The 144179-nt window shown below is 39.1% G+C and overlaps 4 protein-coding genes and 1 long non-coding RNA gene across 9 annotated transcripts in view; all 5 read left to right on the top strand.

Annotated features, from left to right (window-relative positions):
* LOC137175951 (uncharacterized) overlaps positions 1-1720 on the top strand; it is a 4070-nt gene extending 2350 nt beyond the window's left edge. Inside the window, exon 3 of the long non-coding RNA XR_010925759.1 lies at positions 1163-1720. This is a non-coding gene — a long non-coding RNA (uncharacterized lncRNA). The remainder of the gene's footprint in view (positions 1-1162) is intronic.
* Positions 1721-7997: 6277 nt separating this feature from the next.
* Positions 7998-64911, top strand: rbm20 (RNA binding motif protein 20). 2 transcript variants are annotated; one of them, XM_067581872.1, is made up of 14 exons: positions 7998-8636; positions 42708-43752; positions 44322-44386; positions 44834-44940; positions 46336-46436; positions 56399-56545; positions 57363-57494; positions 57573-57652; positions 57806-58517; positions 58604-58690; positions 58826-59405; positions 59677-59742; positions 61708-61829; positions 63769-64911. In XM_067581872.1, the coding sequence occupies exons 1-14, from the start codon at positions 8515-8517 to the stop codon at positions 63835-63837; spliced, it is 3435 nt and encodes a 1144-aa protein (XP_067437973.1). In that variant the 5' UTR covers positions 7998-8514; the 3' UTR covers positions 63838-64911. The 2 variants fall into 2 exon arrangements, with proteins under 2 accessions (XP_067437973.1, XP_067437983.1); XM_067581882.1 differs by lacking the exon at positions 7998-8636 and adding an exon at positions 33720-33906.
* Positions 64912-66491: 1580 nt separating this feature from the next.
* Positions 66492-75579, top strand: pdcd4b (programmed cell death 4b). Of its 3 annotated transcripts, none has more exons than XM_067582149.1 (12): positions 66492-66613; positions 67092-67191; positions 67614-67931; positions 70729-70823; positions 71171-71284; positions 71454-71675; positions 73221-73318; positions 73607-73721; positions 73989-74096; positions 74356-74466; positions 74585-74724; positions 74831-75579. In XM_067582149.1, the coding sequence occupies exons 2-12, from the start codon at positions 67149-67151 to the stop codon at positions 74889-74891; spliced, it is 1425 nt and encodes a 474-aa protein (XP_067438250.1). In that variant the 5' UTR covers positions 66492-66613; positions 67092-67148; the 3' UTR covers positions 74892-75579. The 3 variants fall into 3 exon arrangements, with proteins under 3 accessions (XP_067438250.1, XP_067438255.1, XP_067438261.1); XM_067582154.1 differs by having other exon boundaries at positions 66508-66628; XM_067582160.1 differs by lacking the exons at positions 66492-66613; positions 67092-67191 and adding an exon at positions 67049-67091.
* Positions 75580-80266: 4687 nt separating this feature from the next.
* On the top strand, positions 80267-98472 carry shoc2 (SHOC2 leucine rich repeat scaffold protein). 2 transcript variants are annotated; one of them, XM_067582117.1, is made up of 9 exons: positions 80267-80337; positions 89342-90412; positions 90809-90946; positions 91135-91265; positions 91570-91758; positions 92630-92752; positions 93516-93653; positions 93844-93961; positions 95416-98472. In XM_067582117.1, the coding sequence occupies exons 2-9, from the start codon at positions 89710-89712 to the stop codon at positions 95622-95624; spliced, it is 1749 nt and encodes a 582-aa protein (XP_067438218.1). In that variant the 5' UTR covers positions 80267-80337; positions 89342-89709; the 3' UTR covers positions 95625-98472. The 2 variants fall into 2 exon arrangements, with proteins under 2 accessions (XP_067438218.1, XP_067438226.1); XM_067582125.1 differs by lacking the exon at positions 80267-80337 and adding an exon at positions 80395-80814.
* An 8472-nt stretch (positions 98473-106944) lies between these two features.
* On the top strand, positions 106945-110662 carry adra2a (adrenoceptor alpha 2A). Its single transcript, XM_067582170.1, has 2 exons — positions 106945-107312; positions 107469-110662. Exon 2 carries the CDS (start codon positions 107675-107677, stop codon positions 108941-108943), a length of 1269 nt encoding a protein of 422 aa, XP_067438271.1. The 5' UTR covers positions 106945-107312; positions 107469-107674; the 3' UTR covers positions 108944-110662.
* Positions 110663-144179: the final 33517 nt, after the last annotated feature.

Consider the following 144179-nt stretch of genomic DNA (forward strand, 5'->3'; position numbering starts at 1 on the left):
TGAAGTGCTTTAAGATAAAGTATTCTATAATCAATACGAAAACTGAAAGACAACCAATGTAAGGATTTTAGAATAGATATAATGTTTTCTCTCCTTGGTCCTCATCAGCACTCAGGCCGCAGAGTTCTGTAGCTGCACAAATAGCTATTATAGGCTATTAAAGGCCTTATTTATAGCATTTTGACATGTCAAAGTAGAAAAAGCACAGGTGTTACTAATAATGTTAACAATGTCTCCCTTCTATTAAGCCATGGCAGAGTGACAGTGAGCCAACACGCACAATACCAGGACCTTGAAACCAAAGCAGTCAAATGGAATTCAGCCATGAGTTATTTCATTATTTATGCCTGTGCTTTTCCTACTGTGATGGGTCAGTAATTTATTTATGGAAAAATGCCTCTAATTGTTGCAACTAGCTTGCTAACATGAGCAAAAAACAACAAATTTAAGAGTTTGTGATGGTTCAAAAGTTTCTTCTGAGGAGGTAGGAGAGATACATTTTCATTATTTCCAATATTTAAATATTTGACTTTCAGTCAAACAGGTCTTTGTTATTTTTGTATAACACGTTTTTTTCTGTAAGGTACATTAGCTGACCTTGTTAGCATAGATAGATTGGGGTAGTGAGTTATCTTCTAGCCAAACTACCCTACAACTGTTTTGGTACTTAGCTAGTCACTAGCTAGCTAGCTAGCCTTACAAGATTATGCTGTTTAGGATTTCTGGATAGCCACATTGTTTCTTAAATTCTTGCTGTTCGGCTCTCAGCTCTCAGTACTTTTGTAGCTTCAAACCCAACTGAATCTCTCTGGTTTTGAATGTAGTGTCACTAATAATCTAGTTAAGTATTTAGCAAGCCTTATGACCCTTTCAAGGTTATGATGGCTAGTAAGTTAGCTAGTTAGCCACACTAGCCATGTGAGCCTACATGTTCAGTTAAATTATTGAGTTAGACTTCTGACCTTCCAAGATTATGCTGATTTCTTAGCATTTTGTCAAAAATAGCATGAAACGTAACTTCAATTATAAATGTGATATGGACAAATACTGAGTAGGCTTTTGTTAAAAAATAAGTTAACAAGAGATCCCTTTCTTTATAAGTTAGTTTTGCCCACAGTCTTCTCAGTAATGTTTATTTAGCTGACGCTAATCTGCCTGACAGGCAGACGGACTTTAACCCCTGCTGGCCTGCTGTTGAGCCACTGGAGCCCTGCAGGAGGCCCTGGCTCAGACTCTGTGGAACCAAAGGTCACCAGCCAATCTGGCCCCAGATTTCACTACATGACCCAAGCTGCTGGCTTGTGGAAAAGTGTGATATACTTGAGATGGGTCAGTTTTGTTTTAATAGCTTATTCTGTGATTTGCCCTGCTTGTGTTAAAATGTCTGTAATGTTCTCTTAATCGCTGTAAAATTAGCAGGGCTTCTTTTGACAAAAAAAAACATAACTGAATGTATAACAGGAATGTTTTAAAGTGGTAATCTCTAAGATTCAGCTGTTACTTGTTATTATTTTCTGGTGCCAATCAGTAATTGTTATGGTGTATTTGTACTTCACTTCCCAGAGATGACTTAGAAGTCAAACAACATGGGCAGCATCTGTTATCAATTTTCAAATATTTGAGATTCAAAATGTGGGGCTCTCTGTTCAGTGATGGTGTCTGTTGATGCCTGTAACTAATTAAGGTCTGTGATCATCACTGATAATGTAATTTGAAATGAAAAATAGGCTGAACCTCCTGAATGTCACAGGACTTTTCGAAAGAGAGACCTACCCAATACCAGGTAATTTGAATTAATTTATTTAAGTTTTAATTTCACTGAAAGAATTTATTCTTTGCTAATAATGCTTGTGCGGTTTATAAGTAAAAGTAAACAATTAGAAGTAGTGTTGTTGTAACTGAGAGGCATTTCACTACTACTGTAGTGCATTCTAAAATCAGAATTTCTACTCTCCCTTGCCTCTAAGTAGATTTTTGATTTAAATATTTTACAGAATAATGTAAAGGTGAAAATTACAGAGTAGCCAGTTATGCTTTTACAGTTGTGTCAGTTGTGTTCATATCTTTTCCATAACACTGCAATATTAAGAGAGTTCTTAGAAAGTAGAGAAAAGATGCTCATCACTTTGGAGAGCATCTCTGAGTTAGTAAGGGATGGTTGATTTCATTAAAATCACATGTAACTAAGTAACTGAAAGCAGCCTTTAGCAGAGCTACTTTGTTAACCAAATAGCTTTTAATACTAATTATGTTATTTCTGCTTGATTAATATTTAAGTCAAGTAATAGTACTTCTATTTCATAACATTCTGATACTCTTCATCCTTGACAGGAACTTCAACTGAGTAAGCTGTCTATACTCACTTTTGCCCATCAAAGGATTAATATGGCAATTTAAGGTAAGTGTGAGGTTGCCAATTTACAATTTAATTTGTAATTACCTGTGGAAGGTAGATTACCAATTTAATTATAAGAAACGGTACTGTTTTGAAGTTCTGAAACATTTAAACACAAGTACACCTTTGATTTTTTTACAAGACTTGGTGGTTATTTAATTGCTTGTTGTTGTTGGGGCTGTTCAAGTCTATAAAATGTGAATGTGTTAACACTCTCTTTCCTAATCTCACCTGTTTAAAGCTTCTCAAGTGTGGGAGTAAATCCATTTACACAGGATATGGAGCAGGTCCCACTCTTGGTGTTAGAGTCGTTCAGGTCTATAAAACGTCAAGTAAATAAATATATAAACTTGCCTCTCGTTATGTCTATTTAAAACATACCTTTTTCTGTTTCACCTCCATAAAAGTCAGCAACATGATGGGACGATAGTGGTTATGTATGCTGTGGCATGGCTGTATGTCACTGTTTAATTTTAGTTCAATAAAAAATACAACTGCTGTCCCGTCATGAACAATGGAATTTACAGGCTGTTGTTGTCAGTGATTGCTGGAGCCTCATTCCTTTTTTAAGCTTGTTTTTATGAGGTCATATGTTCTCTGGATCCTTGGCCAAATGCTGATGGCTGGTCATAACCTCTCTGAAGTCTGGGTTAGCCACAGGGGCATCAATGTCAAGCTAGCGTTGCTAAATTTTTATCTAGTGATTTTAGATGAACATTTTTCACTGGATGTAAATGTACCTGTATGCATGTGCTTCACTTGGACACGTGTAAGTTTACCAATATATGAGGGTTTTTATTATCAATAGAATATTGGCCCACTTATGATATGAGAGAAGTGAAGATATGTTTTAAGTCAACCAGCTTTAGGAAACCTGTGATTAAATCTGCGCGCCCTTCCTGAATTTTCAAGGCATGGATTAATTGAGAACTTTTGTTTTCTGTAATTGTGAAAATGCTGCGTCAGAGGCTTTTCCATCCTGCAAATCATACACTTGTGGGAGATTTTTTTAATCTATTGAAACTATTGTTCTTTTTGACATAAAAATGAATCATTTAAAAATATAAAATTAATTTAAACAGCTTCAACTAAAACCAGATAAACGGCACTACTGTATACTTGTGTATGTCACTGGTGCTAGCTGGTGTGTCCGTACAAGTGTGCACATAACAAAAGAGGCCTGCTGAAATAGATACCTTCTTCTCATGCAATGGCCATAACCACATTTGACCTTCAGTGCATATGTGTGTGTATGTAAATGTGTCACATGTGTTCATGAATGTATTTGTGAGCTTTGGCTTCTCACATACTGTAGCCTGCTCAGCTCTCAACATAGAGGTCCTGCTATTATGAGGCTAAGGGTAGAATATTAGAATGGTTTTAATTAACACACTAAGCCTGTTTAATAACTTCACACATGTCAGCTTAAATCCTCTGCAAAATAAACATTCCCCTCTTCATGGGAATGCTCAGCAGCGGAGCGGCATTCTCAGCTGCACCAGGAGCATTTTGTGGAAAACTGATCACCTGGAAAGAGAGTTTGCCAAATGCCGAAGTAAGCACCGTCTTACTTTGGCATTTGGCAAATGGAATGGATTGTTATGGTTGTCTTTGTTTCAGTGAATTATTGTGTCACAAGATGTAATGGTGATACTGATATGGAGAAGTTGTGGTGCCATTACATTTTTCCTCCAACAAGATAAGCACAAAGGATAATCCATCTCCCTGTTCCTTTATCCCTGTAAAACTAGAGACACTCTAAATGCCTCTTAATTTCCTTATAATGACTGCATGCATGGTAAGATATACTGTGCTACTCAAATCCAAAGATGCCAATGCGGACACAGACACTGTAAGCTTAAGCACACACACACACACACACAGTTCTGGCTTCATATCTTTACAGTCTTTTAAAAGTCTGTCATGGTTACATGCTAAAATATATCAAAACTATTTTTCCATTCAGACATTCACAATATTCCACGCGGGGAAAATGTAATCCTATTTTCAGACCACACAGGCAACTTCTTCCATTATACAAAGCCTCCAGGTCTAGCTAGTAGGGCTCTGCATTCCTAATTTTGTATCACTGGTGCAAGAGAGGTTGGACGTTTTGTAGCATGCACAAATATTCTGTAGCACTGACATAAAATCTTTTGAAATTACGTCTTAAAAATATGAATCCCTAACATTTAGTATTTTATAATTTCAACCGTCAACAACACAATGCAACAAAAGTAAAAGGTTTAAACTTTTTTATTATATCAATGTACACACTATTAAGTGAAAAATTGAAACAACTCTTCACACAGAACAGCAGTCAGTGTGGCCTAAACTGTGGATAACTTTGCATTGCTTTGGCACAAAATGCAAATTTCAAATTTCATGAATTGTTTTCTCACTCAGATTATCACCTCAGTTTATTTTACTGTCTATCTGGCCCATTTACATACTGTTTTAAAAACTTGTACATTTACGTTAAACACTGCAGGGAAGAGAGACAAAGTAAACAAACTTGCACTGTAGCTACAGTTCATTAGTGCACAGTATGTTGTTTGCAATGATTTTGAAGTGATTTTGCAGCATTTGGAGGTACATTTACGTGCTGCAGCTGAGCTGCAAAATCATCTGGCCTGAACCCTGTGAATGTTTGTTTGGTCGCTCGTTCAACAAGCTAACGTGCATGACAAGATGTATGTTCCTGCTTATAAGTTATGAGAAGCAGACTTTAGCAGGCTGCTATGAAGCTCATTGTGACTGTCTGCCTATGATAGAGCAGTGAGTGCATTTCTGAAAGAGAGTTCTGCAGTTCTGAAACAGTCAACGTATTGAGCAGAGGTGTAGACTCGAGTCAAATGACATGAATGTGGTGACTTTAGACTCGACAAAATCATAAGACTTGCAACTTGACCTGGACTTTAACACCAGTGACTCATGACTTCACTTGGATTTCAGCCTTTTGACGCAAATGACTTGATATCCTTCCTAAGTGCAAACATTAAAATGCATGTTATAAAAAAGTGACAGTGAATATAACAAATCAATTCAACAGCAGCCAATCACGCTGCACAAGCTGGAGGGAAAGGAGTTTGTTTTTTTTAATCTATTGCCAGTTTAAATGAAAACTTATGTATTATGTCAAGTTATATAAAATACTGTAAAATGCATTTACAAACTAATTGTTGAGTAGTAAATATGTTCAGTGATGAATTTGATTCTGTAAAAAGAGAGATCTCCTAGTTGTCCAAGTAGTAAAGGACAACTATTTGTTTGCACCTTTAGGGAATTACTTTTACAACTGAGAACTGTATGTGTAAGACCTGGCCTTCTCTGACTGCTGGGAAGACGTGACTTGGACCTGTACACTTTGTCACTGGTTAGTTCTTTGCATAGGCCTCTTGCTGCCACTCTCAATCATCAAAAATGACTTTTCATCACTAGGCTTTTCAACCACAGCTGTCTACACTCAATATGACAGATCACTTCTCCGTGTCTTTTCAGTTCACACAGCACAACGTGCTAATCTTAAATGGCACAGCTGCATTGGTGAATAATGGGAAATGTGGCTTGAGGGCACACTTTAAGAGTAGTGAGAACGCTTTACTGATATTCTGATCGACTACAACTACCATAAACATCAGGACAAGACAGCATTTTTTCCACAGACAGCACATACAGACAGATGCATAACTGTGAAGGTCAGGGGTGTTACTGATCATTTTGTTAAGGATGGATTAGCAGCAGTGGTGTGTGTACGAGGTCTGTGTGTGCAAGTGTTAGTTTTTAAAAACATTTTTTCCATATCCAAATTGCTGCAGCTGCATCCTTGTGGCTTGTATTTTTTAGTTTCAAAGAGGACAGTGTACAGTATGTGATAACGTATGACTGTGTGATGCACTTTTTCCATTAATATGATTTTTTAAACAAAGCCTCTTACATTGCCCAGCTCTGCCATGGCATCCTTTTTAATGTGGATGCATATCAGACCAAGGAATAAAATTACAATTTGCCATTAGTTAGGTGCACTGTTCTCTGGATAGCTCTGAGATGAAATCTGCTTGATGAAGCATCTTCTGAAAACTAGAGAAGGTAGCATACTGTATGTTTAAGAAACATCTTCTCAGAACACTGGTGGCGGTAACTGTTTTGTTGTGGATGTTGAGTATGATGGTTTCAAAAAATTGCAGGAAATTCACTGGACAAACAGTTTAATTGTAATTCGCCTCTGTTACTGCCATGCTTAACACTGAGTCATCCAGGCATGCACCATTATAGAAACCACTTCATGCTACAGTGGTATCTGCTTTCTTACAGGGCCAAAAATAAATGGGGGGATTGTTATGTAGAGTTGTCACATGAATATATGCACGCGCTTGCACACACGCAATGTGTAGTGAGGGTTGTCAGCAAGGAAAATATTTATTGAAGTTTGTCATTCATCATTGAAACAGACAATGTGAAGATGGAGAGAATTCCTTCTCCTTTGGTTGACAGGAAAACTTCCTATGATTTACAATTCAGGTCCTTGTGCACTGCTAGGAGTGAGGCAGTGTGCATTTGTCTGCAGTCAGTTGACACTTTGGCAGATAAAAAATGTCACAGTTGTGAATACACAACACACTTACACTTGAAAAAGACCATGAAGGTATGTTCAGATGGAATGCAAAGAGATTTTTTGCCTTATTTGCACAAATTAGATGACTGGACTGTTTGTGCAGTTTATTTGCCCCTAACAGCCGACGTACCGCTGTACAGACATTAGCCATAAGCTAGCTAATGACGTAAGCACCAACCACGTGTGTGGAGTGAGTGTGTGTGTGTGTGTGTGTCTGTGTGTATGCGTGTTTTGTGTGACGGGTCAGACTCTGACTGGTCTCAGAACTCACCAGGAACTCCAGTTCTTCCTATTTCTTTTCTTTCTTTCTTCCTAACCTTTAAAAAGGACTCACAATTAGTTGTACACATTAAATTGAACCATCCTTTTAAAGAGCAAATATCTAGTTTTAAATGATTATGTTTTTATGTGGAGACATTTTTTTTTAATGTGATATTCTACCAACCTGGAAGAGAAAATTTAAACTTTGACTCTCAGACTAATCCTTTGAAAACAATCTAGGTTCCCAATAACAGTATTAATCCCCCTGCTAAATGAAAATTTCCTATCCAATCAAAAAATAAATAATTAAAAATCCAACCAGTCACCAATTAAAGCTAGCTCCTGTGTCTCAATTTGAGGTGTGGTGTACTTTATAAGGATTGCTGATGTGCTCTCACTCAGTACTATTCTTCCCCTAATGATGATTTATTACCAAACATGCCTTACCTTTTGGCTCACAGATGTGAAACCCCAGACTGCCAGACCATTACAAAATGTGAATAATCTGACACTGTGTCCCAGGGGCTTGAGACTAGACCCCTCCAATGATTCAGCAGTTAAATTGATCCCGACACCTAGACCTACTGAGTGACTGATGGCATTCCCAGAACCCCAGTGCATCCCTTCATTGGCCAGACTATGTGAGGGTGTGTGTGTCTGTGGGTGTGTGAGTGTAGAGGTGATAATCAGCAGTGGCCAGAGGGTCTTTCTTGTCCCTGTTGTTGTGCCGCGTGGAGCAGTCCCGGGCAGGGACTCCCAGTTGGTCCCTTTCAACTCACCCCCCTCCTGCCGTCCCCTGAGCCCACCTCTTCTGTTATTCCCTCTAAAACTCCACTCAGTCAACCTCCTGTGTCCCTTTGAAGAGGCTCTGCTCTGATTTCCCCATCTTTTGACACTGGAGAGAAGAGAGGAAGTGAAGGAAAGTCTTAGAAGTGTGCATAGCATAGTTTATAGGGAAAGGGAGTTGCAGAGAAGAGGCTAAAGGGGGCTTTGCTGCTTTTGCTGCTGTCGATCAGGAGTAGCTGAGTGGAGGAGCCCCTGCTAAAGTGCTCAGCAGTCGGTTCTCTCTTCCTGCTTGCCGGCCCTCCTGTCATCTGTCCATTCAGTAAGAAAAACATAGCAGGCTAGCGAAAGTTGCCTCATCAGGATTTGTCTTTGGATCGTGGTAGTTATTTTTGAGGGGGGTGTTTGGAGAGGTTAGGGGTGTTAAGGCTGCAGGTGGTGCTAGGGAGTTTGTTTTGCCATGCAACAAGCTTGGGATCGGACAAGTAGCATTGAGAGTGTTAAGAAAGGCTATATAAAAATGCTTGGGAAAGGACAAAGTGGCGGATATCCCTCAGAGACAACGGGTGAAGTCTTGCAGAGGTAAGAGGAAATTATGTCCACCATAAAATCAAAAGGTATATACAGCGTAGGCACATGCCTGTTGCTCACGTGGCTGTATGAAAAATTAATTTGTTCCACAGGGATTTGGGTAATGGCATTCATGAATATACTTCCATTAGTAGCTGTGTTCGTGGGAAGTATATCTGGAAGATGAATTATATTTGGAATTATTATGGAATGTTCACCGGCATGAAATCTCCCGCAGTGTGTTTGGTCTGAATTTGATGTCAATAAAACTGTCTGTAGTCTGTAGTCTCAAAACTAAATATTTTGATATTTTTTATGAAATACTAGATTATTTAATATGGTCCCATTGGACTCCATTCTTAGTCTTAAAGCGTAAAGGCAAATTTGAATCAAGGGTATGAACAAACAGTATAAAACCATAAATATTTCATTTTTAACAGAAGATTGTTTACTTACTTTGAATACATAAAACCAATCTCTTAAAAAGGCTGAGAGAAATTAAAAGATTAACAATAAATGCATACCTTTTCACTTCACTGCATTAACTGGTCATTTCTGTCATCATATTTCGTGGTCTCGCCTTTATGAAATAATGTTTTAATGTTAAAGAAAGGAATGAAACAAAAAAAACCTAGACAATGTATACATAACATACAGGTGTGTGTGCTGCAAGTAACGACTGGTCTAAGTGCTCCTCTTTAAAGGTGAGAGTTGATTCAAGTGTTTGGAGATATACAGTATATAAGTTATAACTTATAAGTTATTGCAGAAATTTGTTATACATTAATAAACATATAGAGCCTTACAAGTAGCAAATGTTGTACTATTAGGAATTTCTTTTGGTCCTTGTTTTGCGTACCTAAAAATTGTGACTAGCTTTAAATGTTAATTGACTAGAAATTATTGTTCCTATAAATTCTTTATTTGCCACTGTATCAAATATCTGATCTGATGTAGAATTTACAAAGAGAAAAATCTGGGACAGATTGCAATGTTAAATAACAGTCTTACAGTTTTACAACTATTACATCTATTGCATATGTCAAGAAGAATAGTAATTATTAGTAATTATTATGACTATTTTATAATAGGTATTTTAATACTAAAATGTTAAAAGCATGTTTGTCTGAACAATTATATATGACTTTAAAAATGTTTGATGGTCTTATATTGAATACAATTAACTGAAGTGCTTACTTTAATGTTATTTACCTTTACTTATAGGAGAATAATATTCTCTCAACATACAGCAACGTGCATAATTTAATTTGTATAGCTTAGTTAAACGCAGACATTTTTAACTTTCTAATGAATCCAGTTATCAGTATAAATCTATTTCTGTTAATTAAATTAAAATTATTGTTCAAACTTAGATTTTGTCAGTATGTTTGGTATAAATAAATCTACCAAATTCATTTTCAACATACTGTATAAGACCTTGTCTATAAGACTTTTAGATTTTGTCTACATTTTAAAAAACTATGTGTGAAAAGAAATTGGGAAAGTGCGACATAATGTCTCTAAAACAAAATGCATCTGGTGAAGTCATTAAAGAAGGGCCTCTTGCTGTGACAAGATGTGAAGGCCCTACATTTAGTCTGTCAGCTTCGCTATATAGCAGTGTGTCAACACAGGGTGAGGTTATAAGACATTTTACGCAATTCGACAAAAAAAAGTAGTGGTATCTAACACACTCTGTGATCGTTTTACAGATCCTAGCGCTACATTGTATTTTGTCACATTCATGGTATTGCATGAATAATTTGTACAATAAACAAATAATTTGTACAATAAACAAACAAATAAACAATGTTCCTTGGAGCATTGTTTATTAAATGAGGACTGAATGGTTCTTTTATTTTATCAACGTGACTTGTCCACATTAACAAACAGTATGTTATTTGTTTGAATTTGAAGTTTGTCACCATTTAAGAGTTTATGTGTAACTTTGTAATGTGTGGTATAGTGAATGCTGGATACTATGGTAATAGGATAACTCCTGACTTTATTGGTCAGTCGGTTATTGGTATTACCTATGAGTAATACTGAAAAGGGGAAATTGTGAGTTAGTGTTTTGTGTGAATATGTTGGTGGCTATATTTCAGTTGGTTACTTGCTAAGTGTCAAAGTAAACGGGTACAGCAGTCCATACATGGATTTGCAGTCTGCTACTTATTTTAGAGCATGAATTCATGAATTAAGGAAGTGGTGCCCCAGCTGATATCCAGCTGGGTTTTTAAAGATTTTGTGGTAGCCAATCAATTTCTTTTTTCTGAGAAATCTTTTCATATTAAGGCTCGTTCATTAATTCAGACACATGATTATGCCATTAAAATTGGAGATACTGTACTTACCATCTCACTCTTGTTGCTTTACTTACAGTTACAATTTAGCTCATATTGCAATTACTTAATAACAGTTACACTCTAATTAATTGATTGTCTTGACATTGCAAGTCTAGACTTACAAATATAAATAATACTAAATAGTTACTTAAGGGGAAATTCTGGTATTTTTCAACCTGGATCCTATTTTCCACCATTTTGGGTCTAAGTGACTAAATGGGGACAAATTTCAGATTTCAGATTTCAGCCGGCAGCCGTGTAATGGGCTGCAATGTAATCCGTGGGGGCAATTGCGCTCATCAAAGTATGTCCACTAAAGGTGCTTGTTTTTGCCACTGACAAGTTCAGATTGTTATTATAAGTGTCTGACAACAAAAGTAAACACAGGAACTAGCCGTCTGTAGCAGCATTATGGCAAACTTCATAGGGAACTACATCTGGGGCTGTTTGCATGTCATTAAATTTACGTCTGAGGCTGTGGATAGCGCATGTCTGCAAATTTCCAAATTGCAAGGATAAAATGACAAGATACACACTGCAGTTTTCATGGACTAGCGCTGGATGATAGAGACTTACATACTGTAATTCCTCACACAGTTACGTGTTGTAATTGCATTTTTATTACAGTGTGGAGCTGAGCGTTTGATCCAGCCAGCCTCGCACTTTTCTTCCAGTTAATTTTGTGGAGGTGAAACAGCTGGGATTATTCTCATCCGTGGACACTTCTAAGACCCTAACTTTTCAGTTATTCTGTTATAGGATGCAGGTTGTGGGGTTAAATTCTTCTGTTCTGCTCTTGTAATATTCATCAAACTAAATGAATACACGAACCATTACACATCTACTGATACTTTACCTGGGTTAAAATGCAGAAAATATAGGGCCAAGGAAAAATTTAAGTCACCTTTAGGCACAACTTTCAATATAGTCCTAACGTAAAACTAAAATGATCTAAAAAGACTTACTGTGTATCTCTCTTATACAGGGTTTTGTGGCTTGGTCATTGCTTTAGCATGTCCTACTGTTTGCTGACTTGCTGTGACTGTGAACTACTGTGTGCGCTAGTGAGAAATAAATAGTGAAAGTTGTCTGTTTAAGGCTTATCAAAAGTAAAAATGTAAACTTGTGTCATTACAAAGTGAATATCAATCCACTGTCCTTGGACTGTAGCTCCTTATTGTGCACCCAGGCAAGCAAAAACAAAGAACTAGTCTGAGACAAATGGTATGATGAATAATGATGGGACTGAAGGGTCCAGGTGGCTTGAGTTACGCTTGGGGATAGTCTTGTAATTTCATTGGGTTTGGTGATGAACACTCTATGATGGATTGTACTTTAACAGATTTATGGTCAAAGAGATTAGTTAAGCATGGTTAACATGTTTTGTCTCATTATTTTCACCTTAACATTCATCCCTTCCCTCCTTTTTCTATTTCACTTTCCTCATCTTACTCCCCTTTCCCACCTGCTGGCCGTATATCACTCTGGTAACATGTCACGGAAGGGAAAGTTGCCTCTGACCTCTTACTAGACGCCACTGATGGCCACAATGTAGCCCAGTCTTTGCACATATTGAATGTCTTGTCTTACCTTAGTTTAGCTGGAACCTTTAAGCAAATTTTACCTTGTACCGCAATCCCTGCAGCTTTTCATCAGTAACAGCGGCGCGTGAATATGCCACAGGAAAGGTAAATCCTACCAAATTGTGCTTTTCTGGCATTTATTCTGCTTTACTAGGGGTCACGCTTAATGTGTTTACGGGTTTTATTTTTTCTCAAACTGTGGTGCCAGCAAAGCCACAGCTACATTTCATGACATGACTGCATGTTGTTATATTGCCTTTCTGACACTTAACATTGTAAATCGTGCCTTTTGCTGTGAAGAAGTGTGGAATGAATCCTTTTGATGTCTTGTTGACTTTGAAACTTTTTGGGGGTAGTTGTAAAAGTTGCGAGTTATGTCACATTGCTCTTGTGTCTCATGCCACTTTCAACAGCAATGGCACAGTTTTGTGAATTTTTGGTCATAGAAGAAATAGCTAACTCAGTATTTAACCACACCTCCCACTCCCCTCCTCCTATTTTTTTATTTTTTATTTTTATCATGAAATATACCGTATTTAACCGTGGCTGTTTGCCACAAACAATGCTGCTGTGGCATTGCTACTGATTTTATAGAAACATGCTATTAATTTTGTGCAGTTATTCAATTCTATATTCTTAAGCCAAAAATATTTATAAGTTGCATCTTTGTTTGTTATCACAAAAGAGGATTGCCTAGAGCAGGAGCTGTGATTTAATGGGGTTTTTGTCTGTTTGTTTTTTTAGCTCTATAAGTGATCTGTGATTTGTGTATTTGTCTGACTGACCATAACTGAATGGTTAGGTTCTGGTGAAGTGAGAGTTTCAATCCTATTCTACTGAAGGTCATTAACAAGAGCTAATCTGGTGGGCTTTCCCGCACCTCATATGGCTGTGCCCAAATGCTTGTCTGGACTTAGATGTGACGATTGATTAGTGAGCTGGCTTTACAGCTCTGTGACGGTGGGGGACTCCTTTGAAATCCATGGCATTTGTTTGAACAAGGCTGAGCAAAATAAATGCTGTGAGTATTTAATTTTGTTGTTTCAGAGAAGGACACATGTTTGTTTTTTTAGCCTCACAATTCCACAGTGGTCCATAGTTTACCCATAGAAGTCAATGTTGTCAACATGCCTGTCATTTCTTACAAAATGTATTTTGAAATACTATTAGTAGGATGTTTGTGATATTAGCATACAATCTTCCACCCCAGGCACTAGATGTTATCGCTTCTCTCACAACAGTCCTCATCAGTACAGCAATAACTACAAGCAGCAGTATGTTAGTTATGCCCAGGCCTTCCTCGTAGGGAGAATGTTTTTTCTATCCCTTTGCTTACAGAAATGATATATTTATTGTGTCACCCTCTGTAGTCTTACTACCATGTCCCTTCCCCACCACCACCTTAAGCATGTGTTCATTGCTGTGATGACACATGGCAGCAACTGTGGCTTATCTTAATGTTAAATGGCTGACAGTTGCATTGCGTCAGGCAGGGGTTTCTGAGGCCTCATAGTTGTCATGACCATATTTGCATCCACTTTTGTGGTGACATAAGCCAAATCTAGTGGCATCCTGTAACTATAGCATTCAATCAGCATAAGGTTGTGTTATACACATGTCTGCTTCCCTCCCGCTAACACATAGTAAACTTGCCTTATTTGTCCAAATTCTTGTGGCAGGTACATAAACCTCTCTGTGTAGTGACAAAGCATAACAGCAAAACATAAACTTGCATCATAGCGCTCTAACACATGCATATTTAGTGATGTCTAGCTCTTGTCCATTTTGAGTTTGAATGCACTTATTGTAAGTTTCACAAAAGTGCATGATATGAATGTAATGTAATGTAATGTGATGTAATCTTAGTTAAACTATGTTGCCCGTTTTGATTCATCACTGCCAAAATTTCATTTGTACAAAAAATGTAAATGTATTGCTCTATAGTTAATGTGGATGAAATAATCTTCTCTAGTGAAGCCCCACTTTATGACTTATCTACACGGTACAATGTTTTCAGCCCTGCAACATATGACTTGATTCAATATATGTCATTCCATACCTTCATCCCATGGTAAAAACTATTAAATGCATCATTACCATCTGCAGTCCATCTTCTGTCAAGCTATTTTAGCACACAGTCCGTAAAATAAGTTTATAATTTAATTATAGTACCATTATACTCAGGATTTGTGGAGACACCCCTCAAATGTTGAAAGGCAGTACAAAAAGACGTTACTTTTTAAATAAAATATTGGCTCATGCAGCTTTTAAGGTGCTGTAATTATACTCCTTAGATTGGCTTTATTGTTTGGTTGGTTTGCTGTATTATTAGACACATCATACAACAGTTTAAAATACATTTTGTATTTGTCATTTGGCTTTCTTTTTACTGTTATGCCAGAGATTGTGCAACCTTCCGATGCCTGATTTTATCAGTCAACAAGTATCCACCAGTACTGTAGATCATTGTCTCTGGTTCTCATTGTGCAGTATGCAGTATTGTGTCCTAGTGGAAAAGGGTTTACAGGTGTTGAGTTTGTAGACTTAGCAGGGCTAACTATCTGGAGCCATGAGAACGGACAGAGTTAAAGAGGCTTAAATGTCTTAATACAGTGTATCAACATCAAAATATAGCAATGAGAAAAAGGCGTTGTCAAATATTTCCATCTGTATATATTTACCAATGAGATTTGCAGATAACTTGGACAGGCTTGAGTGGGATACACCAGTTAATCCTGACATCATCACAGTTTCAGGGCTCAGGTCAGGGGCACTATAAAAGAAGCTGTAATGTGACTCAAGTGTTGCGACGCTTCATAGTCTTCTAATATGATGCAGAAAAAATATGAATATGTACAATATCATATATAAAAGAGAAACTGTGATATCGTTTGTTTGACTTGATTACACGTGCCAGTAGACATTTTATTAGCAGCAAACCCACGCATTAAATGAAAAGATGGTCAGCCATCTGTCAATACAGATGAACTCTTAAGAACCTGTAAAGCTACAAATAACTTTGCATCCTACACACTACACACTGTTCTTGAAACTGTTAATACATAAAGTACTGCCCTTTCCACCTGCATCGGCCGGATTATTAAGAGAGGTTGTTACACTTCATTTGTCAGTACAGGTGTAACTTTTTTATTTAAATGGTGGATAGAATGAATTAAAATATTAAAATAAATGTTTGTAATCATATTTTCATTCCATCTTCTCATAGACTTAAAGTAAAGTTACAGCTTTAAGGGGAACAGCATTAACTATGACATTTTAACTCACTGGAACTTTAGGCAGGAGTTGACCTTAGCTCAAACTAGATGAGACAATCAATCAAGTCATTTGGGTTCAGCTCTTCATCACTACCTTCCCAGTCTGTAATGCTTAAATATATGAGCTGGCAGAGTTTAAAGGTCTTGGTGTAAGCACAATCTAAATTTAAATGGTTGTTCATATGAAACTAATGAAGTGCACTGTCCATTGGGAAATATGAGGTGCAGTCTGACATATTAAAAAGAGACAAAATTGCCAGTGCTAATTTTCTGACAGCAGAGCAGCACAGCAGAAATATGCTGTGCTGCTCTGGGAGCAGGATTTGCATCTACAGAAACGATACTAGAAAATTGTGGAGTAAGACGGGCACACTACGTTTAGTACGTGTGTATGTACAATTTATTGAATTAATATGGTTATGCACCTGAGATCCAAACTGGGTCCAAGGTTTATACGTGAAGTTCTGCTCTTTATGTAATCTAGAGCACATATCCTTCACTAGGAAAGTCCCTTTGTTGCAGGAAAGGGCAGATCTGTTAGTGAGACTTGGATACTAAATGTAAGCAAAGTAAAGGGCTTGTTGACAGTAAAGTATAAAGAGGGAATTAGTGAAATATATCAGGAAAAAATGCTTTCTCAAAAATCCACTTACATTTTTCACCATTTTGTTGTAGGTACTTGTACTTGTAGTGCTTGAATTCAGCATAACTTATCCCCACATTCAGTACCATGAGTCTTAAGTGAGTCAGATACTATGTTAAGATCTTGGGTCAATATTGCTACTGCTCGGCTATTTTCTACTGATGAGGCTATCATGAGTAGGAGGCCTCCGCTCCGTGAATGAAGACATGCTTTATGTCAAAACATTAGTTGCTGTACCTTACTATTCTGTAACTGTATGTGCTCTTTTTAGATCTAGAAGCTACACCTGTTTTCTAAAAAAGATAATGTTATTCAAAAACAGCTCCTCCCTTTTATTAGGAACTATAGAAGTCAGCAGATGCATATACAGATATATATGTATCTGGTGAAATAATGGTAATGACCTTTCTAGATAAGATGCATTGTATATTGTAAAAACTCTTTTTTACACATGAACCAAAGTGGCTTGACACTATGGGCTTGAACAGTGAGCCCTGCATTGAGTTGCAGATCAGTGTGTTGATTATTGATTCCTTTTATGTGTTTTATGTAGGCTTGTTTTACCCCATAATGGCTGTTTAAATTAGTTTTCAGGCAGATACAAATATACTTAAAAGTAACTAGAAATGAGCATGTAAAGTGAATATCTTTAAAAGTTCCTACCCCTTATCTGTTTGCATCCCTGCTAAGGACACCAGTGAATGGTTTGGCACACAGTGTACTAGAGTAAGACACTAAAAATTGTGCCCCCTTTTTCTATTCATTTAATGGAGAATTGGTTTGGAATCAAGAATCGATTCTGAATAGACACCATGAATCAGAATCAAATTTAACTGAATCGAATAGGATCAAATCGAACTGTGAGACTCCCAAAGCTTCCTACCTCTAGGAATAAATGTCTTCGTATTGATAGCACCCCACAATACAGCTTCATCAACTATCAGTGCAAGGTCACACATTGCACACATAGTTCAATTAACAATGTCAGCTATGACTTTGGAAAATGTACTGAATGCCTGTTGCCATCCAGGTTTAACAGTAGGAGAGTAGGGTTGTATAAGTGAAACAAAAACCCACCCCCTGTTTTAAGTCCCACGCAGCCACTCTACTCCGCTCTGTTAGGCCTGCACCGACAGCTGAGGCAGGGGAGATTGAAGCACGTGTGCTCACCCCAAAGGCATCTTGCTTTCGTTCACACAATGTGAGGGGAAAAATACAGGAAATCAAATTTACTGTACCTCCGTCACACACAGGTGCAACACACACACACACACACACAGTCGTCTTCCGTCACATCAGAGGACATTGCATTGACTTGCATTAATTTCTTGGAGACTTACCTTAACCCTTACCCTAAGGATTACTGGCCTTTTTTTAGGTTTCAGTAGCCTTTTTATAGCTTTAATCGGCCATGTAAATCACAAATGCACGGCTTATCCTCCTGTTTTAGGTGATCAGCTTAAAGTAGGTATTATATATGACTAGACTCGACAAGAGTTTTGGAATTTGGGGTGTGTATGCATTGTGGTTGCGGGTATGTATTTGTGTGTTGGAGCTGTGTATACATGTATACTTACGTCTGCTGTGTGTGTTAACTTCACTGGCACAAGCTATTACTTACAATGAATGTATGTTACTGCATGGTGATAATCTCTGTTAATACAATCCCTTTTTATCTTGGAAAAGGCAGGACCCGCTCAAGAAGTTATGACAGGAATGGAAACAGGGAGCGAGAAAAACAGAGGCAGATACATACAGTTGGTCATATATTAAGGATTGACTCTTTGTACTTAGGATTTGAAATTAATTAGTTACATAAATCAAAATAGCTAGACTGTTAGTGATTATTGAATTAGGGCTTGAATTCTATCACTGCCAGGGCGAGGATGAGTGAGTGGCCCCCTTCCCATCAGCAGGGGTCTGGCTATGTATAGGTCCCTAATAGCAGAGATGCAAGACTAGTGTGTCTGCCCTGAAAGAGATAAGCTGCTCAGAAGGGAACACCAGGCAGGCAGAAGAGAGGCAAGGGGTGATAATTACCTATGTATATTCACCGGATAAATCACCAGATAAATGATCCATGAGTGAAATATGAATCATCCATCCTGATGTCATTAGGTGGAGAGGCAGTGTCTGATCCTTTTTTCTAAATGCTTTGGATCAGGAGATGGGAAATGCTTATGTGTTTGTCTTGCCATTAAGCTTTTAATTATCTTCCCATTGGGGAATAAGTCAGCTGGTCTAGGCTTTAGCTGTATTAAATTGTTATCGTGATGTCAAGGCTACTCATAACTGTGTCAAGTGTTAACATATTTGATGCATGTGGTTGATGCAGTGAAAATGTAATGTACTGTGTGCTAAGAATTTGGATGCAACTCAGTCCCACCCAGAATTACATACTGTTGACGGATGCTTTGATGCGCACCAAACAGTTCCATTAAGAAATACATTAGGGCAAGAGTGGCTTTAAGTGGGATATACAAATTCCTACTGTACAACAGGTATCAGTTTGTTTCGCACATTTGGCCATAGTCTCTGTCACTTCTGCTATTCTGACTTTTTTTTTTTGCTGCTTTAGGTAATGCATTGTAAATCATCTATTTTTGGTAGGCTGGCTTAATGTCAAGGGAATATGTGGTCAGAGGGTGAAGGTGATAAAACACTGGTATTTGACCCTAGTAGTATAATCTGGCCACAAGGTTAACAGTTTTATCCACAACAATTTGGCAACTGCTAAAATCTGCAAAAGATGTTATGGCCAATTCATAAAGGTCACCAGAGTAATGCTTTACACAAGTTGATCAACTATCAACTCAGTGTAAATAAATAAACTTGTTACACAACATATTACAGAACATTAAGACATGTTATCTAAGCCCAGTTGACCTAAGTCAGTTTTACCCATCCAAATTTGGTATTTTCAACAACACAATATGAACACACCTTGTAAATATAAGAGGCTACGTCCTTAGTTATTGCCTTCCACCAGGAGGAGCATTACTCACCTCTGGTTGACTGCTCCTGGAGGTAACTTTACAATGCCTTTTTATACGATCATATTTTCTCATAATGTACCTTTATGTGTTTTGCAGGCTGCAAAGGAAATATAAGGAATGCATTGGACACAGTGCAGGATTTATTTGCTGCAGCTGTTTCAATGTGAAAATTTTCAAGAGCTCTGAAGCTAACATATCAGTGCAAGTTATTAAATTATTACCATTATTGGCATTCTTCACTAATGATCACTAAACCAAGTGATTTTTACTTTGTTGGTCTGGAATCTGATTTATCAACATAAATTAAAACACACCATCTCATCCAACTAATATAAAATATATTTTATTAATAATATAATTTGGAAAAATTAGCTTGTTAAAAATAATAAGCTTTCATCATGTAAAACTGAACAGTGGGTAACAGTGTCACTAATAGTGTAACTAACCTTATGAGTCTCCACTGTATTTGGGGTGAGGAAATTAGCACATGTTTTTAAAGGCCAAACTCAGACAATTTCTATTATGATATCATGTTTTATATACACATAATAAAAACACAATCCAACAAATTCTGATCAGTCACCATGACTTTTATAACAAGTCAATTTTATTTATATAGCGCAAATCACAACACACGTTATCTCGGGGCACTTTTCACATAGAGCAGGTCTAGACCATACTCTTCAATCTACAGAGACCCAACATTTGGCCCCAGCACCCCAACACCCAGCACTTGGCGACAGCAGCGAGGAAAAACTTTCCTTTAATGGGAAGAAACCTCAAGCAGAACTGGGCTTTAGGTGGGTGGTCTGCCTTGATTGGTTGGGTCTAGAGAGAAAGAGAGAAGGGGAGAGAGGAGAGAGAGACAGAGGAGCACGACAACAACAATAATACTAACAATAACAACAATTATAATAATAGAAATATGACTAATAATAATAATAGCAAGCATGGGCATCAAGCAGGACCATGGCAGCACGGGGTCCACAGCCACAGTCCATGGAAGCCCATGAACCATGACCAGACGTTCCACGACCCTGATCCATAGAAACCTGTGAGACAAGAAAGCACAAAAACTCTGGGGAAGAAGCCAAGTTAGTAACATGCATTAATGGTACATGAATGCGTACAGATGGAGAGGGGGAGGAGGAGAGAGGAGCTCAGTGCATCATGGGAAGTCCCCTGGTAGTCTAGCCCTATAGCAGCATAACAAGGGGCTGGTCCAAGGCACGCCTGGGCTTGCCCTAACTACAAGCTTTATCAAAAAAGAACGTTTTAAGCCTACTCTTAAACGTAGAGAGGGTGTCTGCCCCTTTGACCAAACTTTTAGATGGTTCCACAGGAGAGGAGCCTGATAGCTGAAGGCTCTGCCTCCCATTCTAATTTTGGAGACTCTAGGAACCAGAAGTAAGCCTGCATACTGGGAGTGCAGTGTTCTAGTGGGGTAATACGGTACTATGAGGACTTTGTAGGTGAAAAGAAGGATTTTAAATAATGTTATAGATTTCACAGGGAGCCAGTGCAGAGAAGCTAAACTGAGAGAAATATGATCTATTTTTCTACTTTTTGTCAGTACACGTGCAGCTGCATTCTGGACCAGCTGGAGAGTCTTTAGAGACTTGTTATGGCAGCATGATAATAAGGAATTGCAATAATTCAGCCTAGAAGTAACAAATGCATGGACTAGTTTTTCTGCATCTTTTTGAGACAGGATATGCCTGATTTTTGCAATGTCATATAGATGAAAAAAGTAACCCGACCAGCTGGTCCCGGTGCTGGTGCCGGTGGGAGAACTGATCTAATTAGCCCCACTTGTGTTCTTTCAACTCAGTCAATCCTTCATTCAGTATGTTATATTATAAAAACTGGTCATATATTTATCATAATGTGGGCGCAAGGTGATCACAAACAGCAGATGTCAATGTACACAATATAACATGTATAAAAGACAAAATTATAATCAATAGGGATGCGTCACACACACACACACACACACACACACACACACACACACACACACACACACAAGAGGCACAGGAGCATAACCTAGAGACAGAGAGATATATACTTGGACAGATTGTCTTGTGACAGCAAATTGGAGTTTTTTGTATAAGAGTCTCCTCACCTTTTTAAATTTGTGCCAGCAGTGATTAAAACACGACCATGGATAGTGATTCCAACCCCTGTGTGATTATTCCATTTCAATTTTTTATGTGGCTATTTTGTGTATGCAAAACACTAAAGAATTACCAAACTGACTTGTTTGTTGTTTAGACAGTAAAGCCACATGTGTACATTCTAAAACTTATCGTCTTGCTTATCTCACAGATTTATGGGTCTGGGGACACCAGTGTCCCACGAGGAGACTTACTTCAATAAACTTCTTCTTCTGTCATTTCACCAAATTTTTACACTGTTATTATTACACTCTAATCAGCACTGTTCATACCTCTGTATGCTTTTGACCATATGTGGCAATTTGTGGCTGCTTGAAGAAACAGACAGTGCTGGCTTATGTTGCTTTTTGACTCATTCCTATGTGTTTTTCCCTGTCTGAAGGCTGGACTTAGGCAGTAGATGGTAGAGGCTGTGCTCTGTCTGGCACATTCAGAACATAGTATATGTGGGGGGCGCCAGGTGGGGAGTGTATAAATTATCAGGCATGCCATATCTCCAACCCACCCTCCAGCCCTCCCCACCTTCATTTGCCAGCAGGTGTCTTTGAAATACTTGTGTGTGTGTGGGAGGTGTGTGACAATTCAGCTATTGTCATTTTAGATACAGTCTACACCAATGATAATGGATAGCAATGTCTGATATCCACTGTGAAGTATTGAGGCCTCTGCCAATAGAGGAAGAGGACTGCTGACATTATGCAGAGTTGTTGACAGTTGAGAACTGGTCACCTTGCATCCTGTGTCAAGATAAATGAAGGTTGTTGCTACTGTGTGGCATGGTAGATAAATTAAAGATGTCAGAATGGTAAAATAAATATTTAATTCTCTGTATCAGAGCTGACTTGTTGTGTTTTGTGTTTACTCCCTTATTCCGTGTTTTAAAGAGGGCCTTAGTCCAGTCAGAAAGTATTAGGTCAGTGGGATCTTTGTTTTGTATTGTTTGTTTGATCTACTCCAGTACAACGCATATGAAACAAAGCTGATTTTGAGTTTAAAGAGCTGACTTTCAGCTTTTAGAAATCTTAAATATGATGACTTTATTTAAGGTTATACTGCACCAAACATTGGAGACTATTGGAGACTGCACTTTAACCTCATAGTCATTGTTTCATTTCAATTCCAAAACAGTTAATAACATCTTTTGGAATCAGAGTGAATACCTATTTCTGATTGACTCTTCCCTTTGATAGTTTTAACATACATGCCATTGATGTGCCAAAACTTGAGAATACGTGACAAATTGAGCTTATCTTATCTTATGTGGCTTCACCTTCCCCTCTGTAAATTACTAAGTGTACATTTGACTTGTTTAGTTTAGTTGTTTCTGTGGATAAATTGATGATGATGTCTTCAGTGTGTCAGTGTTGGTGAGAGGAGAGTTCTATGTAGTCCTGGGTCCTGTGAAGTGTTCAACTTTTACAATAAAGGAATTCTATTTTGTAGAAACACTGCAGCTACAGTTACACATTAACCAGGCCACTTTTTTCCTTAAGATATTTCACACTTAAGCCGCAGATTTTACACCAGCCCACAGATCTAAATGGGCTGATGATGGCAATAGGAAGAGTGACTCTCATGAGACCACACTGCCACCAGTGAGAACCACTCAATCTGTCACCAGGCCCACTTTGTATTATCTTTCCTGTAATCAAAAACCATGGCACTTGCAACCATGCCAAACTCTACTCCATAATAGTAAATGAGTTAATGATGTTTATGAATATGTTTTCCAAACTCAAAATCTTAGATAATTTCACAGTACATCAGTATATCTACTGTTACAGTAACTTAGCATCTTTGCGTGTAATTACTTTAATGTCAAAAAAAGATAGAGTTAGTTTTCTGGTTGGTTGCTTGGTTGGTTGGTTTACATATTTTGAACGCACACTGGTAAATTTACAAAACATCAAAAGTAATGTTCTATAAATTAGCTGGCGCAATATATGACTCTATCTCTTGAAGAGATTTTTTTTTAGTCCGAGCATTTAAACTGATAGCTCAGGAGAGGCTGTGTAGTGGGAGAGCAGTTTTTCTATACTTTGTTCAGACTTTAACAAATAGCCAATGGTTCTCGCTTGGCTGTTTGTATCTGTGGAAATTCACTTAGATGAACACATGACAAGGAAATCAGGTTTCTCCAGAAGAAATCAGGTTTAAATCTTTTAATCCCTTAACCTGATGAAGGACACTAAGTTTATGTTCACATGAAGATGAAGAAATCAGGGTACTGAAAAAAGGTACAGTACCAGTAAGAAGGCATACAACCATAGTTTATCCACTGGCCACTGAACAGCTACACTGCAGCAGTTGGAAGTGGCTTGCTCAACAGTACCTCAGGTGTGGTACTGCGGGAGGTGAATTCTTTACTTTCCCACCGATATTTATCCTGTTGGTGTGGGGATCTTTCAGGCACAAGTTTGTTTCTATAACCTTTTAGACACATCATCAAACAAATGCATACAATGTATTATCAAAAAATGACCATACAATGACGAACTAATGCAGTGTCAGATTAGCACAAAAGCAGTTTCAAATTATCTTTCAGAGTAGACACTGCACCATTTTAAACACCTGCCTAAATTCAAATACTTCAAGTAAGAGATGACCCAAATCTGCCCAGGTTGACCAATGACAGTTTTTGGAGGTAACACGTGGTTTCTACACAACCTATATAGCCTTGGTGTATTGATTTCTAAGGGGATGCACCCTGATGCAAACCATAAATATACCTCTAGTGTATAGTCCTTCCTCAATCACAGGAGTTTGATCTGTGATGAAGCTCAATCTCCTATTAAATTGAAGTGCCATTGAGTGTCTCAAAGTGTGGAACAATAGGGGTTCGTGATTAGTATATTTTGGGTGTAGCGGTGAGTCATGCAAAGGTTTGTGGGTCTGGAGTGAGTCACTGCACTGTCTGTCAGCACAGACCTTACATAACACTAAAACAGTTACTTTGGAAAGTAGGTCAGGTCATGCATCATTGTGTTGATGTAACAACAAGTTTGAAACTCAAATCCGATTTTTTTTCTCTTTTTCGTGGAGATTGTGATTATTATGAAAACTGCTTTGACCTCTTTACCTTTATCAGAGGTGTTAAAATTGTTTTTACAGGTCATTGGTCATGTCGGTTAATCAGAAATGAGTGAGTGAAAGCAAAATAATCCTCCTCATCTTATCATTACACTCGTTGCTGTTATGCAACTCTCTCCCTCTCTCTTTTTATATTTTTTCATTATTATCATAATTTTCTCTTCCCACATGCATGGAGATTTGTGTGCACACACCCACACTTGTTCTTTGGTCCAAGTCAGGCTGAACTTTTATTGTATGTCATTTGTGTTCATACCAGACAAGACAGGTGTCCTATCACCTGGTGCTGTGGCAGGTGGTAGAGCTACAGCTGAAAAGTAAAAAAAAACAAGAAATAGCTGACAAACTGCACACTATATTTGAGATTAGATAAACTTTTTCCAACTAACAATGCTAATAACAACAACATTTTTTATTATTTCCTGGTATTAAATTCTTAATTGTTGTCACACTAGTTTGAAGGCATTGCTCCTAAGTAACCAAATAAACTAACACCAACATGAATACAGTATGTGGCTCTACTCGGAAGAAGACTTGATAAGTTGAGATGAGATAACTGCTCAATATCATAAGATAACAGTGCATTCTTAAACTCTTCAACTTCAACTCCCATTTCCAACATTAACTCATGGCGCTGGTAAGAAATAAGGAAGGCAAAAAACAATGTTACATCAACCTCTATTTCTGGCGTCTGCTATCAGCCTCTCTACTACTGCTATCAGAGTGCGTCAGGGATGGATGAAGACATGTCTGTGTGTGTGTCTGGGGGGGGGGGGCACAGCCAAAGAGAGGAAGAAGAGTGGGATGGAAGAGAGGGTGAAACAGAAAAAGCTTTTAACTGGGAGAGACACAGTGAGAGGGGGTTGCGTACACAAACAGAAAGAGTAAATGATAGAGCAGTGGCATCATGCCTGGCAGTTTGAGGAAAAGATTAGAAATCAGAGAAGCTAATGGACCAACTAAAATATCCCGGGTGATGAGGGAGGGGGCCTGGAGGTTTTCCATTTGTCACCACAAGGTCAAAGCCCATACCGAAAAGCCTCCTGTTGATTAACCCTCTGGCTAATTAATTGCATCTTGGGGATGTGGAAGGGCATATGGTGGTGGCTTCTGACGTTCCCTTTGAGATAGCCGTTATTAAGTAATTAGCTGTAATTGCACTGCTGATATGAATGTATTAATGAGCTGTTCTCTCTATTCCATGCTTGTCTTGGTAACATGAAGTGTTTTAGCTAAAACCTGTAGGAAGTACCTGAGTAAGAATAAAAACTGCATTCATGTTTTTGTGTGTGGGTCTGGAACAGCTCAGATACAGCTGTCAATGACTCATCAACGTAAAGATAGAGGGGCTGTAATCCTCCTGCTTCCCTGCAATTTGTGGATTTGCTGAAAATAAACTTTGCTAGCTCAGACTGGTCTGCTAACGCCGTATTTCCTTGCCCCTTGGTTTTTTACTCACCAAATGTTTCACTCTTTCTACAGAGATTTTTTTATATTGTTATTTTTAAAGTTTACTTCATGGAGATAACCCCAAAGACATTTTAATCACAACTACATTACGACCGTTGCAGATCATGGCATATTATTACCCATATGCTATCAGGCCTCTGTGCATTCAAACATACCCAGATGTTACTAAGTGTAACTGTATATTGTGCAAATCTGTGACAAATCTGTGAGATACATGAACTGAAGCTTTGGAAGGCTTTTACGTTTATATGACTGTAATTTTGTGTTCAATGACTGATGTGGTCTATTTATTAAACAGTCCTCTAATTTCTGTTGTAAGTGTATAATGTCTATTACACAGCTATATGTATTTGCATAAAAGTGTTTTTCAAAATTTGAGACTGACTGAAGAATTGGATTATGATAGTGCCTGTTTTGTAAACAAGTATTGTCTGGCATCGGCAGTAAAATTCAGGTAACTTCTGAACAAATAAGTCAAATCTTACCATGTCATTTTTTTCAGATCTGACATGCTTGACCCTCAACCTGGCAGCTCTGGTTTCCCTAGTCCTTGATGAAATTGAAATTGTCAATTGAAATTGTTAACTTTAGTTCAGAATTATATGTGCTTGAAACTAAAGGTAGATTTTAATACCGTGTATTTGTAGCCATAAAATTAAAAAAACACAAAATAAAGAGTCTACTTTTATCACTTATAATTTATGACTGCATATTATTTCACTGACCGGGCTTCACAGAGAAATCCCTTGATGGTCATTATTCGGGGCATAGCCAACCCATTCTGTCCTCTGGCTTTGAAGGGGATTTCTCACTTACACTGGGGTTTTGCTGGCAACTTTCTCTTTCTCATTTCCCCCTCTTTAGTTCATTTGTCACTTTGCGGCTTCTGCAAAGCAGCTGTTGGAAAAGTTGCTGAGTTCACTCGCTTTCATTGTTTGGGCTAATTTGTACTAATGGCTATTTGAGCAGCCTGTGATGCCAGCAGCTTCCTGGGATGAGACATGTTGGGCCATATGGCTGTAGTGCCCTCCCAGTCACTGTCAGACCTTTATCGTGTCCACCCTGTGTGTGTGTGTGTGTGCGCGTGATTGGCTTTTTCCCCCTAAATTCTTAGCCCATCTGTTCTCTTTACTTTGAACAAGACTGTGTCATCTTAATTGCTTTGCCTTGTGGTGCGCCTATTGATTTATCATACTAACGCGATAGCGTACTACTGTATTTCAACATTTCAAGACACTTGAGAAAACCATATTAATCCATTTTAATTGCAACTAAAAAATGACTGAACTATAGTCAACATATTTTGGATAGAATCCGTCTCGATTAAACGGTTGTCAGTAATGGAAATTTAGCAAAAACAAACATAACACACATAAATAATTCAACAGATTCTCACATCAGCATTAGCGATTTATTATTTATTAATTATTTATTTAATTATATATTTATTTATTTCTGTGAGTATTGAACACTGAGTCCCCAAAATGTGTCAGATATTGAACTTATTTATGAAATTAGGCCATTCTGTCATTCACCTATTAACACATTTTCCTCATTTAAACAAATAGGGAAATGCATAAAAAAATTTGTAGAGATGGTCAAAGCGTCAGTGTTAATCTCTATATTTTGTCGGGGGTTTGGGTTCCATAATAATTCCATGAAAAATGAACACTATGTACTCAGATATATATATATATACATTTTTATTTATTATTGATTTTAATATTTTTCTATATTATGATATTTTATATTTCTTTTTCTTGATAACTGATTTTGCTTCTGTTCAAAAAAGTCAGTCACATTTTTTTTTTTAATACACAGATGGGACATAATTCATTAGTGAATATGTCTTCTGTATCTTTTCTGTGTTTTCAATCTTTCAATCTTTTTCAATCTACCACCTCATTCAAATCCTTTAAGTGCTTGACAAAAATGTAAGTAGTATTATTGTATTACTGCAGCTTAAGTTTTAAAATCATGAAAGAAATTAAAAAAAAAAAAAAACTTAGCTCTCTGTGTTCTTCTGCTTTTTGTGCAGTCTGATTTTGTGCAGGCGTCTTCACATAGTGAATCGTGTTCATCCTTGCCTTGGTTGCTATCATTTTCAATCACATGCTTAGCGTAAAAAGAGAATTGCAAGGGGGGAGTGAGTCTACGCCACCCTAGAAGTCATACCACAGATCTTACATTATAGGTCAGGCACATGGACATACTATAATATCATTTTCCATGTTAGGGGACAGGAGTACATTGAAGTTGAGGGTCATTTTTAGAAATTATTTTTTTTGTTGTGTTTTATGCATTAAGATGGCACTGTATATTACACTGATTGCACAGGAAAGTGTGCATTTATAGCTGTTACAGGGATTTTATTTGTGATCTCTTCTTTCCTCAACAGTCTCTTTAACCATGGGGCTTCCCTTGACAATTTTTCAACCACCTTTCTCACCAGTGCTGGAATGTTTGTTTCCTCTCAATCCATTTTTTTTTCATTTTGAAAAACGAGGCCAGGAAGCCCTGAGGGTAGTTTTAAGTATTGCTCAATGGCAAAGTTGTAATTTTAAAAAAATAATGGGAGGTGTGAAGGGAGCAGAGCTGTCATTGGTTAGGAAGTCCAAGAGTGGGACGACGCAACTGGGTGTGATTGGTATTTGTAAGCATGACAGCAGTGACAGATGGTAAAATGCAATGCTTTCTTTGGACAGAGATGGATGAGAGTGGGAGTGAGGTAAGAACAGAGAGAGATGGTAATATGAAAGGAAGGAAGGGCTGAAGGAGGGGTTGAGGGAATCATCGCTACGTCACCTTGTACACCAATATAGCTCTGATGTTGCTGACCACATTCAGGGAAGACTCTAGTTTGGTGTCCATTACTGTGTGCTGCTGCTACTCGTGAAAGGAACTATTCAGTAAGCCTGTGGAAAATGTAATGGTCCATTTTATATGTTTATATTTCGAACTACAGAATTTCATAAAGAAAATGTGTAGACTCTTAATGTGTCACTGGACAGCACAGCAGCAGCCAGTGTAAGAGAAATTTACTGTCTACACCCGGACAGCAGCTATAAATAACTATTTTAGAGCAGCAGGAAAAATGGCTGGTCGGGCTCAGTTGTCAAAGCCAACACAATCCTCCCCCACTCCTCATATTACTTTACCTCTGAGTCTTGTGACGCTTCCTGTGCTTGAGTTTCCACCTTACAAATATTTCTCTAATCCAATTTAGAAAACATTAACGAGCTAAGAAAAAAAATGTCTTATCTATTTTGGGCTCACCATTCTCCTTTAATTCTCCATCCCACCTGGTACCCTCTACCTCCCTTTTTTGATTGACTGGAGGATCAAGGAACAAGGAGTGTTATTTTTGTCAAACTTTGTCAAAGTTCGGCTACTATGACCGATGCTATAGCTGCTGTAAGTTTAGACTTTCCCTGCAGCCTATGCGGTCATCATCCTTCTTTATGCCAGCTGCAAGTTTGACAAGCCAAATGGATCTCTAATGTCACTTTGTCCAAAGTCCAAGCAAGCTGTTCGGAGACTCAGTCACCTGGCCCACAGCTCTCAGCACCCAGTTTGACACTCAGCGTCAGCAGATCCCAGGTAACCGGAGGGCTTTTCTTAGCTCTTGTCACCACTCTTACATCAAAACTGACCACAGAACACCTGATAGGCCAGAAAAGAGAGGCAGGTGTTGATAAACTGTCAGAAAAACATTGGTGTTGGAATTTATGGTTTACATTTGAAAGCTTAGCAGGTGGACTTTAGAGAATTACAGTATGTTGAGCACATTTTTTAGTCCAGGCAAGAAACAAATAAATTGCATGTTTAGATCGCTTAAAAACATTCTTCTCAAGTCTTGTTTCTGTATATTTTTTAAGGTTTGACATCAAGCTTCCAGTGACATTTGTACATCAGACAGGTGTCATTCTGAAGCCCTCAAGTGGGCACAATGTCAGTAGAGCTCTAAAGACTGATTGTAGTTTTCCTGCCAGAGGATGTATATTTGTTGGAATGCTCTTAAAGTTCCACAGTTGGGAGGCAGCTGTCAAGTCAGAAGGTTCCTTTTGACCTGCATGTTTCTCAGTGACCCCAACATCCCGTGTTACACCATCTTAATGGTTGTAACAAGATCACCTACGGCTACCATGTGTATGTCAGAGAGAAGTGGAGAAAAATGTTTCTCTAGTGTAAGCTGCTTAGGGTTTAGTTGCATGGCCCAACTTGTAATTGTTTGACTGTCAGTGTCTTAATGTCAGACATATGAACTTATAGACTTACTTGTCAGTGATAGACCGAGGTTGGATACATGCGATTCTAGTTACCTCACAAACTTTAGTTTATCTTTTGATATCACTTCATAAAACCCCATGACTGATCCCCAGCGTAAATCTGACCTTTTTACAAGCATCACCAGAGCTACACGGTATGAATCAAAGTGATGCCTTACTCTGGATACGGCAGGCTTAAGGGGGTCGTGAGGGGCCAGACCCTATGTCTCTGTGGCCAAGATACCTCACCCATTGCAAGGGTACCATAAATCAGAAATCACCCCCCCCTTGCAACTGTGCCAAATGTAGTGCAAGGCAAGCTGACCCTGCTTCCTCACCCATGCCTCGCCCCATGCAACCGTCTCTCATGGCATGATGGTGGCTATGTGTTAACTATGCAGGCCGTGGCTATGTGTCTGATTTGCTGAAAAGTTAAATTAAGGCTCTGGAATGTCAGTAACTGTTTATGCCATATTGGGAAGAGGAAGGGCTGCATGGTCTCTTGATTAGTGTCTTGAGCCACATATTCTGAAGTCCGTGTGTATGTATGCATTTCTGTCCATGTGTCTGTGTACGAATGTAGATGTCCACATTTGCTTGCGTGCATTTGTTGTCAGCCATGAGCATTCTGTCTATACAGCTGCAAAGCAAAGTTTTAGCAAAGTTTTAGCTAATTCTGCATGAAGGATCGGAAAAAGTATCTCAAGCACTTTGATCCCATTCCAAAGGTGACGAACAAAGTGAGATTACATCAAGAGTCACAGTATGTAAATCAGTGCCTGCAAATGTAAACATTGTGACATCCGCTAAAGCAGACTGGATAGAACCTGCTGATCAAAATGAGTACAGTGCCCTCATATGGCAGGCTCATACACCCCTGTCAGATCTCATGGGGCCAGTTATGTGGCAACATGTGGCACCACCTAGTGGGCCAGGGAAGAAGTGTTTGATAAAACACAATGCTCTGTGTGTGTGTGTATGTGTGTGTGTGTGTGTGTGTGTGTGTGTGTTTGAGAGAGAGAGAAGAGCGAGAGAGGGCTTTTTTGCTTTCCCTTGATCATAAGCTCTGTCCTATCATTCTGTGGCAGGAAGCAGCATATTTGCTAAACAACAAAAAATGAATAAACAAAAAACATACTTGAACCAATTTTAATAGCTCCGTAGAATTACATCAGCAGTTGTTATTATCGATGTTAATATTATTGACCCTTTTTTCCATGTTTAAATCAGTTTACTGCATCCGTGGTCATAACAATAGTAATACTCCCATTTGTGTATCGTAGGGTTAGGGTGAGTGTCAATACGTATGGTAATAGCACAGGATAAAAAACGGCTTGTTCTCTCTTTGCCGTCTGATGGGTATGATGCTAACAGATGGAGTGGCTATAAATCTGTCAGGGTCATACCTTCCTGGGAGTTGAATGCTTGTGTGCTTAGGTAAAGTGCTCATTTACTACTGAAATCTATCAATAGTGCTCTACAGAAAAGAGAGGGAAATAAAAAAAAATTACAGTAGATGAAATTGTAGGCTTACATGGATTAAGTAAGATCATTTTTTGTGGTATAACTGTCCGTTTTACAGTGTGTATTAGTTTTTTTTGTCTGCAACACAGAAATGTTTGTTTTTAATTGTAAAATGTTCACGTATTAATTAGATGATGGCTAAATACAAACTGTATTTTGTAATTTTGTATAAGGTTGTTTTACCAACTTGAAAATCAAACCAAGCTATAAACTAAAAGAAAAGAGGGAAAATGATAATAAAAAGGAGTATTTGCATTTTTTAAAAATTGTTATCTTTGATTAAATATGACAATAAAATATAAACGTAATAGAAATCCACACAGCTCTGTAATGTGATGGTATAAATAAAAACAGAAAGAGAAATTTATTACAAACGTATGCCGCTCTGGTCGCAGTGTGTTTCAAGTTGGCTTCCTCACACAGCGTCCTTTAGATGAAGAAATGAGAGATGAATCAATCACGTTACATTCTTTGAGTCAAGCCAAAACAACTCATGTTAGAAATGTCTTCATACAAAAATATTTGAATATGACAATGTCATGGTTTATCTAACAATTTTATAGCTTAAGTTTTCCTAATGCGTAGCATGTGATATTTAAGATTATTTTCCTGTTGAGGGATTTTCCTCCCATTGACGTTATCTACAATGTTCAATTTTGTTCAACATTCTTATGAACATTCTCTTTACGTTGCTTGTTTAGTAATTTTTATGAAAGAGTTAACAGTAGGCTTATTGCTTGCTTTTATTCTAAATAATTTATTTTAAATATTGTGCTTTACAAATACCCCTTGTTTGAGGTTATTTGCATTTCCATCTTTTCTGGTTTATCAAACAATCATTTAAATTTTAATTTGTTTTATTAGTTTAATGTCCAAAATATAAATAACATCAAAATACAATTAAATGAAGGACAGCTTCTTGATACTTAAATAGTTGATTTGAAATTTTATAGGCACAGTAACGGCTGAACTAAAGAGAACTAAATTTAAAGAAATAGATTGACACTATCTTGAGGAGGTTAATATATTTCACATTGACTTTTTAAGTAATTGTTTAAATCTATAAAGAGTAACACCAGTATATTTTGCCAGTCACCTAAGAATTCTTTTTCTTATTTTTATGTAAGTATAAATATATTTTAATGTTTTTACTTTTGGCAGCATAGTTGGTGAAATCAGAGCACGTTTTCCAAAGTAGTAATTTCTGAAGTACATACACATTCACAGAGCTATAAAATCCATTATTGCTAGTTCGCTAGTGACTGATATAGGTGCGTACATTACATCATGCTCTGTCTGTGTCAAACCCCAGACACACTCAGTAAAAAATAACAGTCCATCAAAACCAGTTCGGCTCACACACTTAATAGGCCACATCTAGATCTATATCTACGGGAGTAGCATATTGTCCAGTGTTCTTTAAAGACTATGAATTTTATACAACTTTGAGAGGGGCGATGGAATATTTGATTTAATATCTTACATGTGTTATTATAAAAGATGATGTAGACAGTCATTAGTAGTTTTGCTGACATTACTCTACATTAAGCTTGATCTGGGCCAAACATCAGCCTATGGATGGCACAGCATTACCCCAAGGCCTCCTCTGTAAATATTTTCTGGTCTAACCCCGTCCTCACGCACACATTCTGACCACTTGTGACTTTTCATCACATGTGTCTCCTCTGCCTCTCCGGTAGTTAATAACACACGGCAGCAGCGTCACTCACATAGGGTAAAGACCACTAGCAGTGATGTTATGCTAGTGTACATGTGCTAGCATTAGTCGTCGAATTAGAGGGTAGAGACATGCGTCAGTCTCAGCTGCCGGGCAGAGGTCAGACTATAGAGAAGCAGTGCCGAGTGTTGTGTCAGAGGTGTAACTCGGACCTCCGCTGCCAGTCTTTCAAGGTTTGTCTGCTTCCTCCAATACCTCCAAGTGTGCTTTTGGATACAAGCCTATAGTAGTGTAGTGTTTGTGGAGGTAAATTTTGTCTGCTGTACTGTGTTAGGGATCCACACAAAGGCAGAATTTACAGTTGTCTGTGGAAGTACACTGTGTGCGGATGTTGTGGCATATTTTGTTGGATATTTCATTTGACTCGGTGGATGGCTATTCTGTAGCTGGACTGGACTTGAATCCTTCCTCTAATTTGTTGCTTCCTCCGATGAGGCTCTGTGGAGTGATTGGGCCCATGTGGCGTTTTGTTATGACTGTGAAGCTGCCTTTGATCTCCGTGAAAGTGTGTTTTTTTGCAAGGACAGTGTGGCCTAGAATTGAACTTTCTAGACACGCTGAGTTAAATGTGTTTTCTCTCCAAAGCTGTAAAGTCAAAAATAAATATTTGATGCAGTTTGCTGAAGTTGTGATTACATACTTATCAGGCCACCACATTTGTTCAGTTGAATACTGAAATAGGTTGAGCTTCTGAATTAGCTGAAATATTTTGCAATATTTATGCATGTTTTATGTCAAGATTGAAGGTTTGGAATGTATCATAAAAGCTTTTAAATGTGTTAACTAGACACACCTTCCCATTCCCTTGAATGAGAAAGTGTGTCCAAACTTTTGGACTGGTACTGTACGTCCATCAAAGTCAGTTGACATTGATATGTAAACTGAATGATGCAGTGGGTCACATTTGTCTATTAGAGATGAAAATTGTTGCCAGTAAAAGTTCACAAAACTTTTTAAACATTAGTCTTAAAGCTTGAGTGCGGTACATTTACATATAAACGAACATCTCTTACATTTAAGCCCTAGTCAAACGAGTTCACACAATGCTGATTAAGCCTATCACCGCCAGATAAATCTCTCTGTATTTCACAGTATACAAAGTTTTTAATCTGGTGTTTGTGGCGACTTTCCCATGCTGGCTCACTGGTAGTGATGCATTTTACATCAACCAGCAATGATTGGTTTCCCCAAGTTGACGGGAAACTATAGAGCATGCGCACCAGAGACTTCTGCCAGCCAAGCCGGCTAACTTCCAGTTTAGCTCTCCGCTAAGTTAATTATTTAACTATTTACTCTCACTGAGTAAAAGGGGAGACAAAAGTTCCGCACTGCAGGTTTAAGTTAATTGTGAAGCTTCATTAAAAATGTTTAATACTTACAAGTTTTATTCTATCAATGAATGGCACTAAATAGTTTCATCAATAAGCTGTATTTCCCAATTACTCTGGCTTGTCAACAGTATATGATCACCATGCAGTGGTAAGCCATGATTAAGATATATTGGAGCAGTTTTTTTAATCATTAATTGATAATGTGCAGAAATTGGTAAACATGATGATGTCACCTTAAGCTTGTAGGATAAAATTCAGGATACATTTCAGCAGCGAAGTTGAAATTCATTTCTTAATAATAGGAAAATTATCGGTGTTTTTCCACAAATTGATCAGGGGACCTACACTTGACAGATTTCCAATTTAGAAGCCTACACACTAACGTTTAAAAGCATTGCCTATCATATTTACACTTCCCCATGTTCTTTTACTAGATACCCTGTAAAACCTGGTCAAAGTAAAAAAAAAAAAAGAATTAGCAACAACAGTAGTACAGTGGCTACTAAATTACACTTCAGTCCAATCTGACCATCCACTGATAAGTGGATAAGTTTTCTTCTTAAAGCCTGAATATAGCTAAAATGGGAAATGTACATTCTTGTGAACTAAGTCAGACATCACTTTTACCTTACTTCATACATTTTAAATGCTCTATGAATAATTTGACCTGACCTGACTTATAGTATTTTTCTTTCTAAGCCTCGTAAGCTGCTCTGAACACTATAGAACAATAGAACTATAGAACAATAGAATATATTATAGATGACTTACAATTCACACAAATTGTATTCTTCTACTCCCGACATGTACTTTGATTAGAATATCGCATGTTTTTATTATGCTTTATATATTGTATTTGTAATTGTGAAAAAAACAGGAAAATACCCGGGTAATGTAAATTTGCAAATTTGTTTACGTGCATGAGTTTTTAAATTACCACATGAAGCTATTCTTAAGACTGAGCTAATACTGTTTGTTGGCACAGAAGCTCTCCTATGACATGGCTTTGACTGCGAGAGGCTTTTTTTGGCTGTCAAAGGTAAAGTCATGAAGAGCAGGGCAAAAGTAGTAAACGAAAAACACACTGGCATTATATTAAAAAATAATAATAATAAAAACGGAATGGTCAAATCATCACAGACAAAAATATGTATCTATTTTTGTATGTTATATTCAGATCTCAAAAATTTGCAACAGTGTTCTCTCTGGGATGCAACAATACAAGTGTGTAGGGGGATTTAGAATAATGGGAACTAAAGTGACACAGAATTCAATCCGAGCTCTCTGCTACAATTTAAAATGTTTTTTGAATTGGATGTTTGGTATTTTCCACAGAGTTAAAAAACAAAACAAACAAACTTGTGTTCACCCTGAAGGCATTTCTTTTGCTGAGATGGAACAGAAGAATGTCAGCTTTTGTTTATATATGTTTTAACTTATATGACTCTAAACATGTTAAAATACATTTGTTTCCTTCATTAAAAAAGTTTATCACCACTGCGAGATTCCATTCTTCCATTCTTCTCATGATTCAGCAGATCTTTGAAGGAAAGTCAATTTTGCCCAATTTCTGAATCATTGAGTTTATCAGTTTATCATTTATCACAAAGAACAACAAAGTATGTACTGGAATAGTGTTGTATTATTTATTACATACATCAGACACCATACACATATTCAGCTCCTCTCTTGCAAAGTATACATATTGTTACAAATATTCTACCACTGCATTTTAACTTGCATTTTTAAATTTTATTATGAATTAAGATAGAATGAAAACGGATCCTGTTGAAACATAAATAACAAAGGTTAATATGTTCTTTCAACAAAGTCAGTTACGCTGCAGTTTTAGTCGGGAGGTGTCCTGGTGGTGTAGCTTTCTGGACTGTTTCAAACTTGAATTTAACCTCTTCCCTTCCACACCTGGTTGCAGTTGATTTGACACCTATATTCCCTATCTTCATCACAAGATTGGTCTGAAGTGTCTCGTACACTGTGCCAGCTGCCCAAGAGTCCATATTAGTCTATTAAGGACACTGTGTGTCTGGATGGCATAGGGCAACTCTAGTATTTATAGCTTTGAGTCATAAGCTGGGATGGTGTAAGTGTATCTCTCTTCATCATCAGCATGCTTGTTCACTTAAGAGTGTGTACAATCAGCAGTGAAACTGGGGACTGTCAATTGTCCAAAGTGAGTCAGTTGTCATAAATACATTTGTAACTCCTTAGACTGTGGTATGTGATATTGCACAAGTATAGGTCTGGTTTATCTTCGCTATCTCACACACATAAAACCTAAACCATGCAGAAACACCTGTGTGATCCTTTAACTTAATGCATGTCATTTTGGCAGCAATTTTGGTTTTAGCTTTGTTCTCATAATAAATAATAAAACTTTTTTGTTTAGAACTTTTCTGAACAAAGTTACAGATGTGCTTTACAGGGAGAGGTGTAAATATATTTTCAGTCTAAAACATCTATTTGATGTTTGTTTGAAAACACCTTTTAGCATTAATTTTCACTTACATTTGTTCATCAAAATATAATATTTGAAACATAATTTGAAATAGAATTTCAATATATTCTTAAGCATTTAGCTTTTAAATCAGTAATACTTTTAGTGGCTGAAGTTAACTTAATATTAGGTTTTGTATAAAATGTGTGTTACAATGTTATCGTCATTGTGTGAAATCAGTGGGGTAACAATAAGCTAAATCGGACTTAATATTTTCTGTTGTCTTAAAACATTTACATTTTTAACTTTAATATTTAGCCACATCAAAATTCTAAATTTTCTTTTTTTTTTGAAGATGAGCATGAAGTCTTGGAATTATAAGTCTTAACTACTGAGCAGCCTGACTGCCAGTCTGTGTCAGAGTTGATTGGACGTGTATCACAATAGTAAATCATAACATAGAGTAATAAATGGAACAGTTATGCCAAAAGAAAAGCTATGTTGATGAAAAACATTGTGATGTAGAACTGCAGACATGGAATCAGTTATTGGTTCTCTTTAATAAATGTTTGATTATTTGTTTCTATTAAGTTTTTACAATTGCTTTTATTTGCCTTTATTGTTTGACTTGCACTTGCACTGACAAATAAAATGATAGAACTGAAATTGCCCAACCTTAAAAACCTTTGAATAAATGCAGAACCTTAACATTAAGTATTGTATATTGTATACATTATTATATATTGAAAATCGTCAGCCAAATCCTTTAGGTCAGTTACAATATTAACGTTTTTCAGTTCAGTTCAGGTTTCTCAAAATGTAAAACAAATTTACAATAGTTTCACTGACTTTTCATTTTCATGCTCAGGGGTGTGATTTCAGGACCATATGTCTACAGCAGAATAGTTAGAATAGCTGAGAAGGAGTATGAGTGATGGTTGTGATATAAGTTTATGATGTGGCAATGTAATCTCAAGACTACATCACAACTACAGAAGCCAGAAGGAAGACAGATCTGGAGGTGATAATCTTCCACAAGATTCAGTTACATACATTCATATTCGAAAATGTCTCTTGAACTTTTTTTATATTCAAGAAGGACAAGTACATTAGTCTTATAATGCATTTCTCCACATGTGCAGTACTACCTTTTGTAGTTGCTTGTAAACGTGTTTACAGGCAACTATAATTCCAGTGCGTCAGTATCTCTGTGTGTAAAATTTATTTGATGACAAAACCGTGTGTAGAACAATTTTGGATTTCACCATGGCTAATCTGATTGGTCTGTCACCTTTCAGCGGAGCGGAACAGTGGCAAGATAGGGCAGTGTCAGGTGCTTAACATAGATGATGTGATGAATAGTTGAGTAGACTAAGTTTAGACAGCATGTGAGAGCATTCATCAGAAATTGAAAGGACAGGCCAGTCAAACAGGGTCACAGCACCAGTAAACGATGCGTTCTAAGTGGTTCTATTACAGTTGCTTGTGTTGTTGCAAACTTGTGTTCAGTACAGTCAGTACAGTGTAGCAGTAGAAAAATTAGCTAACCCCTTGATATTTGAATCATGCTCTATCCAGCTAATTGAAACATGTACAAAATGTTCTTTTCTCTTCTGGCCAGACCAGACTTAAAGCATTTGTTGTCTGTAGAGCTTCAGAAATATCTGCAAAAGAAATGAATGCCCATATTTTTCATGTAATTGATTTATGAGATAATCTAAAGGTAAAGGTAGGCTACTTAATTTTTAAGCACACACCATCTGCCTTTTCCAGTGATTGGTCTAAGATAGCTCGTGTCACCCTAAAGTAGAGATGCTGTGACCTCTTCGTTAAAGATGAAATAATTAAAATAATTTTCCATGTTTGTGAAAAGTAATCGAAATTATGTTTGAACTACAGTGGACAGTAGACTTTCAGTGTGCTAGTCTAGTGACACAACATAATTAGTATAAGGAGGCTGCTGCTTACTTATCTTTATGGTCTTAGAGAGGAGCTTGAGGATGAATTGTTTCTCCTGGAGCTCACTGACATAGTAGCTGATTTTTTCTTGTCATTAAACTGGACAATCATATCTGTGAAAGTGGGAGACAGAGACAGGGGTTTGGAACCCTGCAATTAAGTAATTCTGGAGTCCACAGCTTTAGGTACGTCTTGCCCTCCATATCCACCCCATTGCCAGTATTATACAACCGAGTTGCTACAGATAGCAGTCTTACTGTCGCTGTGTAGTTCACACTGCACAGCAGAGGCTAACATAGCTCCTGAATGGTGATTAATAGTGAAATATCAGAGCATGTGTATAAAAAAAAAATTATGAAATTATAAAAAAAATTCAGGGCTCAAGTATCAGTCGTAACAAAAAAAAGAAAGTCGTAACAATGAGCATTTGCCATGATTACCAGCTCAAGTAACCAGTTTTCCTTGTTATTTTCCTTAGCCATACAAACAAAGGAAAAGACTTATTGCTGATCATAAACAAACACATTTTTTGGTTAGTGAACAACTTAATCAGTAGCATACTTCTGTGTAATACCTCTTGGCACCGATTACTTCCTTTGGTTTGTCCTAATCACAGCAGCCCTGACAGCCAACTGATGGCTGCGCCCAACTGTTGGCCATCTGCTGACTTATCACTTGTAAGATTTGCCTTGTTTGCTGATGCGAACTGTGAGGAACACAGTTGTGTGAATATGAGGAGCTGAAAGTTTCTAACAGCCAATGTCAATAAAAATAGAAAAGCAGTGCAGTAATGAATAAATGCCTCTGAGTAATACCAGTAATATATCGTTTTCTGTTTTATGGTTAATGGCAGTAGCTAATGTAACAGCTGCTGGCGGTAGCTAGTTAGCAGAGCCTAATATGAACGCTCATTAACCCTCTCCAACTGTACAAAAGCGGTCATTGTTTGGTGGTTGTTGGTACAATATTTACATAAAGCATAAACATTTGCTTCAGCCAATACATCCGTGAGAATACTGTAATATTCTAAAAAAGTATGCAGATCCACAATTGTTACATTAGCAATCAATAATGGTATTGTAGTAATGGTTGAAAACAGTGTGAACTAGGGCTGCACAATTATGGCCAAAATGATAATCACAATTATTTTGATCAATATTGAGATCATGATTATTTATCATGATTATTCATTGATTTTAGGGACAAAATATATTTATTGCACTTTCAGATTTAAATAAACAGAGCACTGCTTTCATTCCCATGTTGTGCTCCATTCCTGCTTATGTACAAATCTTTGCATCAAAATAAGACTGGTCCTTATTCACAGTGCATCTCCTAAAGCACAATATAAATAAAATTGTACCAAAACTTTTTATCCAAAATTAAATGAACAGAGCACTGCTTTCACTTTCATGTTGTGCTACATTCCTGCTAATTAACAAATTGTTGCATCAAAATAAGACTTTAAATAAGGTTCTTATTCACCTGAATTCAGTGCATCTCCTAGAAGCAAAATATAAATAAAATTGTACCCAAAATATAGGCTAACTAAAAATAAATATGCTATCACATAATGCAGCCAGATGAAAACAATTGAGGCCTATGCAGAAAAGGCAAAAAGATAGTGTTTAAAGGTTTTTGGCAAGAAACCTCAGCCTGTCAACATTTTCTGGCTTCAGAGACGAGCAAAGGCAGGTTGCTACATTTCCCCCAGTGCTAAAACTTGTGGCTCGAATGCAAAAGTACTTTTCCGCCAGATTTGAGAATCATGGGTAGAGTCTCAAGTCTTCCCTCCACGAGTCCAGCAGGCCCTCCTCACTTACAGCACATTACAGCTCTTGATTTCATAGCACATTTTAATCCACTTTATTTTATTCATTTATAATAAATTCTGTATCTGTATGTAATCACAATAATTAGTTATTACCATGCCTGCACACACAGTCCTCGTCATCTCAGAAGTAAGTCTGGCTTGGATTGGTGCGACATTGTCCTTATCTCAGCTTGAACTGTGGATCAAGAACAGAGGCCATGTCAAGCAGTTCTTGTGTCAGAGAGTCCTTGTATTTTTCATCCAGGTAGTTCAGGGTTTTGGTTTTGATAGTGCATGTTAGGTCTGGATCATCATATTATTTTCAGGATAGAGGAGCTGAAAAAGTGGAGGACTGGCTGTATAAAGGAAACACTGACTTACTTCTCACTGGAAAGCACATCAATAAACTCAGTCAGAGGGCAGATAGATTTGTTGATGGCCTGCAGGGCGTCAGTGTCCTGCCATGTGGGGATGAGGTGTCAGGCCTTTCTGTCAGTGGACAAGACATGAGCAATAGCCCTCTGCTGCTCCAGGACTCTTTCTATCATGACCTGTCTCGATCCCCACCTTGTAGGGCACTCTGTCTTCAGTGCATGCTCTGAAAACTTCAGCTCCCTTTGTGCCTCTGTTAGCTCCTTTTTACGCCTTCAGCTGTAGGGCAAACTGCTCACCAGCTTTTTGCAGAGGCCCACTGCACGGTCAATAAGAAGAACATGAGAGATTTATATGTAAAATTAAAGCACAATAAAATCTTATCTGCCTCTATAGACATTCGATAAACAATCCCCATCATATTATTGTTATATTACTGTTGTTATTAACAAAATATTCACACACATATTAACACAGTCAGCACAGATTACACACAATTAATCATCACAGGTTAAAAAAAATATTTCAATTAATCACATGCATGCAACTTCAGTGACATTGGTTCCTGTTTGTATTGTCTCTTCATCCATGTGTCCTCCAGGTTGCACTGGCAGGATTCATGCAGCTGGTTTCTTCATATCAAACTTGTATGAAATCAGTTCCTAGGCTGGCAACTCAGAATGTCTGAGTTGCAGACTGAATCTTCATTACGCCATTTACAATGAGGAGCGGAAAAAAGCCAGTTACCTAGTCTGGGTGGCACCAGTAGCCTATACTACATGACATAATGCTAACATTTGCTGAATGTCAAAAAACCTCTCTCCACCCCTGTTTCCCATCTCTGTGCAATTTTAAACTGTTATTTGGCAAAAATGCCAAAAAAAAAAAAAAAAGCCCAATCTGAACTACACTTTAAGAGCAGGCTTGTGATCATAGATACAAACATTAGCAGTTGTAGTAGTTTCTCAACTATTGTGTGATATCTAACAAATCAGAATTTGTCCTTTGAAATTATAAAAGTATTTGATGTTTTTTTTTCTATAGCATCAGTGAAGTGCCAGTGGACTGCGCCGATAAGAAGGGCCTCCAGGTGGGTGGCCAGCTGTCAGGCGGTGTGCAGGCGGGGCCTCAGCAGCAGAACCAGCAGCTCCTCCTGACCCCAGCCAGCCTCCAGCTCGCTCAGCTCCAGGCCCAGCTTACTCTCCATCGCCTCAAACTGGCTCAGGGGGGCAATACAGCCACTGCTGCCACTGTTCTCAATCAGGTTCTTTCCAATGTCGCCATGTCCCAACCCCTGTTCAATCAGCTACGGACTTCGACAATGGTTGGGAATCCTCAGGGTGCCTTCCCCGCAGGGGTGCTAGGCTTCCCCTCTTCAAATTCAACCATGGGGGCCTTGGTGGGTGGGGGATTCAACCAAAGCCAAGGGAATGTGAGACTGAACCATCATGGCGGAGGGACCACAGTGGGCCAACAGGGTGCAGAGTATGCTAAAAAGTCAGGGTCAGTTTACCCTTCTGATACTGACAGGCGTCTTCAGTACAACTTAGGCGGAGGGACATCTTCAGCATCAGCCACTGCTGGTGATGGACAGTACACAGTAATTAGCACTCAGGCAAAAAACATGAACAATGTTGGTTTTCAGCGAGATTTCTATGGGCAGGATATGCAGGGGCAACAAGCTGGGTTTAGTGTCAATGAGCAGAACATGAATGTTTATAACTCCACTGGACATAAAGAGCAATGGAAAGGTGCTGCTAACTTGAGTCACACTGGAAAGGTGGATATGGTTTCTGATGCTGCCAATGTGTGGACAGCAGCTGGACAGCCAATTCGGTCCAGAACGGAATTATATAACCCAGAGGAGCCAACCCCTGACCCAAAGTTCAATCCCAGCAGTGGGGGTTCCTCTTTTGGTTCAAGTGGCATGCTTGGGTTTGGGGCCTACCAGCCCCTGCACGGAAGTGAGGAAACGTCTTCAGGTACCAGGACACTTCAGCCTTACCAAGTCAATGATTACCATGCTGTTACACCCACTCAACTGCCACACCAATGTAGCATCTGTGACAAGAAGGTCTACAACCTCAAGGTGGGTGAACTGATCAGTCAAAAAGTAAATGCATGTATGTAAATGTATAAAGGGTTCCTTGTTTTCTATGTTTGTTACATCTAGTATGTTTAACATACATCTAGTATGTTAAACATACTAGATGTAAACCCGAAACTAAACGCATTTATTCAGCAGCCGGTGTAACATTTGTCAGTTCACACCTTAATTGAAAATAGACAATGGAGAATTGAGCAAGCGGGCAATTCAATACCCAAGTAGTTTGTCTGCAAATAAAACATGAGGTCATTTCATGCTCATTAGATGTTCCGAACCCTAAAATGTGTTAATTTCTTAGCTTAGCGTTAGAAAATGGGCATTTTAGCCTAAAAATAGCTGATATAGTATTGCGAAATATTTTTGATTTTAGGGGCAGCCACTCCCTAATCCAAGATGTTGTCTCTTTAATTGCTCCCAGCCATGAGCTTATACATGGGGTATGTAAGAGCTATCAAGGGAGGGCATGCAGTGAGCTTCCAGTGTGTCTGTTCAAGCTGTTCAAGTCTATGTTTGGACGGTGTGTATGTGTGTGTGCATATGTGTGTTTTCAGGACTGGGACCAGCACGTGAAGGGAAAACTACACCTGCAGAACCGAATGTTGTACACAAACGAGGGGTGAGTTATTTGCAACTCTAAATTTCATTGGACAGAGTTTGTAGTAGGTTGTGATCGCGAAATGTGCTTTCCTGTAAACATGGTTTTACTATTGAGTGACAACTTATGATTTTCACAAAGCCAGCAACTTTACATAGGCTATTCTGTTTTTGTTCATTTTGAAACAATTATAAGTGAAAATTTTTGCCTTTATGATTGTCCTTGACCATGGTTTGGTAATTTCTCCACTCTTACCAATGTGTATAATGTGAATATCTTTAGTTTTAGCACTATATCAAACTGTTCAGACAAATATCTCTATTTGAGTGTTGGAAGTGTTTTATTTTCCTTTTCCTTGCTCCATATACAGCTGTCTTAATGTCTCTATGAATATGAGCTCTGTCACAAGATATGAGTGAACAAGGCAGGGGAGAGGCTGCTAAAATCAGCCTTCTATGATTGTTGCAGCTCTGCAGTATCAGCTGGAGCAGTTCACTACGCTGTCGGCAGGCCTTCTGATGGAGGTCTGAACACCGGAGGGACGAACTCCATGATCTACTCTGCTGCAAGTCAAGGTAGGGTAACCCATTCGTCACCACAAGTGTCCCTGTATGCTGGCAATGCTAGATATTTGTTTTTCAGATGGCTAGAATATGTGAAACAGAATGATAGGTGGGGGTCAGGGAGTATTTTTAGAGTTACGCGAGGGTATGAGACAACATGTTCTTATAACTTGACACAGAGTATTCTGATACATTGATGTATGCTGTTAGTATGAAGAGTTTTGAAAGCGAGCATATAGTGGTCCATTATACTTACCCAAACCATAATTTTTACTTGTTCCTGTTCTCTATCATATGGATGGTATCCCTCTCCTTAATTACATATCCCTTATTTATTACACACACCGCTTCATTAGGTACACCTGTGCAATCTAGTGCAATCTAATGCAATCCAATACAACAGCTCTGCCATAAATTATACACCTACGAAGCTTATACATTTTCAGTTTTTGTTAACATTGGAAGGTGATAATTCTACTTTCTGTTAATAATTGAGGTCATAGTGGGTGGTGGTGTACTGGAGTGTATTATATTGAAAAGTGTTCCTAATGTTTAGCCTCCCTCGTGTATGTTAAGGGAATGGACAAAATCTTAGGAACACCATTCAATATAATGCACCCCAGTACACCACCAGCACCCACTACAACCTCAATAATAAAGTAGAATTATCACCTTTTTGACAATGTGAACAAAAGCTGAAAATGTATAAGCTTCGTAAATGTAGAATTTATGGTAGAGCTGTTTTATTGGATTGCATTAGACTGCACAGGGCAGACAATATAAAAGCACCTTTGAGCTTAACAATCATTGGTCACAAATTTGATGGAGCAGGTCTTTGAGCACTCCCCTCTCAAAGAACCAGGATTGATTGTTCTTCTTTCATTTAAGTATTCAATGTTTAGAACAGTAGCTGTAAATAACTAGAAAAAATTTTTTGAGCCAGCCAAGACACAACTATTGTACTAAGCCAACAGCACGAGCCATTGTATCGAATTCCTGAAGCCATATCATTATAATCACAGCACATTCAAAATTTAAATTTATTTAATATTTAAAATAAAAATGGATGGATATTATGGAGGTTTCCCAAAACATCCATTAAAATGAATTTTCAAACTGCTTGTTTGAAATCATTGCTGGAAGAGAACATGGTATAACTGAGAACCTGGAAGTTTATTCACATTACATCACCACCCTTCCCCGATGTCTGTTCTCAACATTGATGCATGTTTTGAACAATTTCTTCCAACGTAGTGTTTCCAAATTCCATACAACAAAGAAACTATTAAATAATGGAAAATACATTCATAACTTTGAACTATGATGTCAGAAATATTAGCTTTTTTGCCACACTTAGTCTATTGTATGAAGACAATTTTTAATCAAAAATTAAAATTGTTTCCACAGATGTATCCTCAGGAACCAATGCATCATACTTACCAGCTGCAGCCATGAAGACTTATCCCATGTCAGACACAGGATTTACTTCACACCAGCCAGAGTCAAAGGTCAGACAAATGTTTTTTTCTCAGGAATATTGGAGTTTGCCCAGGGCAATAAAACTTTTGTGACAGGTTAGAAAGAATACCAGTGATAGGAAAGAGCAGCTGTCATCTTAGAACATGATGTTGGATATACCATGATTATATCTTGTTTCATGGAAATCTTCAAAGTAATCTTTTTTAAGTCTGATTAATGTTTTACTCATATCAGTGACTCTGGCTCGGAGGCCACTGGCGAGTTTTCATTGGTATTCTGTGGTGCACAGTAAGAGCTTCTGACTGATATGATGGTGGTATTATATCTTATCTCTAATTACATTTACACTGAATTTCTTCTATATACTGAATTAATTTCATGTATCTTGAAAGATTTTATAGCTCAGCAGCAGGAAAGAGTGTATGAAGTGCATAATGAATGGCCCACAAATGGGTTTTTAGTAAAGAATGGCCCCAGATCCCCTTGTTGACAGCTGCTAGGGCCCATCAGCAGGCTTTGTCTGGGATGGACAACTCTTTTCCACTGAACTGGACAGCATGGCAAAATGTGTCATTAAATGTTGGCTAGAAACTATGTGTTGAGATTTTTCACTTTCACTTAATGATTATCCATCCTCTGGATTCAATTTAAGCCGTAAAATCCATATAACAAAATAGTTACTGTATGAAACCTGCAGTGCCAAACTTTTACATATACTACAAATGAATGTCCTTTACATTCAAGCCTTTGTCAAATAAATTCACAGGTTTGACATTCCCATGCTGGTCGGGTGAATGCATACTGCGCATGCTCTATGGGCAGAGCATATGCACTAGAAACTTCAGTTGGCCGAACAGCTTACTTCCGGGTAGCTCTCTGCTCGCTTGGATAGGGATAAAGTAATTTAATTGTGCAACTCTTCTGGATTTTCCAAATGTTATCGGACTGAATGGATCAAATTCTGGTAGTGAAATGGGTCATTTCGCTCTAAACAATTTATCTACCGTTTTACAGCAGCAGCAGTAGCGACGGAGTAGGCCATGTGTCGACAGTGTTTTTTTAATTACTGTCACTGCCAGAAGTGGGAGGAAAAAGTCCCGCACTTCATCTTTAAATAAGATGTTGTATAGCAGTGTGCATTTGTGAAGTTATTCATACTTTTGGGTCTATGTATGTGTTCTATGCTGCTTTATCATACTTTTTATTGCTTACTGCATTAACTGATTAATTAGGTAATTTGTATTTTTTCTGTATTTTGAAACAGAAAAAGTTTCATTTTAACCATAACCAATAATCACTGTGACTCAATATAACTCTTGTGGGGACTGATGTGATTTGAATGACATGGCTGGTATAGACTAGTCGGGTGAAAAGAAATAGATATAACTTAGCAGTACACCAACAACAAACTAGCAGGTCATTACAAATATCAAGCATCCAGAATGTTCACATTTTTTATCCTTATTGTATGAACAGCTTATTTAAGTATTGCTCCATGTCTAGAGAACAAGCGTGTCAGACATGCTTTTCACGCGCATGTCACACACAACAGATAGGCTCTCATTGTAATCTATGCAGCTGTCTGCACTGGCTCTGTGCATGCCCACGTCTCAGCCGTGTCTCATGTGCATAACCTTGACCTGAAGCGTTCATTTACACCTCAAGTCTATTTTCCTCTGTTTTACGCACATCACTACAGTTGTATTTGTATTGGGCTCTGCGCGTGGGTGACCTCGGCTCAACACTGCACCTGAATGCCTCCAGTTTAGGCACACAGACGGAGCACTCACTACCCGGGCTTTTGATCCAATTAATTAAGAGTATTCCTAAGAGAATATCCGTCACTACTTGCTGCCCTACAGTCAGTGTGCCTGTCCAAAAGTGTTGGCTCTTGACTAGGGTTGAAAAACAGCAGCTGTTGTTAGTCGTCCATCGCAAAGGCAAGTCTCCTGAAAAGCATTGTAAATGATGATTGAGTTCAAATTAGCCCTTTGCAAACCTGAGAAAAGCTTAAGCTGGTGGCCAGCATGCAGCTTTCAACAGTCAGCAGGCATTAACACGCACACAATGCGGAGCACATACCTGAACAAACAGAGCCGGCCCTGTCCAATTTGGTGCCCTTGGCAAGATTTTAGCCGGTGGCCCTTGCATCGCAGCCAGTTCTACCACCAATGTCCATACACTCACACAGAAACTGCATAGCTTTATGTCTTTGAGATGTTCTTTATTTTAGAAACACCCCCCCCCCACAAAATAAAAACAATATTAAAGAACCTGATACTGCATTGCTGGAAGGTGCTGAGGTGGAGAAGGTGTCCCAGGATTTGCAGGGGTGGGATTAAAATATTTTAAAAGTGCATCTGAAGAGAGGAGTACATGTGGCCATTTGGGTGTTATATAGTAGTAATAAAAAAGCTGCTGATGGTGAAACCTAGCCAATAATAGCTCCTAAGCCCCATTATAGCCAATGACATTCTAAGCACCGACAGCAAGAGTAGACCAGAGGCAATTGTAAGATCTCACATTGCACCAATCAGAAACGGGACAGAACCATGAAACTCATAATACACATGGTTTGTAATGATCCCTCTCTGCCTGCCAAAGGACAAACTTATGTCTCTAACTATATCTAAATGTTGATGAAGGGAAGCCCTGTTTGTTTGGACTGTTTGATTGTTTTAACTATCTCTATATTCTTGGGGGTTTATTGTCGTCCTTGGTATTTACATGAAGGTATTATGTTGCCCCCATATGCTGTTAGAATCTCCCTGCATGTTGCAGCAGATGTAACATTTGACTTTTAGTGTTTCAATCAATATTATGACTCTAACATTGCTTGTAAAAACATTTGATGACCCTTAACAAGTAGAACACAGATACAAGTTACCTTCATAAAAATTGTATCCAAATAGTTCAAGAGGTTTTAGAGTAATGACATGAAAACCAATTGTTACAATGGCCCCCAGTCTCCCCTACAACTAGCATTCATACACAAAACATGTATTCAATGAGTACTTCTCCCACATGTGCCTGCTGTTTGCTATACATATAAGACTAATCGATAATGAAATTGCAAGGCTTACAACTGTTAATTACAAAAGGGGATGGAAAAAGAAAAGCATTTTAGTTGACTATTAGAAGCAGGAATATTGTTGACTAACTAGGCTAAGATGTCAATAAAAATGTATGCCTGGTTTCTTGAGGCAGACAGTGGATGGTTTGTGCAGCAGCACCACACTTAAAAGAAAAAGTCTATTTCTCAAAATTATGTTGTAGGTTATTCCCCAAACACCTGAATAGTCTCGCCAACTTTCCCTAATAAATGTAAGGTGGGAGTAACTGATGTTAACTCTGGGGCTTTGGTCTTTTGACATGATATATTTGAATTAGGCTACTGATGTCAATCGTAACACGTTTCACAGTCAGAAGGCTCTTTTATACAGAGATCCCCTATTATAGCTGTAAAGAAGATCCGTCATTTAGCTGACTTTGCTTTTTTACACTGGACCATTCAAAGCCAGTATAATGCCGTCCTTGTGTGTGCTTTTACATGGCATGCTGGCGTTTTGGATTCAGAGGCGCGACGTGTAACACATCAGCGTCAGCTCCCTGTCCCATCGTGCCAGCTGTCCCTTTTATACAGAATAAAGGTGCAGTGTTCCCACCTTGAACAGGCTGTGTAAGAGGGGCTAGTGTTACTCACTAAACTAAACTCGCCCATCCCCCACAATCAGGTAAGTCTAACTAAGAGTCGGTGGGGTTGGGGGAGGGGATGCTGGCTATAGGCTATAGGCTATGCTAGGTAGTTATGTTGTGGGCTTTTTTGTAATATTTCAAAATAATATCAGTAAAAAAAATAGTAAAAGTTGAACATTTTGAATTTTTTTTCTTCCCTCATTTGGGGTGCCTCTATGGATGGACGGCGCCCCGAACATTCGCCTATGCTGCCTATGTCACGGGCCAGGTCTATGTACACAGTGTATACATTATGTGGTTTAGCTGAGTATTTCCCTGCAGTTTGTTTTCCAAACCTTAAATTTAAGATTAAGAAAACCTTAAATTTAAGGTTACATTTAATATTTAATGTCCAAAAAAGATACATTGAATAACATGTATCTAGCTACTTGTACCAACTCCTAAATGAAGCTACAGTATATCATTCTTACACTATTCAAACGTAAGATGCCATTTTTCAGTGTTACACTACTATATTAAATAAAAAATTTTCAGAATCAATTTATAAACATATTTCCCTATATTTAATTTTTCCCTGACATATTTGTTATCTGTGGACATTATGGGGTTTTAATATTACAACATTAATAACATCAATTTAAAACAAAGTTTTGAGAGTTAAAAAAAAAATTCAGCTGAGAACTGAAATAAAGCAATTTACTTTCACTTAACTCTTACAGAAGTTACAACAGTTTTTGTTGGACATCTGCAGAATCGTGATTCTTGTCACTTACAGTTTATATGTTTATTTATGTTATTCATTTTTCAATGGATTATTTAAACTTAAGGTACAAAGTGTACTTTTTACATAATCATGCAATGCTGTACATTTTGTAAAGAAACCTAAAGAGAGAAAGTAAATAAATAATACAAACATTTATATGGATAAAATAAGAAAAGCAAAAAGAAAAGATTAAAGTGCAGTGGTAAAGTAAAAAACTGGTTTGTCTAGGGAAAAGTATAAACTATAAACTAGATCGTGGAACAAAAGAATTACAAGAAATTGTATGAATTGTAAGAATTCCTTTATGGAGGTCGGCTGTTCTGGTTTCTGAGCCCATGATGTTTAAATTACATCCGTTACACTGTAAAACCGCTTCTTCCATTCAACATCAAATTTGCGTAACTCTGCTTTTTTATATCAGCCATTTGTTCTTTCCGTCATTGCCAGGGGAGCCTATTTAACTGGAGCCTGGGAGTCAGTGATGTGAAAGTCATATGCTTCATTGGGTGGCTATTGACAAAGAGTTTTATTGTATCAGTGGGAAAATATTTATAGGCTGTGTTACATGAGCTAATGTTAGTTGCTATAAACACACACCTGTCTAAGCAGAACAGGTGGGGTTTTACTGTTTTTAAAGTCCTGCGTTGAACAGAGAGCACACACACAAACACATGCAACGATCATTTGCAAACTAAATATGAAGTTGAAGTATTAAGGTTTTTTCTGTGTGTTACATGTGAAAATTGAAAGGCAAACAAATTTAACATTTGTAGAAAAATCATAAGAAAAAGAACATTTTTGGTAGTAAAATTGAGATGAAATTTAAGTTAAATTTAGTATTTGACTAAAATAAAGAAAAAAGAAACAATTACTCTGACTTGTACTTAGATGTGCATGTACACACATACAAGCATATTCACATGCATGCTTGCACATACACAGTAGTCCTTAGTTTTCCAGTGTCCAGCAGCCCACCTTGAAGTAACACAGTAGCTTCATGTGAAAACAGAACTCAAACAGAGATAAACACGGGATTACAGCTAACTGCTGTTAGGGGCACAGACCTTAAGACCCCCTGCCTAGGGGTGTAATGTTTCAGACTGGTGAGAGACTAGTAAAATGATCCGAGGGATTGGCATGCGAGCGCTCTGTGTAGGAACGTGGGGAGAAACTGTGAAACCAGACTGACCATCTCCCCGGATTCTCCAACATGGATCCTGCTTTGTACAAATAAACAGCCATGTCCTTTGGAGAGATTCCAGCTAGTATCAGTCAGCATGTCAGCTGTCAGTGAAAACAGGAAAGTGCTGTGTGAAATAGTTGTTATCCCTTATACCATTTGGCGCTAGTTCGGTCGGCCAAAGTGAGTGTGAAGTTTCCAGCTACAGAACATATGGCTGAACACACTGTGGAAGGTAAAGCCATTACCTCTGCTGAATGTGGTCTGTAGTGTAGGGAGAAAATAGTCTCAGCAGAAATTTTATGGAAAAATATATTTAAAGGAAAATTGCTTCATTTTTTCATAATTGTTTTCTTTTGGCTAAATTTAAAGTGACAATTGAAAAGTATAATTTAGGGGTGTAATAACACCTACATTGTAGAGAAACTAATATACTCAACAAGGGTTTAATTACACAAGGTATATTTTTGACAAACATTTGGAGCTGACCAGGCAAATTGTCTTTGGTGTGACTATAGTTGTATTTTTTCATTATTAAACTCTGGTAACAGTAAATGTTTTACTTTGTATGGATGATTCAAAACCTTAAAGTGTGACGTTTTTTAGCTAAAGTGTTGTTTTAAAGGAAAATTCTTCTGAAACTGAATATAGTCATTAATGCAAAGTCAAACATTTCCAGCTATCCTTTTTTTTCATTGTTGTTACTTTCATTCAAACTTTCATTTGCAAATTCTACTACTTTAAGGAGGTACTCATACTACATATGGTGCCTTCTTTGGGAGTGGTCACTGACATGGCGTATCATCATCTTTACTGTTGGTTTGTGGTCACAGCTACTGTTCGGAGCTCGAGCCAACCTTGACAGTGATATCAATACTGTGGTCAAACTGTCTGGTATTTCAGACACAGACGACATTTTACAAGTCAAACACCAATGAGTGAAGAGAGCAACAACCAAGACTCTTGTTCTCTCTAATATTCCAAGGACATAAACAGCCTATTTCTGGATCTGTTTATTGAGCCCAACCTGCATTGACCTTTATGTATTCTGGTGGCAGCAGTGGCCGTGGCATGGAGCTGTTAATAGAATTATCACTCTTGTATCTGAAGCTGTTAATGTCAGCTTGCCGGCCAAAAAGCATTAAAGCAAGACTATGCAACTTCTGCTGAGCAGCAGCAACAGCGGCCTCTGCTGTTACAAGTGATAATTATAGGACGCTGGTGTATTTAATTCTGTTGATATCTGAGCAGTGAGGCTACGGTACTGCACAAAAGGGAAAACTATTTGAAGGGGAACAGACTTCAATACTTATGCCGTGTCTAGACTGCAAGAATAGAGTGAGCAGCACATTTAGCAGAGCAGCAGTGAGTGCTCCGTCTGTGGGTGTACACACTGAACGCCTCCTGTGTAGACACACAGACAGAGCACTCACTGCTGCTGCTGCTGCTCTGCTAAACGTGCTGCTCACACTACACTCGTGGTCTACACTAGCAGCACGGGGTTACTGTTGTGACATCTCTCGCTGTGCTTTTGGCTGATCTTATTTCCGTGATCGCCAACATCTGAGCCCACAGCAACTGTGTGCTAAAATGTATTTGCTAACCGCTAGCATTATACTGACTGACTTATGTTACAATCCACATCATCTTCACACACCGTGGAAAATACAGTCTGGTGGCTGTTAGTATGTATCTTAGTTCTGTTGACAACGATATAGTTACATATTGGTGAGATAACAAGTGATTGTAATTCACCAAAGGGCTCATCAGGCGAATCATCTGTTGCTTATTAGCTGATGACTCATCCACACGTACTTAGAACTGAAGCAACTACTATTTCTCGCGATCGTACCCAAGTACGATCCCCCGATCCAAGTTACATAGTGCAACAACAGGCGTTTGGTGCACAGAGTGAGAGTGAAAGAGGCGCCATTCTCCCTATTACAAGTCAATGTACCATCAAAATGATTTTAAAGCTGTTACTTTAATGTTGCTTTAAGTAGTTGCATAGAAATCCAGTAATCCACCTTTGGGAGATACTCTTTTGGTTGGGTTGTATGAACTTTAGTATAGTCTTTCCACAATTTGTAATACGTACTTCCTCAAATAGTGGCCGGGGCCTTTATTTACTTCAACTGCAGAGGGTAGCAGGCCTTTATTGGAAGCAGGCTTATATTAAAGAGAGGCCTTTATTTATAATTCCCTCCATTTGATAAGTATATTTGCTCATATTTTAGTACGAAGCCTCCTTGTTTTCTGATCTGCTTCCGTTTGCTCTGTTATATTTGTGTCACTGCACTACAGGTAATCCACTTACTACAACATGTGGAACAATAAATCTAGCACTTGAGTTCTGTCCCCCTCCCCTCTCTGTGGCTGTCGGTTAGAGGGCTACGCATGAGCTCATAGAACTAGGGTTACATCCAGTTAATTACTATTTATGCTTAACTGGTATGCACATTATATAACAGGCACCGAGAGATTATCCACCCTTGTTTTTGGGGCCGGCCTTTATTTGTTCGTGTCGACCTCACCCCTGGCCATTATCTGAGACCCAGCTTTTAACTGACTACCATCTTTTATTTGAGGAAATAGAGTATGCGCAAACATTATTTTTACTTCTTACCTACTTACTAACTTACTACATAATCAATAAAAAGTACAGCTCACAAATGTTGAATATCCAAACAATAGAACTGTTGTGTCACAGGTAAAAAATACCCATTTAAAAGTTTATGTAAGAGTGGAATTCAGCTGTTTACTGAGCTTATTAATGACATTTTTTGTTTCGAGTCATCAATCAGGATTTTGTCATTCATACATAAATGGTACTTTATGTATGTTTTGAATACTGATACACTTGCTTCTGATTATGTGAAGACATGCATAGTAAAGATACTTTGAGATTGTAAAAGTTTCTTACTACTCACTATACATACTATCCTTCACAGCTATTAGACCCAGTGTGAAGTGTATGTTAGTGTTGGGTTTTCCCTGAACAAATTCCCTGTAAAAACAGAGACCCTGGCTGCTGGTGCGGGGAGGAATTAGGACCCTAGTCTGTCCCACACATGGAACTGTCTGTCAGGTCTGCCAGCCAGAAAGGCAGGAAGAGGAGGAGGGGTGTTGGAAAAATTGCAGTTGCAGCACAATGGTTGCAGAAATAAGACTCCGTGATATAACAAGCTGAATTTACAACTGCTTTCCGCAATGATGTTGAAGGAACATGAGATGTCAAAAGATATGTCCTCCAGCTAGTTTGATGATGAATATATGGACAGAACAGCTCAATCAGCGGTACTTGCCTTTGTGTTTTTAAGCAGTGCTCTATAGTTGGTAAATCATTAATGGGAACACATGGGGACAGTGAAATGACCACTAAAAGGGGATATGTAGCTCATCAGAAAAGTGGAGAAAGTGCATATTACTCTTTATCACGGACACCTGTTTCCTTTTACACACAAGTCTCCACTGTTGTGGAGCCTGGTCTTTGGTTTATCTTTATTGAGCTTCTTAAGATCTCAGTTCTATTAATTGCCAGCCCCTGCTTTGGACAGCGACAGGGGTTAAGAAACTTGTAACAACCACTTATTGGAAAATGAGTCATAAAGAATTATACAGTGTACTGCTGAGTGTGCCGTGAGCAGTCTTTTTCAAAATGACAAAACAGGAAAGACAAAAGAGCGCTGAGAAATGCAGGTCAATATACTTGGCAGTCTAGAGGGATTTGTGTCAAATGTCTGAAATGTCTGGGGGCAGTCAGCTGACAAGTCTGTAATCCAAACAAGAAAACTTTCATTATCGCTGCCACACTTCTGCCAAAGAACTATTAATAGAGCCAGTGAGGTGGGCTGTATCAAGAAGGGGAAATTACATGACATCCTGTGTGATAGTGTTAGATTGATGTTAGACAGACTAGTTTCCTGCAGTAACCTTGACCCTGGTATGCCAGACAGACTGTTGAAAGGAACACTCATTTTGGTGCTTTTTGCTATCAAGCCCACAGTGAGATGAGAAGATCACTATCAAACCTGTGTGTAAAGAGCATCTTAGAGGTTCTGTCCTCATTATGTTGTTGGCAGGTTTGCACATAGACACTAACTCTGACCAAAACCTGGTGACTGGCTCACTATATATTGTTCATGGTGTTCAAAGAATTATGCACAATGAAGTTATGTTGATTCTGGTTTGGCACAAGTGTGTGTCTGAATGCTGGTAAAATATATCAATGTTGAATTAAATGCTTTTTGTTTTCAGATCTTTTAAAAGATTTTTGCCACTGTTCTGTATGATGTTTGAAACACTATTCATAGATGTTTAAATATTGTATTTTTTTAAATTATTATTTTCAGCCCTTTCCACCCCGAAAGGCCACTGCAGGGCGAGTCGTTCACATCTGCAACCTCCCTGAAGGCAGCTGCACAGAGAACGATGTCATCAACCTGGGACTGCCCTTTGGCAAAGTCACCAACTACATCCTCATGCGTTCTACCCACCAGGTATAATAAAATTATTATCAATCAATATTTTCATTTTCAAATTAACTTGGTCGGTTGCACATCGTTATAAAATGCATACACATTAAATGTTTGTTATAATGAGTGCATTAGTTCAAGAGGATTAACATCGATCTTTGAAATAAGCACCATATAGCATGCAAGGTCAAAGTCATCTACTTTATTTTGGCATTTTTGTGCATGTGTTATTAAAGTAGAGCTGCTTGTCAAACTTTTAACCAATAGCAGCATGTTTAATTGCATACTACCTTGATTTAATCGCAAAATGACCTAAAAGTCTTTTTGTGTTTGCACAGATTTCAGTCCTGATGATCTCCAAAAAAGACATTGATCTTATGATCTTTTTTCTCTTGAAACAAATGTGTCAAAATGCAAATCAACAAATTATCTATGTGCATTTTTATGTTAATCATTAGCTTTTCTCTCCTACAGCTGTTATGTGATATCATGTACATTGTCATGACTTACTGGCTGTTTAACAACCGGTGCATGACAGCTCACTCAGGCTCTAAGGTTTCAGTTATCAGAACTGAACTGCAACATTAATATCACCCCTATCAAATTGAAAGCATTCATACTAAAATCATGGTATTAGTTACAAGGACTAAAGCAACTGCCCTGGTGATTTATTAGGTAATGAAATGTGATATCTTGTGATTACCTTGTAATCACCTTGTAATTACCTTGTGATTTTCAAAGCTCCACTTTCGTCCAGTCCAGATGAAAATACGTTTCCTGACAGAAAGACCATATAACTGTCAGAGAGGTATTATTATTTAATTTTCGTTTCTCCCATCAGGCATTTCTGGAGATGGCATACGTCGAAGCAGCTCAGGCTATGGTTCAATACTACCAACTGACTCCAGCTATGATTAACAATCAGAAACTTCTTATTCGAATGTCTAAGAGGTACAAGGAACTGCAACTAAAGGTGAGACTGAAAGACAAAGTAAGCAGTGGGTTATGGACTGTTAGCCAATTACTAAACTTAAATTTCTTCTCTTAATAGAAACCAGGTAAAGATGTTCAATCAATCATCCAGGATATCAACTCTCAGCGGGAAAGGGATGAAATACAAGAACTTGAGCAGTAAGGCAACGTTTCATTTGTCTGCAAAATGGAAATTCAGTGATGAAAATGTGAAAGATTTAAATGTAACCAGTTTTCTGATCTCAAAAATTACAACACAGAGTTCAGCTTCAGAAGATTCCTTCATGTAATCTTCCTTTCATCTTCCTCCAGCTACATGCCAGAGAGAGCTCGCTCCCGCAGCCCCATCAGCCGCTCCCTGAGTCCTCGTTCACACAGCCCTAGTTTTACATCATGCAGCTCAGCACACAGCCCCCAGGGGGCTCAATGCAGGGGTCCAGAGAGAGGCAACAATGGCCTCGGGCCCCGCCGGGGCTCTTGGGACTGGTCGTCACACTTGAGAAGGGGTGAGGATGAAAGGGAGAGGGATGACCCATGGCGGAATGGGAGCGGCGTGGATGACGATCGGCCCAACGGAAGGGTGGCTGACCGTCGGAAGGCATACCAAAAACCCTTGGATTACATCAGCTCGAGATCTTCAGATGAGAGGGGGGGAAGTGGCGGAGGAGGAGATGAAGGGATGAGGGGCAACAGAGACTGGTACCCACGAGGCAGCCCTCAAGGCATGTCCTTCAACTCTTACAGGAACATGGAGGATGACTTCTACATGAAGGAACAAATGTACAAGTCAGACAAACCGCCCAAACCTTCATACCAAAGACATGATACCAAGTCAAAGAGGAGGGACGGTGGTGACTACCACAGTAGGTTGAGGCATTCAGAGTATGAGATGACTGATGAGCCACTTCGCAGAACACCAGAAGACAAGAAGCAGAGTTCACCAGGCAGGGCAAGGAGCAAAAAGGCAAGCAGGAGGCACACCAACATTGAGAGACATGAGAGAGACACTGCTACTGAAACTACTGTGAGTAACATAAATTCTGTAAATGTACATTGCTGCGATGTACCTGTGCCACATCCTTCTTGCTGCTAAGTCATTTCCTTTTTTAGGATCGCCAGTCTAAAGAAAAATCTGTTTCACCTCAGAGAAGCAATAAGCCAAAAGATACTACTGAATGTAGTAAAGATAGAAATGCTGTAAGTAACACATTTTGATAATCATTCAGCATTCAAGCTCAGAACTGTGTTTTTGAAGGGAACATTTGGCACCAGGTTAACTGCAAACATGTTTAATTATGTATTAACAGCTCTTTTCTTGATCCATTTCCTTAGGAGAAGGAGTGGGAAAGTGGTGATGACACTGATGAAGAGTGCTGGTATCCTAAGAACATGGAGGAACTGGTCACTGTCGATGAAGTGGGAGGAGAAGACGACTCCATCATTGAGCCAGACCTTCCCGAGCTGGAAGAGTATACCTCCTCCCCCAAAGAGTCCGCAGAAAAAGAAGCAGTGGAAGAGCCGACACCTACCTCCTCACTGGAGGTGCAAGAGGCATCTAAAGAGAAGTCTAACCAAGAAAAGTCATGTGGGGATGCTGGAGACCAGCCAGAAACGTCTGTAACCGAGAAAGCAGGGAATGTTGTAACTGCAACTAGGCCTGAAGAAGAGAAACTCACTCCAGTGATTTCTGAACCACCAGTTACTAATCTCAATGACTTCCCCAGTGAGGAGTTCAAGGCTGCACTGGAGGAGACATGTTTAGAGGACAAAGACAAAGTAACAAATAGTGGGCCATTAGAAGCGCCAGTGGAAAATCACACAGTATCAGAGGAGAGCAAGACCCAGGAAGTAGGACAAGCCATGGAAACAATCACTAATGAGACGCAAGACAAAGATGGCATTCTTAAAAAAGGTACTTTTCATAAGAGAGATTACTGCAGAAGAAACTCATAAAATCCAGTGTTCAGTTGCATGAAGCATCTTAACTTCAAATCTTCCTTTAAACTATACAGATTTCCACATTTCCACATTGGACAACAGGAACTGTTGCAAACCTTTTTTCTTCTTTGGGTTTTAGTGTCCTACACTTATTACTAAAGATACATTGTTAGATAAAAGCAAGCATCATTTTTAGGGAGGTTTTGTGCTTCCTGCCTTTCTCATAATTTATATGCATTTCATAGAGACTGAGGCCCCCTCGTCATCTCGAGAGCAAGACAAGGCTGTCAGTGAACACAGCATCCCTTTGGGTAAGCTTCACACGTCTTATCACCACTCTGTTTCAAAGTAAACTGAGAATAGATAAAATCACTGAGGATATCAGAATGCAGAATGTATTCATGGTTCTTATTTTGTTAGCAAATAACAGTTTACATAAAACAGATTTGATCAGGTCTCTCTGGATCAAACCCACTCTAAGAGTCCTTGAACTGGTGTATATTTAATTGTCCTCACAGACACAAGTTCATGGAGTCTTGAGCCTGTGGGTTTAGTCCCAAAGCTAATTGTTATCATGTACACCATTAATAAGTGCACTGACAACCTGTACCATTAGCACTCTAATTGACTGGAATTGCTTGGCCACTTGCTGACCTCGGCGAGCTGGTTGTGAAATGCACCCCTGAGAGACGAGTATTTATATTATCATTAGGGCTGGAATGACACGGCCAAGCACATGGCCAGTGTTGGGCCTGCTGCATAGTCTTACATAAGCCCGGGTGCAGCGTGGCAACAAAAGACCACAGTACAGACACAAGAGCTGTGTGTGCCATGAGCTATGTGTCTATTTCTGTTGTATGATGCCTCAATAGTTGGTGTGTGCGTCTAGAGCAAACTTTGTCCAACAATAGCATAGCCGAGACAAATTTAACACTGATCAGTGACTGGTTGTTGTTGCTGTTTTGTAGATTTTTAGTTTTCACCCACTGTGTGATATAGATATGTGTTTTTGTTTCTCATCTCTAGAGATGTACCTTGTTAGTCACCTTTTCTGGTGTCTGAGAAGTGTGTTTTAAAGGTCTTAATTAAAGTGCAAATTTGTTTTTACTTTGTAATATTTTTTAATCATTGTATAATTTTACTATACTACTTTTTGGGAGTCCGTTACATCGCTGATTCAGGTGCTTTAAAGATGCACTAGGTAACGTTTTGATTCAGAAGTATATACATCTCATCGGCAGAAACCATAAAGTTAGAGAAAAGTCTCTCATCCTCTCTAAATCGTACTTAATCCTCTTCGTTCCCTGTGGAATATAAGGCTGCGGGTATCTGCTGCCAGCTGGTCCCATCCTGTGCAGCATGTTGTGCCTCGCTCCAAGTTAGATTAGCCGTTTTCAGTTCTGAGGTCACAGTTCTCTGCCAGGTTGTTTTTGGCCTCCCTTGTTTCCTCTTTCCAGGTGGAGTCCATCTCAAGGCTACTTTAGGAATGTGGTCCTGGTCCATTCTGTGGACATGTCCAAGCCATTGGAGCCGTCGATGTTTTAGTTTCCAGCACTACGTTGTGACAGTTTGTGTTTTTATACAGGTCCTCATGGGAGATCCTCTCAGCCCAACAGATGCAACATGTCTTCCGGAGACAACCATTGTGGAATGCATTGATCTTTTTCTCATGTCACTCTCAACCACTCGCCAGCATTCTGAGCCGTACAGCAGAACTGATTTAACATTGCTGTTATGCAGTCAGATCTTTTTAGGCTGTACTGCTTTGACTCCCAGATGGTTTGAAGGCTAATTCATAACACCGTGGAAAATAAAAAACTGCGGTTTTGAATTGGACACTTGTGCAGTTTACTTACTTCAAATCTCATGATTTCTGGGTTTTGAAGGGTTTGTTTTTGTCAGACACAGAACATCTGGCTGTTAATTTGTGACGTTTCTCACTGTATAGACTCCCTTTTGCATGGTATTTTATTTCTGAGTGACATAAAACATTTTGAAAGAAAAGAAAAAATAAATACATTTAAATATATTTTTTATTAATCAAAATGGCCTTCAATTAATCAAATTAGCCCCGTTTATACTGTGATTGAAATGTAGCAGAACAGTGCTGTGTTGAAGTACCCAGACAGGTCACATTATTCAGCATACTGGTACTTTTAACTTTCAAAACTTGGGTTTACTTAAAGAGTTCAAACTAAGATGTGTGAACCTTCATCCGTCAAGTGCTGATTTGTGGGATTTGCTGTTCTCTAATGATCATGTTCCCTGTCTAATAGGAGTGGAGTTCATTGTGCCAAGGACCGGCTTCTACTGTAAACTTTGTGGACTGTTCTACACAAGTGAGGAGACTGCAAAAACGACTCACTGCCGCAGCACCGTACACTACAGGAACCTACAGGTACACATTTTATGGTGACAGAACCAGTCCCTCAGGTGATGATGATTGATGATGATTATGACAAAGAGGAATAAGATAATAATCTGCAATTAGACACGTCAATATTTCATTCAGTCTTCCTTCCCCGAATCATGCGAACCTGTTGACCCTCGCTGAGGTGCAGTCTGTATGTTTGACAGTGTGTGTGCGCATACGTGCGGGAATGCACATATACACAGATATCGTATGTCTCACTGTGCATACGGTCACTAAATTTGCAACAGCAAATGTATTATCAAAAGTTCAAACTTGTATGACTGCACGCTCCACTGTAACGAGGGTGTTTGGGTCTACAGTCAGTCAGTGTAGTCTGTTCAGATTCATGAGATTATACTACCTGTTGTCTGGTTGGTGAGAAATCTCTTTATTTCTATTATTATACACTTCTTTGCCTTTTGTAATATGTTTTTCTTATTTTGGGGATAACTCTTACGTTAAATGTGACTTAAATATGGTGTTTTCTAAACAGGGCAGCAACAGACAGTGAAAATGTTTGACTTATGTCGACATGAGGGTCAAATTAGCGTGAGCCTCAGTGATGCACTGTACCACCCAGTGTATCATTCTTTAGTAATATCTTCTAAACACTTTGTTATCTGCATTTAATGAGCTGATATATTTGAAAAATAAATTATTTTGTTGTTTTATAAGCGCCTATGTTGACTCGTTACTTCAGTACTAACCCCAACGTACTTCAATTTAATTTCACCCACCGATACTGTGGAGCAGCATAGATATTTAATTTTGCATATTTAACTCTTTTCTTGCTCGATTGTAGTTCAACAATAGGCACAATAGTACTAAAACATTTAGTTAAACACTCAATTTTGATAATTGATTAACTTTTTATGTCATTTATCAAGCTAAAATGCCAAAAATCCTCTGGTTCCAGTTTCTCATATTTGAGGAATGTAAATTGAATGTGTGGGCTTTTGACTGTTGGACAAAACAAATGGAACCTATTTCCAATGACTAAAAGGCGGTCCGATGGTCAAACACAAAGACAGATCTATTCAGCAATATGTTCACATACATCCTAGAACAAACACAGGTACATGCACAGACACACAAACATAAACACCGCATATACACTTGAAACTGTATTAGGTTTCTGATTATTGGCCATTCAGCAACGAGCCATCTTGCATTTCTCTCGCACAGCTGAGGCAAGCCAGCCGAGAGACGATTCCCGAACATTTGATGGATTACATTCCATGGAGGAAAAAAATGTTTTAAACAGTTGTGCTGTCTGTCAAAGCTCTGTGTGTCTATGTGTGTCTTGTGTTTAATAGTTCTATTTTAGCTTTTGAACTTTTATATTGGCCACAGATTTCATTTACAGATTAGATAAGATATTATTTTACTTCACTTATTGTTTGCGTAAACTTTAATGTAGTTCACTCAGTATTTTTTGTTGTTGTGGATTTATTTCTGTTTCTAAAGAGAAGTACAGCATGTGTTAATTTACAGATATTTATTAGGCTTCAATCTAATTTAGGAGGAATTGTGCAACAAAGAAATTCTAATGTGCGTAATTACAACAAATTCAAATGTATTAGTGTGTCCCTACATAATTTTATATGTGGAAAAACATCTGAGAGAGTATTTAGACCAATGCACACTTGTTGCAAATTACGATTTTTACACTAAAACACATTCTAATTAAATTATCGAGTATCTCTGAAAATTCATACCCTCACCTCCAACCAGAGGGTTGTTTGTGTACAGCTCTGATATTTATCATCATTGCTACTTGCATGTCTTGAAAAATGTATATATTATTACAGTGGAGCTGCCTGAAAAGATTAAATGTAACAAATTATCATCACAGAGGTCTTAACTTTGGTTTTAACACATTTCGGGTTATAAATTAACTTTTTTTCCTTCCACTCATCCGCAGAAATACCTGTCCCAGCTAGCAGAGGAGAGTCTGTCAGGTGCACTCGCTGAACCCTCGGCTACACCTTGACGTCAGCTCGACCTCTGACATCTACAGCGAACAACAGAAGATTCATGTACGTGTGCTGTTGGTGCAAAGCTGTGGACGACATGGATAGTGTGACACATGGAAGCTGGAGTACGTGGACAATTGCACTGGTTTTGATATTTTGGTAAAAGGGATGCTTGAATATCTAGAATGATACTGCCAGCCATAAATGCTCTCAATGTTGTACATACCTGAAGTGTAATGTATAGTGAGGCTGCAATATTTAATTGCCATGTTTTTTTTTTTTTGTTTTTTTTTGGTTTATCAATTTTCTTACAGTTTATTCTATTGGATTGTGTGTGATAAAACAAATGTGTTCTTTTATTGGATTTGAGATGTATTTGAAATGATGCAATAATAATTAGAAGACAAACTTATATAATATGGGCTTTGTTAGTCCATTTGATGGGTTTAAATTGGTTATTCTCATTTTGAATTTGGTCTGTACATTGTCTAAGTAACAATGATACATTTACAGCTAAAAAATGACTTGAAACTTGTGCCAAAGAATGTTTTTACTCAGTAAAATAAAAACTGAGGCAGACTCTCAGGTTTGTTGTGTTTGTTGAACAGATTTCAGTGTATAATTCAGTACACAACATTTACATTTTCATTGATAATTGGAGCCTTTAAAGGCTTTTGCTGTTTTGTTTTGTTTTTCATCCTGTGCCTGTTTGTGCACGATATTATTGTCTGTCAGGTGAAATCATTTGGATTAATAATGATGCAACTATGCAAAATATTTTTACTGTCTTTAGATTTTATGTTTGATTTAATTTATGAGACAATCCCAGTCATATTTGCCAACATATATAATGCCTTAAATATTAAAGACCTTAAACTGGACCATGTGTTTAATTTATCAGAGTTAAACATGCAGTTTTTCATGTTACAGTGATTTGTTTCGGAGGGATTATCTAGATAGACTCTGTTTTTGTATACTGTGAATACTGATCCTGTGACATCAGTGACAGTGTTGTTTTCTTTGACGAACTTTTCATATGATTTTTTTTTTCGATGCAAAAAAACTTGAATAAACATTTCAAATATTTGAAAGGAGTTGACTCTTATCTATTTAAAATATACAAATCATGTAATGGAGCCTGGGACTGGTTTCAACATGTACTTCTCCTTTTCTCAGCTGAACAATATATATCCAGAGAACATATTGTGGTGTAATGGTATCCACACAGTCAGGGTACATACTGTGCTCCATCCATCCATTTTCTTGATGAGAGGACTTTGAATGGGACTGTTGTAAAAGGGCTCCCCCAAGTGTTGAGGCAAAAAAAAACAACTTAAGGTGCTAAAGCAAAAGTGTAGAATTGAGTTTCAATACTTTGTGTTTGTCTAGATGAGTGACACTAGTCCAGTCCAAAATTATTGTTCCTTTTTATTATAAATGCCGTGCATTTGCATTCATACATTTAGTGTGTTTACTCACACAGTAGGTTTACACAACATAATGTTCTTAAGTGAACATAATGTTCTGGATGGTTAACCAACTTCAATCAGATAAATAAATTCTGATTATTTTGACAGAGTTAATAAATCATCATCGTCATCAGATGGAAGAAGTATTCAGATCATTTACTTAAGTAAAAGTACCAATACAGCAATGTAAATGAAATGAAAGTCCTGCATGAAAAATCCTACTATAAGTAAAAGTACATAAGTATAAGCAGCTTGATGTTGTTAAAGTATTGCAGTAGTGGTTTGGTCCCTCTGACTGATATATTATTATATATGACATCATTAGATTATTAATAGTGAAGCATCAGTGTTAGAGCAGCATGTTACTGTTGTAGCTGCTGGAGGTGGAGCTAGTTTCAACTACTTTATATACGGTTAACTAGTTTAGTCCAGTGGTTCGTTACCTAGGGGTCGGGCCCCTCCAAAGGGTCACCAGATAAATCTGAGGGGTTGTGAGATGATTAATGGGAGAGGAAAGAAGAAAAAACAAAGTTCTGATACACAAATCTGTTTTCAGTTTTTGGACTTTTTCTCTAAACTTTGATTTTTGGTGAAATATTGGATCATTTGAACATTTTCTGAAATGAAACTATGTGAGAAGTTTAGAGGGAAAAATCACTATTTGGTGCAGCTGTTAACAACTCATAGACATCTGAAATGTGACCCCAACTACACACTGCTTTTTGTAAGACGTCAAAAGCTAAAAAGGTTGGAAACTACTGGTTTCATCTTTAACAATGGTGTTGTATTTCAAAAACTTTTTATATTATCCATGGTGTCAAATCTTCATCTGAAAAGCACCTAAAGCTGTCAAATAAATGTAGTGGAGTGGAAAGTACAATATGTTCCTTTGAAATGTAGTGGAGGGGAAGTATAAAGTAGCATTACATGGAAATATTCAAAGTACAAGTACCTCAAAATTGTACTTAAGTTCAGGACCTGAGTAGATGTACTTCGTTACTTTCCACCACTGTCAACATCATCATCGTCATTAATTACCTAGTATGCTGTAATTCATTACAGCAGCAGTGTCCCAAAATAGAAAACTGCTGTGGCACAACACTACAGATAGGAGGCAGCACTTTATAAGACAACAAAGACTCCACAGAAAATGCGAGAAGAAAATCCCGTGTTGCATTTTCATTGGTTCTTTCTTTTAAAACTCCCTCCCCTCAGCCAATCAGATAAGGAAAACACTGAGCTACGTGCCTGCGTTGCTGGGTAGATAAAACAAAAAACAACAGTGTTCGTGTCAGAGTTTGGAGCTAGGACACAACAACAGACGGTCAGTGATTTAATTGTGAGTTATTTAGTCGACAGAACAAGGGAGATGAAAACGCATATTTTACTTGACAGCGTTGTGAAGGATTGAGCGAGATGTAGATAAACATGTCTACCGAGCTAGCGGACTGTGTGCGGTCTCTTTTTATTCTTTACTGACGTCTCCACGGCAAATAAATAGCGAGTCAGCGATGTGTAATCACGATTAAACAAACTAAACAGCAGCTATTGATTTTACATCGGACTTTTGGATGTTTTATTGTTGCAGTTAACGTTAGATACTCTTGAGTTTGGTCTTTTTTGACGCAGCTGTTTCCCCTGACAGCGAACATTGAAGTTAACGTAACGTTAGCCATTGTTTATCAACACTGTGACTTTGAATGAATAGGGGGAGGGGGAGCTGTTGCTGTCGCAGCATGTCTGGGCATGTTTTCAATGCATGTCTGCATATAAAATGTCCTGTTTCTTCTTCAACATTGCAGGTAACCTTTGAAATTCCTTTGTTTGCACGCTGCAAAATCTATTTTCTGTTGTAAAACATGGCAACCGACTGCGAGGCCTGGCTGAACGCAAACCCTGTTGGTGAGTGTGTGTCTGTGTGTGTGTGAGTGTGTGTGTGTGTCGCAGCCATGTAACTGCTTCATCAGCTGAGACTGATGAGGGGCACAGGGACTTTTTCATGCGGAAGTGGTTGGTTGCTTATTTTCTTGCACTGCCTGCAGGTTTAGTGATGATGTTGAATTTGATATGGATTTCACTCATCCTACATCTAGGTGGTGACTGTAAATAGAAGTTGGGTACACAGTTTACTGTATTTATATGTAAAATAAATACATAAAAATAAAAAGTTGATTACAGATAATGTGCTATAAGTGTCAGCTCTTGTAGTTTCATGTGTTCTTCTCAGGACAAATTGAAACTATGCAGCTGTGTTTTGATTTGTTCTGGGACATATTGATGACGATAACAAAAACTCTCCCCCATTCTTCCTTGTAATCCAACAGAGGCTGAGGACCTGAGTGACTCCTTTGTGTCTGGAGATGAAGACAACGGCAGAGCGGTTATCGCCAACAAGAACATCAACAATGAGATCAATGGCAACTGGCTGTCCTCGTCTAGCAACAGCATCCACGAGGCACGTCTCAAGGCGAAGGCCAAGAGGAGGCTGAGAAAGAACTCCTCCAGGGACTCTGGCAGGGGGGACTCCCTCAGTGATAACGGGGATGTGGTCAGGGGAACCTCGGCAGCACCCACCAGCCCCAAGAGCAAGCTGCTGGACAGAAAGTCTCGACTGGGCAAAGGCAGAGGCCTGCCAAAGAAAGGTAAGAAGATTTGAATGAATGAAGTGCAGTTTTATTGACACAACAGTGTCGTGATAACGTTACGTTATGTAACATTGTGATACCAACAAGATCGAAAGAAATGTGTCAGTAATATTGAGCGGTTTATTGGTCATTATCACAGATGTGTAAAAGTTGATCAAAGAGCCCCTGCTGTGTCATTGCCTAATGCTTCAAAGGGAAGACCTACATTAGGGTGTGACCTACTGTTGTTGTCACCTGGTAGTTTTCCATCGAGGAGCCATAAACCAATTAGCATGTAAACTGGCTGGGTCATCGACAACATTTGTTTGTACCAAAAGTTGTTTATGTAAATGCTAATCTATCAATGCACAGGATGTGACATAAATATGTGGCCTTTTAGACGACTATGAGTGGCTACATAGATGGATTTTATTTGAAGGGAAATTGAGTTCAAAGTTACTCTCATGAGGTTTATAGAACATTTGCTTGTCCTTAGTTTGAGTTCAGTTTGTTATGTGTGCCAGAGCACAGTGATAGCTGTGGATAAGGACTATATTATTGTCTGTGGCTCCACTGATAACAGCATTAGGCATTCAGCCGAAAATGTTACATAATAGTTTACTGTGATATCTTATCCAATTTATATATCACTCCAAAGATAGCTCCTCTGACTCCTCTGAGGAGAAGTCTTTGTCCCTAACTGTCTTTTATAAATAACACCGACACATCACAAACATAGAAGTAGATCAGATTTTTGTAAGAGTCCACATGGTCTGATAGTCCAGCTGTCACTCAGTGATGTCAGTATGTGACACCTACTTGTATGTCCCCCCAGACTGAAGTACAGCTCAGTCACTTTGCTCTTCCCATGGGCAGTGGAACTGGAGCAAGTGTAGTTTCTTTTGGCACAGTGTCCGTCCATTTTTTCTGGTTGCATAACAGAACTGCCACGCCAGTGGAGCCCTGTAATTTGAGCTCCGAGCTACCCTACATTAAAAGTTCATGCATTGCAGTTTTGTATGGCAAATGAAGTGGGATGCATTCGCACAACCAATGGGGGCAGTGCTAAATATAGTGGGATGTCATATGCCACATACTGGGTGGGACTAATGGAGGTTTTAAAGCTCATCACACAAGCTGCTTTGGTGTAGGGCTTCTTAAACTGTCTGCAATCTGTTGGTGCTGACCTCAGACCCATCAGATGTTTGTTTGTGTAACATGAACAAACGCGTCACCTCCCCGAATAGAGGGATTATATCACTGCATGTTAGGTCTGTTGGTACAGATTACACACAGATGATAATCCACATGACAAAGTAGTGCATTTGTCAGAGATGCAAACTCCTCAACTTTCAATGAAATTTGCTATTTTGAGATCAAAATAGGTCACCTACGAGGAGAAATATTTTTGGGGGGTAAGGGGGGGGTCGGTCGGGTCGATCGGTGTTATACGAGTAGCGTCGCTCCTTTTTAAAGGATAGCTCAGTGTCTAGGTTGTGTGCATAGCGAGTGTGCAGTCGACAGAGAGGGCAAGAGCGTGTGTGATGGTGAAGCTGGCAACCAGAGCAGACAGTATGAAGTTAGCAGTATAGCTGTGAACGTAGCAGTGAAGTGTGTGTACAGTTTAGTGAAAAAATATGCTACAACTCATCAAGACCATCGAGTTCCCGTGTCTGGCTTGCCACCTGCTGATTAAAGTGAAGGGGGTTGAAGGCTTTAAGTTAGCGACAACTTCGGCAAAATACAAAAGCCCCTTTTTATACAGAGGTCCTGCAATATTACAGTAAAGAAGACATGTCATTATGCTGCCTTTGCTTTTTTACACACAACCAAACAAAGTCGGCATAATGAGGCCTCACAGTATGCTGAAATCTGAAATCAGAAGTTTGGCGTGTAACACAACAGTGTCGACGTATAGTGTGACGTATAACATTCACACATCAATGTGGCTTTCTAAACAATAAAGGCGGGTGAACTGAGTGTTGAAAATTTTTATTTTTAAACCCCCTAGTGGCGGATCGCACACATAACATCAGAACGTCACACCCCCGTCCCAGAATGCCAGCTGTCCCTTTTACACACATTGATCCAGCAGTGTGACTACTTCCACCGCCGGCTTATTGGCGGAACAACAGCGACCTCCTGTTCCATGTTTGTACCTTTTTACGAGGCGAAATTAACCCGACGCGCCAGATGGTTTGTTACACAGAACCATCTGAGAAGTCGTCCTTGGAAACAGTTTGGAAACTGCACTCACCTGCACACTCAGTGTAGTTTTTTTTTTGTCCAAACACATCTCACTTTCCTGGACAGTTTTTTCCCTCTTGACATCAGAACAGTACACACACTCACAAATCAGACACACTTGACACCACAAGGCTAACGATGAAAATATCAAGCATACTTGAAACAACCTGTATGTCTCAGATGATGTCGAGATCTCAGGGCGACGAAACAACTGGCGGGGTACCGACCCTCTCACAGCATGTCAAGCTTTTAATGTGCAAATCCTGAAAATTCGTCTGGGACTAGTCTCATCTTTCACTGAGTGTTTGAGGTTGAAGTTGCTCATAAGGAGGGAAATCGGCTAAAAGCTTTTTAGAAAAAACATTTCTCTCCACAGTAACCATGAACTATTAGCTGCTTTTTACAAAAACAGCTCATGTTTCAGGTAAACCGAGATATGTTTGCCACTGCGTCTTTTGAAAGTAACACTGCTCATGTCTTTGCTTTTTTTTGCCATATTGACTCAACATAAGTGAGTCTGATGTCATCAGATATGATGTCTAACATTGTCACTGACCTTCGCCCGCAGGTGGAGCTGGAGGTAAAGGTGTGTGGGGCCGATCTGGTGAAGTTTATGGACCAGAGGAGGTAGATGAGAAAGACCCCAACTACGACGAAGCTCAGGTACTGACTGGAGAGTTGACGGTTTCCATCTGCACTATGCACGGAGTGTCTGAAACATCATGATCAAGATTATACTGTTAAATTTCTGTTTCTGTTGTGTTGACTGTAATTTTTGTGACATTCCCAAATGACTAAACTGCATTATATTATAAGGTGTTTATAATATTTTGTCTTGCTGGTGGATGAAATAACATAGATGCCTTTAGCAAGGTGTTGCACTACAAATGAGTCATTTACTGTGAATATAAATGTCTGATATAGTAATATATATACCAACAGGTGTGGAATTCTTATTTATTCATCAAACCAAACAGTAGACCTGAAATGTGATTTGTGTGTTATGACAGGAAAACTGTGTGTATGAGACTGTGGTCCCCCCGCTGGATGAGAGGGACTTCGAGAAGACTGTCACCCCCATCGTGCAAGAGTACTTTGAACACGGAGACACAAATGAAGTAGCTGTAAGTACTGAAAGACTATGTAGGAAATGACCTGACCTAAATTTGGCTTATGTGCATCAGCAAAAAAAAAAATCTACGTCTTACAAAGTGCTGTAAAAATAATACAAGTTGAAAGACAAGAAACACAAGCATAAAGACATCTAACATCACTGTTTCTCTCCACATCTAGGAGCTGCTTGCAGAGCTCAACCTGGGGCCCATGCGGTGCGAGGTGCCCTCACTGGCTGTGTCACTGGCCCTGGAGGCCAAAGCCAGCCACCGGGAGCTCACCTCCAGACTGCTGGCTGATCTGTGCGGACCCGTTCTGTTCTGCGGCGACATGGAAAAGTCCTTCGATAAACTCCTTCGAGAGCTCCCCGATCTGGTCCTGGACACACCCGGAGCCCCGCAGGTGAGTCTGGAAACGAGCGTGGATTAGCGACTTATTGAGTGTAACCTGTATGTTGTGGTGCTTGTTATATAAGTTGTAGAATTCAGGATAAAGGCTTTTGATTTAACTTGAATCTGAAATATGATGCAGTTTGTTGTAAGAGGTTTGAGGATGGATGCAGTGAAGTGACAGACACCCTTGTTTGCTGGAGGAAATAGGTCATTTACTCTGGTAGAGTTTCCAGATGTAATGCACACAATATTTAAAAAAAAAAAAAGTGAGCCCCTGGAGCTAGAGTAAATCCATATCATGTTCTTTCTCTCTCAAGTTTCTCTTTTTTTTACTTTTTATTGCCATCTAGAACATTTTAACAAACTGATCTTCAAAACTTTAACTTCTATTCAACAGACCCATTACAGTAAACGCTCAGCTGAAAGTCTGGTGTCTGTGCGAGTGTTGCGTGTGCTTTTGTTAAACCTTGACACGTTATGCGGTGGAGCGCAGGGGGACAACACTGTGGCTTGGTGTGTGTGTGTGTGTGTGTGTGTGTGTGTGTGAGCTCTTTCCTTTTCAGCCAGCACAGACATGAGATCTCTGCCCATTGTCTGTCTGCACTCGCTAAATGCAAGCTCAGCACAGGACGCTCAAAGGGTTATTCGTCGTCCTCTCCCCCACACACACCCCCTCCTTTCTTTCACCGGTCATTTCTTTCTCACTCTCGCCGATCTCTGTGAGTTTAAAGGGGCATTATGACTCTACCCTGCCCCCCACCCACCCACCACCACCACCACCACCACCTCTTCCCCTCCCGCCCCCTCACTTTCTCTTTCTCACTTTCTCACACACACACTTTCTTTTCTTCCTCGTGTGCCTGCCAGTCTAGCCACAGCAACTGGTCCGATGAGACGGAGCTGCCTCTTGTCTGTACAGGAACAATAGTCAGTGATGAGCGCAGGCTTTGTGGAGGCCAGAAGAGCAAAGCCAGCTCTTTCGTTTCCCCAAATCATGTGCTCACACTACTGTAAACAAACACACATATACACGCACACACACACACACACACACACATACGCCTGTGGCCGCTGTGAGTCATCTGGCATGTCAGTGATTTCAGGGGCCTTTTATGACACAGTTATGTGTAACAGTGTTGTTTTAGGTTCTTGCTAGTTTATTTGATTTTTTGCAGAAAATATTAAACACTCATTTGTTTCAGCTTATACTATTTTGACCTTTTTAAAGAAGTGTTGCTATGTAACAAACTTTAATCTGTTTCCTGCTGAAGTGATGGAATAAAAAAAAAAAAAAAGCATTATTGACTTGATTTTTGCCTGTCTTGTAATTTAAAAAAAAGTATAAATGTATTCTCAGATTGAAGAAATACTTTAATGGTCCTTCATGTGTCATTTGTGAACATTTGACTTCCTTATTTTAAACAAGGGAACCTTCTTTATGATCAGCAGACAGAACAATCAAGTTTCTATGTGACTGTGCTAAACTCAACTTGTTTTGGTTTGTTTACTTTTTTTATTTTTTTTTTATTTACCTCTTTGTGTGTTTGTTTTCCAGTTGGTGGGCCAGTTCATCGCACGCGCCGTTAGTGACCAAATATTGTCCAAGAGCTACATCGAGGGCTACAAAGGCAGAGTTGACTGTGAATACACAAGGTTTGTCATTTTTGGCTCTGCTGTTGGTGGTTTTAGTTTCCTGTGTTATGCTGTTACTGTGAAAATCTTCAGATGATATCAGGGTTTTAACAGGTCGTCTGCGCATGCTAAAGCTAGATGTTATTCACTCAGTATCATGCGGAAGCTTTCTTGCATATATGGCTGTCATGTCATGAAATATAACATAAAGGGAGGGATCACTTCAGGAACAAATAGCAGGGGAATCTGAACTTTGAGGTTTGTGTTAATGCTTGTAAACACTTTGTGTGGATTTGTTTTATCTTCCAGGGCGGCGTTAGACCGGGCAGCAGTGCTGCTGAAGATGAGTAAGGGTGGGCTTCGCATAGACAACCAGTGGGGCACAGGCGGGGGCCAGAGACCCGTCACACAGCTCATCAAAGAGGTAAAGTCACACATAAAGTAGACCTGAGGGGAGAGTAGTAGTGGATCCACTGTCTTAATGTACCTGGCTGGCACACTGTTTCTGAGGTGTAAATCTAAGAATATCGGGTGTGATACCATGATAAACAAAAGTATACATTGTGTTTAAAGAGCCTTAACACAGCTGGAAGTCCAAGAATTCCCAATAGTGATGGCTGATTGTTGCTTTAAAACTCATTTCCAGCCAGAGGTGAATTCACATATAATCACATATTCTCTGTCCTGTCAGATGAACCTGCTGCTGAAGGAATACATCCTGTCTGGAGACAGCAAGGAGGCTGAGAGATGCCTCAGAGATCTGGAGGTTCCCCATTTCCACCACGAGTTTGTCTATGAGGTCAGTTTGAAGCAGGACAAGCCAAACTCAGTGTGCCTTTACAGCATCAAACTTGCCTCCAAATTCAGCTGTGCAGGAGGCCAAAAGGGAGATTTAAAAAAAACAAACTCAAACTGAGATGAACAGATTTTTTTCTTAGCTAAATGTTTGCAAAATATTTTCAGGCCACTCCATCATCATTTGAAACATCATATCTTGGTTTAGCAAATGTTTTGGGCACTAGTACAAGGCTGTGAATATTTCTGTTATTTTCTCTCAGGCGATAGTGATGGTGTTGGAGTCCAAAGGAGAGAAAACATTCAAAATGGTTCAGCAGCTACTCAAGTCACTGTCTGTGTCCTCCATCATTACTGTGGACCAAATGAGAAGGGTAAGGTGCCACCTGCTGTTTGAATTTTGCACTGCAGTTAACCGTCTCACCAAGAAACAGCTAGGTTGCTACTCTTATAAGATGGTGTTTAATAGACAATGTGTTATTTCCCTCACAGGGCTATGAAAGAGTTTATATGGACATCGCTGAAATCAACATCGATGTCCCTCGTGCATACTTCATCCTGGAGCAGTTTGTTGATAAAAGCTTCAGTATGGGAATCATTGATGAAAAGTTAAGAGATCTTTGTCCTTGCCGGTAAGTGCACACCACTTGTTTTCTCAGACACGCACTTTACAATCCTCTCAGAATGAGATGTGTCTCCCAACTATTGGTTTCATTAACGGGATCTGTCTGTCGTCAGGGGCCGGAAGAGATTTGTCAGCGAGGGAGACGGCGGTGTTGTGAAACTTGAAAGCTACTGAGGAGTCCTTTTTATGTGCCAGATTTCCTGAAAAGAGGATAAAGCTACTTTTTTACTTGGATATTTTTCAAAATAGTTGGGTACAAAATTTCCCCTAGCAGTCAAACGAATGTACATTTCTGAAATTGGAGGCGGGGTTAAAGAAAAACAAGACAAAAACAAAACTGCACTTTTGATTGAAACTGAAGTAGATCACTTTCTCCAAGGTGTTTCAGTATAAACATTTCCATAAGCTAACCCTCAAAGTGCCACACCTCTCAGTGTCAGTCATTCCATGTTGTTTTGTACAGTATTCTCTTGATTTCACTGCCACTCCTTTTGTGTTTTCTAGAAAGCAGTGTTTGTACAGAGATGACTGGTTTGTGTCAAGAGCTTTATAAAAGGGGAATAAAAAAAAATAAAATAAAGGAGAGCATGTTTGTGAAATGCAATACTTGCTCCCTCACTAGCTGCTGTTTCTATGCCGTGCTTGACTTTTTTTTTTTTTTTTTTCCTTTTTACCCTTTAAATCACACAAAGATGTCATTATTGAAGGTAACAAGACATGAGTATAGTGCAAAAACAAATACCAGTCAGGATAACTTCAACAAATGGTGTTTAGATTGTTTATTTTTATATGTGGGGAATACTGGTGTATAAAATGTACCACGTATCGATCCCTGTTTGTTCATTAAATCACTATTAAATAATCGAAGACTGTTTTTGTGAAATGTCACAATATCAGCACACACACTAGTACTACATGTTGCAAATAAACTTCTTGCTCTGCCCACATTAGTCACTCTGCTCTACATTCATTCTACAAGGAAACTGTCAATTGACATTTAATGTGCATTTATGCCAAATTACAGACACATCAATACAAATAAAACAGCTGAAGATGCACTCAGGTCTTTGTAACTAACCAATCATTACGAATGACATAGTAGATTACTCTCCTTTCACTTTATCAGGTCTTCTGCTCCGTGAAGTCAAACATCAATGACCTCTTGACATTGCACTTAACTATCCTTACAAATACTTGAAAACGCTGGGTTTGTGTCCGTCTGAAGGAATGTCTCAGCCATTTCGACTGCTACTGCTCTTGCGAGTCCTCCATCGGACGTCTACTGCAACTGCTCCTTCATCGCCAGTTCCTGTTGTTTGACGGCCTCTTGCGCCTCCATCTGCATCTTCTCCAGTTTCTCTAGGGTGACGGATTTGAGTGGGAGCAGTTTTGGCTTACACAGAACCATGGTAGGGACATCTTCCATGGAAAGCTGCCCTGTTAATGTTGCCCGAAAATGGAATTAGTAAACTCAAATATGAAGACTCACATTTATACAGCTAGTCTTTGGTTTAATGCAAAGATAATCACAAGACTAAATTGGATTTTTGTTGTTTTTCCACTAAAAGGTTTCATCATTCTGGTAGCCTGTGCCTCCAGGATGTTAAAGGGCGGCTGATTTAACATCTGTACACTTGTTATTATAATCTGTATGCTCTTGGTAGTGACCCATATTAAAATACATGCCAATGTTTTAACTTCTGTTGCACTGATGGTCAGCTTTTACCAATTAGTGGCAGAGATCGAGTGTTCTCACTGCATGGAACATCTGGACATGTTACACATCTGGAGGTCAGCCTTTAAACAGCTTTTCCACAAAAAAAGGCATTAAACTATAAATACACTGCTTTTCAGTGGCATCGCTGTCAATCAGCCTTATTCACTAAATAACTTTGATTATATTGCAACAATGCTAATGGTGTTTAGCTGTAAAAGAGACTGTAACGAGGGAGCACACAGCACCCACTGACTAATTTTGCAAGCTTTTGCAAATTTCTTAACAGTTCACTTGTTGTATTGAGCTCCACAAACAGCCTTTTGTTTGTAACTACTGCTGTCCAAGTAGCTCACTGCTGTGGTACAAACCTTGTTTAGGCAGAACTTCTCTGAATATTGACTTGACTTCTGGCATTGTCTTCTGAGTACCCGGTTGCTGAAAGGTAGACAGATTTATTACATTTTATATGCCTTAGATTAATGAAAACAAACGTTATGACAGAGGGTAATAAGGACAGTGGACAAAATATCTGTGAATACAAGTATCTGATCAAGAGAAGCCAAAGATTAAAACACTTAACTGTTGGATCATCAAGACGGCTGCTGCTGATAACTAATGCTGCTATAAAACACGGTAATCTGACAAGGGCAGCAACTAATGATTATCTTCATTATCGATTAATCTGACGATTATTTTCTCGATTAACATTTTGTCAACAAAATGTCAGAAAATAGTTAAAAATGTCTATTATACCTTCTTAGAGCCCAAAATGACGTCATCTTTTGTCCGATAAACAAAGATATTCAGTTTATTATCATTTATGAGCTTAATGTCCTCACTTTTGAGAAGCTGCAACCGGCAAGTTTATGGCATTTATCCTTAAAAATGACACAACTACTGGATTATCAAAATAGTTGCAGATTATTTTTCTATCGATCGATCGATCTGACTAATGACTCAGTTATATGACGGTGGCAACTGGTGAATTGAAGGAGGCAGCATTTCAACAGGATTAAGGCAGCAGTTTAGTCTGAACTTCAGTATATTTACATGCATACTGATGATAATGGAGGCTCAGTCATAGAAAAGATCGTCAGATTTGGCTTGCAGCCAGCTGGTGATATCAGCTAGTCACGTATCAGTAGATCAATAACAGTGAAACCACACAACACAGTAGAAGGAAAGGAGAAATAAAGTAGTGCTGTCCTATTGTGTGTTGTGAAATTTAGATGCTGCGAAATGTTGAATGATCACGTTACTTTATGGAGCAACACAAACACCAAACGTAGTTATATTATTTCAAGGCATCTTACATTTAGTAAACAGATTCGGCCTATTTCCACAAAAAGGTTTTCATACATCTAGTCACGCTAATAAATGTCCGAATACATTAACGTTAACCTTGAAGCAAAGTGACACACAGAATCGCTGGTATCACTTAAACATTTGGAGAAAATCGAGAGCCTTATCACATAGCTAGCAGTTAATAGCCTGTGTTCACGTTACGTTAGCCTACATGGGCCCAGCTAAATTAATAGTAGCGTTCAATAATGCAACTCCCGGTGAAAGGTAGTTAATACTTCTGACAATACACTGCAGTATCCTTCTGTTGTCGTGTGTGTAAATATGTTAAGTCTACATCATAATTATTGTTTATAAATCAGAATCTTTGATAACCCACCTTTAGCACCACGCAAAGATTACAGCGGTTGTCAAGCCAACGCGTCTACGAGAATCACGTCACCTTCTTCTTCGCTTTATTTCACAGTCACAGCGCTTTACCGCCACCTGCAGGCCGCTCTCAGAATAACACTACTGGAAATGTTAAAGGACGGGTTCACAATTTTTAAAGTCTGTCTTCAAACAATAGTCAAGTTCCCAAATTAATATTGAAACATGTTTTTCTTGTCATAATCATTCCTCCTTTTCATACTGGCCATAAAAAATCCCTTTATAATGTACTTACAATGTAAGTGATGAGGGCCAAAATCCAGCCTCCTTTTGTACAAAAATGTATTTAAAAGTTTATCTAGGGTGAATATGAAGATTCAGCCATCAATATTAGCCAAATCAAGTAGATATCTTTCAACATTATTGTCTTTTTAGTGCCAAAGTTCCTCTTTTTGGTATTATACTTCCACCACAGCTCAACAGGGAAACACAAAGAGGGAATTTGATGCTAAAAAGACTGCAAATGTGTCAGATATCCACTTGATGTGACTAACTCAGACTGCTGAAGCCTTATATAAGCTTCACATCAACTTTTACATGTGTTTTTGCATCAGTGTGGACACACTGTGGACACACTGATGACACTGATTTTGTAGACACTGAAAGCACATCTGAGGGAATCTTTTAACAGCCAGTATGAACAAGAGGAATAGTTACACTGAAAAATTGTGAACCTATCCTATGACTGGTGTTACTTCTTCCCCACTGTTAATTAGTTCAGTTTGGTGTTTTACATAATTGTTGTAGTAACTTGTTGCTGATGTGAATGTAGTTAGCTTTATCCTGTTGTCATTAATAACAAATACAATATGCACTCAGTGAGCAGCGTATTTCCTGTTGTTGCCATTCGACTCTCCTTGAGTGGTTTTAAATAGCATTTTCTTCCAGTGACTGAAGCCAGTGATACAAAAATCACATAAAAAGTTCTTCCCACTGATAAGTAATACATAAATCCACATCTTTTTAATTGCCTTTAAGTTTAGCTCTTGTATTATTTGTATTATACATTTATTCAGGGCTGTAAGGTTGAGTATATCCATTTTACACTACTCTAAACTTCCACTTCATTCTACATGTTAGATGCAAATTTTGTACTTTTTACTCCACCACATTTATCTAACAGCTACAGTAACTAGTTACTTTTCTCTTTAAATGAATTTCATGCAAAATATCATCTGATAAATCATGATGCATTGTTATTCTGCTCCACTAGCTGTAACAATAAATGACAGGTTCACATTTTTCAACTCTGTCTCACAACAACACTCACTTCCACGTCCATATGTATATTGAAAGAGTTTTTTCTCATCCTTCTGTCCATACGGGCTGTTCAAAGATCCCTTCATAAAATGCTTTCAATGCACGTGACAGGAGACAAAACCCACAGCCCTCAATCTGTGCAAAAAATATATATTCCAATGTTTATCTGAAATGAATATGAGGCTTTGGCAATCTGAGTTGACAAATCAAATGGGCATCTTTCAAAGTTATAGGCTTTTTTTTAGTACAAATACCTGAATTACATTCTGCATCATGACTACTTTTACTTGTGACACTTTAAGTATATTTTAAAGCTAATATTAGTGTACTTTTAGGAAAAGTAAAAATTTAAAATACTTTGATTTAAGTAAAAATCTCAGCACTCTTTCACCACCACCCACTTATAATATAATTTATATTTCCATGTACCTTATTTATTACTATCATCATCATCATCATCATCATCATCATCATCATCATTACACAAAATTCATGCTGGCTATTAAAAGATCCACTTAAAGAGCTTTCAATGTAAGTGATGGGGCCAAAAAGTGCAAAAATGCATTTAAAAGTAACAAAAAAGAGGGACTTTGGCCCTAGAAAGACTGTAACATTGAATGATATCTACTTGATTTGACTAATTTAGACTGCTGAAGCTTCATATTAGCTTCGGATAAACTTTTAAATACATTTTTGCACGGAAGGATGTGTTAGATATATACCATAAATGTGTAATATTCATCATATAGTGTTTATCCAGGAATATTTGATTGTATTTCAAAGTCTCGTGATAACATTGGTTAGGCGTGCGAATGACGCAGTTTGGCGGCGGGGGAGGGAGGGAGGGGAGCAGAGCAGCAGTGTAGGAAAAGAGGAGGAAGCAGCAAGGATGGCGGAGTCACACCTCTGAAGGTAAAACAGTTATATTATCACCGTAACAGTGGACGTTTTACCCCCCACATCACGGCTACGCATCACTCCAGACACAATACACTCGTCAGTCTCTTGTTACGGCGTGTGTAACGATATAGTGTCATTTCGCAGAGGCGAGTACGAACGCACTCTTTTGTTCAGCTTCGGAATGGCCGCTGTTTTTCACAGTGTTTTCTTTTTTTCCTCGGGTAATATTCAATACGGGAACGGCGCTTAGGCACTGTGTTACAGTTAGTCCGCAGCTTGCGTGCCGTCAGTGGCCGCTCTGCGAAGATATCAGCTGCCTCCCATCATCGGCTTGTCTCTTTGGGTGTCTGCCGCCCGATCGCGCTCAGCTGGCCGCAGCAGAGGGCTCTCCTCTCGGTCCAAGTAGCGGTGGTCGGGTCGCTCCGCTCGGGCCTACATACATACACACACACAGTTAGCTCTGCTTCAGATGAAAGCTAATCGCTGGAAGTGAGTAAATATGTCAGGGAAAACCTCGACATCCTTTTCGCCATCTCAGTAAATACGTGTATAAGCATAGCCGTTTGTTTTATTATTTCATCCTAATCGTGCTGTTACTCTTCCTCGTTTGAGTCAGACGATGGCTCGCTGAAATACTGTTAGCTGGCGGGCTAACTTCTCGCTAGCTGACGTTAGCAAGTTAGCAGTATGGCATCACTGACGTTTGCTCTGCTATTGACGTTTAACTTAGCTTAGCTGCTTTTATTTCCTGCATTGTTGTCAGCCCTTCTTTAGCAGCTTTAGCCAGTGTGTTTTTCTCTTTTTGAAGATTGCTCGCTTTAGATATGTTACTTTCAAGGCTGACTTAGCTGACATAACTCATTTTCAGTCTACGTGAGTTGGCTAACGACAGTTAGTTAGCTGGTTGATGTTAGGTTAACAGTCACACCGGAGCCTCTAGCTTTGTTACTGTCCGCGTCACATCCAATAACCATACAGTGTCACCAACCCTGCTATGTGTTCTTTAGGTGTTTATGTAAATTAATTAATCTCGAAAGGTGACATGACTTCCCCGACCTGGTACCGTTTTGTCGGTAATCTGTTTCCAAGGATTTGTCATTGGCACACGTAGCCATCGAGCTAGTTGCGTCCTATGTATAGCAGTAGCCGATAGCTGCACCAACTCTTTGGTTTTTTGCCTTCAGTTTTACACAAATAACAACTTAAACTGGCAGGCCGGATCATACCTGGTTTGTTGTTTCTTGTACTAAAATAGTAAGGCATTGTCAAGCAGCAACTCATTAGCTGGATTGGAGATATTTCCTTGTTATATTTGCTTTACACACGCGTTTTCTGGTCTTCTATGATTAGCTAATATTGATGCATTTCTCATTTGATCCAAAAAGCATTGTAATGGATCAGCAATAGCTGGAGAACATTAGACAGTCCTGCTTGGGCCTAAATGCACTGGCATTATCAGATGGGCCCAAGATATCCTTAATGGAAACTTAATTATTCTCTATGTGGGTTGCAAGTGCCATGAAGTCCAATTGTGTAGTAGCACTTCATGGTGTTGTTAGTATTGATGGACATGCATTAGAAAGTTTCCGAAGCTGTATATGGGTTGAGCCTCATATTTTCATCTACTAAATGAGTAGTCCTAGCTTAATGGACCTCACAGTGTTTGCAGTTTTGTCACAGCTGGATCACTTGCCAGTTGATTGAACACTATCCTATGGCTTTGGCCAACTTATCCCACAAGGTCGTCTTTAAAATGATCCGTCCATCATCAGTATAGCAGAAGGTTGTGAAGGATAATGCTGTAAACAAACACAAAGCATCCATCAATAGTGCAGATTTCTGATCAAGCCACTTTTAATTGTAATACCACAAAGTGATGCCACCGTTTTGTGTATGGCCAACAGGTTGTTTGTTTAACTTCTCTGCATATTTATTTCCTTATGCTCAGACTGGCTCTCCTGTTATTATATTCATATAGAACAACTGTGCACCACCAAAGCCTTTAATGCTAGTTGTCAGGGAGGTTACAACTGTATTTGACAAATTCATGTCCTTGTGCTGTTGGTTGTTTGCCAGTTTTTACAGACGGAGTGTGTATTGGCAAGTTTTTGGACGTCATTTTCAAACCTGCGTTGGTTAGTCTGGTTGAATTGGACTCTGGTTCGTTTTCCCCCTTAGGATGATTAGTTTGTACAGATCTGAATACAGTAGTCGTTCAGAAGTGTGGACGAAAACAAGTCTGGTCATGAATTCTGGAGCAATTTGTTTGTGGTGGGAGCATGATCTGAATCTGCAGATGAGAAAACTGAACAGTTGCTGGCAGCTAGCTGAAGTGAATCAAGGTGCGACCTATGCTAGCAAAGAATACGTTGCCATGGTTGATATATGGACAGATAGGGCCTTCTTCAGGACCTTCTTCCTGTATTTACATTTTCACAGCCGCCCCAGACACATCTGACCAATGAGCAGAGTGAATGTTCTCAGATTTTTTCTGTGTGAAAAGAAATCAAACCAAAGGGAAAATGTGATAAGTTCACCAACTCATCCATTGATTCGGACCAGAGTAAACAAACTACAGATTTCTAACTTCTGTTTGGGGTCATTTCTCAAATAAACTGTATATGACTGTCGCAATATTCTTGAAATGAAAGAAATACTTAAAAGTACCAAAAATGTTTTTTGGGTGGAGGAAACATTTTTTAGGTACCCTTTCCAAGTGAATTACATGTGACAGGCATATGACTACATAAATGTGGCGATTGTATACAGAAAGTGCGATTCCGGCAACAGCCTTCAACTCTGCTATGGTGACTCTTAAATAATGACTTATTTCCTATCAATTGTTTTTCATTGTATATGCTGTCGAGTGTGTGCATTGGGCCATATGCTCATCAGGGATTGAAAAGTGACTGAATTTCATGAACCCATTCAATGCTTCCCCTAGGTTGACTGCTTTAGGGCAGGGTTGGATTGCTGAGCATAACTTGGGAGAGACACAGCAGTTCAGCACTTCTCTGTTTAGGGGCGGCTGAGATTGTCACTAAAATGAGAACAGTTGGTCTACCTTAAAGGTCAGTCTACCTTAAGTGAGCCTGGTCAGGTCAGGCTAAGCCATTGTCGCTGGCTTCGGGACTAACCCCCTTCACTTTTCTAGCAGTTGGGGAAGCAACAGACGTGACTTTTCTTGGTCTTGAGAAGCTGCAGCATTTATTAACTGACACACTGTTGTCTGAACTGTACATTTACTACCAGGTTGACAACCTACTGCTAAGCTTTTCTTCTGCTCCTCTTGCATTCACTGTCACTTTTCTGCTGCTCGCTCTCTCCGCTCTCTCAACCCCAAACACGCTACACACACACACACACACACATTACGCACTGTCCTGTTCCTTAACGGAGCTACACTACTCTTATAAAAGTACCTTTCACGTAGATGTCCTATGAAGAACGAGGAGAGGGAGGATTCTGGGATTTGATGCACTAGTCGATCACTCAAAACAATTCCACGATAACGTAGGGTGTTCTCGTGTTTGCACAGTGTGCGAGTGATGATCATTAGTAGCCCGTTGATATTAATGATCGTATGAAATTTTAGCAGCGGCGCTCATAATTCTGCAGTGTTGTACCTCCACGGTAGAATGAATATAGGGGGAAACGCTGCCATTGTTCTGTGGTTTTCTAACACTGTTAGTACCCTGTTGCTGTTTGTTCTTCTTCCTTCTGCTGAAGCTAAACTGAATATCAAACTTCTGTGCTGTTTTTCAGAAACCTCTGCACGCATTTGTAAAGATTACAGATAAGAAACTAAGAGTATGCCTGTTCAAATTTGGTTAATATTTTGTTGATCTGGGTGAACAAAGACAAAAAGTTGCTGCAAGAACCACTAAGCTTGTTTTCTTATCCAAAAATGTCAGTATTGATATAATGAAAGAGAAATATCAATACAAACAGTCAAAAAAAAAGAAAAACAGCCAGGAAATGAACTACATCAATTTGATGTTGAACTCTTCTTCTGGTCTCATTTGGTCTTTTGTTGGGACAGGTCATAAAACATGAGTCTTTAAATAACATTTACATGCAGTTTGTAATAAACAAGATTATGTACCAGGGCAGGGACATAGAGAGTACAACCATAAAAGGAAATTGCTTGCACAGTTTGGTTTAGATGGCCCCAGCAACAGGGCTGGTCTGGCTATTCTCATTTTATGTTAAAATAATTTTGCACGCAGGTATGTCTATTGCAGTTATATGTTAACGTCTTCTTTATGACGGACTGAAAGAGCAGTGGATATCTTTTTTTATTTACAGAACACTCTGTTAAGCATTCTCTCATGTCAGGGGTGCTGCTATTGACCCAACATTTCTTTTACCCAAAAGGTCATATGACCTGTTGTTGTTGGGACTTCATGCTTTGAAGGCCACTTCTAAAGATTACTCTCAGCAGTCCTAACCTTTTCACTTAGCTCTGATCCTGATCCAAACCTGCCTCTCTTTTTTGCCACAGCTTAGCTCGTACTAGTGCTGGAGAGCTTTAAACAGTCACGGAGGTACAAACAGCAACAGAGACAAGCTGGCTCAGTTTGTCATGTAAAGATCCAAAGAGTTCTGTCTGGAGTCTGGATGTCTTTTGAGACGTAAATATTCGGTGTGATTGTTGCGTTACAGACTTTAGAGGGGATGGCTAAAATTGCTGAATGCCTGTTTAGGTGGGGCTGTAGGCTTACAGTAATGTCAACACCCGCTGGGCCATGTTTGTTTAGTAGGAGTAAGTTGGTGTGAGGTTATGCTTAGTACATTCAACAGATTTGCTTTCACTGGCACAACACACTCAATACCACATATCTCATGGTACTGTCAACACACCAGACCTGTTGTGTTTTTTTGTCTTATGTATAAGGACGATTATTGTATTAAGGCTCCTATTTTATTATATTTGTTGGTTTTTCCTACATAATGAAGGTTAGTTACATTGCAGACTCAGCCTACAGTAGCCCCACCTTAACATAAGCTCAAACATAACATAGAGGCTTCATTACAGCTTACCTTTGATAGTTTTTTGTGATGTTTTCTATAGTAGTATTTTGCGTGGTATCCTAGCACCATACATAATGTCTGTTAAGAGAGGAATGTCAAGGAGGATCTGTTGTGGCAGGAAGGTTTGGACCGCCTCTCTTCCTCTTTAGCACAGATTTCAGCTAACAGCAGTTTTTTTAAAGTTGTGGTTCTCCTGCAAAATGTCACTGAAATTGACTCACTCACTCATCGCTGAGCTGTCTTAACAGAGCAAAGTTAGGATTTTTTTTTTTTTTTTTTTTTTAATGCTGCCTACCAGAGCAAGCAAAGCATCGGAAATGAAGTGGGCTTTATGTAGCCAATACTGTTCCATCAAAAATATTTGGATCGATCCTGAAGCACTTTGCAGCAGCATATTCTGAGCTGTGTCTGCCACAAGAAGAGTCTGTTTACTGTCGATTGTGGTGAGCAGTTTTTGATGCATGAAGACAGAAAATCCAGATATAAAAAAAAAATTCATTTTAAACTGATCTGTTTCATTTGGAATCAATTTCTTTCTTTACAAAAATGGCAGAAAACAAATGGATGAGCCCCAGGAATATAATGATTATTTTCATTATTGATTAATCTACCAATTAATATTCTATTAATAGTTTTCGTCCTATGTGATCATGTCATCAAAGGTCTTATTTTGTTTGGCCAGGTGTCCGAAACCCAAAGATATTCAGTTTACAGAGATGGAAACAGAAAATCATCACATTAGAGAAGATGGAACTTAAAACAATGACTCCATTATTACTGAATTAATGGATTATCAAAATAGTTTTCTGCCCATTGACTAATGGATTAATCATTACAGCTCTACAAAGTAGTAGTTTACCGATATGGGTTTTGTAATGGCTGATATTTAGAGAACAGGGTGGATCATATCCGATATATAATGCCCATATCATGTTGTTGTTTGTTTAAGCATCTGATAAAATACAACAAATGAGACACAAAATTGATGTACTTAAATTAATTTTATTTAACACTAAAGTTATCCAATCAAAAAACTAAACTTTAAAAAAAACTTTAATGAATAAAAACGTTTTAGTGCACTTAACAGCAGATAACAGCATCTACTTGTTTCTGAGAGATGTTAGTGTAGTACGTAGAGTAGCAGCATCTCTTTGTTTTTAAAGTTCTAGTCCCAGTTAAGAGCAGCAAGTTTCTCTGCATTTTCTCCACCGAGCCTGTTCCTCCTCACCAATCTCACTGAATATTCTGTCACTGGGAACAGAGAAGGGTGGAGGACAGAGGAACCTTCTTGCCAGCGGTGCAAGATTTTGTTCTGTTTCCACCATTCCAGTGGCAGACTGGTCTTTCTGTCAGTCTCCAGCTCCCGGAGGTAACGGTTCAGCTCGTCAGAGATGTCCTCACTCTCTTCCTCAGCGGGAGTTGATGATGACTGTGAGCCCCGAGAATGTTTGCGTACATTCAGTCCTCCGCCCTTATTCGTTTAGGATCCGATCCTTGATCTCCAGTGGTGGCTTGTTGTTGTTCAGACTCAGAGGCAACGGTTTGTTCTCTTCTAGCTGTTTAGTTCAGTGTGTCCTCTGGACCTTGTGTCGAGGATCCAGCAGTGTTGCCAAACATTTGGTCTCCTCAGTCTTGGAAAGTCTTTTCTCCAAGCTCTGCATTATTATCTCCCAGAATGTTCTGATCCCCTTAGTAGTGGGACCCTCTGCCTGAAGCAGCATCTTCATCACTACAATGCTTGAGATGATGCAGGAGACAGAAGCCTTGCTCATCTCAAGAGTCTCCATCAAATTTTAGTTGATTGTTCCGCAGTTGGACATGTAAACTCCCCACGTTCTCCATGGCCTTGACATTTAAGACTACATGTTTCCTTTCCTCATCATCGTTTATTAAATGACACGTTAGACTCATTAATGATTCACTTTTCTGCAGACCAACAGTCTGTGGTGAAAGACAAATGGAGGCCAGCGTTGTTTGGAGCAGTCAGTGCTTTGATTTTCTTCACAACCTTTTGTGTGCACACTGTCCAGCATGTCTTTGTGGTAGTACTTCTCACTTTTAAGGCTTTATCTTGTTTCTGCTACAGACAACAACTGCTGCAAGCCCACATCTGAAACAACCGTAAAGGGCTTGTTGTCTGTGGCAATCATTTCTTTTTCTAAAGTGTCCGTTTGTTTTGACCCAGGATCCGATTTTTGCCATTTTCTTTGAGCATCTGTGTCATAGTAGGCTAGAGGAGTCAGCTCTTGCTGCATCTCTTTTCTTCTGTGCCTCTTTATAAGCAGGGAGGCAGGGACACTTCAGGTGATTCCAGATGTTTGTGGTGTTTTAGCTCCCATGCTCACCAATTCGCTTCAGATACTGCACTTGGTCTTCCCTGGCTCAGTGAAATACTGCCATAAGGGACAAGATTTCTGTCCAGCCATCTGTAATTATTAAAATAGAAAAAATACACAGTCAGTATTTGGGTTAAATATAAATAAGACAAAGAAAAGTCATCTATAATTCTGTTATTCCATGTACATAATCTAATAAGAGGGAGAGCAGGTTAAAGTACGTCAGATGCAACATCATTCAACTGCATTATTATTCTATACATTATAACATCATATATATTTAACACTAGCCAGTAACGGGATGGGAATGGGAGAAATGTGTTAACATTTAGAAAAGACGATGGACGTTTCTAGCAGGATGTCTGTTGCCAAATAGTCAATCTAAGTGATCAGACATGTTAAAAACTAATAACTTTGTTCAGTTGCTTTGCACACCCTGCTCATATCATCTACCAAGTGACTGGAGGTGACAACAATGTGACAGAGCGGAGATCCTGTCCTGCAAATCCACTACTATCTCTCATTAAACACTGTGCCAAGTTAGCTTAGTGTATCGAAGCAAAGACGAGCACACACGTGCATGTTGGGTATCTTATAACTATCAAATCGATCGCTTTTGATAGCAGATTGTTGACTTGAGATGAGAGGAGTGGTTCATCAATCTCGTCTTCATCTCCTGCCTCAGCTGACAGCAGGTTCTGTTAGCAGGCTTTTAATGTTAACTGTGCTGCTGGCAAACTTTGCATCAGCATCATCATGTATATGAGCGCCATCGATGAAGATAATATGTTTATGTTATGTAACGTGCTAAACAATGACAGACCACAGGCTCACCAACAATAAAAGGCTTCACAGTCACACTGCTTACAGTCTCACAACCGTCCCAAATGACACATCTGATAAATGTTTTATGACTGCAGCTCATCAGGAGTAGGAGTGGGGGCTGGACACGCCTATACAACAGTTTTTCGAGTTCTGTAAGCTAGTTTAGCTGGTTGAAGGCTTGTTACAATTCCCAACTAACGTCATTCGCATTTTCCCTCTAGAAGACCAGAATCAATCTAATTAATCAGACAGTAAACATTGTATATGTTATTAAGAGTGGCCAGTTATTGAGCTTTGAAAGCACTGACGTCTGGGCAAAGACTGACGACATTGACACAAGGGGGAGCGCTAACATCGTTCAGCACCGGCCACCAGCCAAATGCTGGTAAAATATGCAAGTGACTGGTAGATTTACTCACCAGCCAAAAAAACAATGGTAACCTATTGAGTGGCTGGTAAAATCTGAACATTCACTGACCATTTGGCCTGTTGACAAAGAAGTGAATTTTGGACCCTGATAGCAGCCACACTGACGAGGCTGCCTGCAGATGTGTCTCCAGACACTTTTTGTTTGCAGGCATCGGCCAATGCCGATTATCTCAAAATGCCAGATATTAGTCCGATTAATCGGTCAAACAGTATTTCAGAGTATATTATTGTTAAGTGTCTGAAATGATAGAAACTAGTAAGAAATACTAAGCCCAGAAACTCAGGCAGACCACTTGACTGTTGATATTCAAAAGGTTGTTAAAGCTTTTAAAGTAAGATGTGTACATGAAATTGTGAGTGTGAACAAAATATCCTTTTCTTTTCCCCAACAGCAAATCCTCGAGGGATTATAAATCCTTGATGACCTTTGCAGCCTGAGGGAACTTTTACCCAAAGGTCCTGGGATTGTATGCAGCTCCGACACTTAAGCATGTGGCCCATGGATGCCACAATCCAGTTACTTCAAAGGATTTTTTCTCACATGGCATTTTAACAAAGGAACAAAGTATCAAAAGTATCCAAAAAACCTTTGGATCACACGGTCTTTATTTCAAGGATAATCATAAATGTGTGGGCCTGCACAGGGATGTTTTCTTTAAAAGCCTCCTTGGCTGTCTGTGTCCCTTTTTCCCGAAACCATAAGTAACCTGACAAGAGAGACTCTCATGAGCAACTCTGCAGGAGGCCCGATAACGTCGACATGAGTAGTACTTTAGGCAAAGAAAAAGATTCAAAAGAAAAGGACCCAAAAGGTGGTCCAGCGGGGAAAGAAAGGGAAAAGGAGGCCAAGGCTCTGGCCAGCTTAGTCAAGGATGGTGGCAAAGAAACGAAGACCAAAGGGAAAGATGCCAAAGAAGGAAAGAAGGACACTAGCAGCTCAACACCGGGTGTTGCCTTCTCTGTTGACAATACGATAAAGCGGCCAAACCCGGCACCAGGTACGCGCAAGAAGTCCAGCAATGCCGAGGTGATCAAAGAGCTTAACAAGTGCCGGGAGGAGAACTCAATGAGACTGGACCTATCTAAACGGTCCATCCACATGCTGCCCACCTCAATTAAGGAGTTGACGCAGCTGGCTGAACTCTACTTATACAGCAACAAGCTGCAGAGCCTGCCGGCTGAGGTGGGTTGCCTATCAGGCCTGGTCACTTTGGCCCTGAGTGAGAACTCCCTGACCAGCTTGCCTGACTCCCTGGACTCCCTTAAGAAGCTTCGAATGCTCGACCTCCGGCACAACAAGCTGCGAGAGATACCGGCTGTTGTTTACCGGCTGACATCTCTCACCACGCTGTACCTGCGCTTCAACCGCATCACAACGGTGGAGAAGGACATCCGAAACCTTTCCAAGCTCACAATGCTCAGCATCCGGGAGAACAAGATTAAGCAGCTGCCTGCAGAGATAGGTGAGTAAAACCTACATGTAATAACAGGATGAATTCCTCAAGTTAAGGCGGGGCAAGAAGCAAACCTTATCGCCCATAACTGTGGGAGGAAGTGGGCTACCGTTGGGTTTAAGGCATTGAGCATCCAGAGTGTAGAAATATACATAAATACACATGTCACGATATCTTGCTGTTCAAAATCAAATGCATACAAATTACTGAATGTTGAAGTGTTGAGTCTTAGATGAGTCCATCACTCTGAACCGGTGCCACCAAGACAAATTCCACTTTGTCCACTTGCAAAACATCCTTCTGATTCTGTAAAGCAGTGAGAAAAACGAGTGGGACAGTGGACTTTTATCTTGAGTAACTGAAAATCTGAGTTTTTGGTGTTCTTTCTTGTGCATATTTCTGCAGGGGAGCTTTGCAACCTCATCACTCTGGATGTCGCCCATAATCAGTTGGAACACCTACCGAAGGAAATTGGGAATTGCACACAGATAACCAACCTCGACTTGCAGCACAATGAGCTCTTGGACCTCCCGGAGACTATAGGTATGACAGTTTGAATATGTTTTTGGGCTCAAAAGCAAAGTTAGCTTTCAATTTGTGTCTTTGTAACTATGTTTGTTTAATTATTTTACCATTTAATTGAAAAATGACTGAAGGTACGAGGTTTGTATAAATGTTGTAATGGTAAAAAAAACTTAAGAGATGTTTTTTTGTTGTTGTTGTTGTTTCAGGCAATCTGGCCAGCATAAATCGCTTAGGTCTGAGATACAATAGATTGTCAGCCATCCCCAGATCATTAGCCAAATGTCGAGAACTGGAGGAGCTAAACCTTGAAAACAACAACATTTCAGTGTTGCCAGAGGTAAGTAGAAGCAAAAATATAAATGCTAAATAATACTGAAAAATAATTATTAGTTGCAGCCCTAATTTCTGTTATATTAACATCAACATCAACTGTTTCCTACAGTGGTAATGAAAATGTAAAACAAATTCCTGTTGGAGCCCAGACCCCTCTGTCCTTGTGCTGTAAAATGTTTTCTAATAAGTGTACGTTCGAGGCAGGGCCACTAGTGCATCCAGTGTAAAAATATCACTCTATCACTATGATAAGAGTCCTGTCCTGATCATATGGTCTCTGTCATGTCTCTGTCTCTGTGTCTGACCAGGGCCTCCTGTCAAGTTTGGTCAACCTGACCAGTCTGACACTGGCGAGGAACTGCTTCCAGTCGTACCCTGTGGGCGGACCATCCCAGTTCTCTACCATCTACTCCCTCAACATGGAGCACAACCGCATCAACAAGATCCCCTTTGGTATCTTCTCCCGGGCCAAAGTGTTAAGCAAGCTTAACATGAAGGTACAAATATGTGCATGTTTGTCTGTGAGATAAATCTGTTTTTATCTGTCTCTGCTTTATACTTTGATTTTTTTTTTAAATCGGGTGTTAGGGCATCATAAGATGTTCAAATCTGTGATTAATGAGCCTTTTCCCCAGTAAGATGTGACAGCGAGCAAACAATCACAAGACCAGGAGCCTGAAACTAAAGCAACAGGAATTTAGCCATCGTTAATTTTATTGTTTACACCTGTGCTTTTCCTACAGTAATGTAAAAGTGTCTGCTTTAAAAAAGAGGCATATGGGAGCTTGTGAATTGGACCTTGTTGTCATACTAATGTTATACTGTGTTATAAGAAATTAAGCACTTACATGAGTAATATAGATGTTTTAAATCTGAAAACCAATTTGAAAGTTGCGATAAGTATTAATCTGGTAAATAAATGTAAATAATTCTTTAGAGCAGCTAGAGTTGTTCGTCATAGTAAGACGATATGACATGGGGAGAATCCTGACATTAAATAATGCATTTACATGTAGCGCACAGACAGCTGCGTCTCCTTGTGTGCTTTACGTAAATGCCATTTGGAGCGGAGCTGTATTGAGAGAACTGTTCAGAACAGCACTTATATTGAAGATTGTATCGGCCTTCAGCGAGACATATTATATACAGACACTCTTAAAAATAACCTGGACTCGTTCCTCGGTGTATGTCCATCTGGATGTCGTTTGGATTTAAAATCTCCAATGTAAACATTTTTTTCCTGGCGCCAGGTGACATAGCTGGCATACTGCACTGGTCTGCTCAGCCTCTTGAACAGCACTGTCCTTGTGTTGACCGTCTGAATTGTCATTTATTTTGCTAATAAAAGCACGCCATTGTCTCCCTCAGGACAACCAGTTAACTTCTCTGCCATTGGACTTCGGCACATGGACTAGCATGGTCGAGCTTAACCTAGCCACCAATCAGCTGACTAAGATCCCAGAGGACGTCTGCGGTCTAGTTTCTCTCGAGGTGAGTCTTGGATACGCACGTATTGTACAACAGGTGGCACACTCTGCCAGTCCTGCATCCAGTGAGTTGAGTTGAAGAGGAGGAAAAAAGTCTCAAATTTCATCTGTATTTTGTGCAACTCATAATTAGGAGAAGAAGTGTTGGAGACATAATGACCAATCTTGAATATTTTAGGCTAAACATGGATAGCACGGTCAGTCCTTGGAGTCTCCCAGACCTGATTTAATCTGAAGCCTTTGTGCTTTTTGCTCACAGGGATCACTTCTACATACGTTTACCTCGTTATTTAACATTTTGGCCATGTTTAATTAACCTGACGCGCCACATGGTTTGTAAAACAGAAGCACGTGAGAAGTCGTCCTTGGAAACTGTTTGAAAAAAGGGCAGGCACTTAAAATACTCGGCAGGTGATTGGATGAACCGTCTGTCTATCACCATCTATCACTGTCTTACCTCGCGAGGCAGCTGGATTTGCGAGATCACGACACATGAGAGTCCTCGTAGGACACTGATTAGTCATATATATGATGACTGTAACATCATATATATGACTGAAATTAAGGAAAAACATAATAGGTCCCTTTTTAAATAATAATGCATGCTATGAACACATTATTAACTTTAAATATTTACCTTCTTTGATTTGTTTCTTCAATTTCATAGTAGAATATTTGTCATAATTCAAGAAAGACATGATCATTCTGTGTTAGGAAGGATCGCTTTACTGCTTGTGTGTCATGATGTCACTTCATTGTCTTCACAGGTGTTAATATTGTCCAATAATCTTCTCAAGAAGTTACCACACGGTATTGGGAATTTGAGAAAGCTACGGGAGCTTGACTTGGAGGAAAACAAGTTGGAATCTCTACCTAATGAAATTGCTTATCTTAAAGATTTACAGGCAAGTTTTCCAGACACGCAGTTATCTCCTTCATACTTATTTTGCTGTAAATAAAGGTAAATGTGTCTTTAAAATTACCTTCTTAATAATATCTTACATATTTGATCAGTTAATTGTGCAGAAAATCCATCATTTCAAGATAAAACTGTGAAATAAAAAAAAACTCTCTGTGCTCTCACACTCTCATTAGAAATTGGTGCTGACAAATAATCAGCTGACTACGTTACCCAGAGGCATCGGCCACCTCACCAACCTCACTCATTTGGGTTTGGGGGAGAACCTGCTGCAACACCTTCCTGAGGAGATTGGTAAGGACTTCTTTCATGAACTCATCTACTTCCATCAGAGACATCAGTTCTCTCGGTGACGGTGGGGAACCAGAACTGATCCAGAGACGTGACGCTACGAGTGAACTGGATTATGAGTCTGTCAGAACGACGTGTGTAGAAATTAAAAATACAAATGTGATTGCTGACACACTATTTTGTCAATACTATATCATTAAACGAAGCATAAAAATCAACTGTTCAAACAAGTATTTTGCACAGACAAAGTAAAACAAAAGTAATTCTTGCCTCTCTGGCCTTTTTTTCCACATCATCCTCTAAATTCCTCTCGTTCAGAGGATTTACAGCTTATGACAAAGAAAGAAGTTCTGTGATCAGAAAACTTGTTTTTCAGTGAAGGGTTTAAGTGAACTAACCTCTAACATGCACCATCATTTGTTTTTATTTGTGCTATTGACAAAACTCTTAACGTCGGTGGCACTTTTTGAACGTCTCATTTTACAAATCAGTTGTAACTTTTATTGGTTTAAAGTGTAACACCGTTTCCTGTTAAAAGCTAATCTTAACTGTTAGGATTTTAGGAGCTTAACAGTCCACAGTTTATCCCACCTCTGACCCTTCCTCTGCGATTGGTCCAGCCTGGCCGGTTACTGCCGAGGCTAAGAGTTAAGCCAGAGATTAAAACGGGTGAAGGAAGGAGCTGAAGGTGGTTGTATTTTTAGACTATTCAGACTGAGCCCACAATTCATTTATATCTGTGGCTTCAAGGTTCATCTGAATACATTTGTAGTATGACAGTGGAAAAAAATGTATGAACATCATCACATATATTCTTTTAAATTGTACCCTTACTTAACTGTGAGATGTAGCAGAGCCCTGAGGAAGACCGCTGCAGTCTCTTCATCATCCCCTCTGCGTCATTAACGATTTCCCCTCAACTGCTGCAGCGGCATCGCAGTTTTAAGATCTCGTCCGTACGACCGTTCATGTGAATTAAAGGACCCCTACGCAGTTTTTTTCACCCATATCATGTCTTTCCAGGGCTGAGACAAATAATAGATACAGCGATAAAGATCGTTAGAGCTGAAACGAGTAGTTGATCGACAGATTATTTATTAATCACCAACTATTTTGATCATTTTTTAACAGTTTTATTCATTTTTAAGCAAAAATAGCAAACACTCTGTGAGGATTTGCTGCCTTTTGTTGTCATACAGGATAGTAAATCGAACAACTTATGGCTTTAGTCTGACGTTTCAGGTAAAACAAGGAATTTGAAGACGCTGCCTTAAGTATCATGACTATTATAACTTCTACTGAGCTTGTTTACAGCACCAGAATTGCAACATATTTTTGTTATTATTGTGTGAGGGGCCCCTTTTTATAATAATAATAATTTCAGACACTGTTTTCCTGGATGATTTCGTCACTTCCAAACCACACGTTAACTAACAGTAACTGGTCTCGGTCCTCAGGTACACTGGAGAACCTGGAGGAACTGTACCTCAACGACAACCCCAACCTGCACAGCCTCCCGTTCGAGCTGGCCCTCTGCAGCAAGCTGTCCATCATGAGCATTGAGAACTGTCCCCTCAGCCACCTGCCGCCCCAGATCGTCGCGGGAGGCCCCTCCTTCATCATCCAGTTCCTCAAGATGCAGGGACCGTACCGTGCCATGGTCTGAGCCAAGAGCAGCTCAAATCCCAGTCCTACTTTTACTCCAAACCCTCCAACTTGCTCTGCACCCTCTCTCGCCTGCCCGCCCCTCCCTCCCCCCCCCCCCATTATGTGTATCATACACTGTAAGGAAAACGGACTCGCCACAATCAGTGTCGGTGGAGGGGGGGCGTGGGGGTGGGGAGGGGGAATAAGAAGAGGAGGAGGAGGAGGGAAGAAAAGGAAAATGTTTCTTTCACCATCCCCGGGCAGAAACAAGGTGAATCTTTGGAGACTTGACTCGTGTGTTACTCCAGAGTTTATTACGGTCATTTTAGGACCCCAGCCTCTCCCCCAACCCCCCACCAAACCCCCCCACCCTGCTCATCTTTCATTCCGAATCATATAAGAGGAAAATATTTCCATCTCTTTGCCAAAACTGAAGATATATAAAGTTCTATATATTGAGTAACTGTGAGCTAAGTGGCAAGTCTTTTAACCATATAAACCATGCTCCCATTGCCAATGTATTTACAGTAATTACAAGCATCTATTATGTGAGCAAGGATACAATTGTATGCAAAAACAAACAAAAAAAGTCTTTGGAACTTCACATTTACTGCTGCTGCCGTAATTTAACTTTGTCATCTTGTTATATTTTCTTTTGATATTCCCTTTTTTTTTTTTTTTTTTTTTTTTACATCATCTTCACTCGAGATAACTTGTGTTAAATTGCTTCTTGACCACAGAGAACAAAGGTCTCAAGATGGCATGTTTGTAATTTCTTTTTTTTGTACATTTTTTTTCTTTTTTATGTTTTTTTTTTTTTTTTTAAACTGTGCCTATGTTTAGAGTGATCCGGTGGTTCATTTCTAAACACAATTGTCCACGAGAATACAAAGATATAATTTATTTCAATAATACTTTTTTTTTATTACTGCTGTTTTTAATTTTTTTTTGTTTTTTTTTTGTAGTGTACTTTTTGAATTAATCTGTTTTAAACAAGCGATATCAGTTATAAAATGATTGGAGATTCTTTTTTTTTTTTTTAACAAATAGCAGCAGCAGTTGTCAAACATAAAGCTAGTAATGTATACATATGAGAAATGCCAATCATACATGCTTGAAAAAAAAAAAAAAAGCAAGTTGGACTTTTCTCCAAAACGGGCGGTGCTGTGACCCCCCCCCCTACCCCACCCCCCCCCACACTGTCTATACTGCTTTTGTGTGACAAAAAGGTATTGAAAAAAACGTCAAAGATACATAGGTGATGGGATAAATGATAGGAGATGTTTTTATATATGTACACAAATCCTGGTTGTTGCCTTGAGTGCAATTTTTTTTAGTTATGTTTACTTGTTTGATATTATCTTCAGTGTTGGGCTTCATAGCTGTCATCCAGTCGATCATTGACCAACATATCAAGCGTTTTTAAAAGACTTATCTGGGTCTGTGGAGCGGAGCGGTGAGTGTATCAGAGCTACAAAAAAGGTTTGATAATAAAACATTGACAGGTAACCCCTTCTTGACACTTCCTTTTTTTTTTTTTTTTGTTAATATCCTTAATTTCTCTGTAGTTGTTTTTTGACAGGGTCTCCTAAGAATCTTAATCACATGATGGAAAATGTTCCCTTGATTTTTAGATTTGTAATTTAATTCTTTTTTTTTTTTAAATATCTTCTTTTGTCCCACACTGTCCCAGCTATGCTGCTGCTCTTATGCACTTTTTTTAAAAAAAAAGACATTGGCATCCTCTATATTAAGAAAACAAACAAACAAACAAACACAGTAGCCTCTCATTGGTTATTTTGAATGGGGGCATTTTGTTTCATAAAGAAGTATTTTATCTGTTAAACAAACCGTTTATCATGTAAATTTGTATCAATGAAATATAAATGTAGAGTTTCGCAGGCTCAGAAAAGAAGCTTTCTCTGAGGAAGTTTTATCCTGTCAATCTTAAAAAGGAACTGTAAAAGGGTCTGTGTGGCTATGAGATGTTTTGAGATTCCCATATCCTGCTTTCTCCATCGCGAAGTGAAATGGCTTCTTGCAGTTCAGATCAGCGTTGTTTATTTGAAATCATTAAATCACTGAGTGTTTTTTTTTTTTTCCTCTAAATGATGAAGTGTGTATTCAGTTAGTATTATTTCAAGTGACTGTACATTAAAAATCCCAACAAAGGTAATCAAACTTTTTTTTTTTTTTCCTCCCCCCCTTTTTTTGAAAGTGTGTTGCATCCCAACTCTATATTCAATCATGATTCTGTTTTGTATTGAAATGTGTGGGTCTACTTTTTTTGCAGCAGCTTGGTGTGTTTTTTGTGGGCTGTGGCGGAGGAGTGACGAGGAGCGCCGCAGCTCACCTCCAGGTCGGGTCGGGAGGAGGGGGGGGGGAGAGAGGGGGGGGACGAGGGGGACAACAATGTACCGCTGCTTCTAATTTACCAGCAGAACCTGTTGCTGCTTTTTTCGTGGACTGAAACATATGCTGTACATGACAGGAGGTGGGGTGGGTTGATGGGTGGGGTGAGGGAGGCGGGAAAAAAAACCGATCCACTCCCAACACCGATAACAGACTTCACTCAAAAAAAAAACCTGACGAGGGACAAATCCACTGACCCCCCTTTTTTTTGTTGATTTGGGGTCAGGCCCGGTGGTTTTCACACAGATCAAATCGTTTGGACACAACGATGAGACAACACAACAAGGTGCATATTTGAGCTTAACGCAGTTACAGTACAAGACTGTCGGAAAAAGACACACACACACACACACAAAAAAAAAAAAAAATTGTAAAAAGGGCTTTCTGTGTTCACGCTCAACAACACACCGGAGGCATTGCATTCCTGGGTTTTATATAAAAAGCTTTGGAAGTTTTTTTTTTGTGTGTATTTACTTTTAGCTGTAAACAATTGTGTGAAAAATGCCTTCAACGAGTACTCAAAAGTGAGATGTGCATTAGGTATGCAGCGAGAGCGCTGTGACCCATTTTTACATTCAGTCTCTCTGTTTTTACTTTTTTTTTTTTTTTTTTTTCTTCTTCATGTGCCATTTTGCGAGGTTGAGAAACGCCATGTGTATGAAGACGCTGAGAAGAGGTGTGGGAGAGGTGGGAAGAAACAAAAATGGGCTTAATCGACCGGAGAACGTTTATCAGATCCTGGAATGTAGTTTAAACGTGCTGTAGAGGAGGAAGAAGAGGAGGAGGAGGAGGATGAAGGAGGAGGAGGAGATGATGATCATCGACTGGCCCGTTCAGTTGGAGGTGTGACCTGTTATTGGATCAAAAAAAAAGTGATGACGATGTATTGCATACTGGTGCATCCAAACTTAAGTGGAGTATAATTGGTGTTTATTTTTCTATTGTCTGTGATTTGAGGCCATGGAGAGCATCGCAGAATCAAAGTCATTTCGCTCCTTTTTGCTTTTTACTTTCTGGATCATACAACTTTTTTCTTGCCTGGTTATTTTGTACAGGAAAACAAGCATGTTGAAAACATATTTGACATGATTTGTCTGGGTCAGAATCGAGCGTTTTGCATAGAGGACTTGGATTTAGTGGCTGTTTTGGTGTATCTGCAAATGCTCCCTTTTTGTATATTGCAAAGGGTATCGAAGCATTGTGTGTCAATGCTTATCCTACTTAATCTACATTGACAAGCAGCCTTAATGGTCTTTTTTTTTTTTTTTTTTTTTTTTTTTTTTTTTAAATGTGTTTGTTTGGCTATTCCTTGTGTCTATGGCCACTGACTGTACTTGACAAGCAACTGGTCGTTACGATGTAAATTTGGGTCTAGTTTCTTTCTGTCTTATTTTTTTCCTTCTACTCTGTACAGTAATCTGACGTTACGGTAGACTCAGTATTACAAATCTGTAATGTGACGAGAGTTTGACAAAAAAAAAAAAAAAAAAAAAAAAAAGACAACAGAGTGCAATGGAAGACAATGCCATTATGCTACCAAGTGGATGTGCATTAGCCTGCGTCTCACTTGTCTTTGGCATTAAAGGGGAATTTCACCAAAACTGACTTGCATTGTTATTCTAAACAGAAATGAGTAGATGATTTTTTTCTTATATTATTATCATAAATCAGTTTTGAGTTGAGTTAGGAAGATCTGACACACACTGATGGTTGAAAGTTAATTTAACCTTTAAGAGACATATTTTTTAACAATGCTCATATCAAGCATCTGTAGTTATTTACAAGGAAATAATGACTCTTGTTAGACACAAATATGAATTTTCAAAGTTAAGTTAAGATATTGAGTCACATGTTTCTCATCTTGAGAGCACATAACTACATAAATGTCCACTTCTTGTGGTCAGTTTTGGTGGAATGGCCCTTTAACGCGAAGTCGTCAGCTGTTTTCCCCACCGCGTACCTACCTGACACCCTGAATCCCACCCACGCACACACACACACACACACACACACCCCTCTATAGTATCTCCATACATTTACTTGACTGCCTTACGCGCACCAAGCAAAACCTTTATGACCATTTGATTAAATCAACAACGACAGATAATCAGTTTTCCTTTTTTTTTTTTTTTTTTCTTTTAATGTCAGCAAAGGGATCTGGGTACACGGATTTAACAGATGTTCAGCGCAAAGTTTCTGGGTCAGTTGTCTCTTGACTGGATGAGCAGATGCAGACATGACTACCTCTATGTGAGTCTTCATTGCTAACCACAGTGACCAAGATCCAGTCGGAGGTGTTTCTACCTGTGTACATAACAAAGCCGCGCGTTGGCAGCAGGAACTTGGATTTGGACCAGCAATTCAACGTCAACTTGTTTTACTAAGCATCCTTCTGTTGTTTTATTTTGGATATATATGCCTTTTACTAAGTATTATTTGGCAAATGAAAAAGAGGAAAAAAATACACCGATTTGTGTGCTTGGTTGTAAAATGACAAACTTAATCAATGCCGCCCCATTGTAAGACAGTTATCCTGAAAGCAACTAGTTGCAGAGTGCCACTTTGCAAATGGGTGAAAATGACCACGTTTGGTGATGTTCTGTATGTACATACATCTTTTTAACTGTAATAAACCGATAAATATTTACAAATTTATGATGTGTAGAATGGGTTCATGTCCGTTTCACAGAACAGCACGTGACAAGAGAGTGATTCCTGTGTTTTGCTTTGATTTTCACCTTTTTATGTTTCCCTGTTTACATCTCTATTAAAATGGAAACAACAACATGAAAATATTGGTTGTCGACTGCGAAGAACACTTAATTATAGTTTCTTAATGTAAAGTGTTTTGTTATTCAAGTCAATAGAGGCCGTTTATACTTTTGGAGAGGAAAAAAACTTGCTAAATATATCATCACATTAGAGCTACAACAAATAATCGATTAGTTGCTAACTATTAAATTGATCGTCAACTATTTTGATAATCAATTAATTGTTTTGAGTCTTTTTTTTTTTAAAGTCCAAATTCTCTGATTCCAGCTTATTAAATGTGAATATTTTCCAGTTTCTTTAGTTCTCCATGACAGTAAACAAGACGTCAAAACAAGACGTTTGATGACGTCACCGTGAACATTATGGACCAAACAACTAATTGATTAATTGAGAAAATAAATGACAGATTAATCAATAATGAAGATAATCATTAGTTGCAGCCTCATATCACATAATCTAAAGACTGTACTAATGATAATAATATAATCATAAAACTTTATTTATATAGAACTTTTCTAAACAGTTATAAAGTGTGTTCCAATAGAGGTCACAAATAAAACAAAAGATTTAAACAATATAATCAATAAAAGATCATAAAATAAATAATTCACTGAAAAGCAATTCTTATAAAGGGTGTTAAAAAGAATAAAGTTTGCAGCTCTGGTCTCTGCAGACAATCCAACCCAAAGTCTTGGAGGCCAAACTGTGAAGGCTCAGTCACCTTTGTGTGGAAGTCTAGACCTGAACCACCAGATGAGACATCTGAGGATCTCAGAGAGCAGGAGGGCACATAAAGCAACAAAAGGTCAGAAATATAACTTCTCTGGCCTTTAAAAGTAGCCAGTAGAATTTGTAATGAACTGAAAGAGCAACAGGTAGCCAGGACCTGTGAAATAAGACAATCTTTAAAATCCTAACCGCTGAGTTTGGTATATTAGTATCATTTAAGATGCAAAGCTTCTGTCAGCCTGTCCTCTCTGTCCCGGAGAGAACAGGCTGCACTGGTTTCCATTCATTCAAAAATACTTTAAAAAAGAAAAGAAAGAAACTTAGAATAGGGGAAATGTGCTTAGATTAATATGACACTAAAGAGGTATAAAAATCATTATGCAGTTGTACTGAAGGTCTTCTTGATGGACCTTATTTAGCCTGTGTGAAATATCTGTGAGTATCTGAATTATATCCTTGATGTCTTTATGTGACCCATCAGTGACAAAAACCTGCAAAACAGATGAAAATGTGAAGAAACATCTTCCTGTGTAACCTGCTGAGCTGACTTGTTTCTGTCCTGTTAGAGCTGAACCTGTTCTCTTCTTCAGCAGCTCTTCAATTCAAGTGTACACATCGTTTTTAATACATTTTCCTCCTGTTCAGTTACTCAGTTATTCAGAGAATGAACCTGCACATACAGTATGCAATACATGATATTTAATCAAAGATGGTATAAAAGGTATATATATTAAATCAATGTTTCCTTTCAGCGCTGTGTGGCTGCTCCAGTGCAACACCGCCCCCTGCTGGTCAATTAAAGGTTTTATATTATTGGAAGGAAGAAGCTGTAATTCTGTAATACTGGAGCGTCAATACACTCATTCAAAGTCATAATCGTATAAGTCAGTCCTGTCTGTTGGGAGAATAATATAAGACTCTTATATCATATGTCTAGTTTTATCTGTATGGTGCTGATACGGATCAGTTTTCCTCCTTTTAGTCTTCTTCTGCATCACTAAACGGACTCCAAGACAAAAAAAAAGTAGTTGTAAGAAAACCCTGAGCCGATTGATGTCCAAATTGTCATCCCTCTGTAAACATAATCCCCAGCTCACGTCCCGCTGCAGGCTGAAGCTGGTGGGCTCTTAGAGGAGACGACAGGTGTCACTGTATCATTGCGCTTTGTCTGCGCCCTCATGCGTCAACAAGCGCCACGACAAAACCACTGTTTACCCCAAAACAGTCAGTCCAGTGTCAGTGCGGCTGCTGTTATGTCGCCAGCCTGGACAGACGGGATTATCAGGCTGATATGAGCTCTGTGGCGCTTTGAATATTCAAACACTTCCACCTAAAAGCCTTTCGCACATTTCACAGAGTCGTCTCGATTTCAGCTGGTTGTTATTAAATAGCAGGAACGAACATTAGCATCGAAAATGATGCGTTATAGTTTCTGCAAAGTGTAAATTTATGTCAGTTAACCCCCTTTATGAAATTCCGTACCGCCATGTCCTGCTCAGTAGGGGAGAGCAGGTTCAGATGAAACATCATCTTCCTCACAAACGGTGTCACCGTGTGACGTCAGCCCTGTCATGCTCAGGTGCATGTCCAAAGACAAGTGAGTCCTTGAGATCCTGGTTTGTTTTTGCAACCACACTTTAATTATTTGGATATAAGGTATATATAAAAAGACATTAGAAGTATAAATGTAAAGTAAATGTTAATTCATTATTAATTTATTATTGTAAAGTTAATTATTCATATATGTTGATTTGTATTGTTGCTTGTAGATAAATGTGCACTGACTAAGAGACTGGAGTGTTTGCTGGCAATTGATTGGAGTTAATTAAATTGAAGTGTAATTGAATGCTGTCCTCATTTCCTTATAATAACCTTCTGTATGTACCAAACAGCAAATTTTTTTTGGAAGTTACAGACCTTTAAAATATACTGTTACCAAATAGAGATAGAAATAGAAGCATAAATTGCATTCAATAACTTAAAAAAAGTGAAATTGAATTTTATAAGAAAGATACATAATCAAGGTCAGACAGACAAGAAAAAGAAAAGGAAAGTGTGGTTATGTTCAGCTTATATAAATGCTGCTCTTCAACTATTCAATTTGCTTTGAATTATTAAAAAAAAAAAAAAATTATAATAAGTGCATCAATTTGGATCAGACTGGAATTGTAAAGACTTTAAAACTGGTCTGTTTGAGTATTGATCCTTTTCTTCAGATTTGCAAATTAAAGGAAATTATTGATCCACAGACAGAGACAGTTGAGAGTTTCTATCCCAGCACCATAAACACGTAGCGTAAAGACCAGCAAGTCATCTTTAAATTCAGGAAATGTGTGATGTAGGAAGAGACAGGAACAAAATGTGTGTAAAGCTGCTGTCACTTTACATTTCTGTCGTGTGAATATTCGCTCTGTTTCCCAATCACCTCTCCTGAAGCCTGTCTGACGGAAAAAATTCCAGCATGTGTTTACTGTTTTGGTGTGATGTCCAGCCGGCTTCACAGGTCAAAGTTCACTGTTACTCAACTTTGACCGGGACGGATGTGCTCGGTCAGCCAACAGAAACACTGCTGCACAGTGTTTGGAAATAGTGAAATTATTATTCTCCTGTGCTTCGTCACCATTTGTAGAACATTAACACACTACCAGACTACTCATTCTTAGACATTGTTAACAGTTTGTCACCAATATAATCGATATTTATTCATTAGCCACATCAGAAACGTGACACCACGTCCTTTCTAGGAGCCCGGTGCAGGGAAATTTCGTGGAAACGTGATCTCACCTTGTGAGTAGAAGGATTTAGAAAGCACCAATCACAGACGGGCCTTTTTTCACTGCAAACATTTTGGCTGCACAGGTGCCACTAATAACATTAAGCTGAGTTCTGTTCAAGTGTTCCAGTAAGTTGACAGAGATTTTAACTTATCGTAGCACAGGTGTAATAAATAACATGAATCACGACTTCCTGCTGGCTTACTGCTCACTGGTTCGTTAAAGCTATAAGTAACACCTGTGCTTTTCCTGCCGTGACAAATCAAATGTGAAAAAGGTCTATAGCAGGAGCCTGAAACTGAAGCAGCTAAATGGAACTCAGCCATCATGCCTTTGATTATTTACACCTGTGATTTTCCGACTGTGCCGAGTCAAAATGTGTTCTGTGAAAAAAAAGCCCGATATGGATCTTCTATCCACTGGGGACGATGCTGAGTCATGTATCACATCTGACCACAGGCTGATGGTGAGGAGTGTACTCTCCCACAGTTCCTCAGGAATTTCCTCCTCTAAGTCACCCTCCCAGAGTGAATTAAAATTTACCACAAAAGTGGAGCACAGGCAACTAAACGTTTAACTGAGGGTCGAAGCCTTTGTGGTGAGCACAGGCTCCGGTTCTCGGAAAACTTCAAGAGTTTGCAAAATGAGGGTTCCCCTGATGGATGAAATCTGAAGAAATGTTGTTTATCTTTGTTGATTAAGTTGATAACCAGTGTACAGATCTGTGGGAGAGAATTAATGTGATATTGATCGTTTTCATGTCCTGTAGATTTTGTAAAGCTGATATTTGCTACAAGCTGAGGCAGTTAACCTATTTAAACTTGTGTTATTTAAAAAAACTGAGCAATTTACTTGAACACTGTCCAGAAGTAGTAACAATTTTTTATATTTTTATACATTTTCTTACATTCTCAGTTTTATATTACACACATTGACCTGCGCACCTACATCTGATTTAATTCATATGCATCTAATACAAACATTTTGGTCTGATAAACTTGATTATCAACATATTATAGTTTTAATAATCTTGTTTTTAAGAGTTGACTTACTGGGGAAATTAAATAAGGAACTAGTTCTTCACAGACATGATGTTCATATCATTTGACAGCCAAATATAATCTAGTCAAACAACACTGGACAAATGACTGCAAGTGTCAGATGATCAATATTTGTCTTGTAAAAACTGACGTCAAACTTCGGTTCATTTGCAACGCTGAGTTCACTAAATACACACTATGTGTTTGGATGTGTATTATGCATCTTCAGCTGTTTGTACTCAGAGATGTCAGGTGTAGCTTTATAAATAACAGCCTGGACCTGCTTGTACATTAAAGTCACATCAAAGTTCCTCCTCACATGTTTCCTTCGGGAGACTTTATCAAATACAGGATGTGTGAACGTGTCTGCTCATGAAAAAGTTTTGGGGACTCCCTCGTGTGTTGCACATGAGGTGGCTGTGAATTAAGTTGGGACAAAGTGATAAAATGCCTCTCTGGTGATATGCACGTGTGGCTCTGGTTGCTGCTAAGCAACCGAGTCTAGCAGCTGCACTGCAAAAAATGTCTGTCCCAACAGGTCGAGTAGTTTACTCTTTAAAACATAGTATCTGTTTAAAGTCTGCGAAACAAACGTGTGCAACAAGGTGATGTATTGTGTCTTATTCAGTTTGACTTTTCCAGAACAAATGAAGTCGATCCCGACACTGAGACTGTTAAATATGAAAACTGATTCCAGTGACACCAGCAGAATTGATTTTAACCTCACTTTCTATGGAGAATAAAAGGTGGAAAGAGATTTAAAAAGAAATTCTCTGCATCTGTAGGCTATTTCCACCCGAACCGACCGACATTGGATCAGGCTTTGAAGTGATATAACTGATCACAATGTGAAGCACTGAAGTGTCTGGATGTCGTTGGAGCGTTATGATCAAACACAACATGTGTCTTGTTTTATTTTACTCACAAACGAACTTCCTGATGATCTTAAATGCCCCCGACTTTAACCACTTTCACATCTAAATGAAAAACCTTTGATTTCCTCCTCTGTACTTTTATATCTTTCACTGAATTTAATCCTGTTGTGACACATTTTTTAAATCAGATTTTATTGTTTTTATTTTATTTATTTTCCTTTTTTAAATTATTTTTAAAAATGTTCTAATGGATTTCTTTTCTTTATGTGAAGCACTTTGAATAACGTCTGTGTTGAAATTATCTCTCTGTTATAATGTGGTTCACTTTTATAACAAATATACCGAGTATATACTTCACACATGACCACGTTATTGACCTCTGACTCTGCCAATTTATAAAAATATCATTAGCTCTCATGCATAGCTTATTTGATGATCATTGACCAACATGTGGCTCATTTTTAACTGACTCCATCCTATATTTTGCAGGGCATTAAACGTGTATCATTATGATTGTGAGAAAAGCTGAGGCATGTCAAACCTATAGATACTTATTGATACTGATTTTGTGTTGTAGGCACCATATGATCCAGTTATTTTGTCCACATGCAGCCTTTTATGTCCACATTTTTATTTGATCTTAATTCTCATAACTTTTTGTAGTCTCCCTCCTTACTCTGCAAACTTCCAGCTGATATTAAGCTCTGCAGTGTCACATGTTGTCAGACACACATGGCTGCTGATGTGGACGCACGGTGACCCGGTGAGCGGCTCATTTTTTGCAGCGTGCGGGCTATAAAGAGAGGGAGTGGCGCACTGGTTAACACTGAGGAGAGAGACTCCACACGCAGACAGCAGCACGGCAGCGCCCGGGATAACATGATTAGCGCTTTATTAGGTCCGCTGCTGAGCACAACTAGATGCAACACAGGGATCATTGTGTGGGGAGAGAGAGGAGACACAGAGGAAAGACTTGACGCTTCATCCGCCACATGGATCTTCTTTGCTTCTTATTGATCTGCTTAAAGAAGTTACCCGCTGACAGTTTTTTAATGCCCGTGTGTCTCTGGCACTGGAGAGGTTGTGTCACTGCTTGCTGCCTCAGGTAAGATTATTTAGCACTTTATATGTTTTTTTTTTCCTGTGCTGAATTAATGCTTTAGCTAATAGTCATAATAAAAAAATGCATGTCATAATTAACATATTAAGATTTAATAGCATTGAAAGATCTGTTTTTTTTTCTCTTGTTTCATATTTTCAGATGAACTGACAGCCTTGTAAATAAAAAGAGCTTTAACTTGAGGAGGTAGTGCACGATGAAAGGGAAAAATCCAGGAATGCCTCAGAGGAGTGATGCAGTTCCTTCATTTCTCAGCCCTGCTGTGAGCTACTAGCTCCGTCCTTCCTGGTGGATAATATTTGTTAACCTCAAGTGAACTCAAATAGGAAGCGGGCCAATCTGCTTCGATGGAGTTTGACAACGAGACCAACCAGACTCTTTCAGGAGTGGCCTCTTACAGCGTCCGGAGCTCCCTGCCGCTCACAGTTCTGGTGGGGCTCATGATCCTGCTGACAGTATTTGGTAACGTGCTGGTGGTCATAGCTGTGTTTACAAGCCGGGCCCTGAGGGCTCCGCAGAACTTATTCCTGGTGTCTCTGGCATCAGCGGACATTTTGGTGGCTACCCTCGTCATGCCCTTCTCCTTGGCCAACGAGCTCATGGGATACTGGTACTTTGGCGAGGTGTGGTGCGAGATATATCTGGCACTTGATGTTCTTTTCTGCACCGCCTCCATCGCTCACCTCTGTGCCATCAGCTTAGACCGCTACTGGTCCATCACACAGGCCATCGAGTACAACCTGAAGAGGACGCCGCGCCGCATCAAGTGCATCATCTTCATCGTGTGGGTCATCGCGGCCCTCATCTCCTTCCCGCCTCTAATCACCATGGAGAAAGAAAACAGTGAGGAGGAACCCGTTTGCAAGATCAACAACGACAAGTGGTACGTCATTTCCTCCTGCATCGTCTCCTTCTTCCTCCCCTGCGTCATTATGGTCCTCGTCTACGTGCGGATCTACCAGATTGCTAAAAAGAGGACGCGGGCACCACCGGGGGACAGGAAGCGCAAGGAGATGCCAAAGACGGCCACCATTGCTGCTGCCAACCAGAAGGAGAACGGCTTGGGTGCAGGTGAGGGCAAGGACCAGCTCAGCCACGAGAAGCTGAACGGCGAGCGGGACATCGAGCTGAAGGAGGGAGTGGGAGGAGAAGAGGGAACGCACGAGGAGAAAGGTGAGGTCAACGGGATGGACATTGAGGAGTCGTCCTCCTCCGATCACAAAATGAACAATCCCTGCTCGATCAAAAAGAAAGCAGCCAAGGGGAAAACCAAACTGAGCCAAATCAAACCCGGGGACAACGAGGTCCCAAAGCGGGTGCAGAGCACCAAGGGCAGCCGTTGGAAGGGCCGGCAGAACCGAGAAAAACGCTTCACATTCGTCCTGGCCGTGGTCATTGGAGTGTTTGTCATCTGCTGGTTTCCCTTTTTCTTTACATACATGCTGATGACGCTGTGCGAGTCCTGCCCCGTCCCCAACACCCTGTTCAAGTTCTTCTTCTGGTTTGGCTATTGCAACAGCGCGCTGAACCCCATCATTTACACCATCTTCAACAATGACTTTAGGAGGTCGTTCAAAAAGATACTGTGTAGGAGGGACATGAGACGATATGTATGATGGACTGCAGCTCTGTGAACATTTTTTTTTTCTTTTTTACTATAATGTACATAAATTGTAAAGTACATTGACCATTGTGCATGGATCACTGGCTTGTGAACGCTCTAGGTGTACAGTAACTGCTTGGAAAGGCTTTCCCAGGACGAGCTTTACGTGCAGCATTAGCCCGTTGATTTACTCTTTCTCACAACATCCACCACCCACAGCTTCAACACAAAACCACTACCACACCGAGAGAGGTCAGAACACCAATGTGAAACCGTGTTTTTATCGTAAATGTTATTTTTATTTTTATAAATGAAACAAACACAGTGAAGTCCATGATATGTGTTGTATTTCACGACAATATGTTGTACAAAAAATGGCCTGTCTGAATATTTGTCTCTATTTTCATTGTTATGGATACAGTCTTGTGACCATTTTGTATGATATGAAGATGATGATGATGATGATGATGGTGATGACGAAGTGTGGGAAAAATGCAGGCTCTTTAAAGAATAAAACCCATTTCCTGAACTGGTCTCAAGGCTCCACAGCAAGTTTAAGCATCAATTTTTTACGCTGACATTTGCACACACACATGTATGCGCTGGAAGACGAGGGCAGCTGTAGAGACGCATTTCAGCCTGACTTTGGTTTTAAGAATGTGAGGAGGTGTTAGGAGAGAGATCCCAAAATGTGAAGCTGTTTTTTACCAGTGATCCATGTGACGGTGTGAAAATTGTGGGACCAGGAGCGCAAACCCATATGAGTTCCTCTTTATGTTATGAATCGGAGACCAGACCCAGCCCTTCAGCTGTACTCAAACAGAAAAGCGCAAATTCACCGGTCTGTTGAATCTGACCTTTGCGAGAGATTAACAAGGATCTTAGCTCTTAATGAGCCTGAATGGAATATGTGCAAATGTTCTTCAGTCCTTCGGATTAATCGTGATTGGGATTATGGAGGTCCTTTGTCTGAGATGATATCAGATTCCTCAAATTAAATTACATTTTTTAATCTTTTTTTTCCAGCAAGTGTGTGTTTGCTATGGGCTTCAGAGTCAGTTTATGAACCAACTGTGGATGATGAATACAGATGTAATGTGAAGCACTGGAAGTGGAGAAGTAACGGTTCATTTGCCGTTTTGTGTTACCACAGTATGCGTCATTAAGTAAAGACATGGAGCTTGTCAAACCAGAACCTGACTGACTGGTCTCTCTGTACTTACTCTGCTCCCTCTATGGAGTGTAGAGGAATGGGCGAATAAAACAAAAGAGCAACTATCATCTGTGCAGTGAATATAGAGAATACAGCTTTTCCCAGCGGAGGGAGTGTAAGTAAATGCATTCCTTTTGACAGTCAGGGAGGCATGTGAATGGCATCATCCACTGAAAGCTAAATGGTCCTTCTGGAAGTTTCTTCTGACAGTATATCTATCGCCTTGCCCAGCAGAGCCTGGTGTGTGTTTGTATTCAGCTGGCGGAGTGTGTCCCTGCACGTTTACAAAATGTGTGAGTCTGTGAGAAAGAGCAAGAGTGCGTGTGAGAATGTGCATGCATGTTTGCAGCACATGTAAACACACGGGGTGAGTTCCCGCCGGACAGACAAGTTTGCAGTCGTGCTGATGTTCCACAATCAATTTGGATGAGAATGGAAATTCTGGGGGATGTTGCTGTGAAACAAAAAAAAAAAAACACAGAAAATACAAATGTAAGGAGCCAGTTTCAACAGAGACAATGTCTGATTAATGTTCAGTTGTGAAATATACACACCCAAAAAAGAAAATTTAACAACTTGAACCGTACATGCAGGATACATTTAGATAGAGTAAAAACCTTTAAATGCAGTATATTCTCATATTGACACAGCTGCCATTTTTTTTAGTTAAAGGACAGGGTCACATTTATGTAACTATCACAATGCAATACTCACATGCCCTTATTTACGGTACTTAGAAAGAGTTATTGGTTGCTGTAATCATTCCTCCTCTCCATATTTGCTCCCTTCTCAGTGTGACTCTAATGGAAGAGACTGATACAAAATCGTCAGTTCATGCTGTGCAAAATGCTTATAGCGAGACTATATAACTTTTAAAATAAATAATAACACATTCTTCCTCTTACAAATCAAATGTTGAATTCATAAGCAATAAAATGCACTTTTCTTCAGTTCCACGCACTGAAGGGTTTTGCTGCTACAGCCTGACCTGGTCTGGTATGACCAATAGTTTTTGGTGGCTAATCTATCTACTAAAGGAAGGAATCTCTGTCTGTGTGTATGTATGTATGTCCTTTGCGTATCTCTTGAACCGTTCAACCGATCAACTCCACACTTGGTGTGCGCATTGCTGGGGAACAAAGGGAATGCAGTTTCAAATTTGGTGCAATTGGGACGCACACACGCACAATTAATATTAATAAACTTAATCTTTGAATAATCAAGTGATCAGCGGGCGGGGCCTCTGGGCTCTTTTTTTAGTTTAAAGATCTTTACTTCAACAACATGTCATGGTCAGAGCTGTACAACCCTGCCATGAGAGACACGAGGGGACGACATCTCTCTTCATTTGACAACATTAAAAGTTAGCCTTTGTTGTGGGTTTCCTGACTCATTTTAAAAAAAAGAGAAAAGAGAGAGAGAGGGCAAGCAAGCACGCAAGCAACAGAGAGACCGGCTGGAAAGTTTTCTCTGAAAGACAGAAATACAACGTTATTTTCTGATTGTTTCACGGCGGTCATGTTCTAAAGCACAAATAAACAACCATCAAACACACAACAAGTGATTTATTGTGGAGACAGACGCTCTTTTGGTGCAATTTGGACACGTGACGTTAAAATTGCAATACATGACATTCACCCACTAGATGTTGCACTATAGCATCAACATCTTGGACCAAAACAACATTTGTTTGAAAAAAAAAAGCTGATGACTCACGAAACTCAGATCAAACTGTCAAACTAGACAGTGCTGATCAAACATGAATTCTGTTACTGCATTGCCTATTTGTCACCTCAAATGTTTTCACAAACATATTTTAGTGTACTGTTTAGCTGTAATTTTAGAAAGTTTGTGACACGGCCACCATCTTGGAAATGGATGTTGAGGACATGGAGGGACTCACATGCACTAACATGCATGGTCACATATATTAACATGCACGCACAGCCGGACCGGCTACCAAAACAAAGAACAAAGGAGCTTGGGTAATAACACACACAGAGGGAGGGACTTCATTCACTGCTCAGGTCGCCATTAGTCCACTATATCTTTACCTAGCAAACAGTTGTTTGTTGACATCCAGTGAAGCTCAATGTCATTTATTGGACCTTTAATAAGCTTTGAATTAAAAAAGCAAACAGCAAGCTGCTCAGCTCCATATCTGAGTGCAGCAGGGGCTGTTTGATATGAACGCCATCACATCACAGCGCGACAGGGCTTCTGGGCTCTGACTTGCTCAGTTAAACTGCCCGAGAGGAAAGAATGAGCACACACAGGAGAAAAAAAACAGATGTGGAGGCAGTAAAACTAGCCAATAGGAGTGCAGACATGTTTGATTGGCAGTAGAATCAACCAATGAAGGGCCATAAAGTGCTTCTACGGTTTGTCAATTGATACATATATATGTGTTTCTTGAGAAATAAACAATCGGCCTTCAATGAACAGGCACGTTTGGAACAGGCACTGCACTAGTAGTCTGCTAACGTCAGTTCATCAATCCCCTTCCATTCATAGTGCCATGTGGTAGATATTGGATTGCTTGCTTGCAAAACGATTTCCACTCATTGCAGTTATAATTAGGTAGGTTTTTGTGTAATGTTTTCCCCCAGTAGGCTGTTACTACATGAAATAAAATATGATGGCTGGATTGGATGCGTCATAAGAATACCTTCAGTTTTCCAGCTGCTAACTGGCTTACGAGTTAAAAGATCAGTCGGTGACTTATCAGAAATCAGATGATGACAGATTATACTGCAGTGTGAGTGATGCATGTGCTTAAGGACTTGACTTTTTAAGTTTGAAAACTTTTTGAGTGTCCCTGTTGTACCGGAAAGGAGCTCTGTCTGCACACTGAAACTAAGATACAGATTAAAAAGAAACTCCCACATTTCTTTAAAGATGGTCATGTCTGTCAAAAGTGCAGGAGTTGAGAGAGAATCATCAATGAGACTGATTAATGATCTAATGAGACTCTAATGAGAAGTGAACAAGTACAAGACACTTTGATGTAGAGAGGAGGGAAATTAGTGTATTACTGTATCAGTTGGTTTGTAATTATTACATCATTTTAGTTATTAACATCAGCACAAGAACTCCCTTAATACTTTTAATACTGCATTAAAGGATGAAAAGTTGTGATGGTAATTGTGAGAAAAAATAAATGTTTGTTGAAGCTGTTGCCACAAAATATAGTCAACTTTGTTTTCAAGATTGCGTATAGTGAGCTCTGCCTTTGTGTATCACCAGGCTTTGATAGCCCTCACAGATATTCTGCAATTTCTTACAACACACGAGTTAACCACATCCTGAAAGATGACCTCAAAGTTTGTTGAGAAGTTTGGAAGATATGGTGTGTGTGTATGTGTGTGTTCAAAACAAATTACTTTTTAAAAGAGAAGAGAGACTGAATAAACCAGGATTATGGAATGAAAATACAGGGATTAGTAAATGAAATGCGTCTTGATCCTTTATTTTTTTAGCACACCTTAGTCTCCATTCACTCCTAATCCATGTGCTTCATGTTTTATTTGTTAGAATAAGTGCAAGAAGAGAATTTGTTTTTCCTTGAACAACAGCGATCACTGAAAACTTTTATACCAGCCTGAATATGTAAACTGCACCAGTGCTGTGAAAGAACGAGTGTTAACAGATGACAGTGACAACAGATCTGAAGTTCACCCATAAAATGTCAACCAACCAGAATGCACCTGAGACTTTTCTCTTTTAATGTCGCCACTGCAGAAAGTTGTGTTGTATTGAGCGGTAATGTACTGTACTGTTAATCTGACATGTATTGCCTCTACGGAAGTTAATTACTGCCCTGCTCACAGCATCTGTGCTGCAGCAGAACACATTTAACTGTGGAAAAGCTTCCTAAGTGATTGGCAATGATGTGGACTGAATCATGAATTAGTGGCTCCATGATTGTCCACTCAAATATCAGATTGTTTTTGTTCTGTGTTCACTGAAAAGTGGTGGATACCCTTTTAATAGAAATGCAGGTTTTTAAATTTTTTTTAAAATATTTTTCCATTAGTTTTTAGATGTTAGCTCATGAAGTTTGAGGACAGCTTTCACTTTGCATGAATGTTGCTAACATGTAGTCATTTGGAACATTTGAACTATGATGAATATAGTAGAAATACAGGGTTTGTTTTATCATTCGTTGTTGTTTTTTATTATTGTTCAGTGCTCTTGTATGATTTGATTAAATTTTATATTGGTTCTTAAATGAAACAACTACACCATATCGCTGTCGCTTCATAGCAGAGACACCATCAGTAATATTGATAAAGGAGCTGAAAGGATTAGTTGATAAACTGCTCATATTTTCATAATCAATTAATTGCTTGAGTAATTTCTGCTTTAAAAAATGACACTTGCTATTTACTATGTCACTGACTATTCATACCTAACTTTTCATGTATTTTTTCCTTTCTTGGTAAAATGGGTAATTCAAAATGTTGACTGATGATGATGATGATGATAATGACATACAAAGTCAAAATTATGATGTTAAGTCAAAGCTAAAATTAATTGAGTCCAAATTATGACTGACTCAAATTTTTTGACTTACCTTGAGTATTTTTATTTTCATCATGCTTCAAAATGTTTCATCTTTGTTTTCTTTTCCTGGCAGAAATTAGCTTTCATAAGCATCAGACAACTATCGAGCCATTGTCTGTGAATCGTCAATCAGCCAAGAGAAGAGTTATCTGGCTTTCTTTTCCATAATTTTACAAGTAAAACTGCAGTTTGAACTGAACTCTCTCAGCCTTTTGAATCATCTTCTTTCCAAAAATGTGTATCAGTATCTTCCAGTCTGAGTACATTTTAAAAGAGATACCTTTAACTTAAACTAACTAAATTCCAAACTAAATGATTTTACATGTACAAAGCTATAATCCTTTTTAATTAACAAAAGAAGACATTTGCTGGTTCCAGCTTGTGTTAGCTAATGCTGGTAAACAGATATCGATATGTGAGTGACGTTTACCGTTAGTGACTGATCTACTTGTTATTCTACACGTATGGCTACAGTGGCAAAGTTTACATAGATTAGCATTTACTTCAGCCAAAGCTAACGTGACGCTTCTTATTTGTTATTCAAATAAAATGTGTATTTTCCAAAATTACACTCTTCTCCACAAACAGGTTTATCTGACTAAGCTGCTGCAGAGGGATAGTTGCATGGGGAGGGGTAAATAGACAATAGATCTAACTTTGGAAGATAGTCTTTTATGACCCCCATCGCCCACGCTGGCGTCTCTTTCAATGCACATATAAGCAGGTTAGAACGGTTTTGAGACAGACTTAGAAAAAGTGAACCTATCCGTTAACATTGTAAAGCGGGACAGGGTTTGTCAGTGGACATTCATTGATAAAATATGTGTATGTTTGCCTCGTCTTTGCCTCTCCGTCTGTCTGCCGCTCGCTACCTCACACATCAACAAACAGCAGTGATATCATTAGGCGGATGTGCTTGCTGACAGCCTATTGGAAGAGGCCAGCTGTTGAAGTCAGCAGACCCCTCTTCCACACACACACACACACACACATACACACACATACACTTAGCCTCTGGGAATTGGGGCATGGATCATCAAGTTAGAGCACACATCCGTCTCCGAAAGGCTAAGCATGGTGGCTAAGTGCAGCTACCACTCAAAGAGACAGGGACAAAATGTCAGCAGGCGTAAAAATCTTACAGGACCGATGATCATTTGTAGTTGAGTATGTGGGCGTCGGGGGGCTGAAGTTGCATTTGCACTTCATGGCCTCAAATTTGAAATCAGTCTGTGTATGTTTGTGTGTGTGTGTGTGTGCGTGTGTGTATAGGGGGGCATGTTTTCATATGTGGATGTGGGAGGATGGGCGTGTCTGTGTCTGCCTTGTGCACGGGTACTGTAGGTGTCTGGGGTCAGAAGGTCATGATGATGATGAATGTTAAGTGAGGCACCCACATATCTTAACTAGCACATCTTTTTTTTTTTTAGGGTGACATCCGCCTATTCGAGGTGGCTGCAATATACATGATAATTTACTGGTGACTCACTGTCGTTTTCATTGCTTTTATTTGCCTGTCTTCAATGCGGCAGTTTCACAGGTCTATATTTGTATTTGTCATCTAAATGATACTTTACGCCACCCAAGAACATATTACTGAAGTAGCGTCATATTTTCAAACCATTGGTTCTATGAGAGAGGACTCTTAAAAGTGTTTCAGAGGTGTCATTTGAAATGGAGTCCAAGTCTCATTAACGTCGGGCTGATTAGCTGTCAGGCCTCTGGGTCTGATTGGAGACACAAAACAACACGGGCAGCGGATATTTGCCTGGAAAATAATTTGTCTAGACAAATCTATTTTCCAGAAGCTCATTATGATCGAGAGCAATCAGCTCTCATCGTCCCAGAGACCACACGGCATTATGCGACGTTTTTTTATTAGATTATTAGACTTGCGATGTAATTCGCTCTGGCTGAAGAAAGGAGATGTCGCTGGGTTTGATGTTCCAGTGCTCTGCATAAAAAACATTTGGGAGTTGGAGCTGCAGGGACTCAATTTCTAAAAAGGCCAATTTTGTACCTGAAATATGTCTTTTCACAATCTGCTTTGGGAATTTGCAATCAAGGCGAGAAAATAAAGAAATCGTTTTCCATTGCAGAGACAGTTCAGCAACTTGCAAACACAAATGGTTTAAATCCAATAAAGAAAAATCATCTGTGCAGCCCTGCGTACAATAGGATTTAAATCACTTTATCGTTATTTTCACGCCAATCAACCTCAGTTTTAGTGACAGTGATGACAAACAGCACTTGAAAGTATGAAACACGGGCTGCAACTAATAATTACTTTCTTTCAATCTGTCATTTATTATTGGTTAATCTATCTTCAATCTGTTTGTTTTTGTCTCACCAGCCACCCAAATATATTGATTTTACAGAGACATAAAAAAAAAAAGAAAATCATGATATTTCAGAAGAAGGAATATTTTGCATTTTTGACAACTCAAGACTCAAGAGGGGTTATGATTAGTATTTCTGTAACTTTCTTCATCAGTGGATGAAGTTTGCTCAGCTGTCATCATGTGATTTAAGGGTGAAAGTCCAGTAACAAGTTAGCAGTCTCTCATTTTTGCTTGAGAAATAACTGATGATTAATCTCTTATTGGACTTTAGCTTATAAATGGATATTAAAATGATAAAACAGTAATGTACAATAATAAATAATGAGTGAATGTCAAAAGGCCAGAGCTCGTTACAGTATACCTTCTCACAACACAAATATTAGAACATTTATGAACAAGCTACATAGTCCAGACAATAAATAAAAAGGTAGTTATGTATATGCAAACATATGTATACATGCATATACATACATATATACCTACATCCAGTCCTATAACATTTGTATGCATGCACATATGAGGACCTGCGTGTATATACACGGATGCATACGTACATAGACATGTACATCATATCAAGAGAATAACAAACTTAATTATCATAATGGTGGACAATTCATTTATCTGTTGACTAATTGATTAACTGAGTTATCCGTTCAGCTCCACATGAATATATAGCCTATCGTCTGTCCCAGTGGAACTTCCTGTTAAAGGGCCGACGGACTCATTCGCCTGTCACACATCAACCACGAGTCGACCTGCTGATATGCCCGAATGGAGTTTTTGGAACAACGATGGTTTAGAAGAGTCTTATGAGTGGTGGAGTTTAACAGAGGTGGAAGATTAAAAAAACAACCAACACATTTCGAGCCCCCAGCGTACTGTGTGACTCTGTAATTATCACCGATAAAAGCGACAAAGTGTGGAGCTCTCTCTCTCTCTCTCTCTCTCTCTCTCTCGCCATTATTCGATGTCTTTGTGCTGGAACTCACCCTGTCTCTCCACGAGTGATGGACAGCAGAGAAGAATATCTGTTTGGTGACACGAGAACAGCAAAGTGAGTGTGAGGGAGAGAGGGCAGTTGAAGTGGGTTGCTCTAGTGTCTGTAATGACTGTCTAGTGTGTGCTGATGGACAGACTGGTGGGTGTTTGAAGGAGATTATACCTGAGCACTCTGCTGTTTCATCGCTGCAGCCCTTAATGACGGTGACTTAATGAAAGCAGCTGGTTCATGAATAGCAGCTCGTTGTGTTCATCATGAATTTGGCCAAGTGTTCGAGAACGCGTGTTTTAAAGAGACAGGGAGACAAAAAAATAATCCGCTTTTGATATTTATCCTTGAATATTCAATGAGCTGTACATCTGTAGTATGTTTCTCCAACGCCGATTGGACCATTTCAGTCTTTTTGATTGTGAAACATGTTTACAGACGTCCGAAGGTGCTTGTTTATTTATGTGTGCTGGTAAACAGATTTGCTGGAAGCGTGACTGTGACTTGATAATGTGATTTTTTAAGCTGAAGAGAGTGCTTGTAATCACAGGATCATCACGAAAAAAAAAACCCTCCACATGTTTAGACTGATTTTGTTATTTTAAAGCTCTGTGTGATACAATCGTGGCGTTCTATACAGAAGGTCAGAGGTCACAGATGGTTTGTTGCATTCAATGACAGCAAACAATACACAAACCTGTGCTGTCTGGTGCTCGCAGAAATACGAACAATACATCTCAGTAGCTCAGAATAAGCAATTCTGAAGGGTTTCATGCTTCATTACATCCTATAGAAGTTGACTACAACAGCGGTCAAATTTAAAAGTTAATATTTTACCACAAAACAGTCGTCACATACAGTCGAGCTTTAAAGCAGCACTAGGCAACCTCATACATTAGTGGAAAGAGCAATCTTATGAGGTGTTTTCAGTAAACGGCGCACAGCATACAAGCGGATGAGACTGTGGTGTTTCATACCAAACAGATGCAACATGCTAAAGATCTTGTACTAAGCCAGCTCTCTCACTGTTGTATAGATAATGATCACAGCTCCAAACTAGTTGTAACGTCACAATTCATGCTCATAGGTTCACATCAGAGAAACATCCTTCCGGTGTCAAACTCTGCACAGCCGTCGTTCTGCACAGCGAAGCTCAAACATCCAACTGTAGGAACGAGAAGAAAAAGACATGTTTGAGCGGAGGGGGACTTTAAGTATTATTTGTTAAGAATTAAACTCTCAGAAGTCAGCTTACCTGCGTCATCAGTACTGTGTGGGTGCAGTTTAATCAAGTTCGATTGGTGATTCACAACAATACATGACATCACTATTTTATTTTTTTTTTAATAACTGAGCCCCACCTTCTTCAAACCAGTGAGAGGAGCACAGACAATCTCTCATGTGAAATAACAAAACTAACTTTAGCAGAAAATACTGTGTACATGTATGAACCCTTTGCTGATAGTAAGAAGCTGATTGAGAAAATATTTTTTTCATTTTGCCTTTAAGATTTGGCCTGAGAAGACTCGAGTGTTTTTACATGAAAAAAACTCGCCTGGCTAAAGAAACTGAAAGGAAAGTAACCATAGCAACAATGGGATGCGTCTTTGTCCAATTACTTTTCTTGGTCATTGTGAGTCTCCTGTTCCTTGTGAATTGTTTGAGCTGAGGTTGTAAATTTTTAAGACATTGTAGATGTAAAGTCTTGCACCCATTTCTACTGGCTCACTGTGCCGAGTCATGATCATGCTTTTCTACTGTGGCCCCCACCTCGTCAAGTCAGATCAGTTTTTATAGTCCAAAATCACAAATTTGCCTTAAAGGGCTTTAAAACACCCTCCTCAAAAAGAAACAGAATGACAGTATTAGGTAAATTAAGTATTGTCTCAAAGCGTGTAGTCATGCAGAAAACAATAGAAGTGTCATTTTTAAGTCTCTGTGTGTTCAGTTTTTAGTGCTTTTGTTGTTCCTGTCTAACAAACTTTCTCTGTTTTTTTTCCACTCCTACGTTCTTGTTCTTACTTTCATCTAACAGACAGCAGCCTTGCAGTTTTCTAAATTGCTCTCCTGTATCTGAGCTCCAATCTTAATTCAAGTGACAACCTCCTGTAAGACATTCATACATTACAAGGATGTAATTATGCACGCTTTTGGGAACAATTCAACTCGTCATTTCATGTTAGGTATAGGTGGAGTTCACTTGCTCCCTCAGTGACTCACACACTCTCATCCATCTACCCATCTACTCCGTCTAAGAGCCGAGCCATGTTTCTACATAGGTGCTCACTATAAATACAACATAAGCACAATAGTAGTCACGTCAGTAAGTATGAATAATTCAGAAGGGGGGTGTTTTGTGCGCAGTTTAAACCTTTCATTGGAACTAAAAGCAGGATACGCTGACTGAGAAAAGAAACGCATTACAGGTATAATTATCACTATCGTGGAAAATTGGAAGGGATATGCTAGTGTGCATGAATCCAAATGGTGTAGATTGTGATCTGAGCTGTGGGTGTTATCATGACATAGATTCCATTTGTTTTATGCGAGATGAAAATATTAGTGGAAATATAATACTGAGAGAAAGGAGAGAGTAGAAAAGAAAAGAAGACAAGAGAAAGACATGAGAGAAAGGGGGGGGGAGGGAGTGAGACCAAAAGTAGCAGGTGAACTCCCGGGATGATTTGATATTGTGAAAACAAACAGCTAATTAAGACTAGAGCCAAAAGGGGTTCAGGTTCACAAGCAGCAGGTGTGTGTGTTATGTGTATGAAAGAGAGTGGGTGAAAGAGACAGAGCGGTAGAGATTCAGAGAGAGAGAGAGAGAGAGAGAGAGGGAGAGAGGGAGAGTGAAGTGAGTATACAAGCCACTTTGGCGGGAACACAAAGTCCATCTCATCTATATGCTAAAGCCTTCTGCTCTATTTGCATGACAAGATCTTGAAACCTCTACAAGCTCTGCCCTGCTAATTTCTGTATATATTACATCATACTCAAACTGCATTGTGACTGCCGTCTTCTCATGTAGCAGTCCCCTTTCTTTTTGTCAAAGCTGATGTGATTCTCCTTCTTCCCATCAATGAGAATAATCCTATTTCCCTGAGACAAAAAGCTCATCTTTCATATCAATGCCAGTTGTAAATTAGTCTGAGGCCCAGGCATGGAAAATGGACATGATAGCCCATATTTATGGGTGAATTGGGTTATGTGGCTGGCAAACACAAATGGAAAAAAACCACTGGTATTCTCTCTGGAACGTTCCCAGCAAATCTGGAAGCAGCGTACAAGAAGTGTGTACATTAAACAGTGATTGTGGATCCACACACTGTCCCAACATTGTGCCTAATTGAAAAAGTCATTACAAAAACAGCTGCATATTTTAATGTGTCAAAATAGAGTGCCGGAAAAAGACATGCTTTCTCACTTTGACTACTTTCATTCATTTCCTTCAGTGAAAAAAAAAACAGTATGTTTTTTCTAAAAAAAAAAAAAAAAAAAAAAAAAAAATGTATTCTTTCCTGCAGCACGGCCTCTCCAGAAGAGTGCTTACCCACAAATTGAGTTTAATGCTCCCCTGAGAGTCTGCATTTGTAAATATTTGAGCTGTGAAACATGAAACATAATTGCTCAAGAGAAATCAGGTGGGAGACAAATATTCCTTTGTTGGATCAAGGGAAAAGTGTCGGCTCCGGCTGGACTTTGCTACCGTGTTGGCATTGTTAATTCAAATGAAGTGATAACACAGACTTGTTGCAGTGCATTAGACTGCATTATGCTGTATCAATTGTGAATGAGATCATAAGGCATTGTTCCAAGCCTGATCGTTACTTCAAGTAGTGCTGTTTGAAAAAGAGAGAACCTACTTTTGCACAACAGTCTTCTCAGCTCGCACAAAACTGTTGACACAGTTATATCTGAGAGATTTTCCTCTATGAAGCTTCCGCTCGCTGATCTTTGCTTTGGTTGCGCTCAGCAGAATCGCTTTTAAACTATGCCAATGAATTCACAGCATCCCTTCCCAACAAAGGTCAGCCTTTATTGGGAAGTGTGCGGGGAGCCGCATTATTTGCTCTCCGTTTCACAGGGTACTGTTAATCAATACAGCGGGGGGGTGTCTTGGTGTGTGTTAGTCCATAAATCCGTGAGAGTGTGTGTTAACTTGACTGAGTGTAGGAGGAAGACTGAGACAACGTTAAGTTTAGATCTTGGTGATAAGAGGAAGAAATGATTCTGATCTGAAGGCTCTCCACGCTGTATATGCTTTCTCCAGTTTTCCCCTTTAACCTCTCCTCCATCTGCCTCTTCCCTTCCCATCCCATGTGGATATATTTTAGGGGAACTCCAAAACAACCCAACGTATACACACACTGACAGAACTTCTCCTTTAATTTATTTAATTCTTTCACTCTTTAATTTATTGAACCATTCAGCCGGGAATTGAGAGGTGGGCTGAAGAAAAAGAGATGCGAAATGTGAAAAATGAGACAGAAAGAACGGCTGTACGCATGGGCAGCAGAGAGGTAGACAGCAGCGGAGAGAGAGGGCCTGGCTGTGAATACTGATGGGATAATCATTTGTGTTTCGATTGTGCATGAAAAAGCCAGTCAGCGTTGGCCCGAGGAGGGAGGTGGGAGGGGGGGGAAGAAAGTTAGAGCTGAGCTTCGGGGAGGACGACATCTGGCGTGGTCTCTCCCTCTTTCTTCGTCACGTTTTTCGGGTTCTTGTTTGTTTCTGGGGGAATTATTCGAGCCATGGGGGAGTTATCTGAGGGAAATACAGACATCAATCTCCCATAACATGCAGGAGAAATAGAAACACATCAAAGTAGTGCTCTCAGCACTTGGTTGGTTGGGCACTAGTCAGGAGTTACGTGATATGATGCTCAAAATGCATGCCTTCATATTACACATGCATGGGAAATAGTTCACAACCTTTGCTCCTATTTCATAAAACATGTCATAATCTTGCCAGCCTCATCTTGAGAAGTCGATCAAGCCCAGTGAGCGGATGTTTACGCTCTAGCTATCAGTCATCATTATTCATTATTATCATCCTGACAGCTAGAAAAATCTATTTCTTATGACTTATTGCCTTGATAAAACCGCCGAGATATCAATATCTCCGCTGTCAAAATGGACTTTGTCTGAGCAGGTGGCAAGCTGCTGTGTAATAGTCCCCAACACTTAGCGTCCTGCTGAGTTATGATCGTAACCAGCTCCTCCAGACTATATGTGTGTGTGTGTGTGTGTGTGTGTGTATGCTGCCTCCTGCTCTCTCCACATGGAGCCAGTCCAGGGTTCCACAGTAGTCAGTTCTCACAGGATTTCAACCCTCCTGAGGGAATTAAATGATAAACAGCCAGGCTTATTCTGGAACTGCCCACCCCCACTTCTCCTCCTCTCCTCTCCCCTCCTCTCCCCTCCGTTCCTCTCCTCCTCTCCCCTCCGTTCCTCTCCTCTTCTCTTATCCTTTCTTTTCCTTCTCTCCTCTCGTTGATGTCTCCTCATCTTTCCTCTTTACCTCGCAGGACCTCTACTTTACTCCTTTCCTACTTTTCTGCTATCTTCTTCCCTCTTCTTTTCTCATTTCCGGCTCTCCTCTCTTCTTCTTTCATTTTTCCTTTCCTGTCAGCTTCTTTCATTTCCTTTTCTCCTCCTTTCCTCTCTTCTCTTATCATCTCACTTCCTGCTCTCCTCTCATCTATTTCTCCTCCTCTTTTGTCTCTACCTCCTCTTCACTCCCTCAACTTACTCCTCTCTTCCCTTCTGTTTTCTTCCCTTGTCGTTTCCTTTCCTCCTTCTCTTATTTATTTTCCTTCCTTTTCTCCTTTCCTGTTTCCTTTCGTCATCTGCTCTCGTTTCCTTTCCTCCTCTCCTTCCTTTTTCCTGCTTTTGTCCTCTCTCCTTTCCTCCTCTTCTCTCCTCTCCTTCCACCTCTTCTAACCCATCGTCTCCTTTTATTTAATCCTCTCTCCTCCTCTTATCTCCTCTCCCTTGTCCTTTTCTTTTCATTGCTTTCATTCCTTGTCTTTTCCTTTCCTGTTGTTACTCATTCTCCTCCTCGTCCCTCCTCCTCCTTTTCCTCCTCTTGCATCCGGTGACCTCTCATCCCCAGCGACCGCTCGACTAAGTGGGAACTTGTAGCAGAAATATGAAAACAACAAGCCAGACACAAGGCAGCGGGATGCGAGTGCTGCCTGGAGATAAGAGACAAACTGCCTGCCATTTTATGCAGTCCACACACACACACGTCCCCTCGACCCCGGTCTCGTTTACGTACGATAGCAGGCAGGTAATCGCTGCTATGTTTCAGTGGGCAGAAATTATAGGGCCACCAGAAGGGGATTCAATTGCAGGAACCTCATGTGTAATTTCAGGGACCTCCCAAAGGTGCCGCATCCATACTCCCATTACAGTGTTATTTTGCAGGAGGATGATGAACTTATCGTTCCGATGTGACGCTAGGGAGATGCAGTACAAACAAGAACATTCATAAATAGCACAATTAATATTGCAGTGCTTCCCTGTGCTAAATTTGCTTTGGTGGAAAAAGGGGAAAAAGAGAAGGGAGATATTATTTTCTTGATGTTTGGAAACGTGACAAGAAAATGTTGGGTTTTTCATTGTAAACAAAAAGCAAATAAACATAAAAGGATAAGGCGGTTTTAAGGAGTGTTGAGGTATCTTCCCCTTTGGACATGGCCAGCGGCGATATTCGATTGGAGAGAGATATCGGTGTTTACTCAGTGGAAGGTATGTCCATCATATAACAAAGATAATTGTAAGAGTGAGTGAAGGAGAGGAGCTGAGCCCCATCACTGACTGTACCAGTATGTGTGTGTGATCTCATTGGTCCTTTGTCCTAACATCCTAAGGGCCTGAATACTTACTTCCTCCAACATTGCCTTAATTACTTGGTGTTGAAACAAAAACACAAATCCCTGAAAAACATCCTACTTTATAGAATTTTATAGCTTTTTAGATTTGTTTTATTTCACTCACCATTTCAGTCAGTGTTACCTTTGTTCAAATGGTTTTTAGTTTTGTTCTGCAGGGTGCTTTTTTGCCTAATTTTATTAGTGCTGTTACACTTTTGTGACCCAGTGAAGTAACCTGTTAGTTTGTTAAGAAAATCATTTAACTGAGCGTTTTCTAATCTGACACCTTTATTGGTTGCAATCAGCAGTACAACATCATTTGTTTGTGCTTTCCAAAACTGTTACAAATCATTGTTGAAAAAAAGAATGATATTTTATGATGTCGTGGTTAAATTTAGGCACAAATACCACTTTAGAGAAAGATCATGGTTCGTGTTTAAATGATCACTTTGTTAAGGTTACATTTGGTGGGGGTTAGGGTTAGGGTTAGGGTTACTATATAAGTTACTATAGCCCCTTTCACACATGCAGTGTATCCCTTATTGTAACACTTTAATTTTCTAAAATTTAAAGCATAATAAAAACAAAAACAGGATTTTTAAGCCTCTGTCCACTTTCATTCAAATACAAATACAAATACAAATAATTTTGCTGCCTCAACAAATACAGATACAAATACAAATACTGGGCTCTCTGCACATCCCTAATATATTACAAGAACATTGGCATCGGGCAAACACAGCTCATTGCTTGCCATGTTCCTGAAAATAATAAGAGACGTCTTCAGCCATGTACATGTACATCTGGCCTCGCCCCATATTCTTCTTTGTCTGTTGAGTTTTATGGCAGTCATGCAACCACCATCCGCTGGACTTGCCCCATCTATTGCGGCATTGCCATGTTATGTGTGAAAAGGCGCAGGGAAATGTGAAATGTTACTGAATGTAGCTGCATGTGTGAACAGTGAAAATCACTAGCCGTGCCTGAAAGGTTATCCCAGAAATTTACAGGGAACTATGTGTGAAAGAGGCTTATGACCTTAAAGTTAGGCAATCTTTGTTGTCATGGTAACAATAATAACCAAAGAGTTAAGGGAGGATTTAACAGTCCTGACTCGTGGTTGGGAATGTGACACTCGTGGTTGGAAACAGGAAACGAACAGCAGTCTCCTGTATCGAAGTCCGAGGATGGGTTCCATCCAACCCTCCACTTCTGAATGAGCAAATCTTTCAACTTATATAGACGTCATCTGAACTGCACCACTGCTCTGGGTCATAATTACTATGGATGTTAGATGGCATCTGTCACTCAAACGTGACTATATGTTGTTTTTGAGCGTCCTATATTATGACCTGATTGTGTTGTTTTTCTTGGGAGGACAGAAATGTGCATATTTCCCCTCTAAGAACTATTATTATTATTACCATTATTAGATTACATTATTACATTTTAGAGGGATATATTTTACTTTATACACTCCACTCACCTGATGGTTGTATTAATCTACCCAATAGTCTGAAAAGTTAGCTTGACTTTAGCAACACAGGGTCCAGCGACAACGAAACTGCTGCATACACATTAACACAATAAGAATGGGACATTCTTCATTTTACTGTCAATATTTGTGCACTTTCACTGAAGTGAAATTGCCAGTATAGGATCTGAATACTCCACTGCACTACATTGTTGATTTTGTGTATTCAGTGACCGTTGCCATGTTCTGAGAGCACATCTTACACACTTGTGAATAGATCGAGTAGTCAGAAATGTTGGTGCTGCATAGCAACTTTGTTTGGTCAACTGAGCTGCTTTTTTCAGCTACAACTCTCAGCAGCAGAAACTCAAATCAGGGGATGTGAAAATGTCAACGAGACAAACATTCATCAAAGAAACCTCAAACAACTTACAATACAATGTACTTCAATTGCCCTTTCAGTTTTACTTCTATAATTACTCACACTACTACGATTTGTCTTTCATAAATCACTGTTTTCCACTTGACCTCCATGATGTCACAAACCGAGGTTGCCAAAAGTTTTGAGATGTAAATGTTAAGCAACTCTGGATCCTAAGCAGGCATTCAGTCTGAAAACTGTCCGTCGTTAAAACAATCCAGGGGGCTGCGTTGGCGGGAATGTGTTGCTTCAGGTACCAGGGAGAAATTATGTAAGATCCAGGAAGTTCAGTTTGAGGAACAGATCCATGAGTTTGGAGGCTTATCAGATGCTAAAAGGCTGGAAAGTGTTTATAGTACTCCAGATTTTACAACTCTATGAGGTTATCACGGGGGCAATTATTATCTAATCAGATGAAAAAAGAGCAAAAGTTGAGCCAAGTTCATTTTTTTTTGCCTGATGACCCTGCGGTTTTCGGCTGGAACCGTCTGGGATGGCTTCATTCAAATGAAAGAGAGAGCTACGTTTTTCTCATGTCTGAACTGTAAACTGTCAGACAAGTCTTGAACTGAGTCTCCATCCAACTAAAATAATAAAATCCTCCCCTGCCACACATGTCTAAAGAAGGTTAACTCAAAATTGACTAAATTAACTAAAATGTCTTTTTTAGGTTTACCATATTGCTTTATTGTGGTATCCTTTTGAATTTTCTGATATTAAAATTCATATTTCAGGTTTTGTGACGGTGCCATCCTCCACTCTATGACATGTAACATGATACAACAATGCAACAATGCCGGTGCAGGCAGCGCTGTGTCTTCTGATTTAATCTCAGTGGCATTAACAACCTCTGCCATTGTTCAGTACCCAAACATTAAGGAAATGGAATCATCATTTTTATTCATAGAGATCATTCTTTTCGGTTATATTGTTTTGTTCGACGAACACAGTGTGTCTAACACCCTGAGGTCTATTCAGTATTTAGACATTATTGTTAAACACTGTTCCTGTCTACTCTATGCTGTGAATCCTCATTACCTCAGCCCCTGCCTCTCTGCTCCCTTCCGTTTTTCTACCAAAGATGAGTAAATATCTAATTTGCAGAAATGGTTTCATCATAGGACGCGTTGGCCTCTGCAATATCCGCTTGCCACTTGATGCATTGTGTTTCATTCACCGCTCCGAATGGGAGATTTTTCCTGGTTAGTGTTTACTCGTAGCATTAACAGCCCCCCCCTCCTTCCACTCAATCTCCACAAAGTGCGCAGAGGTTATACTAATAAAACACCTTGTTATGTAAAAAAGCAACAGCCACATGAATCACTCCCAGGCTTTACTCCTAAATGGAAAAGTTGTCATGACGCACAGAGTTTGAGAGAGGGAGAGAGAAGTGATCCTCCTACAGCTTTACACAGATTGTTGTATTTTTATAATGGGATAAGAAGCTGTTTTATCAATAGGTGAAATTTTCGTTTTGACTGTGGAGTGAAAATGAAACTCAGAGCAGCAAAGAAGAGCAGCATGACCCATAAGTTGTACACCAGGGAGGGATAACAGAGTGTCCTCTGCTGTGACAGGGATCAAACAGAGATCACAGCTCTTTGTTAACTTGTAAAACGTTTGCTGAATTGCCCGAGCAAATGCAAAGAATGCACAACCTGTGATAAGCTTTGTATGTAATGTAACACATTTTCTTCATGAAAATGGAACAAATGTTCCTGTTCCTTCTCCATAGATCAAAGCAGACAGTAAAACAATACTTTTGTATTCAGAGTTTGTACTTTCCTGTGGTGAATCAGCAACACGTCTTCCACAACATTGTTGTTGTTTTTTGGACAATTAAATGAGGTCTGGAAGAGGAGATTAACACAATTAATTACTGTGCTGCTTGTGTATGTATTGCATCGCAACACTTTTCAGCCTTTGTTTAGGCACATTGGCAAAAAACACCTGGTTATGTAGAGTAGCAGCCCTGGGGGAGTTACATTCATACCAGTATGACCAGTCTCTTGTTGTTGTTCACCGGGCAGCTGCACATGCTGGGAACATCAGTGATTCACTCCTCTCTGAAAGGTAAAATACTTAATAAAACATCATCAAAAACATTCATTGATTATGTATTTCTAGGCCCAGTTTGCTGATTGTTGTATATTTTTATTCCTGCGGATGACTAACCAAACATAGATGACATCACACTGAAGTCATCACACTGAGATATTTCCAGTGCAGCTGTAATGGTGTTTAGCAGCAGAACATCTAAAATATCCACAGAAGAAGGTCAGGGTTTGTCGGGCCTTTAAAATGAAAGTTCAAGAGCTCCTTTCAGGATTTACTGTTTTGTACAAATATTCATTTGTAGCAGATGCAAGCATACTTTAGGTCACTGGTTTTATTGCCTGGACTGGCAGGAAACCATAAGCTGAACACACACCCCTCCATCAACACCCATCAACCCCTAACTGAAGCTGCTCGGTGGCAGGTGGTGCAAAAGGATGCTTTCAAAGATAACACATTTAGCCTTTCAAATATATAGCGTTTACAGGAGAAAAGAAAGTTTAAAAAGTGACGCAGCAGAACCAGAAACACTGTATATATACATGTATTCTTCTCTCAAGTGTTTTTTGTGCCTAAACCTAACAAGACATTAACCACAGCGTTACATCAATGACAAACAATGTGCACAATGAAATAACAACGTACAAATTACGAGTTACGAGTTTCGTAAATGTAGGGTTACCATCTAGACACGACCCTTCAACCCTCAAGTGGCATCACAGAGAGCTTCACACGACTTTTTCATACCTGCTGGAAAATCCCCAAGACCTGTAAACAGACTTTGAAATGTAAAATCGGTTCCCTTTTCAGGTGTGAACAAGGCAAAGGATGCTATAGAGGAGCATTTGTGCTAATTAAAAAAAACTGCATTAAAAAAATACTAATAAATTTAAAAAAAAAACTAAATAAAAAGAACAGTAGAAACAATTCAAGAGGTAAAGATACCTTTATCTCCCTCATAGAGTCCCATTCAGTAGACTGTAACACCAGAGCTGTGGCCCGGATTTTAGGAATACTGAGATCATGAGTCAAAGCGTCCCTTAAATTATTTTTTGGATAATTTAGATTTTTTATAGTTAGCTGCAATTACAATGTCTGTAGGTTTTATTTAAATGGAGCAGTTCTTTAAAGGAAACCAAGGCTTGCTTATAAACTGAACACAACTAATTAAACTCTAAAAATAACCGTCACTGTGACTTTGCCTCCATTTTCCTTATAATTACTGCCCAGTTTCATAGGTTCTACAAAGACCATAAGCATTAGTGATTATTTTCCAACATTTAGGCACAAACGCAGTTTCAAAGCCATATCCGTGCTGCCAGGGATACAGTTCTGGCACAGAACTAGTCACTTGTGAAAAATTACTGGGTCTAAAAAAGCTGGAATCACACAACAGAAGCGATTAGACTCCAGTGATGTGAAGCATCTTCATAAAGTGTGGGCACATATGAACATAAGATCCCCCAGAGTCTAGACACTGATGGTGGTGGACGGAGGCAGATTTAATGATTGGGGGGGGGCCTCAAAACTTTAAATACCACACTAAACATAGTCTGTTAAAAGTCCTGCATTCAGAAATTTAATTGGGTAAAAGTGCAGAAGTATTATCACAGTGTACTGACATTTACTTCACACTTGTTCACAGCAGAAATCATTTTAATGCTTTATTCTATATACTGCTGGATAGTTTAATAGTTTTATGATGTATCATATCTTCTCTGTTGATCATATATAGTGAACAGTGTATAGAGTACAGTGTTTCCCTCTGAAATAGAAGGAACTGAATCAAACTAGTAGAAGTGGAGTACAGGTACACAGTTGCATAAAATGGAAATATTTAAGTAAAGAACATGTACCTTATAACTGTAAGCATAATACTCGAGTAAAGGTACTTGGTTACTTTTCACCTTATAGTATTAAGGAGGTTGATGATTTCTATAACTGCAGTCGTTTACCAGGTTTTTCCAGTGAAAAGTAACTCGATTCATTTACTCAAGTGAGGCAGTTTTGAACATTTTCATTTTATTTTTATTTAATATTTCTACCCTAAAATATATGAACTGATGAAATATGATGCAGCTTTATAAATTAAACCACCCAGCAGTAAATAAGGTATTATATTAAAATTAAAATTATCATTCAAATGTTGCTTTGAATGTAATGCTTCTGTAGTAATAATACCAGTAACATGTAATATAACACAAGTGAAACTTTAGATGCAGGACTTTGACTTGTAATGGAGTATTTCTATACTGCAGTATTGTTACTTTAAGGATCTGAATACTTCCTCTCTCCCTCTTTCCTAAAAGCAGTTTTCTTTTCTTATAGGCTGCTAGTTGACTCTCTCTGTTCAATGAATGCAGTTTTTTTCAGGAAGAGATCTTCCTTTTTGAACTTTATAAAAAACTCCCCCAAAATTTCTAAATTCCCCAAATACCAGAAAAAATACAGAGCACATGACCGCAGTGCCTTCAATGGTCCCAGTCATGCTCTAATGTCCATTCCTTATATTCATGTGTCCAAACTCCCACTTTTGACTGAAAGCAACAGGTTATAATGAGCTCTGTAGCAGCAGTCAAAAGTCATTCTGGGACAGCAAACCAGTGACTGAGATAGAGGCTGATGAGAAAGCAGGTACACTAAAAAAAATTACCACTGAAGCAGAAAAAATATCTAGAAGGCATCAAACATCACAAATGGGTGACATCTATCAGTGAGAGCATACAGTGGATATAACCTCTCATCAAACGCTCACAAGACAACCATGGAAATGAACTGAGGACAGTGTTTGTTTGCTGATGGTTATGATGGGTTTGGTTTGGACACTCCAGATTTGCTTTTATGGCCTGTTGCTGTACATGCGTTGGACTTTGGTCACAAGTGCATCATATCTTTGTAAAGTTCATAAAAGCTGAACCACACAGGTGGAGGTGGGTAAATAGAGCACCAAGACGGAGAGACAGTACAAAGCAGCAGCAGGTGTGTGCTGACAGTGAGTTAACTGAAGGATGTGTCATTGCAGCTGAATAGTTAGGTGACAAAGGCAATTAAATACCAGAGAGACAGTATTTTTCTGTAGAATGAGCAGCACCTTGAACAGCTCACACAAACACTTCAATCCTCTGTCCAACACAACCACAACATAAGCACCTTGTGAATAGTCATACTTATCTGTCTGCAGACTCCTGTTTCCTGTAAGATAATCAATAATAATTCCATATATGGTGTCATGTATGTGTCATATTTGTGTCACATGGTGTCACTGTCTTGTGCAACTTCTAGTTTTTGCATTTAGTTCCACTTTCCAACTAACTACATATCTTAAAATTGGAGTCATTGTGTCTCTTGCACCTCAGATAAAATTTTCTATTTCTTCTTTCCTAACAAACCAGGCAGTAATTTGCCAACAGAAAACAAGGTGCAAGATGTTCTTTAAAGACAAAACTGATCAGTTGATTACACTTCTACACTGGATTAATGATCATCAAAGTATTAATACAATGATAGAGTAATTTCTCCAACAGTACACTTCTAATTATCATTTTTTCCTCCACAGATGATTTACTTCTCATTAGTGTGTGTGAATGATTGACTGACACTTTTCATTGTTCAAAACTGAGGAAAGTAAATTTTCTGTTGCTGATTAAAAACGGAATAAAAATGATTAACTGTATGTGAACGTGTGTGTAATATTTGCAGACAGATGTGAGCCTTTTTCAGAACGATAAATAATGGAAACTGTATTAACTTACATTGGAAAATGTCAAAATAAAGTGATATCTCGACTGGAACAGATAAAGTTAGTCAAATATAACGGAGACAAAATAAACTGCAGCTCTGTTGAAAACACAGAGAGTTTATTGTTGAAGATATTTCAATCAGGAGAGACGTAGTGAGAGAAGTAAAGATAATTGTTTATTATTAAAGATGAAATAGTGGTAATCAAGAGAATCTGTAGTGCTTTGACTCTAAAGGGAGATTTTCAATTGAGGGGCATCAGCCCCCCATGAGCATGATAAATCCCACTATGGAGTCCAGACACTGGTGGTGGAAGTGGCTGATGACTTCTGCTGAGGAAGTGGCAAAATTTATGAATCTGCAAAGATAAGGCGGTGATGGGGAAGTGGAGGGGCACAAGTAACAGCAGCGTGAACGAACTAAAGATAGATAGAGAGAGAGAAACACATTTAAAACGACAGCAGCAAGATGGTGGGCTTACAATGGAGGTGTGTTGCTGCGCTATTGGATAGATGTTAACAGCTGATAGCTTAATTTACAACCCCAGACAATGACAGCCGGGGAAATTATGAGTGACCGTGTGTGAGAGATACAAGAAATGATTGACTTAGTATTAGTAGAGAGAAGTTGACTCTTTCTGAATGTGAGTCAGTTGGAAGCAGGCGTTTTTTGGAGCCTGTTTAGTGTCACTGCACTTTAAGGAACTTTAATTGGCTTCAGTCTCAAGCCGTGGTGGTTGCTGCTTGGGAAAAACACTTGACTAAAGAATCATTACGCCTTAATCTGTGTCCATTGAATATGATGCCGCAATCAACTAAAATAAAAATATATAACTAAAACAAACTTGATACAGTTTGCTGAGACGCTTTTTTAGATTTTCAGATTTTTATCAGAATCATTTGGCTCAGCAACTAATAAATTTCAGTAGTTACTGGGAAACTTCTCTCAGTCCGACAGCCGCCTCAGGGTCTTTCTGCAGACCAGTATTATCCTCTGTTGCACCTGACAGTGTAACACCACCGACTGCAGGCTATAATATTCCCTTGCCTAATATCACAATGACTGTCATCCATTGACTGCACTGCTTTAGAAAGATCTAACATAAACCATTCCCTCTTTACTTCTGTCAAACTACAGTGCTGTTGGCGTCGTTGGCAGCTGGACTAATATATTTTAATTGTTGCGAGTCGCCTACTGTCTACTGTCTCTGCTAAACTTATGTTTTCATCTGCTGATTTCTGACAGCAGTCAGCTCTTGTAGCTCTGCAGATGTGAAATTCTGGTTTTCACTCTTTGGTAACATTTTTGTTTTGAGTGAAACTAGCCCACAAACGGAGCAGAACACCAAGCTCACCTCATGAACAGGTGGCATTTATCAAGCTGAAATGAGCAATTTATAACAGTTTTGTGCAGTTAAGAGAGTTTATTGAATCCAACTTGAAGCACACATACGAAAGTCAGAGAGATTTAGGATAAGAATACGAAAATGTCCTTGCATGAGGCACCAATGTCTTGTACTGACTGCACCACTGCTCTGAAAACCTTTTTCCTTTATTTCACCTCTGTGTTAAGAAACTTTGGTGACCTGAGGGCCTGTGACATACAGTAGCTGACAAATACAATCTTTTCCATCATCTTTTTAACACTGTATGTCACAGTGTAACTGACAGATTCTCGCGTCAGAAGTGGCAAGTCGATATTATGGCCTCTGTGTAGAAAACTCTAAATGTCACAGTGAGATTTCAGTCATACATCAACGAGAGCACTTAGCTGTTTTCTGCGGTTGTGAGAAAACAGCAAGGGCAGATGAGAGGTTTTCACTTGATAGACAGCGACAGCCCGTCACTACCTTGAGAACAAGTAAACTTAATGTCCCAGAACATTGTCTGTGCTGTGTGCATCTCACAGCTGAAAGCAAAGTTTTCTCTAAGCCACAGAAGAGACATTTAAAGAGGGCTAAACCTAATAATGCCGGAGCTGTGAAGACTGCCATTTGTCAGCTGCAGAGTATTTCATTACCACAGGATGGTTCATCCGCTCTCGGCATCCCTCATATGCATGTGAACCAAACCTGCCGGTAGGCACATAATCAGAGGGATGGAGATGAATATTCAAAACAAGAGAGAGGAAAGCCTTTTATTGACACATCAAGTCTTTCCTGGAAATGACAGTTATTATTTAAAGATAGAAATGAATCAACAATGCTTTAATATTCAGTGTTGTGGGGTTTTATTATATTTGAATGATGGCCTATGAAACTGCTGGATGATTTGGAACAAATGAAAATGTGCTTCTGATTGAAGTTGAGTGAAAACTGGGGTTTCATCAAATAAAAAAGTTAGGTACAAGCCTCTCTCATCCTAGCTAAACTTATAAAGTTTACAAAGTTCCTGTATTCGCCTCTCACCGTAATCATCCATCAGCAATTTCATGACAACTTGATGGCCTGTTTTGCATAAAGATTCACTTTTTGCTGTACTTTTCAAAGCTCGCTATGAGATGATTGTGCCTCAGGGTTCACCTGTATCTATCTCCTTTCTGTTCAGATGAGTCTTGTGATACTCTCTCCTCCTCTGCCTCCTCCTCTCCTCTTGATGCTGGCAGCCTCAGTCCTGGGAATTTCTAGGAGGCAGTCTCTTCCTTTTCCCATCGATTTTCTGCAGCAGCTTGTGGGCTAATTGCCCTTATCAAAATCATGCCCTGCTAAATGATGGCCGTCTTTAATCTCCTGCACCCTCGCCAGCAGCTACTGACATTTAGTACAATTAATTAATGCAAAGACAACAGGGAGCTGGTATCTGCTCCGCTTGGCTAAGATGGCAGCTTTTGTTATGTAACACAGCCAGGCGAGGCCACGGAAAGGGGAAAAAGTTGGCAGTTGATATCTCACTATCAGAGCGGCTTGCTGAAGCAGGGGAGATGCTCAATTATTAGCTCATTGAGTTGGGAGGAAGATAATGTTGGAAGAGTTGCTATGAGAAAACTGTGCTGGTTCTTTGATCTCACTATCTCACGACTCTTGACATTTCACTCAAGCTTTTACCCCACTCTGAAGTGCGACAGCAGGAATGATCTCCAGTTGACCATTTGCTAAACATCTCTCCCAAACGGAGATTGTCCAAACATAGCTTGGTACCAACCATAACTTGGACTTTGATTTCTTTACACCATGAAGCGTTGTATGAGGCTCTAGTCAGAGTGATACGTTGCACTTAAAGATTTTGAAGGGTGTGTCTTTTCTTTAGCAGAGTAAAATCATACAAAACACTATTTGTCTGCTCTAATGTAAGCTAACTAGCTTAGCTTACACAAGCGCATCAACAAATACAAAGTCTTGTGCACACAGACTATGTGATCATCTCAAAGCACACTCGCTGTTTTGGTTCATGTATGTGCAGCAGCACCAAGTGCAAAAGGGCTGGGGGAAGTGTAATATATAGTTGGGAGGAGGGTGTGGTGATTAATATACACTCTCAGACAGTCACCGGTGTCATAGCTCTAAAACATGACAACAGTAACTCAGCAAATGGAAAGATGTCTCTTTGTTGTCTGTTGTCGTCTGGAGGTGCAGAGCGTCACGTCGTGAACACACAGCACCACAAATCTGCAGCCAGAGGCGGAGGGTGTTTGTGTTACAGTTAATTGGTACAATGATGATAGAAATAAATAATACTGGTGAAGTCATTTAGGATGATATGATTGCATTAATTCGACAGTATTATTTCTGTATCTCACATCGTTAATGTTCGCATCATTTTGTAATTGATGAGAAACAGCAGCATTTGCACCATAATGCCTTTAAGGAATAAAACATAAAACGCACTTTTGCTGTAAAAAAAAAAAAAAAAAAAAAAAAAAGTTGGAAAAGAGGCAATGATGCACAGCGAAATGAGGCCAACCAGTCTGATGTGTGTGGTTATTTGAAGATCCAATTTCCATTAAACACCAACAACTCATTTAAGCTGCCTCATTTGATTAATCCTCCCACCTTTTTGCACCTCTCCTCCCCGACTGTGCACTGTTTGTGCTGCGCTGGGCACCAAAACACTACATAGACGAGCAAAGCGAATTTGAAGGTCAGAAAAATACCAAACTGTCTTAGCGCTGCTTGTTGCACTGCCACAAAAATTGGGTCCACTGTGTGAAAGCTGAGACGGTACTGTATCAAACTTTAGTGTAATGTCAGTGGTCCTGTCCTGTCCTGGTGTTTAGATAGTTTGGGGTCCAGCCAAATTCATTACCTGACATAGCATTATGTTTGCCAAACGCATTGTTTAGTTAGTCCTCATCCTAAAAGCCTTTTAAAAGTGTGACTTACTATTTTAATATATGAACAATAAAACTTGTCTTGTAGTAAGCTTCCAAACAGGTTTGCTTAGATGAATAACATGTACATTACATTTTTAATTTAAGGCTATCTAACACAAGAACAATCCTGCCTTTATTTCCATGTCTTCCTCATGGATCACCAACTGTTAAGGATGCTGACTTTTTGTCTGGAACATGTAGCTTTAGCTTCAGTCTTTTAGCACAATATCATATATGGAGCTATCTTCATGTGCATATTTGATACCCCTTTATAAGGGTTTCTAAAACAAGTCAACTGGAGACGTGGTTGTCAACCAGCTTACTGAGTTTGCGTATTAGCGAGCTATATTAGCGCTGATACAATCTGCCAGCAACAGTCATCATTTCAGCCGACAAACTCAATGTTCATTAGGTAAGAATAAGAAGTCTGCTTTTGTTTACTTTCGTGTGACTCACAGTTTCAGAAATGACTGCTACTGTTATTGTAAACTTACAGCACCTCAGAACTGCCACCCTTAGTAAAAAAAGAGCCTACATTTCTTGTCATAACAAGAAAACATCTCGTTTTAACAAGATACTTTTTCGTCATAACGAGAAAATGTATTCCCTCATTACTAAATTTGTTGTAATGATAAAGTTTTCTTATAACAGTTGGTGATTTTATTATGACAAACATGGGTTTGGTTTTTCTCCAATAGAGACACAGATTGGATAATATCCTGTCCTTATGAGAAACGTAACTCAATATAATGAGAAAACTTTCTCATAATGATATGAGCGAATAAAGATGATTCACTGGGGAAATTAATATGACTGTTCCACCTTAACATTACAACCGCAGCTCTGAAACTGATGTACAGTAAGATTCTGTTCAGAAAAGGCAGAGAAAATCTTCCCCATTACCAAAACAGCAGTTGAAAACCCTGCAAAATCAAATTAAATTATTGTAGACTGCTGCAAATGTTGAACAGGTGTAATTAGTGATTAATGCTTCGCTGCTTTTCTGTTTGTTTCACCGTGTTCTGGCTGTGTTTGCTCCTGCTGCTCTCCATCTGTCATAAACAAACATGTTTTCCCCTCAGGTGTAAGTGGCCTCTCAGGTTATTCGTATTTGTAGTAGCCATCTTCTGCTGCTCCTTTTATTCTGTTTCTTCCTGCTTTACTGATTACTTCTCCTTTATACTGCTGATCCCCTTTCACTGCTTTGTCAGTTGCTAGCTTCATTGCTTCACCTGCTCTTGTTATGTGCTCTCTGCTCAACTGTCCCATTCTCCCTCTGCTGAGTGTTTTATTGGTCTTTTATTTGACTCTCAACATGCTTCCCCACTATGAAGAGGCAGTTAACCTCCTCAGGCCGCCTTTATCAAATATTTTTTTCTTTAATCTACTTGCCTGCTTGCTTGAACGTTTTCAAATGTTTTGCAATGAAAACAAATGCTGAACTCACATCTGCCGCTTGTCTCCACTGTCAGGGATTCTTTTCTGCAGCTCCAAGCTGTATATATTCTGCCCAGATGCCGTCATATTTGATTGCCGACTGAAAGATGTAATCATACGCCATGTTGCATCTTGTATTTCTCCGAGCTCTTGTAGTCTTGCACTGCTAATCAAGGAAGAAGCAGCCCATCCCGCACCTATTCCACAGGAGACGGGTGACAATTCTGGTTTGAATGTTTCAGTAACACAAAAAAAAAAAAAAAACTCAAATCACTAAAATAACTGGTTTCCAAATCATTTCTTGTCATGGCTGAGAAGAAGGTGAAAAGAAGGCACAGTTTGAATTTCACAGAAAGAAAAATAATCCTTGTGGCGCACAATAGTAATACAGCCAGCATGAGGTAAAAAGTTAAACTCCAGCAATGCATACACCTCTGTAGTTGCTAAAAATCAATACAGCAAACAAAAACATGTCAACAATCCACAAAAACAGCACACACTGTTTGTACGTGGTTAAAGAGTCGAACCGTTAGTTATCAATCCCCCAGCATATGGCACACAGCATAAAAACAAGACAGAAACTATAAAACCCTGCGAGCTGCCTGTTGAGGCTGAAATGTCAAAATCATTACAGCAAAAACATGAAGGAACTTTATCAGTTGTGGAGCTTTTTTTTTGGCTTGTTTTTTGGCTTGAGATGGTGGCCATTAAAGCATCGAAATGGTAATGTTTCATCAGCTTGTAATTATGAATGTACCCAATACATTTCATGACAATCTGCCTATTAGATAATGATGTATCTTAAATTCTCAGTATTTCTTTATTTTAATTATGCACCAAATGACTATATGTAAAAAGGGTCCTTCGTAGTGACAAACCCACAGAAAATGATCACATTCCTCTTCAGTTACCCTGCTCATTAGGTTTTGATGTTTCTTGTTTACAAGTGGGGCTAGAGGAAATGTCAGGGGGTCACCCAAAACATCACAAGACACCATGAATATCCACAGCAACTGTGTGGAAATCAGTCCATGTTGATCAGGGGGGAATTTTGATCTCATGATGCTGCTCTACAAAATATCACAGACTCACAAAAATAATTGGGACTCATCCACTTGGAGACCATGAAAATCCACAACAAACTGAATAGCGATCTGGCCAAAGTGCTGGTAAGACTGACTGGTGACCAGCATGCAGTTGTGAAGTGTGAGGAGCTATTTTGGACGTCTCTGGTTCTGTAAGTAAAAATCCAATAGATGTCAGTTGGAGTTCTTCTACGGCTTGCGTTGGCATGAAACTCTCCCAGTTACACCATCAGGCGGAAGCTAAAGATTACGCTGCTGAGAAACCTGAGAAGATAATCTGCAGCTTAAATCAATTTAAACTTTGGGTCAATTTGTGGATGAATTGAGAAATTGTGATGAAAATGTGTGAAGATTTATTTTTGGTTTATTCCACATTACAGCTACCTAAATCTTATCCTAAATTATGTAATATCATACATGATAACAATAAGTAAAACAACACAACTTACAGTATCTTTCCTGTATTTGCTGTTAACATGTATCTGTATGTGATAACATCACAAAAATGACTAAAATGACTAAAAGTTTGATGCCAATGCTATCCACCTCTCAGCGTACTTGACTTAAGAACTCTTGAAACCTGATAGGAAAAACCCAGACTAAATACATGCTCATCTCTGAACAACTCAATCTGTCTAAACTGTTTTTTTTTTCTTGTTAGTAATGTTTCACCAGCAACCAAAACTGATTAATTCTTCTGAAAGCGAGGCCTCAAAGAGAAGTGCTGCAGTTGACTTCGACAGTCATAAACATTTGAAGAAGAAACCTTGGAACTGAATGAAGAAATCAGCAATTCCAGTATGACAAGTATTTTAAGAGCTGACTTTAAACTATGACTGCACTTTGAATGAATTGTGATTCCAACATTTTAAGTGATAAAGTGTATTGTGTATTCATGAAGTAAGGTAAAATATTCCAGTGCAGCAAATTGAGAAACAAGAATCTATTCAAAAACTTAAAGTAAATGTAGACTCCTATATATCAAAAGGTTTGTTGAGTTTAGACTGAGTGGTTTTGCTGGTTGCTTTTGCCAGTCATGAGGCAGTTCAATCCAGAGCTGTTGTTTTTCTTTGTGGCCAATGAAATGAGTCAGATATTATGTTTTCGGAGTTGGTGGAGAACAAAAGACAGCTAAAGGCCACATGAGTATTGGACTTACAATCCTCAGGTGACCAGAAAGACAACTCCAATAAGATGATCATATTGTTTCATTTCTGCTTGAGGACTAAATAGCAAATGGTTTGCTAAAACATTATCTGCAACAACTTGATTTATTAATGCAGCTTTAACCACCAAAAGCAATTTATTCTTACCTGAATTTGAACCCTTTCTACATAATTTAGCTAACAACGTGAAGGCAGCGACTCGGATATATGCCCATCACAGCTACCAAACTGTTACCGCCTTTGAATATATATTTGTTTTCACTTCTTGCCATGCAAAGCTTCATATCGTTCAGCAGCAGTAATTATTAAATTAGCCTGGGAGACAATTTCCACACCAATATTCAGAAGTTGTCTTTAGCTCTCAGTCGGTTCAGTCAGTCTACCCTTCATTAACCCCTCCACAGGACAACTGAAACTTATTTGTTATGTAAATACACTGCAAATAGTGTGTGTCAGAAATTCCACAATATCAAGCAGGGTCGGACCTGACTGTGTTGGTGCCCTAGGCGAGATTTTAGATTGGAGCCCTCAAAAAAAGTGCAACAAAAGTACCTCCAGTCCTACAACTTCAAAAATGAACTCACCCAAAAATAAAGTTGTCAAAATGGCACCTCAAGCCCAGACAAAGTCCTCAGGCAAGCGATGGCGCCATTCAGTGAGTGTGTGGTGGCATGGCCTGAGGTAGTACATGAAGTTCGGTGGCTGTCGGGCAAAAACTGACTGACCAGTAAGACTTTGAAAAACAAACCATGTAAGTCAATGGGGAAAAAAGAGAGGAAAAACATTAAGAAGGGAGAACATGTGGCTACTTCCAAAAGCTGTATAAAAGCACAACTGTCGGTAAAAAACAAGCAAAAAAAAAGTCCTACTCATTTGATGCCCCCCACTCGTCCCTCATTTGGCGCCCTAGTGCTTAGCGCCCTCCAATGTGGCCTGTGCCACAGGCCGCCCCTGATGTTAAGTCTGTATTGAATCAGATGGATGGCTCCAGTGGAGTTCGATATGTCCAATATGGCCTTGCTGGGGATTGCTGGCAGCAACAGAGAAGTCATCCAACTGCCTTTTAATTATGTCAATACATCTATCTGCCTTTGTACTTTGCCAGGCACTTCCTTTCTCTTTTTTTCATTACTTTTGTTGGCTACTTTCTCCCTCATTTACTGTTTCTCCTTTCAAACTTTCAAATGCTTGTGAAACATTTTTAGTAGGTATTTATAATTTGAGTCAGTAGGTCGTGCACAAATTTGACACTAATTCACCGTTCACTAAAAAAACACGATCTATCTGACGACACAGAATGTTGTAGAAACTACACCAAACTCGGCATGTCGATGGAGATAAAAACATGAAATTGTGTGTTTAAAGAAAATCAATACAAGTCTACAACAGAAGAAAAGAAAGGACACTTAAATGTCTCTGCTGGCAGAACAATGGCAAATTCACACAAAGAAGAAAAAGTTTGTTTACTTTTTGTGATAGGAAGAGAAAGAAAAGAAAAGTTAAAAAACGGTCAAACTTCTGTCACAAACAGGAAAACAATAGCCTCTCTGAGGACCCTTCAGTCAGAATTTGCATCTGTATTTTCAAAACATGTTGCCATTGTACTGATGACAATAATACAACTCTGTTGAAAACACAGTTACAGTGAAAATGAAGCCCCCCCCCCAGCAAGGAGACTAAAGCTACACTGATATATCAGTAAGGTTATATATGTTTCCTTTCAGTCATAAGTGTTTTATTTCTAAAAAAAAAAAAAAGTAGCATTTTTAGGATTTTTATTGATATAAACAACTCAGTATCACAGTAGTTTGTGAAATAGTCTTGAAATTTAATATATAGATTCTTGTACATGGACACAATTTTTCCATTTTTTTCAAGAGACCACTTTTTTTCTGTCTTTCGGGACTTGAGAGCAAAGAAGCTGTATTATTTTTCCGGTTATAGTTAAAAAAAAAAAATAAAAGAATAACAAATGAGAAAAAAACAATACAGCTTCTGTCCACCGAGTCCCAACTGCAGGCACGAAACATATTTTCAACTGAAATACATTAATTTCAAAGTCATGCTGAGTGTCATGAAAAAAAATGGAAAATTCATGTCCATGTACACAAATCTATAGTTTAAATTTTGTGACTATTTCACGAACTGCCGTGATACTGGGTTGATATAAAAGCCCCCCGGCTTCTATATCAGGCTGTTGGAGAACCCCACTGTGACCAGTGAGTAGGTCAGCACCACGGGTCTGCAGAGAAAAGCTTTTTTTTCCCCCAGACCGCCTCAAATCGATCTTGGAGGAGGGGAGGGAGAGGCAGAGCTGTAGACTGGATGGATCACAGAGACTGGGAAAGCAGGTAGGGTGGGAGAAGAAAAAGTTTCATCATGGTTTTATAAACCCAGAGAGAAAGTAAGCGTGGATGCCCGTCACGTATCGCTGGGTGGCTTTGTTCTCACTCTGTCGGCTCTACAGAACACCAAATGGGCCGATCGCTGCATTATGAGCTTGTTGTGGTCATAGAGGTGAGGATCAAAGTAGAGGTTCTTAAACAATAGACTCCAGGGTTATTGTGAGGTGTGAGTTGGTCATGTATAGGAGGCAAAGAATGTGTATGGAATATAGATGGTGCAGTATAGCAAAAATCTAGTGGATGGATGGATTTGATGGAAGAAAACATGAGTGCTGATCTGACAGCTTCTACATTTTTGAGGCAAAGCAACAAAGTGTATCACGTGGGCAGTTTTGATAGTCTAATAAATCGTGCATAAAGAAAATGACATGTAAAATCAGTTTTATTACAGGTATACATTGTATTGCATCTTTTTTTGTCAGTATGAGCCATACAGATGTTACACAAAAGGTTAGTTATTTTCTAATTAAGAAATATGCTGTCACAAAACACCTATCAAAATAAATATTTTCATGCATATTTGCGGCCCCTTGAATGTTATCCATTACAATTTCTCTCAATTACCACATAGAGAGGGATAACATCACACACAGTTTCTAATATACAGCTGTGTGCAGGCCAGCTGTGTGTTCACTGAGAAGGCGTTCAGTCATTTTGTGTTTTGTTTGCGATGGTGCGCCTCTTACTGACTGAAGTACAGTATAATGAAGGATTTTGCTTCTTGAAACACTCCAGAGAGGCAGGCTGCATGGCTTTCCAGCAGACAACCTGTGCAGAGTACACATCTGATGTCACATTCAGACTGTTTGCAGATTTGGAGGAAGATCAGTGGGAAGAAAATGTTTTTAATAATATAAATATGGCTTCCACATATGATAATTTACAGGTGTCTCCTCTGCATGTATTTGCAAAATGATAATGATAGATGATAGATAATGATGCAATAAATACCCCTTTTATTAGGCAATTTATTTATACATAGTTTTCTGGGACTTTGGATGGCATCAACGTGAAGTGTGAATCGTTTTATTGCTTTGTTAAAAATGTGTTGAATGCTTTTCTTTCTCTGTGTCTCTGTCATCTCTCTCACTGTCCAGTACACTTGAGCACTTTTTGTTTTCACTCTATGAATTTTTAATTCACCCTTGGTCAATCTGGGAGAGATCACAGACTG

The sequence above is a fragment of the Thunnus thynnus genome, chromosome 3 (genome assembly GCF_963924715.1).
Source record: "Thunnus thynnus chromosome 3, fThuThy2.1, whole genome shotgun sequence".
Classification (NCBI taxonomy): Eukaryota; Metazoa; Chordata; class Actinopteri; order Scombriformes; family Scombridae; genus Thunnus; species Thunnus thynnus.

Excerpts from the sequence above, each read along its gene's own strand:
- rbm20 (XM_067581872.1), top strand. The coding sequence starts at position 8,515 with ATGCAACAAGCTTGGGATCGGACAAGTAGCATTGAGAGTGTTAAGAAA. Across the intron at positions 58,518-58,603 it reads ACACTGCTACTGAAACTACT|GATCGCCAGTCTAAAGAAAA; the intron begins GTGAGTAACATA and ends TTCCTTTTTTAG. Across the intron at positions 59,743-61,707 it reads TGAACACAGCATCCCTTTGG|GAGTGGAGTTCATTGTGCCA; the intron begins GTAAGCTTCACA and ends CCTGTCTAATAG.
- pdcd4b (XM_067582149.1), top strand. The coding sequence starts at position 67,149 with ATGGCAACCGACTGCGAGGCCTGGCTGAACGCAAACCCTGTTG. Across the intron at positions 67,932-70,728 it reads CAGAGGCCTGCCAAAGAAAG|GTGGAGCTGGAGGTAAAGGT; the intron begins GTAAGAAGATTT and ends CTTCGCCCGCAG. Across the intron at positions 70,824-71,170 it reads CCAACTACGACGAAGCTCAG|GAAAACTGTGTGTATGAGAC; the intron begins GTACTGACTGGA and ends GTGTTATGACAG.
- shoc2 (XM_067582117.1), top strand. The coding sequence starts at position 89,710 with ATGAGTAGTACTTTAGGCAAAGAAAAAGATTCAAAAGAAAAGGACCCA. Across the intron at positions 93,654-93,843 it reads CTTATCTTAAAGATTTACAG|AAATTGGTGCTGACAAATAA; the intron begins GCAAGTTTTCCA and ends CACTCTCATTAG. Across the intron at positions 93,962-95,415 it reads ACACCTTCCTGAGGAGATTG|GTACACTGGAGAACCTGGAG; the intron begins GTAAGGACTTCT and ends CTCGGTCCTCAG.
- adra2a (XM_067582170.1), top strand. The coding sequence starts at position 107,675 with ATGGAGTTTGACAACGAGACCAACCAGACTCTTTCAGGAGTGGCCTCT.